We start from the raw sequence: 113,399 nt of genomic DNA, 5'->3' as shown, positions 1-113,399 counted from the left end.
GCTGTAACAGGAGCTCTGCTTCTCTTTGTTGTTTATCACGGTTAGATTATCGAATGTTGTCCCAGGCTCTTTTCCATTCTGTCGTGTAGTTCTTGTCTGTATACGTTCTTCCCACCACGATGGAACGGCTTAACACATTTTGTTTTGGGAGTTGTTAATTAGGATGAGACTCATTTTGGTGCTACAAAGGTCGTCTAGAGAGAGAGAGAGAGAGAGAGAGAGAGAGAGAGAGAGAGCCCTTTGGATATTTTCATATTAAATTAATAATAATTGATTTTTAGAACATAATAATATGTTTAAGAAACAATAACAGCAACAAAACAAACCATTAAATACATCACAGTATATGTCGCACGTAACCAAGAAATTTACCGTATATTGTCGATACGATTTGCAATATTGTATCGTTGATAAAAACTGCTAACAAATCCCAAGGAAAGTGCACACATATCATTACGACGAATCATATTCTTGTAGGTTACTTTGAGTAATTTCTGTTTCATGGCTCCAGTCCAGCCCAAATTCCTTTTCTTTCTCACTCCACATTCCTGCATATTTGTCCATTATGCATGCGAGGGGAGGGGGAACATAAAGCAGAAAGGATTGCAAAGAAGGTGTGTACTATATTAAATTCATTTAGAAAAGGGGGATTAATAATTCTTTTTATCGTTATTTTCATACGTCACTAATGATCAATGTGTGGAAATTCATCATTGATCTAGACTCAACTGCAGAAGGTCGCGAGTTTGTTTATCTATGCATATTATTGCGCCATCTTAGTGTCCATCCATGAAATGTTCCATGGATCATCCGTAATCTTTTATAAATCAAAGTATTCAATTTTGCAGTTTAACGGAATATATTAAATATTTTAAAAAGTGGGATGCCGCAGCGAATTTTGAACCTTTAACCACTTCTTTGTCAGGGTGACACACTAAACGACAAATGCGGATGCTGCTGTATAAGATAATTTTTCAAAAAACGAAATTGTGAATGTAAAAACATCCGTCTAGAAATCAACCGAAACACAATGCCATTTTCACGACAACTTTTACATATTTTCATGTATATTAAAGTGTAGCATAATTAAAGGATTATAGTACTAGACTGTCGTATTCAAAACAGGAAACGAAACAAACGGATGTGCTTAGAGCTGCTACTTGGGTACTCTAGTAGCTTATTGTTTTACCGTATACATCAGTTATTTAAATGCAGTATATTTTGGCTTTGCTTTCTAATTTGAAGACGTATAGCCAATGCAGGCATATATGTCGAATTACTGATATCAGTACCGGTGAAATCACGTACAGATCGCATTGATAACAGAGAAGGAAAAACAATCACATGAACCACTTAGTAAATACTTCGCTTAACGAAATATAACCAACTAGGAAAATGGCAGTCAGATTTTTTATTCTTGCTTATTTCGCGATGTTTTCAGAACTTGGTAAGTACGATCTTAACTTTATAAAAACTGTGTTAGAATATTCCATTGGGATATGTGTTGAAATGCTAATGATTTTGCTACTTCTGTTAATGAAACTAATGATGATGTTGATGACGATGACGATATTTTTGTTGTTATTGATGATGATGATGATGATGATGATGATTATGCAGTTGTCTGCCCTTTTGATTATACCTGACATGTCATTTTTTTATATAGATCAAATCGTTTTTAGTTGCCTGCCTTTAATTCATGCCGTCCTTTTCTTCAAGACCTTTCTTAGTTTGTTTTCAAGGTCAAGTAATTTGCCTATTTTACCTGCGCATACTGTATATAATATCCAATCTAATAAAGAAAGCGGAAAGAACCTACCCGACTGTTTAACAAGCAGAAAAATTCTGTATGTATTTTAAATTTAATTGTTATTAGTTTGACTTGGAGGCAAATATCACGACACTCCCGTGATGATAATAATATTTTATCATCTTTTAGTGAAAGAAATGTATGTATTGTCAGAATAAAAGATTTATTTGTCGTTTGTAAAATTTCTTTTCATTTTATTGATTTTTCCATGCGGTTTCTGCCATCGAAATTGAATACGTCAGATCCTGAAAAATAACAATCACTGACCTTCAAGCTTTCGATATTTTTATAGATTGTACGGAAACAGACGTATTGTCACAAGGAATGAATATAAAAGAAAATTTATTTTCATTTGCGGATTATTAGGAACTTTTTTCAAACGAATCTTCGATATCTTTTGTCAAGACCTTGTGATTGCCCTGTGATGATTCGTGCTATGAATTGGTGTGATGTTTTACACGTCCAGCAAAGGTTCATGGGTGCGATGTTTTACACTTGACAGCTAGGGTTTCTCGATGTGATCTTTTACACTTCCAAGATAAGGTTACTGGATGTGATGTTTTACACTTCCCAGATAAGGATTATGGGTTTGATGTTTTACACTTTCCAACACAGTTTCATAGGTGTGGTGGCCCCGAGTGGCCGAGTGGTCTAAAGCGCTCTCCGTTACGGATCAATGCCATCTCATATCTGTCTGCGCCGGTTCCAGTCTCTGATTCAGCCAATATGGGTATGTGAGAAAGCTTGCCAGTAGCTTCTCGTGGGTCGGTGGTTCTTTCTGGGGTATTCTCGGGTTCTTCCTCCACCATTATTACTGTCCGCCATGTATAGCCTATCGTGTGCTGAAATATGGCGTTAAACCGCACAACAACAACAACAACAACATCATAGGTGTGATGTTTAACACTTCTGAGCTATGCTTCGGCTTCGGGGTGGGATGTTTAAACTTCCCAGCTAGGGTTCTTTGTGTAATGTTTTACACTTCCGATCTAAGGTTCATGGGTGTGATATTTTACACTTCCTACATAAGGTTCATGGGTGTGATGTTTTACACTTCCGACCTAAGGTTAATTGGTGTGATGTTTTACACTTCCCAGATATGGATTCTGGGTGTAATGTTGTACATTTTCCAATACAGTTTCATAGGTGTGATGCTTTATACTTCTGAGCTAAGGCTTCAGGATGTGATGTTTTACACTTCCCAGCTATGGATTCTGGGCGTGATGTTTTACACTTCCGACGTTCATGGGTGTTATGTGTCATAATTTCGACCTAAGGTTCATGGGTATGACGTTTTACACGTCCAAGCTAAGGTTCATAGGTCTGATGTTATACACTTTCCAGCTAAGGTTCATGGGTGTGATGTTTTATATTTCTGAATTAAGGCTTCAGGGTGTGATGTTTAATACTTCCCAGCTAGGAGCTCTGGGTATGATGTTTTACACTTCCCAGCTAAGGGGTCTGGGTATGACATCTAAACTTTCCAACAAAATTTCATAGGTGTGATGTTTTAACACTTTTGCGCTAAGGCTTCGGGTTGTGACGTTTTACGCTTTCCAGCTAAGGTACATGGGTGCGATGCTTGTCACTTCCCAGCTAAAGTTCATGGGTGGGATGTTTTGTACTTTCTAGCTTAGGTTCATGGGTGTGATGTTTTGTACTTTCCAGCTTAGGTTCATGGGTGTGATGTTTTACACTTCCCAGCTAAGGTTCATGGATTTGATGTTTTACACGTCCCATCTATGGGTGTGATGTTTTACACTTCCCAGCTAAGGTTCATTGGTGTGATGTTTTACACTTCGAAGCTAAGGTTCATTGGTGTGATAGTTTACACGTCCCAGCTAAGGTTCATTGGTGTAATGTTTTACATTTCCCAGCTAAGGTTCGATGGTGAGATGTTTTACACTTCCCAGCTGATATTCATGGGTATGATGTTTTACACTTCCCAGCAAAGGTTCATTGGTGTAATGTATTACACGTCCCAGCTAGGGTACATTGGTGTGATGTTTTAACTTCCCAGCTAATGTTCATGGTTGTGATGTTTTACATTTCCCAGCATAGGTTCAATGGTGTAATGTTTTACACTTCCCAGTTAAGGTTCATTGGTGTGATGTTTTACATTTCCCAGCTAAGGTTCATTGGCGTGATGTTTTACACTTCCCAGTTAAGGTTCACTGGTGTGATGTTTTGCACTTCCCAGCTGAGGTTCATGGGTGTGATGTTTTACACTTCCCAGCTAATGTTCATTGGTGTAATGTTTTACACTTTCCAGCTAAGTTTCATTGGTGTGATGTTTTGGACTTCCCAGATAAGTTCATTGGTGTGATGTTCTATACTTCCCAGCTAAGGTTCATGTGTATGATGCTTGACTTTTCCCAGCTAAGGTTCATGGGTATGGTGTTTTACACGTCCCAGCTAAGGTTCATTGGTGTGATGTTTTACACTTCCCAGTTAAGGTTCACTGGTGTGATGTTTTGCACTTCCCAGCTGAGGTTCATGGGTGTGATGTTTTACACTTCCCAGCTAATGTTCATTGGTGTAATGTTTTACACTTTCCAGCTAAGTTTCATTGGTGTGATGTTTTGGACTTCCCAGATAAGTTCATTGGTGTGATGTTCTATACTTCCCAGCTAAGGTTCATGTGTATGATGCTTGACTTTTCCCAGCTAAGGTTCATGGGTATGGTGTTTTACAAGTCCCAGCTAAGGTTCATTGGTGTGATGTTTTACACTTCCCATCTAGGGTTCGTGGATTTGATGTTTTACACGTCCCAATTAAGTTTCATGGGTATGATGTTCTACACGTCCCAGTTTAAGTTCATTGGTGTGATGTTTTACTTTTCCCAGCTATGGTTCATTGGTGTGATGTTTTACACTTCCCAGCTAAGGTTCATTGCTGTGATGTTTTACAATTCCCAGATACGTTCATTGGCGTGATGTTCTACACTTCCTAGCTAAGGTTCATGGGTATGATGTTTGACTTTTCCCAGCTTAGGTTCATGGGTGTTGTGTTTTACTCGTCCCAGCTAAGGTTCACTGGTGTGATGTTTTACACGTCCCAGCTAAGGTTCATTGGTGTGATGTTTTACACTTCCCAGCTAAGGTTCATTCGTGTCATGTTTTACAATTCCCAGCTAAGGTTCATGGGTGTGATGTTTTACACTTTCCAGCTAAGGTTCAGTGGTGTGATGTTTTGCACTTCCCAGCTGAGGTTCATTGGTGTGATGTTTTACACGTCCCAGCTATGTTTCATGGGTATGATGTTCTACACGTCCCAGCTAAAGTTCATTGGTGTCATTTTTTACACTTCCCAGTTACGGTTCATTGGTGTGATGTTTTACACTTCCCATCTATGTTTCATAGATTTGATATTTTACACTTTCCAGCTTAAGTTAATGTGTGTGATGTTTTACACGTGCCAGCTGAGGTTCTTGGGTGTGATGTTTTACACTTCTCAGCTAAGGTTTATTGGTGTGATGTTTAACAGTTCCCAGATAAGTTTATTGGTGTGATGTTCTACACTTCCTAGCTAAGGTTCATGAGTATGATATTTGACTTTTCAGAGCTAAGGTTCATGGGTATTGTGTTTTACACGTCCCAGCTAAGGTTCATTGGTGTGATTTTTTGCACTTCCCAGCTGAGGTTCATATGTTTGATGTTCTACACGTGCCGGCTAAAGTTCATTGGTGTGATGTTTTACACTTCCCAGCTAATGTTCATTGGTGTAATGTTTTACACTTTCCAGCTAAGTTTCATTGGTGTGATGTTTTGGACTTCCCAGATAAGTTCATTGGTGTGATGTTCTATACTTCCCAGCTTAGGTTCATGTGTATGATGCTTGACTTTTCCCAGCTAAGGTTCATGGGTATGGGGTTTTACACGTCCCAGCTAAGGTTCATTGGTGTGATGTTTTACACTTCCCATCTAAGGTTCGTGGATTTGATGTTTTACACGTCCCAGCTAAGTTTCAAGGGTATGATGTTCTACACGTCCCAGTTAAAGTTTATTGGTGTGATGTTTTACTCTTCTCAGCTAAGGTTCATTGCTGTGATGTTTTACACTTCCCAGTTAAGGTTCATTGCTGTAATGTTTTACACTTCCCATCTAAGGTTCATAGATTTGATATTTTACACTTTCCAGCTTAAGTTAATGGGTGTGATATTTTACACGTCCCAGCTAAGGTTCATTGGTGTGATGTTTTACACTTCCCAGCTAAGGTTCATTGATGTGATGTTTTACACTTCCCAGCTAAGTTTCATTGGTGTGATGTCTTACAATTCCCAGATAAGTTCATTGGTGTGATGTTCTACACTTCCTAGCTAAGTTTTATGGGTATGATGTTTGACTTTTCCCAGCTAAGGTTCATGGGTATGATGTTTTACACGTCCCAGCTAAGGTTCATTGGTGTGATGTTTTACACTTCCCAGCTAAGGTTCACTGGTGAGATGTTTTACACTTCCCAGCTAAGGTTCACTGGTGAGATGTTTTACACTTTCCAGCTAAGGTTCATTGGTGTGATGTTTTGCACTTGCCAGCTGAGGTTCTTGGGTGTGATGTTTTACACGTGCCAGCTAAAGTTCATTAGTGTGATGTTTTACACTTCCCAGCTAATGTTCATGGATTTAATGTTCTACACGTCCCAGCTAAAGTTCATTGGTTTGATGTTTTACACGTCCCAGCTAAGGTTCATTTGTGTGATTTTTTACACTTTCCAGTTAAGGTTCATTGGTGTGATGTTTTTCAATTCCCATCTAAGGTTCATGGATTTGATATTTTACACTTTCCAGCTTAAGTTGATGGATGTGATGTTTTACACGTGTCAGCTGAGGTCCTTGTTTGTGATGTTTTACACTTCCCAGTTAAGATTCGTTGGTGTGATGTTTTGCACTTCCCAGTTAAGGTTCATTGTTGTGATGTTTTGCACTTCCCAGCTGAGGTTCATGGGTGTGATGTTTTACACTTCCCAGCTAATGTTCATTGGCATAATGTTTTACACTTTCCAGCTAAGTTTCATTGGTGTGATGTTTTGGACTTCCCAGATAAGTTCATTGGTGTGATGTTCTATACTTCCCAGCTTAGGTTCATGTGTATGATGCTTGACCTTTCCCAGCTAAGGTTCATGGGTATGGTGTTTTACAAGTCCCAGCTAAGGTTCATTGGTGTGATGTTTTACACTTCCCATCTAGGGTTCGTGGATTTGATGTTTTACACGTCCCAATTAAGTTTCATGGGTATGATGTTCTACACGTCCCAGTTTAAGTTCATTGGTGTGATGTTTTACTTTTCCCAGCTATGGTTCATTGGTGTGATGTTTTACACTTCCCAGCTAAGGTTCATTGCTATGATGTTTTACAATTCCCAGATACGTTCATTGGCGTGATGTTCTACACTTCCTAGCTAAGGTTCATGGGTATGATGTTTGACTTTTCCCAGCTTAGGTTCATGGGTGTTGTGTTTTACTCGTCCCAGCTAAGGTTCACTGGTGTGATGTTTTACACGTCCCAGCTAAGGTTCATTGGTGTGATGTTTTACACTTCCCAGCTAAGGTTCATTCGTGTCATGTTTTACAATTCCCAGCTAAGGTTCATGGGTGTGATGTTTTACACTTTCCAGCTAAGGTTCAGTGGTGTGATGTTTTGCACTTCCCAGCTGAGGTTCATTGGTGTGATGTTTTACACGTCCCAGCTATGTTTCATGGGTATGATGTTCTACACGTCCCAGCTAAAGTTCATTGGTGTCATTTTTTACACTTCCCAGTTACGGTTCATTGGTGTGATGTTTTACACTTCCCATCTATGTTTCATAGATTTGATATTTTACACTTTCCAGCTTAAGTTAATGTGTGTGATGTTTTACACGTGCCAGCTGAGGTTCTTGGGTGTGATGTTTTACACTTCTCAGCTAAGGTTTATTGGTGTGATGTTTAACAGTTCCCAGATAAGTTTATTGGTGTGATGTTCTACACTTCCTAGCTAAGGTTCATGGGTATGATATTTGACTTTTCCCAGCTAAGGTTCATGGGTATTGTGTTTTACACGTCCCAGCTAAGGTTCATTGGTGTGATTTTTTGCACTTCCCAGCTGAGGTTCATATGTTTGATGTTCTACACATGCCAGTAAAGTTCATTGGTGTGATGTTTTACACTTCCCAGCTAATGTTCATTGGTGTAATGTTTTACACTTTCCAGCTACGTTTCATTGGTGTGATGTTTTGGACTTCCCAGATAAGTTCATTGGTGTGATGTTCTATACTTCCCGGCTTAGGTTCATGTGTATGATGCTTGACTTTTCCCAGCTAAGGTTCATGGGTATGGGGTTTTACACGTCCCAGCTAAGGTTCATTGGTGTGATGTTTTACACTTCCCATCTAAGGTTCGTGGATTTGATGTTTTACACGTCCCAGCTATGTTTCAAGGGTATGATGTTCTACACGTCCCAGTTAAAGTTTATTGGTGTGATGTTTTACTCTTCTCAGCTAAGGTTCATTGCTGTGATGTTTTACACTTCCCAGTTAAGGCTCATTGCTGTAATGTTTTACACTTCCCATCTAAGGTTCATAGATTTGATATTTTACACTTTCCAGCTTAAGTTAATGGGTGTGATATTTTACACGTCCCAGCTAAGGTTCATTGGTGTGATGTTTTACACTTCCCAGCTAAGGTTCATTGATGTGTTGTTCTACACTTCTCAGCTAAGTTTCATTGGTGTGATGTTTTACAATTCCCAGATAAGTTCATTGGTGTGATGTTCTACACTTCCTAGCTAAGTTTTATGGGTATGATGTTTGACTTTTCCCAGCTAAGATTCATGGGTATGGGGTTTTACACGTCCCAGCTAAGGTTCATTGGTGTGATGTTTTACACTTCCCATCTAAGGTTCGTGGATTTGATGTTTTACACGTCCCAGCTAAGTTTCAAGGGTATGATGTTCTACACGTCCCAGTTAAAGTTTATTGGTGTGATGTTTTACTCTTCTCAGCTAAGGTTCATTGCTGTGATGTTTTACACTTCCCAGTTAAGGTTCATTGGTGTAACGTTTTACACTTCCCATCTAAGGTTCATAGATTTGATATTTTACACTTTCCAGCTTAAGTTAATGGGTGTGATATTTTACACGTCCCAGCTAAGGTTCATTGGTGTGATGTTTTACACTTCCCAGCTAAGGTTCATTGATGTAATGTTTTACACTTCCCAGCTAAGTTTCATTGGTGTGATGTTTTACAATTCCCAGATAAGTTCATTGGTATGATGTTCTACACTTCCTAGCTAAGTTTTATGGGTATGATGTTTGACTTTTCCCATCTAAGGTTCATGGGTATGGTGTTTTACACGTCCCAGCTAAGGTTCATTGGTGTGATGTTTTACACTTCCCAGCTAAGGTTCATTGGTGTGATGTTTTACACTTTCCAGCTAAGGTTGATTGGTGTGATGTTTTGCACTTCCCAGCTGAGGTTCTTGGGTGTGATGTTTTACACGTGCCAGCTAAAGTTCATTAGTGTGATGTTTTACACTTCCCAGCTAATGTTCATGGATTTGATGTTCTACACGTCCCAGCTAAAGTTCATTGGTTTGATGTTTTACACGTCCCAGCTAAGGTTCATTTGTGTGATTTTTTACACTTTCCAGTTAAGGTTCATTGGTGTGATGTTTTACAATTCCCATGTAAGGTTCATGGATTTGATATTTTACACTTTCCAGCTTAAGTTGATGGATGTGATGTTTTACACGTGCCAGCTGAGGTCCTTGGGTGTGATGTTTTACACGTCCCAGCAAAGGTTCTTTGGTGTGATGTTTTACACGCTCAAGCTAAGGTACATATGTATGACGTCTTACACTTTCCAGCTAAGGTTCATATGTGTGATGCTTTACACTTTCCAGCTAAGGTTCATGGGTGTGATGTTGTACACGTCTGAACTAAGGTTCATGAGTGTAACGTTGTACACTTCCCAGCTAAGGATTCGGTGTTTAATATTTTACACCTTCCACGAAATGTTCCTGGCTGTAATGTTTTACACTTTAAGCTGGTTGCAAAGATATGGATTCTAGAATAGAACGTACTAGTTCTTTTTTTAAAAAAATCAAATTGAAACATCCTGAAAAATTAATTTGGAGAGTGAAGACGTACACATGTGCGCTCTTCGTTTTGAATACAGTGCGTGATATCTACATGACTAGGAAGTGGTTATAATGTCATTCAAAGAACTGTTACTGTTAGATCATAATTCTTTTGCTTTACTCAACATTTCTTTGCTGCACATAGTATAGCATGCATAGGCCTTCATCAGGGCATTTTATGAAGTTGTTTCAGTTTATTTACCTTATTCATTGTCCTTTTTCATGTATCGCATTACATAAAGGACCTCAAACCATTGTTTGACACAAATATTCAAGCCGGCTTAGCAGAAGCGTGGCAGTAATTTTCATGCATCAGAATCCCAAACCATTTTGTCTTTTTAGACTCGCATTGAACTTAGCTTACAGTGATATAAGTGTGCAATGTATATCTATTGTGTGTTCGTCCATGATTACAAAGTGTAAAGGTCATTTTGAAAACAACATATTACATAGCTAATTTTAGTCGATGATTATATTTTAATACAAATTATAATTTACCTCAATGAGAATACATTACATTGTATTCAAACACTATCTTATCTCAACGGCGATTGCAATAAATAGTCTTTTGCAATCACTTAAATAATTGTGAAAGTATCAAATCCTCGCCGTGCACACCATTGATTGCTATTTTGTTTTAATACGTATGAAATTAGTTAAAAATAGTAATAATATAGTTGAAGAAATAGAATTGCTTTTGCAAAATTTAATCAGCAAATCAGTTGAAACCATTTCTAGTAAACTTATATCATAACTTGAAAGCTGGTTATCAATCCACCAACAGAAAGTTTTCCATTCGACATAAGTACATACTAGGGTTGCAAAAGATTCCGTGCTACGGTATTTACTGATGCTTTTGTATCTCAGCTATACAGCGAACAATTTCGACTCACTTGCGATGTAATTTTCTGATGATACTTCCCTTGAAATTTATGCTACGCACCCTTCGCAAGAACAAACGATTATAAACAAATGATCTTGAAGTCTTAATGAATGTGGAAATGACATGCTTTCTTACCTGTGTTATGTATATTTAATTTTCATTGTTTGTTGGGATTTTCTAATTCGTTACTTGCTGTGAATAATTTTTTGTACTTGATCTTAACCAAATTGAAGTTCACTGTGTTCCTGGCGACATGTATTTGGAAATCTCTCCCATTATCAATCTCGCAGAAGGGCTTATCACCGTAAATTGATATTGCCAAGGCCACTTTAATGTCCCACATACTCAAAGACACTCATGTAGTCTTATCAAATCAGATCATTACAGAATGAATTTAGGTAACTCTCTCATGTGCTTATGTGACTATGGCAAGGAAGGTGCTGATCACTGTTTATTGTCCTTTATCTAATATACAAGGTTTTTGCACTCTAATTTTTACATAAACAAGGTCAGTAACTCTGGATTCAGCATTGATAGGTTATATGGAAATAATAATAAGAAAAAACAAAACAGATTTTGTCTTACTCGAAAGTGTTCCATTTTCAGGCAGGGAGATGATCAATAAATTATGTAGGCCACCGTGTAAAATTACTATCCAGTGATGACATTGTGTAGTGTCAGTGAAATCCCTGCTTTCAATACATGAATGGCAAAGTTTCCCATGGGCAAAGGAAACTGAGACAAGTAAGCCAGAATACACTTCTTAACTTTATGATAAATATTATATGTTATGTAATGAGCTGTCGACATTGCGGTAATGCGCAATTTACATTTGTAAAATATAAAACATTGGTTGATAGTGCAATGGATATTATATTTTTGATGTATTTTTAATGTTTGATTTGATTTCAGGATTGGCATTAGACATTTTGTTGACAGTGAACCCGACACAAGTGGAAGCAAAGCGTCAGGAGGCTGTTGTGCTGGATTGCCAAGGGAACACAAGAAATGTGTTAGAGTACATCTCAAAGAAGGTCAGCTGGAAGCATGTTGCGAATAATGGAACAATACACAAGATAACCACTGGATTTTACTTGGATGACGGAGCAGATAAAACAAAATACGACATTCAACATGGAATCTCAGAAAATAGTGATACCAATTATTCATTCAAGTTGAAAATTTTCAGTAAGATATATATATATATATATATATATATATATATATATATATATATATATATATATATATATATATATATATATATATATATATATATATTCTCCTAAGTATCCCACATGTATCACAGTATACAAATATAGATAGATGTGGCAGAATAAAGTTGTTGTTATAATGTTCTCTTTGTGAAAAGGGACAAACCAATTCTTTTAATAAGTAGTTTTCTATTTCATGTATGAAATCCACCCAATCACTTTTTGAAAAGAAATTAGATTGTTACTTTCACTGCTTGTTATATTTATACTAATTCAATCACAAACTACTAAAGCAAGAAATCTTTAGAAATCTGAATGTTAATTTCCATGCTTAACTGTTTTATTAATTCACTGAAAAATGCAGCAACTTCAGTCTGATCAAAGGTTAAGATACATACATATATATATATATATATATATATATATATATATATATATATATATATATATATATATATATGCAATAACCTGACAACAAACAGGACATCTTACTAAGAGTCTTTTTCAAAGGCAAATACAAAACATAGACAAGACAAACAAATAAACGAGAAAAACGGTTATGTTTGAGAAACTTTACATGGGTGTTTTTACAGCAATTAAGCATTTTAACTTTATTATGTTGCAACTAGTTTATTTCAGCTTGTTGCTGATACTGGTAAATACTTTTACTGACCCAGAAATCGATGAGCCATCACAACATCTGTTATTTTATGTAAATTTATATTTGGCTATAAACCATTAAAAATGTATATATACTAATGTGCCTTCTTTTCCCAGCCAGCCTTACAAGCTACTGTCAGCTGTTGGCACATTGTTATATTCATAACATATTGTACGGATTTGTTATTACCCACATGCATGGCAATAGATTCAACTTTATTGTGTTTCTTGTCAGACCAGCGGAAACAAGCGTGGTTCTAGTAACGTGACGTACCATATATTAATTACACCAACCCTATAATGTTTCACCATATGCACAAAAGCTAAAAAATAAAATCCGTAACAATCATATCTCTGTTCTTGACTTTAAAACTGGTACCTTGAGATTGGAAACCATGACATGAACTAACATAGCTGGATAACAATGGTAATGTAAACAAAAATTGAGCAACTACCCAGATTTACTTTACTGATCGTAGACAAGAAACGTTTATGGGATGGACTCTTGCCTGATGTTCATATGTCTGTAGGCACATGTTTGTTGTTGTTTGCACTCCTAAATTACTTGCAGGCTTGCGATGAAACGTTATATACACACATTCATCACAAGGTCTAGTTGAAACTGTCCAGACATGCAACATGTCATTGCAGCATTATCTTGAAAACTTTCATATTGCTACTTCTGAATGCATGGTTTTATTTTAAAAAAGCAGCTTTCACTAAGATACGTTTCATGATGTCTAGTTAGACCTAAACATAAATGGTGCTGATCTGATGTCCAATATTGCTGACACGTCAACTTTGTTGTAAAAATGTTCTTATTCCTACTGTAACTGAACATATAGTCATATCAAGATGGGTTTGCATCATACACCTACTTATAATATATTGTTAGTCCTGAATGAAAATGGTGCCTCTCTGACCTCAAATATGGTATATGAATGAACATATTGAAAATCTTGTCACTAGTTCTTTTACAGGGATGACTTATCAACATGGAGTCTTTACCTACCTTCCAGTAGTGTCTAGATTCTCCTAAATGAAAACCGTGCCAATTTTACATCCAATGTCCCTGCCACAGTTGCGAATTTGAAATTTTTTCAAGTTAGAATAAGTAGATGGTTTTAACTCTCTGCAGTGAAAAAAAAACGGTCTTATCTTTAATTCATGGAACTACCTTTCCGACAGTAGATCATCAGTACCCAAGATTGTGGGATTCTTGGTTTTCACATTAGTACTTGAACGTTGCGTATCTTTTATTTTGGGCCTTTACAGCTTTTACCTTCTTTGAGAATATTATAATTTATTCTTCGGGTACAAGTGTGAAAGCATCAAATAAAAGAAACAATATATAATAAAAATATCATTTTAAATATTTAGTCTTGGTACTCCTAATTGTTCAAGCTCGACTCCCATTTTATAAGATGGGATCGCCATCTTCATTAGTTTGAAACACTCGTAAACTTAGTTCGTCCGTTTTTATACCCTATGTGTGCATCTTTATGATCTTGAAACTCAGATCCATCCTTTATTAGTGTAAAGATTATTTTGGATATTGTTCGGTTAATGGACTAATTAAATCGGATGAAATAAAGTGCTACGAAAGGAGTCTGATTGTGTAGTTTTGCTACTGATATCTTATTTTAGTCTTGTTGTTCCTTTCAAGGTGTAGTCGATGATGATGATGGAAAATTCGTTTGTGAAAACGAAGACAGCAACTTCACACTACTCAGTTCTAAAGAAGTTCGATTCATAGTCGTACGTAAGTATTGAGAGACATAGAATAGTATAAACCTAGATGTCAGCTTACCAGGATGAGTTATTGTTAGGCCGATATTTGTGGGAATGAAGACATAACAGTTAATGTTGACGTCTACAGTTTAAGGTTTGCTTACGGTTTTAATTTAACATTTTGCATCGATGTTTGGGGTAAACATTGTATTCGATTATGTTTTCTAAACCCGCGGATTAATTTGTTTCTAAGGATGAATCATAAGGCTAAAGCAATTCATTCTGTTAGATAGTTGTCCACCCCTGTCGCCTTGGGGTCAAAGTCACAGTCATAAAATATGCACATACAGAACTTTGTGGAAACACCGTTATGGTGTACCTGTCGCTGCTATATTATCAGCTTTTCTGCACCAGGTTTGTACAACAGTTTTAAAGGTCAGTGGATAGTTAATCTCACGGAGTCCATTATACGACTTTACGGTAACAGGAAGTTTTAAATAAGTTTTTCTCAGTTAAAATAGCTCGTTATCTTTGGTATCATAAAAATCATCTGCAAACGAGAATAAAATAAATTCCAGTGACTCATCAACCAATATAAACTCAAATGGCCCATCACAACAAAGTACTGAGCCAGCCAGAGATGGGCCACGCTCTTTGCGCTGAAATCCAATAACATCAAATTTCAAAAACACTTGTCAACTTCCTTAATAGTTTCTTCTTCGATGTTTTTACTAACAGTGTCTAAGATTGCTCTCGGTGTTTGCGTTACCGTTCTTCGCATCGTTATAATACTGTTCGTTTATCCATTGAAGATTAGTGTTTTCGGATGTCGTGTCTGTATTAATGGCCCCAAATCATTAGTTTAATTAGTCCGCTTTTAGATATCCTCCTCATCATTGCAGATAGAACAAGTCTCACTAACATCATCAAAACTTTCAATCGCTTCAGACCCAGTGGTCGAGGTATTTCTCTCCTGCATGTGTACTCTTTCATGCACAATAATCTGCAGATATTTTTAAATTTGTTTTTCATAAATCTCCCGAGTCCATTTCCTTCCATTTCTAAGGTCACTTCCGATTTTGTCAATTTACCTGTCTCTGAGGATACACATACTATCTTTTGTGCCTCTTTGATAAATCTGCACGATGCATTCAGTTGATAAAGCGAGCCCAGTTTATCTGTTACACTTTTGACGTTACAGTCATTTCGGAATATAATGCCACCGTTAGAAACTTCCATGAATTCCTTCAAAATAATTTGTGAAACGATCTGCTTTTTGCCATTTGTTATACCATGGTAGTTTCTTTAACATGAAAGGAAACTTGTTTTTTTAAGCTGTGCTTGTCTGAATTGGATCTCTAAATTGTTTGACAAACAACTATTTCTAAGCATGGATTCATGTGAGGATTATGGTCGATTGATATCACGTGGATCAGATTCAAATACAACCGATATTGACCTTACAACCATCAAACAGACTCTCATTTTCACATTTTATCCCAACAATGACTAGGTTGTCTCCCAATTACCAATCCCTGTGTTGACAAGCTGAATGAAACTTCTCCTATTTGGCATTATGAAATTGTCTGGTATAATACGTGATATCCTCTCCCATAACGAGGCCAATATTACAATACACCAATAGACTATTTCCAGCATATTCGCCAAAAGTAATCTTGTATATCCTGCACTTTTGGCAGATTCTGTAATAACCTGAGCAAATTCGGTTTGCGTATCATGATTTCGCTTTGAATTTTTATTGGCAGGCCGAGATAAATATCGCTAAAGTAAATAAAAGACAACTTGTTTCTCACCGAATTTAGGGATGATCTGCTCTGATTTGTGCACTATGTTCTTATGAGCTATGAATATCACTGACGCAACTAACAACAGAAAACTGGTTATCGATCAAAGAGTTGCTGCTACAGTAAATTCAGTCATTGCTTGGGTTTGTAGTGTGTATCGATCGGTACTGTAAGCTAACAATTTGACAATTTAATTGCTAAATATGCATTGTCACATATGGGCTAAAAAGTAATGGGGGTAGAATCTATGGTCTGTGTCAGGGACCCAAAGGGGCTAGAAACGGCAAAAGTCCCACTTTACCACTACTGGAACATCCTGGCGCACAATTTGTCCATAATGGATCACGTGATCCTTAAACAAACGTCACGACACCAATCGGTAGCAGAGTCAACTTTCTAACTGTGGTGAAGATCCTTGGTTAACTGTAAAAATGAACAATAAGCTGTCCTTTTATGTTAGTCTTAAGAAAGTGGTCCACCAATGCAGGATCTCTACTGCTCAGCTCATCTTGGTATCTACCATGTGTCCCCTAAGCATTGTGCAGTAACATATTCAACCTGTTGGTAGATTAGTGTATGAGATTACCACGGAAGAGGAAACTTCTGTTTTAGCACAGAGGATCTCTCTTCCACTACAGCTCGTAGTTACTCTGCCATCACGTATGGCATATCTTCAGCAACGAATCTTTCAAGACCAGATTTCGAACACAACTGCCAACTGCATCATTTAGGCTATGGAGCATTCTACATCCAGGGTCTACAATGCAAAATGTGGAATATTTAGTGATTGATGCAATATCAAACGTGTTGAACCTAGATCCAATCCATTTGTAGTGAATGTAAGGTTATAGAACTTTAATTTTATATCAGACCTGTTGGTTCATCACTCTCACTCCTAACTGGTAAATTCAACAATGCTGTAGAAGCAGGTAATGCATTAGTAGTGACCGTGGTGGTAAGAGATAAATTTAATTTTAATTGTGTAATGCATACCTGTTATGCTTGCAAATATTCTCACCTCACACCTACTTCGTTCTGATATCCTCTCCTTGATGTTTAAGTCAGAAGAGGAGGGCATTCCATATTATGATCATGACTAAGGAGTCAGCATGGGATCACCTTCTTTGCAACTATTGTAGCTGTGGCCTTTTAATGCTAATAGGAAGTGGAAATACTTAGCTTGGACTGGCAACATAGGGTCGCGGAAATGTAAAGGTAATGCAATAGCAACAAGTACGCTTTACATAATCATAATGAGTTTTATCTCTTACCACCACCACCATGATAATGAGTTGATATGAAAATGGTAGACGTTAATAATATTGCATGTGATGCCAGTGATATGATGCCAATTTGGATGAAAATAGTGGCAATTTCTTTTATAGGGAATTTCCATTTAAGTTGGGTTTTTTTTGTGATTTTGACTTCATCCAAATTAATCGAGTGTGTGATGACTGGATATATATTTCTTCTCTTACTCCGATATTGACGATGATAAAGATTCTGATTGTTATCAAGCCAATTGGACGGTTGTGCGTAATTATGCTAGTGAAAAATCTTTGTTTGGACCCTAAGTATCAATAACACAACACATACATGTGCGTGTGTAATATTATGAAACACAGTGCTGTAATATTATGAAACACAGTGCTGGTTGTTTTTACTGTTGAGTTATAGGACGAAGTGCCACTGCAACATTGTATTATTTTATTCGAGCATTATTAGGTTTAAACATCTAAATGTCGTAGATTTGCCAATGCCTTGAATGCCATGTTGGATTACAGTATCGAGAAGATACTGATTGGTTCAAGAAATGGAACTGAGTACTCTTCCTGTGTGAAAGAGAATCTTGAAAGGTTAACATCTGTTGGTTGATCCTGTAATGCATTGAGTTATATGATAATTCCATCCCACCTACCCACCCCGTAACCAATTAACATACCCGTTAATAAAGTTTTACATCTCTGTTACTGTCAAGTAATTGCACACTTGGTTCAAAAGGCCAGTCAAATCTAGATCTATATTGGTCAACAGCTGGCAGATCAAGCTGAGGATAGATATAATACTCACTTCTATGGTGGGTACATAGCCGATTTAAACTATTGCCACACTGATGTAGGAGTTTATAATCTTCACTGAGATCAGACCGGTTTGAGCAGTTGTCAGTACTGTAGAATTTCATGTATACACAAACTTAAATAGTTGAATTTTATGGGTTGACGTCAAAAACATTACATTAATTTCCTAAACATTTTATCCTTGATATGTCCATGAATTTCTTCAGATGTATATAAGGAAATGCAAATAACAAAAAGGGAGACCAAATCCCTTTTTTCAGTAGAGGATTGTTTTATTTACAAACTGTTATAATATAATTAATAATTAAACATATGGAAATAAAATCGTGTCGATCAAATAACACTTAACAATAGTATTTAACAAAGTAGCTTATAGAGAAGGGTCACTTACTGTGCGTCAAAATACACCTTGAAAACCTATGGAAATCTCTGACAATTTGCTGATAATTATTTACAAACAACCTCTCTAGAGATGTACACACCACAGACATAACACAGTATACATTTTAGCAAACTCTGCATTATAGCCTCTCACCTGAATCCCAGAATGCATGTCATTATGTTGATTGCACTGAACTTCGCTAACATAACACCAAAGGTTGTTATTGTTTTGGGTTCAACGCCTTTTACTAGCACATGATAGGCTATACATGGCATCCATTATAATTTGTGGAGAAAGAACTCGGGAAAATCCCGGTAAGAGCCACCGACCCACCGGAAGCTACTCGCAACTTTTCTTACGAAACCAAAGGTCAGAAAGCCTTTGTTTATTTTAACTTCTAACTAACGCTGCACACTCTCAAGCCGGGCTAACAATGTTTGTAGTGATTAGCTTGTATCTGTCTAGATCACTATACAGATTCATGATGCTTACACACTACTGGCAAATGTACAGCATGAATACAGTAATTAAAACCGTTAGTACTTCCTTATCTTTCTAATATAGTGGAAAATGTTTCGCAAGAAAAGCCTTCAATTCACGTAAAAATGCTGTCATATTGTGGTTACGGTTAGCTAGGAGAATTGTCAATTAGCAGTGTTTTCTCACATGGTGGGGTTATCACAGGTTAATATCTTAGTGACTGTCATGTTACAATTTATACAAATGTGTCGAAAGGTCCTTACTATTTGTGTAAACTATTTTTTCTTCCTTAATCTTGCAGATCCTGTAGAAAAAGTAGCCATTCATCTCCTATCTATCACGATGGATCGTAAAATGCACTCTGAAACACAAACCTTACAAAACAGTGAGGTCCATGAAGTAGAGGAAGGAGATTATGAAGTTACCTGCATCGCTGAAGGCAGTAATCCTAACCCAAAAATGACTCTAAAGTTCAATAATGATTCACAACCTGTTGAACCTAACGTGGAGAAATCTTTTGTAGGCAACAGGCCGTCTTTTAAAGGAAGTCTTAAAAAAGTGTTGTCTTTGAGTGCAGATATAGATGATACGCAGACAATCGAGTGTTCGGGAGGAATTCCAAGAAAACAATTCCCTGATAAATATGCAGGGTTTAAACTGAAGGTCTTTGCAGGTATGATGCAAAATGTAATGTGTGTGTGTGTGTGTGCGTGCGTGTGTGTGTGTGATATCTGGATTTTTAACGTAACTTTACAATGTTTCAGTCATATTGCTACAATGCCTGCAATGTGAAAGTTTATAGTGATGTCTAGCACTGAGGCATCATGCCGCAGACATGTAGCAGGAAGTCCCACCCAGTCACATTATCCTGATACCCGGTTGACAAGTCCTAACACTAACCTCTTAATGCTGAGTGCCAAGCGAGGCAGCTGGAATGTAATAGGCAGATTCTAATGCAAAAGAGGCAAAAAGAAATGCCACTTCTTTAATTTTTGGATACAAATGTTTCCCAGGGAAAGCTAACTAAAGAGAAAAGTTCCCCAAATATCATTTAATGTTGTTCAGATTGAGGTCTGTAATGGTACAGACTTTGCAAGGTATTCGTTTACCTGCTAAACGAAAATGAAGTGGAAAAGAATGTAGAATGAATGCAGAGAGAAACAAGAATGAACTCAATGTAATTCGGTAAACACACATACAATTTCACAATTATTGTAGTTGCGGCTATGTTTTGTCTAAAATTCGGTGTTGTCTTTTGCACTTCATGCATTTGATTTTTCATTCAAGCCAACCTTTCTTGAGACACACTATGTCGCTTACAGTTATCACTCTTTTACACTCAGAATTAGCGAAAATGAAATGAATCGAAACAATGGTGAAAAGTGAGATACCTGCAAAATCAGAATGCAGTTCTGAGACCAGTACTGAACAATGAAAGATAGATTCCATGACAGTGTGAATTAAAAGCAGATTTGGTAAACGTGTCTGCTTCAGTGTCTGTAAATGAGCTCTAGGCAAACTGCTTCAGGATTAAAAGATTTTATCTTCATATATACAAATCAATGTTAGCTTGTTTTGCAAAGTTGACATAATAATACCAAATGTTTAAATTGTAGTGGTTACCTCGAAAAGTGCATGAATTCGAAAACACTATTTTTCTTTAAAATGTACGTTCAGTTAGATTCAGATGCATTTCGTTGAAAACTATTATTTGCTGACATAAATACTTCAACTGAAAGTAAAACTTGTGTTTTAAAAGTTCGAATTCCAATTTTCCTAGAACTTGAATTCCATATTCGAGAGCTTGCATACGCAGTATTTCTTGAGCATGATCAGATTGAATTTGGGGCCAGAGGTCAACGTCATCATAAATCCAAATTAGAAAAGGTAATTTTTTCAAAGTCACATACAAAAGATTAAATTTAATGAGACCCACTGGTCAACAATTTCCTGAGTCAACCTTGCCTTCTTGCTGGGACAATAAAGAAGTGTCTACTTGACCTAGTAGATACGTTTGCTCTGTATGCAGCTGATATACATGTCATGTTACCTATATTACTTCATACGCATAGACATGTTAAGTGGATGACTAAAAAAAGTTCAGTATGGGCTGGATTGCAATGCAGTTTTGAACCTGCGACCTCTGGATTCCACATTTGACGATCTAGCAAGGGAACTATCATGCTTCCATGACATGCAATCAAACCTCATGTTTCATTAATCAATCCAAATTATTTTGAAGCTAGGTTCTACGGACAGTCAGCAGTTTTCATATTGTTTAGGGGCATGGTTGTGTCTAAGGAACAGAAAAACTGGAACCAGTCTAATACTATAAACAAATCACGTGCTGTGAGCTACAATGACCTATGTTAGTAGGTATGAATAACACCCGCTAGAACTGTCAGAATTTTACAACATGCCCAAGAGCATGCAGTACCTTGTTTTAAATGGAACAATTGCATTAGAATTGAAAGATTTCCACAACTCTGCACTTAAGACACATTAGTGCATCTGTTAACATAACACAAATTGGTAACGTATATTTTTCGTATAACAATCCCTATTTCATAATCATTTCGCTCCCATGTTCTGTCCATTGGGTACAGTCATAAAATTTGTTGGCAATTCAAATAGAGGTTGAAAACGCTTGATAGAAGATCAAAATATCAAGAAAACGTGGATTGCATTATATCAGGCAGGGAAATGAAATTTTAATAGGGTTGTAAAGGCTAGTGAAATTTCAGTTCATGCTTTACTAACATAATTATCACAGGATTTTCTGATTTCATATTCACCACTGGCCTCTTACGGACCCTGATCTGTTGGCACACAGCGTGTCAACAGAACTGGTTACCATCTTTGCTATAGTCAAAAGTCATTGATCGACCTTTCATTTGCTATTGACTCTTTTCATTTATCCAGTTGAAACTGTTTTGAACAAGTTATCTCTTGTTGGAAGAGTCACTGCTCACAACATGCAAACTCATTCGACCAATTACGGAACCCGCCTTGTAACATGGTAGGTATTCATCATGTTTACATGCCGTCACTTGAGAGAAAACCCTGTCTTAATGGATTAAACTGGAAAACTGTGCACACAACTCCCAGATATCTTCTTTTATAAATTTGGCAAGTAAAGTAATTGGATCCTCGTATAATGTATTTTCATCGATTTGTCAGTGTTGAGCACTGTGTCAGTTGATTTTCTATTAAAAGGATGGATGTGAAATGAAGTCGACATGGCTTGCAAAGATTATCTAGATGCATGCGACCATGATTGTGATGGTTATAAATCAATAAATATTTTGAAATTCCGTTTCTTTATATTGGCAACACTTTATGTTCACTTCATAAGATTAGACTGAAACGTGTTAGCAGCACCCATGTATTTTATATATACTCTTTAAATACATACCTTAAAGACAGAAGTTTAAAACCAGTCTTAGCTGCATGAGGGGTAGAAATCATACGCTACATCGAAATAACGATTTTTCAAGTAGGTGGAAGGTGTTTACTTGTGTTGTAGTAAAACTTCAAGTAAACGAATGATTTTGGTACATTACTTCAGATAGGCGGTTACCTGTTCCCTTTCAGAGTGTAGCTTCAGCCTTTAAACAAAAAACACTCTGTCAGTTCATTTGGAAGAATTACACGAGCCGTCTTTTCCATGACAAATTCAAAAATATTGCATTAGTGTTTGCCATAAATCTTAATCATGTTTGTTGCCTAATATATTCGTTTTTCTTCCTTTATAAGTGGTTCCTGAAATAGAATGTGACAATGTATATGCACCTGTCAATTACCGGAAAATAGAACTGACATGCAGACTCCACAGTATACGTTCCTTGGACTGTAGATACATCAAATGGGTCGATGGCTCTGATACCTTTATCATTTACCCAGGAAACAAAACCCACAATTCCATATATGGTACTCTTATAGCACGTTGTAATGTAAGTATGCACGATTGAGTCTGCCACATTATTCTTTTCCATCTTTCTGTAAGTTGCCTAAAATATCCTGTTTCTAAATAGGACACCCAGACGGGGTCAAAGAGATAAATGATGTTTGACCCTCGTATATGATATCATTTGTTATCATATTGTGTGTTGAACTCTTGTCCATGATTGTAGGTTATATGGGTCATTTAGCAAACAACATATGACATAGCTTACCTCACTACGTGCACGAACAGTCGATCCTACTTTCAGATAATGTAAGCATTTGAACATTGCCTTTCAACTTTTCGCTGTGTTCATTTCTAATTTGAGGCGATAAATTTATTTAAATTATTCATTGGATTTATAATGTGCTTGCTAATTTCTTTTAAATAAAACACAACTTTGGGATTATAACGAATTCATTCAAGAACAGTCTGAGTTACAGCATTGTGATGCATCAAGACTGTTGGAACATTATTACATTCAAGGCTACTAACACATCAACACATTTAATAATGGAATTCATTCAAAACACGTTTATCGGACTTGTGGTGTAAATTTGAGGATAATTTGGGATTTTATTTATAATATTATTTTGGGATTTTTTAAATTTTAAATTTGCATTTTGGTAAATCAATTAATTGTTGGTTTTGGTTTCTTTGTTACTTAGCTTAAGGCCATTGAGTTGTGACATTGTGAAGGAATTCGTGTGTGCAATGATCGGAAAAACGATAAAAATCCACAATTAACCTATAAAAATCCACAGTTAAGTATATATAAAAACCTGGATTTAATTGCAATCTTGTTAAATACAGAGTCAGAATTCACCATCCCAACCATGCCATCCTCAAATAAAACTATGCTATCTAGTTTCAGTGAATATCAATTTCTGAAATCAATAAAACAAACCTACTTGCTGATACAATATGAAAATATTTCAGAAATTGTACAGTAATTATATATATATATATATATATATATATATATATATATATATATATATATATATATATATATATATATATATATGAATTTCAAGGGCATGCTTTTGTTTGGGGGGTAGAAATCATTAAACTTGGAAAACCTTGACCCAACAATAGGCCCACACAGCTTCTTACGTTGGCATTACAACCATTAAACATTGCGTTCCCAATGTTGGCAGTTGAAGGATGGTGTGCCATTGCCCTAAGAGTTTATACCTTATACATATCACGTGGCTATCTGCCAACATTGGCCAGAATAGGTGTGATGTTTGGGTTAAACTTTTCCTGCACTTGCTTGCTGCACATAACGTGCTAACTTTAAATTTTGAATGGTTTGATGAAAAATATTTTGTAGAGGTGAATATCTCAAGACAAGAAAGCATTTGCTGTATATTTTTTCTAAATACCTGTTGCCAATATTGAGCCAATAAGCACATCAAATATTCAACAGAAACAGTGAAGTAATCTCAAAATATTATGTAATAGCTTTGCTGTATACATTTTGGAATGTACAATTTGAATTAAATGCAGTCATCCACAAACGGAATGGGTATATAATCATGCCCTCGAATACAGGTCATCTGCTTCACAGTTTGTATGCATACAGCGGATTAGACAGGCAATCATGCCTTCGAGTACTGGTCATCTGTTTCATTGTGTATACATGTAACGGACTGGACAAGCAATCATGCCCTCAAGTACAGGTCTTCTGATTCATAGTGTGCATATTTCCAAATGGGTGTTAGTAAGTTCTATCTCACAAAACCTTTCGTAGACTTCAATTTACACAATAGTTTGCGAAATGATTCCAACATATTTGCCATATTAGCTCACCTTCCCTTTTTTCGGTTGCAAGTCCGTAAAGTTTTGCTATTTGCAGCTCTTCAAAAACCACTTGGCCATTTTTAACCAAACTTGGCGAATAGCATCCTCCATAAAGAGCTTTCAAATTTTAAGGAACAATGCCGATCAACCAAAAAATTATTCCTAACAATGGAAAATCCTCTTTACAAAATCAATCACTGATCAACGTGATCAGAATGAAAGTATCCTCGAAGAAGGGTTTGAAAGTTTCTACTAGTAATACCGATCTTACATCAATAGTGATTCTGCTAACAAACAATTACCAGAAATCTTTTAAAGTTCTATAAAAAAAATTCACTTAACAGAATGAACAAATCTGATAACTTCCTAGTGTGAATGTCACTTAGATTGAGGCCGATGATACAGATCGCTGTTACGAGAAATTAAAACAGATGTAAACATTTTTATCTGAAAATACCGCTGATCCGAATTTAACAAACATTGGCAGAAATCATCCTGGTATACATTCATTGGACAAATGATGACGTGCCATTAAGTATGGATAACTATGTAATATAATACAGAAATTTTGAAACATTGGTTTCATGTCATAAGCAATATGCAGCGCTATAACTAAAAAACGTTCCCAAAACAAATTGCCCCATGTCGTATTTTCGTCATGACCAACTGATGTACTTCCATTAGAGATTTTAATATGGTAGATGTCAGCCAGATAAGCGTCTTAGGCCAACTTCAGCCTCATATTTTACTGGAAATAATGACTATACTTTTCATCATCATATTCAGAACAGAGTGAAGAATATCGATATGTTAAAATGAAATAGGACAAAAATGTAATAATAATACTTTTTTATTCGAGTAATACTAAATATATTTTTGTTGGATTTTTTTCTTCAAAAAATATCAACTCTAACAAAATCTGTCTTCCATTATATATGGTACGCTGAATATTAATTTTGAAAGAATGTTCAAGCTTCGCTAGCAATACAAGTTCATTTTCTAATCCAATGACCATTCTACCATTGCCAATGAATTGTTTTCTCGTCCAATCATTTTTCACATACCAGCAATAAATCGTTTTCTGTGATTTTGTTTTTAAATTTTATTTGGAACTAAACTTCCAGGTTGGTATATTCTTCATTACAAACGAAAGAAAATGTGTAATAACTTAGTAGGTAATTTTTACAGCCGGTTTAATCTCCTTATCTTCTTTGTTCATGACGTTAGGTTCGTTGCTTTCTGTATTGTAGTATGTTACTCATGAGAATGGAACAGCAACAGTCACGACCACCTTGATCATTGAGTTGGTTCAGGACATCCACTTTCATACAGAGTTTCTTGTGGAATATTTCTCTGGTAACCATAGCTACACGCGTTCTGTGCGGCTCTACAAGAAAGGTTACTATCACTAGTTTAATGACATTTATTATTACCAATAACACTATATATATATATATATATATATATATATATATATATATATATATATATATATATATATATATCCTTTTGGAAAGATGAAATGTTTCTATGATAGCAAAGCGAATTGTTTGAAACTGCAATGTTTGTATTGTTCCTAAATTTAGAATAGCTAAAATCTGCAAATTATATTTGACTCACTTGATATTGTCCTTCCACAAGATTTCAGTAACATTGGTCAAGAATTTCAAGCTAATTTACTCCAAAGAATGTTAAGTTTTTCAATTTCGATAGTTTATTCTTTGATTTTCATAGATGCTAATAGCTGAAAGCAAGCAAATGTAAATATATTGGCAAAACGATCAGACATTTGTCAGTAAAACATAGTTAATATTGATTTCACCTCCGAATAGTCTGTTTACGGTATGGTTTGTTTTCGGTAGCTTTGGTAGTAATTCACCTTTATGACAGTAGCTAGTTGGTATATAAATGCGACAACATGGCTGATCTAGCAGTACCAGACTCTTTATCAGTAATAAGAAGTCTCCGCCTCTTTAGCAGTAACCTGCCTGAATATTTTTGAAGGTCATTTTACGGATTAAGATAGTTTGAGTGAATTCAGTAAGAAATAGAAGAACACAAAATACAGGCTGTGAAGCATGCAAGCAAATTACTGACACGGTAAATGACCTGACATCAGCATGTTGGATACTACACCCTCTGTGCAAATGGCAGCAGTTTTACCATTACAAGAGCCTTAACTTTAAAGAGTATGAATTCTTCTGATCTTATTGAAGCGAACGTGAACAACACACCGTAAATTCATTTTCCAAGCCATTTGGATTATTATATTTTAGATGCAGCTCCATGAAGCATTCATGATGGCATTTGAAGAAATAAATGCAATAGGGGTGAGAACATCAATATTTTGGGAATCTACATTCCACAAGATATCAAAAATCTCAATTTGATAAGAAAAAATTAAAGAAAACGCACAAGGTCTTCTTTGATTTAAAAGATAAATATATACCCTTATTTATCTCCGTTATGTAGTACCTGAACATTAGTAATTTAAACGTGCTATTATGAGCAAGGAAAATAAAAACTTTTCCTTGATCGACCTAGATTATTCAAGTAGAATTTAATTTTAAAAAGATGTTTAAAACTGACCATATTGAAAAGGACGATTTGTATTATGCGTTTATAGACAAATGACCAGACATACCGAACAACACAATTATTGTGTCAACTTCTTCTGATTGTTAATTAGCTCATCTGACCTGTAATACTTTAAATTGTAGCATCAATTATCAAGATAACGTAGTTCTTTTGAAGTCTGATTTTATTCTTAAATTACTTCTGAAATATTTTCATTAAAACATTGATGTCTTCTCATTTTACAGAAGTAAGTACAGCTATTTTAGTGAAGCCACTGGGTGTTCTCTGTACTCTACTTGCTTTATTTGTGAGACGAATCAGCATGGAGGTATAATCCAACAAGGATAGATAGAAAATCTGAACATCCAGCTGTATGGGTAATGTAGAGATGAACACGAAATTTGAATAAGCCCAAAACAGGAATGGATGAAATATGGACAGGATGTTATGGACAGATGTAATTCAAATTGTACTTTCGGCGACAAGATTTCAAATACAATGTCCTGCTTTTACTATCAGAAACTAATTGGATATCTCTTGTATTGATTTTTGATGGCATGTGAAAGCACAGTGCGTACTAAAATTATTAACCTTGCTACCTTGTGAAAGTTTATGTATTCTGAGTCTATTTCAGTGGCATCGTTGTCTTTCTGGCACTTATGGAGTATATAGTTATTGGGGATATGAGGCCAATTTACACTCAGTTTCACAGGCAGAGATCACTAATTGACACTGAATTTAAGAGGCATAGATCATTAATTCAAAATAAACTTCACAGACAGTTATTAAAAACTTCCTTACTAATCTAAGCATTATCTCATTTGTTTTCCTTGATTCCAATACGTCTTCTGCTAGCTGTGTGTCAGCTGGTCTTAAAAAGAGTCAAGCAATTAATAAGCACATGGTAGAACTGAATAGGCACAACTGTGACATCTAAGCCCGTTTGTGGAGATTAATTTATATTCCGTTCTATTCCTAATGGACTTGCAGAAGTTAGCGTCTCGGTCTGTTTTAGCTTAATAAAAATCTGACTTTCAGTAGCACAATGGATGATCAGTCTTGCTACCCCACTAGCATTCCGTATTTGCAATGTAGCCGAGCGGAATCATCAGTAATTACAAAAACAGGAGAGAAAAATTCTTGGTACATTTTGCATACACTTTACCCAATCCCATTTAATTTTGTTTTTACAAACCAACTAGGTGTCATAAGTTGCCATGATAAAGATTTAATCATTTCGACATATTGTCCTGTATTGGTCGATCTCACGAAACATGTCATTGTTTACTTCATACGTATTGATCTGTGAAAAATATCAACTCATTGAAAAAGTTATAGTCTGTATCCAGGGGTTATGATATATAATGTTTGCATGAAGTTCTCAGTAGGGCAACACGATATAGACCTCGATTTATCAGGCCATTGTTCCGTACGTACAGCTCCAAATCTCTGCTGCCCATATATTGATGGGAGCCGTCTATCACTAAGTACCATGTAGACCAGATTGAATCATCCGTTTAGCAACATGCCAGGCTTTATGAGTTGGTAATTACATGTGTCTTTAGTTGTACGAGTTTCTTCCAATTATGGTACAGTCTGATTAACAGAGCACGTTTGTATTTCCAGAGAAAGTATTCACTTGAATTCAATAATTTGAAAAAATAAAATTCAGCCCAACTGGACAAAACATATAATACGTCTTCAAAGTGCTAGATCTCAAAGCACGACTGAAACAAATCTCTCAGTTACAAGATACAAGATTATCAAGTTCTCTACTTGACCTCAGGTCACAATTAGCATTTTTTAAACAAAGGCAATCACCTAATGGAACATACCTTCTATAATGATATTGATGTTTACAACAACAACAAAAACATAACCTGGATTATGTAAAATACACTGAGGAAACTCCAAACCTAAACTTAGAACCAACTAACTACATTTACTTATATTTATAATAATTTTAAACCCATACACACAAAAAATAATTTAGCCATGTTTAGTTGTTTAAGCAGAATACAATAATTAAACAAATAGGGTCAATCAGACATTAACTCAGTTTTGGGAAGGATCAAGTCCAATATATAATGTTACATTACAATAGCATCTGAAGATATAAACAAAATTAAAATAAAATTAACAAATAAACAAAGCAAATTAAAGATGCATAACAATTGCTATAATAATACGGTTTACTGAAAAGGAAATGCAGCTTTTCTTGACAAATGCCAACATGAAAATGATGCACAGTAGTTAACATTTGCATGGGATTCCTCTTCTATTATTGTTTCAAACAAGTAACTGCAGTTAGTAACAAGGAATAGATAAACGCAATCTACAGGAGATTCAAATGAATGTAAACTTCTATTTCACATTCCCTTCTATGAACTGGTATATTGTTTTTATGGTGGATTTTGGCAATAAAAGCTAATGAATTTGTTAAATGCATTGCAGGATTTACTTAGGTGTAATATACTTCATAGATTTAATCAAGAAATATGTGAGAGCTACACTTAATAAGGGAGAATTGTCGGTCGATCTGTCTCTGCCAGAGAGAATAAAACCTGGCCTTTAATTTATATTGTGTATAATCCAGAACAAATATACACACTAGCATTAGTCTCCTTTGATTGAACAGTATTTTGAATTAAATATCTGCAGAAAAACAATTACTGCTTCACTGTATTCCAGAATTTTCTGCAAGTTGGTCAATGCTCCTAATCATTTTTGTCTAACTGATGCTACACTAATGAATGTTTTGCAAGAAGAAGAAAAGAATTTCAGTATGAAAGAATCTTCCAATATTATTATGTACAGTTGTAGAGTGTGGATGCATCTTCTAGGCATTAGTTTGTAGACTATACAAAATTTGAAATGAAATGGAAATATTTCAAGTTCAAATATTTTCAAACGTTGAAAGTTTTCCATTCCCAGCTTGAACGAACAGTGAGGCTGACTCTAGCCATCTTGTCTGTTTGAGTTTGGCATGGTTGCCTTGGAAGATGCTCAAAATATTGATCACTTTGGCATCCATCTGTCTGTCTGTAAATCCGTCTGTCCATATGTCTGTAATACACCTTACATTAAAGTTTCACCATTGCCTTTTATTGGAATACCATTTTACCCCACCCTTATTGGATTTGGTATAAGCTACTTATTATTAAAATCTATCTTAATTCTGGATCAATTTGAAAAAAGTATTTACTCTTTCTCAGATAACATGTTTCTCAGGACACTGATGTGTATTAGGGAGGTGTTGTAACCTTTTATGTTTATTGTTTATCATGCTCGCTCAATCTTCAATTACAAAAGCATTACGTTATAAAAATATTTGAAAGACCTAAATAATAACATTACGATTTCTCTAAGATTTCAAAACTCGGTGTAAAAGTGGAATGTTTCGTAATTGGAAATTTTACAAAATCATGCAAGGCAAAACTTTCCTCCATGTATTGCTATTTTTTAAACTGATTCTTAGACAAAGTGAAGAATTTCTTTAATGACTACACTTATCAACTTGTCCATGATATTTACTTGTATAAAGAATCGTGTAAAATTGTCATTATCATTATTAATGTATCTTTTTTTTTTGGTTTCTTTACGTCTCACGCCTTATCAAATTGTAATCCTTTCCTTGATTTTGATTACTTTTTACCTTTCAGTGTATCTTATGTTTTTGCTTACACATTATAATTTCATAATCTTGCTTTTAGTCACCTGCTTTACCTTTGCAATAAGTCTCCTTTCCTCTTGTTTTATCCAAGTGTATTCAAATAAAAAATACCAAGAAATTATATTTTTTTTCTTTATATACCATTTCCATTTCTATTGTGATTGGAATTGAGACAAAGACTTTAAGGAAACGTTTATCTTGGTAATTATCACACCGATTAAAAACAACTCTTCAGTATCTTTCATTATAATCATAATCCATGTGCAAAGATTTTGTGTTGGATGGCTAATACTACAGTGCAAGATGCCGACCCTGGTGTTTTTGGAGGAGAGCAACGTCTTACTGTATGACCCAGTGTTCTGTGTAGCTTGTTGCAAAGTGTGACCTTTCCGATTTCCTTGTAATGATAGAATATGATGCTGAAATTTCAATTGAATATCAAGCAACTTAACTGAGTTATATAAACAAAGTTTAATTGTTTATTTAGATACCTTCCTGTAGCGTAGAATATGTTGTCACCAAATCCTAATAACGAACAGTCGTAGATGTAAGTTGATTTGGAACTAAAGTATACGGTCTATTCTGAGAACAACAGCTCATATCCAGGAAAATCTATTTGTTTTATTTATCGTTTAGTAAGTAGAAGAAAGCATGAAGATAACTTGTCTCTTTTAATAACCTTTGTCATTATATTTCTCATTCAGTGCCTTACAATGATTGTTTTGTGGCATACAAATTGTATTACCCTTTCTTATGGCTACTCAAGACAACTGATTTATTCATCACGGGAGTTTTGTTTTTCAAACTTAAAGGATAAATCATATTTTATCTTTCATTCGAATTATGCGATAAAATTATGCGATAAAATTATGCGATAAAATTATGCGATAAAATTATGCGATAAAATTATGCGATAAAATTGTTAAATTAATTTTAGCATGTTATAAAAATCGGTATTCAAAATTGAAGACATGTACTTTGTAGTAGACCAGAAGAACGTATGGTATGATATGCTGTCCGTCGTCTGCCTGTCTGTCCATTATCAACAGATTTGTTATCGTTACTCATCCTAAACTAATTTTATCATTGCTTTAAAACTTTACATATACATTCAACACATGGTCTTGTTGGTCCTAAGTGAAAATGGAGCTACTGGAACATACCATATAGTTTTTTCCTCTGGTTGAGTGGTCTAAAGAGGTCGTCTTTAACGAATACTGCCGTCTTATCTCTGTCCGTGTGCACAAATGCAAGTCTTGGGCACAGCCAATGTGGGTAAGTGAGAAAGATGCCAGAGGCTTTTAAAAGGCTTTTCCCCAGGTATTTTACCAGATCTACTGCCCTCCATGTATCAGCAATCTTGCACTGAGAAATGGCGTTAAACCTACAACCAACAATACAATAGCCTCCTCCAGAATAGATAGATCAATGTGGGGTTTTCCCTAAAGGACTTCTAATGAACTCTATTTGGTCCGACATGAAACTGGTGCCGATCTGACGCAACAAATGGCAGCGCACAGTGGCCATTTTGAAAATATCTTGAAAGGATAGCATATCAACAGGGGAATTTAACTAAAAGAAAACCAAATACAAAATGGTGCTGATATGCCGTCCGATATGGCTGCCTCCATGAGCCGTTTTGAAAATCTTGTTTTCGCTTCTCATGGAAGTATTATTGTCTCAAGATGAGGTTTTCACTAAAAGAATTATATTGACGTCTACCGTGTTCTAAATACAAATGGCACAGATCTATCCACTACGGTCACCATGGTAGCCATTTAAAAAATCTTAATATAGCAACTCTACTTGAACATAGTGATAATGACGTGGGGTTTTTAACGGAACAATTATTATCATGTCCAGTTCATCCTGAGTAAAAATGGCGCCAAGGTGGCATCAAATATGTGTTTTACAGCTGCTAAATTTGGCAATCTTGTTATCGATGAAGAATATAAGATGGTTTCTAGACATTTAAAAGGAAGACATGGTCTCTCTTTACTTCCTAAAATTAGTTTTGCCTATCAGAGCGTTAGTTCCTTCGAGGGTCTCTTGTTTGCTCTTTGTTTTAGTAGTATTTTTAACATATTATTGACTATATCATGCCAAGGTAATATGAGCTAATAACCTTTCTGAAGGACAGGCAGAGGCAATTCATCTAGGCTGATCTGAAGGCGTATCACACTTGCGACCCCTGGTTTACAAATCCGACACCCTACCAACGGAGCTACCGAAGCTCCCTTTCCTTTTATGTTTGCTAGCATTTAACTTATGATGTACCCTTGAGTAGTTTATTAAGTGTGGAGCCTATGGATTTATCTCAGGCCCTCCTCTTTACAGAACTTTATGAAATAAGATTACGCTTTTCGGAACATAATTCGATATTTTTGCATTTAGCAAAACCTTATTTTATAAACTGATCATGACAACGAACGTAAATTTTCTAACAATAGTTTTCAATGTTATCGTGGTGGTAGGTTTAAGGCCATTTCTCAGGTTATACACAGTAGGCAGTATTAATGTCGAAGTAACCCTGGAAAATCCCAGGAAGGACCACCGACCCACAGGAAGCTACTGGCATGCTTTCTTATACAGCCACATCGTCGAACCCGGGACTCGAACCTACGCAGACAGAGGTTAGATTACATTGATTGGTAAAGGCGAGCACTTTATCCACTCGGTCACCGTGGTCACTGCAGGACTATGCTAGAAATGCTTCTCTTATGTGGTGTAATAACGGTAAACCTTGTGAGGAGCCTCATGTGCACAAATGCAAATAAATGTGAAAATATAGACCAACGTTATTTCTAGAAGAAATTTAACAAAATATTTCAACTTCCAGCAGGCTGCCAATCTGCATAAATGGGCACCATACAACATGTGGAAAATAATTTTGAATCATTACTTGCTTGTGTTAAAGGCAATTCGAATAAGTATTATACTCATTGACTTTCTTTAACACTACGTTGAAAAATGCGCGTCACTGTGCTAAACTTCACAACAGTATGGTAGATATCAGATGTTGGTATTATAACAGACTGTATCATTTCAGTGATATTCTTTCCAGCCTCGATGAGTAACCTTGTTAAGTCAGCATAGAACAGGATGAGCTGATGACCAGTTTATGGCATCTTGATGTAGGCAGTCTCCTACGAGTGGCTTCATGGATGTTATGACAATTATATTCAAACTGGTACCATAAGGTTGATGGATGTTCAACGATCTTGGAAACCTTATTGACTGGACCAGGATAAGTTCAAGCCATTAATGTCAATTATCTGCATAACAATTTTATCTGCTCACAAAGAAAACACTTTCAGAAACATTCCATTGTAAGACGGCCTATTGTCTACGAAAGATTTGTCCATGATAGTTTCAGATTGTTGCACATTATTATTGAGTCATGTGTGCGTTAACATTACTTTCTTCAGCTGTGCAGGTAACCTCATAATCTCCTTCCTGAAAATACATGGATCACCCTGTACATGTATTTTGTTTCCGGGTACATCTTATGACCCTTCGTGATTGTTCAGAGCTCACGTTATTCTTTTTGTACCGGGTCTGCGAGATTAAGGAAGCAAATACAATATACACAAATTGTGCTGACATTTCAACACATTTATTTAAGTTGAGACATGACTAAGTCACCACTATGTTAACCTCTACTAACCTTATCATGTGAGCAAACACAGCTAATCGACAATCTTGTGCGACATTTCCTGGAAAATTGTACCACTTTATTACAAAAATAAGGAAGTACTAACAGTTTGAATTTCTCCATGTATATGTCTAATCATATTGGCGATCATGTTGGACTCTCAGTGAATCACGATTGTTTATAGTCACATAGTTAGACATAAGCTAGCCCTGACTGAGAGTGTGCAGTGATCAGTAGAATTTCGTTGATAGTTTGATAAAGCTTCCCGGTGTTATGTGGTTCTTCCCGGAAATTTCCAGTTTCTTCATCACCAGATATACTCGCTGCCAATATATAGTCCATCATGAGCTGCAAAATGGTGTTCAATCAACAACAACAACCATCTTTGATGCTAGATTAGTGGACTTAATACAATCAGCATTATCAACACAACAGCATGGACTCGGGCTTTAGGTGTAAGATTATAATCTAGATCAGTGGTTCCAATCCTTCGGGGCGCGAGTCCTTGGGGTTATTACAAATGTGCCTAAAAGTACAACTATTAGCATGCGAGGGTCAGCGAAATTGTTTCTGAGGTTAAGAAGGGGTCCTCATGCTCAAATAGGTCCGAAACCATTGTTCTAGATTTTTCCAAGATTATATTGTATTAAAACTATGGGTGATACACCTCTTGAGTTAAAGATTTAAATAGTGTGTTAAGGTCCAGTTAGTTAATACTTGGTGGCATAAGTAGTCTAAAGGTCCAATTAGGTAACACTTAGAGACTCAAGTAGTGTTAAGGTCCAATTAGGTAACAGTTAGAGACATAAGTAGTGTTAAGGTCCGATTAGGTAACACTTAGAGACTTAAGTAGTGTTAAGGTCCAATGAGGTAACAGTTAGAGACATAAGTAGTGTTAAGGTCCGATTAGGTAACACTTAGAGACTCAAGTAGTGTTAAGGTCCAATTAGGTAACAGAGACATAAGTAGTCTTAAGGTCCGATTAGGTAACACTTAGAGACTTAAGTAGTGTTAAGGTCCAATTAGGTAACAGTTAGAGACATAAGTAGTCTTAAGGTCCAATTAGGTAACACTTAGAGAGTTAAGTAGTGTTAAGGTCCAATTAGGTAACACATACTTAAGTAGTATATTAGAGTCCAAGTGATATTTGAGGATCATTTTATTTATCAATTTTAAGATACTTTACATTATTTTTGCTGAACCTTATTGCAAATTGCTAGTTAACCCTGGCTGGAGTTCACCCAGATTCCAGAGAAGTTATACACTTTAATATTATTTTGCTTGTGAGCTAAATGCATTTAAGCATAGAGTTTGTTTCACTGAAACTGAATACAGAAAATCAAAATTATATATGTATTGAAGTAATATAGTCCGAGTTGCATACTGGAAGATTATACAGGTTATTGAATATTCTCTATTTAAATTGTATTGTATTAAAACACATAATATGAAACACTAGCAATTCTAGGCAATTCACCTTAACCTGCATGATCAAACAGTATATCGTTTTCATCTAAGCATTACTACTGGCAACACTTTGAATGCAATGAACAAGTCTTCTCAAATATTCATATACATGTGATCTGATTCTTCATGTTGGATTTATTTCATTATAATTATAGTGTTGTCTTTACACAATCTGCGTTTCACAGCACATTATTTTCTTGCGTTGATTTATAAAACCAATATATATATTTGCTTCAAAATTTTGTCTCATTGTTACGCCTTTGTGACTCAGAATATGTAACAGAAATTAAGTCAAACCAACAATTTAGGTTATGTCGAACAAACAATGTTTTTCCCTAAACTACAAATTAAAAATTCAAAAGACACTTACAGTACTGTGAATTACATTCCAAATAAGAGAGAATGTCATGTAATGTTTGCTGAATTTAATACTGGAATATATCTAGGCTTGCTTTTTAACGCAATTCATGATCAAAATGTGGTAAAGGAGATTACCTGCATATGGTTTTAATGGAGTTATTGATACGTGGTGTAGAGGCATTTCACATTCGTCGTTTACAAAACTATTGGTCGGATGCCTATATGTCTACTCCACATACGAAAGGTCGAATCAATTACATAAAAATCACTCTTGCATTTCCTGAGTTTTGTTTAAAAATAAACAATGCTTTATGAATAAGTATAATGTGATTATCCCATTAACATTAGTTGGCTGTTTTTTTAATGGTCCAAAGAGAACGTCAGAAAGAAAAGATCAGATTTCATCTGTTAAATATTTAAAAACTCAGTCTTCGAAGTAATCAGTGCAACTAGCCTGTCGTTTGCCCATCCATTGTTTCTGAAAGCTCAGTGTTTCTAATCTTTAAACTTAGAAAGAATCTGTGGACGAAATCCAAGAAAAATATTATCCGTAAATAACTTCTCAAGCGAGTTCAGATTATCTGCAATATGATTAATATAATTACTAAATAGTTAAGGACCTAGCACGGAACCTTGGGGTTCCCTAGTAGTTAGTTAATCTTATTGATACTGAAGTTTGATAGAAAACTATATGGTTGTAGTTTGTTAGGTATCTTTTTAGTCATGATAAATGTTTGCCAGCATTTCCAGACTGCTTCGTTTGCTAATTAACCTCGCTATCTGGACTCTTTCAAAATCTGCAATGCCATCAGGAGAAAAACATATTTTATGATAAATTTCACTTAGTTGACCAATGGTTGAATGACTGGAAAGAAATCCGGATTTATATATCAAGTCGTCTTCGTGCAAAACATTACACAGATGTGCAAACATAATACTTTCAAAAGCATTGAAGCACAACTCAAAAGATACATTAGTATATATGATGCCCTTTGGAATGAGGATATTTTTCAGCTTAAAGCTGTATTTTTATTAACCGTTTCGACGTAAAATATTCTGCATCAACTTCTTCTGAAATATTCATTTAAGAGGATACAAATACACCCTTGTCCTTTCAACCTTTAATCTCTCAGTATCTCTCTTTATCTTTTTTTCCACTCGATAATTATTCAACGCTGGAGGCTAAAAAATGATAATAAGTGTGGCTGATGGTTGTGTCTAAAACTATGTAAGTGGGTGTAATTAAAAGCTAAACATCATTTTTGTTTTGTATTTTGTTTGAAAATCACGTCTTCCTGGATTGCCAATGCTTGTGCTACGTGCAAGATATCGTCAGGTTGAATAGCAAGAAGAAAGCATGTAGATTGTTTCTGTTTTTAACTTTTCCGATGAAATGAGTCTAATCTACTGCATGAATCCGTATGTAAGAAATACATATAATCATAACTACAACGTAAAATGCCTGGAAACATGCCGCATTGCTTGTATCTGCAAAGAAAATGGAAAAATGTGACTGTCTGAACGATATTCGTCTACGGAGAGAGAGAGACACAGAGAGAGAGAGAGAGACAGAGAGACAGAGAGAGAGAGAGAATTCGCGTAGTGTCACACGCTATGTGTTCGATGCATATTTATGTTTCAATAAATGATGATTGCGGAAACAAAGCCTCGGATGCGGGAGGTCGTGGGTTCGATCCCCGGCCGAGTCATACCAAAGACTTATAAAAATGGTACTAACAGCTGCCTCGCTTGGCGCTCAGCATTAAGAGGTTAGTGTTAGTACTGGTCGGCCCGGTGTCAGGATAATGTGACTGGGTGGGACATAATGCCACATGTCTGCGGCATGATGCCCCAGTGCTAGACATCACTTAAAACTGCCACACTGCAGACATCGTAGCGATATGACTGAAAAATTGTTAAAGCTACGTTAAAAATCCAAATCAAACAACATACATACATACATACATACATACATACATAGACAGACAGACAGACAGACAGACATACATACATACATACATACATACATTGATAGATAGTGTGTATGTGTATGTGTGTTTGTGACTATGTGTAAGACCCAACATTAACATATTTGATAATGCACCAACAGTGTTAGAAAGAGCAAACTATCAACATTGATACTTTGAGCCTATGCACGTTTCAAAATTACCTTTTCTCAATAATAACACACTTTGCTGATACATTCTCTTCTCCTTTAAGTATTCGACACAGAAATACTTTTCAAAGTGCACCTCCATCACATCATAGATAATTAATCTTGTCAAAAGTTGAGTTTTATTCAGGGACTGAAAAAGAGAGAAATCCCTCTCAAATATATATTATTTATATCTATATTATGTGTATCATCATTCACTTGTATAATTTCAGAAGGTTATTTAATTAATAACATTTTAAATACTAATAGTGTTTATGAACTAGTTTGTACTATGAGATGAGTCATGTAAATGGTTCGTAGATCCATTCTTAAAGTTCCAAGGTTGAGAGTACTGTAATTAAAGTAAACATAACATGAGTGAATGGGGTCGTGGGTTTTCTAAGTATTCCAAGTTGACCTAATTTATGATTTGTTAGTGCAACTCACGTGACCTTGTTTACCCTTTTAAATATGACTGGAAAGTATATACCCTTTTCATTTGAATTACGGTATAGCTATCTGTACAAGAGAATTATAGCGTGGATTTAGGCATTCCTAGTATTTATTCCAGTCTTGGAAGAGTTCTATCGACAGGATTCGTTCGTTTATTTAATTTAATCTTTCGTTGGAATTACAGTGCTCTGATATTCATTTAAAGAATATTTTGATATACAATAGCAGTCACGGGATTACTGTGAATTAGTTTAAAGACATTTTGGTATTATATAGCGATTCCTCTGTATTGCTGCTACAACAGTACATTACTGACCATCATTCGTAATATGTTTTGAACTCATTCGGATTCCTTAATACTTTTTGACTCGATATAACTATTTACGATTCAAAGATTTCATTCACTATTCTGTAAATTATTTTTACCTTTCCACTTTGTATTTTAGGGAAATAACTTATATTTTTGATCATACAAATTTTAATGGATTTTCTCGTTTTTGTTACTTATTTTAAGAAGATAATGTTGTAACACACCAGAAGCATGCCCTGTCAGAAGAAATAAAGAGCTCAGAAACAAAGATTTAATAAAAAAGCATAATATAAAACTCTTCTTTTGAAGACTTATTCTCTCTGCACGTAAGGATGCTATCCAGTTTTACGTTTCGCGATAAAACTACCTACTTGGGAATTACCCCGTAAGAAGAACTAATTGGAGGTCAAATTACAAGGTTGTGTTGCTTTTACATATCTCCATTCGTGTGTTCTGTAATTCGGATGAAGGTAGGAAATGGGAAAAGCCCAAACTGAAAGGAATATACAAATAAGCAGTATTTCTACACTTTAAATACTTACTACCTACATTGTACTTCCCTGATTGGAAAAAGGAAACAAAGAAAAGGATAGAAAAACAGAAGGATATATCTTTGTAAGCACACAGTCTCATCGAAGAGCAGATAGACAATTAGGCATGAAGACTGAAACATAAACTTAGTACTAACTTGGCATGTTGTAAAAACGATTCCGTACACTCTGTGCTTTAGTCTCATTGAAGAACCAACATATAAATTCTTTAGGTTCTCCTTCCAGTGTACATGCTCGCAATGTACTGTTTCGTTGGTTGTTATTTGACATTCCAGGCTAGTTTCTTTGTATCCAACTAAGGCTGAGACATTCCTACATGATATATGAACCATGGCTGCAAATGACAAAAATTATGATTGGGCCTCTTTCTTTAAAAAGAAATAAAATCGTATGAAGCTTGTGAATGATCTACCTATGTAACAAACTAAATAAATTGACAAATATCACTAAAGGAATGTAGTGAAAAGAAGACTCCTTATTCCTTGTGTTTCCAGTACACCATCAGTCTGAATGTCTTTAATAGTTCCACCATTTTAAATAACGAACATTTCCGCTCAATTTGAAAACTAATTCGATTAGGGGGAGGATTGGGAGTCTAAAGGGTGCAGTTGTAAAGATGCATCATATGATGTGTGGTGGTCCATTAGTTGTTATATATCACCTTGCTTTTGCGGGTATTTTTTATGAATAAGACATGTTTTCCGACGATATGCAGGCATCAACAGTGACATCTAAATTCAATTTATAATGAGCATATAATATTGCAGACTCCTACGCTCGGGCTGTATATACGTGTAGAGACAAGTCAAATTTAACCCAAACACCTAAATACAGACCATAACAGTACAATGTATCATTTTTCACCTTATTCTGTGCACTTTTTGATCTCACAGGGTATTATGTGAATTCCACTAAATCTGCACCTTGACTGCCAACAAATAGCTTCATTTTGAAATTAAATCAGCAACTACAAATTGACAATACTTACGGGGAATGACTTTAATTCTGATGCCCGCCATATGTGATGGAAAGCTCGTCTTAGCCACAACCACTTCACAAATAAGATACTTCGCTGATTCATCCCATTCAAAAAAGATGTGACCATTGGACCTGCCTTGATATGATCTCATTCCGTCCCGGATCACCTTTGTAAAATTTATTCCAACGTCATCCTGTCTTTTTTCTCCAAATGTCAGGGATATAATTGGCTCAGGGTTACTTCCGGACGCTGTGCAAGATACCATATAATCTCCTTCTTCTATTTCCTGTTTGTCAGTTGAAATTTTATTTGATGAAATGTTCACACCATTATCAAGATGAATCGTGAGTTTGACCGATTCAACAGGACCTGTCAGGAAACAGTAAATTCAAACTTTAATGTCTGTCAAACTGATACTAAAGCCACCTCTTTCAAGAAATATCAGTTCTTGGGAACTCAGGTCATAGCTCCATCTTAGAAGCTAAATTAGATCTGCATTATTCGACAGCATGTTTTCTGGTACGAGTTTCCACTATGTATGAACATTTCTACCTACTCATGTGATAAGCATAAAGCTAGTTATATACTGGAAAATGGACAGTTCACTATGGAGTACACTCACTTTATACCCATAAAGTCCAGAAATCGATCATCGTCTGAACCATTTGGACTTTAACTGAAAGATTACTGTAGCGAAGTGCATTAATAATCCTTTTGTATATTCTTATCTTATAATTGTATCCAATTAAATCATCTAGAATGAGGATTTCTGAGTGTTCTAAAAGGTATAGAATTTGATAACAGTAATATAATTATTCAACCATTACATTTCTTTCCGTATTATTATTACTTAGCTCTTACATTGCTCCACAATTTTCCTTAAGAAGGAATGCAAGACAAAAATAAACTTAGGATGAAACGGAATTTACAGATTCAGTTAATAGTGTGTGTGTAATTCTCATTTTAACACAGCTATTACAATTTTTCTGTCCAATCGCTACGATGACTGCAGTGTTGCAATTTATAGTAATGTCTAGCACTGGAGTATCATGCCGCAGACATGTAACATCATGTCACATCCTGTCACATTATCCTGACACCAGGCCGACCAGTCTTAACAATAACCTCTTAATAATGAGCGTCAAGAGAGGCAGCTAATAATACCATTTTTCTAAAACCTCATTGGTAGGACTTGACCGAGGTTCGAACCCGCGATAACCCGCATCCGTCCGAGGCGGACGATGTAACCACTTAGGATACCGGAACGGTCTCTTTGAATAACGAACATCTACCTGGACGCTTGTATCATCAAAAACTATATATATATATATATATATATATATATATATATATATATATATATATATATATATATATATATATATATATATATATATATATATATATATGTAACCAAAGCGAAACTGTGTATAGAAAAATTCATTTTAGCCTTAACTCCACCAGCACAAGTCTCAAAATTAAGTTTAGATTCAAAGCATTTCACTGGTCAGTTTTAATTGTAATCACTCAAAAAGCTTGTTTCTTGAGCAAGGTTTTAAGTTCAGCCTTACATTTAGTTGGTGGATGAAAGTTTAGTTTGACTTAAAATTGTCCAATCGATCCAGTGCTTGTCATCACTATAAAATGTCACACTGTAAACATCTTTGCAATATGACTAAAAAAAATTAAAAGCTTTCGTTATGAATCTAAATCACACACACACACACACACACACACACACACACACACACACACAAGTTGACCAATCAAACTTTCTAAGTCAGTTATGTTGAATCCTGGTCACACTCGGCAGAACAACAACAAAAAACTTCTGTGGAAGTTCATTTGATAACTACATTATTCCAAATTAAAAGCAACTGAACAAGTAATTTTTCCCCAAAAATTATTGTAAATTGAAAAAGGCAAACTTTGTCCCATATGCATTGCACTGACTTATACTGAACTTACGCATTACAGTCACTTGTATACTTTTCATGGCTCCAAGTGATCTGTCTGGATTTGTTTTCTCACAGATATACCAGCCGTCGTCCAAGTATGTCACACCTGAAATAAATTTGGGTTGCAAAACTTGAGAGCGACTTGGATTCAAAATGCACTTTTAAAAACATAATAAAAAGATATCGTCTAATGTATCGCATTTATCCGTTTATACGACTGATACCACTACAATCACTATAGACCCTGCTCTGGCATAGCATAATGCGCCGGCAGATCAGGGACCACTAAATTCGCTTGAAAACATTCTGAGAACGCACATCTTAGACCCTGATCTACTGACACATTAATCATTATTCAACAGCAGATGGGTTCTACACGGATAAAGCCCACGAAACTATGAGTGTTTATGAATCCTTTAGCTAATAGATATTTCTTATTGAAGTATGTAAATAAGAATTGAACATATTAAATAATATTTCATGGGTTGAATCTAGGTGGAGGGATAAATAGAAACAATACGACTCCCATTTTCGAGCTTATTATAGGCCTACTGTATTCGCGCATTTTATACTGACATTTTACATGCTAGATCCGTTTCGTTTTCTTTATTCCGTACTTGACTTAAATTATTTAAAATAAAATTAAATTACTCAATTTATCATAAGAATAGTTCTTCGAAATGGAAGCGTGACTTCAATTCTTTCGGGCTGGTGAATTTGCAATTTATACCCAAATATGTAATGGGATGTTTATAGAGGTCCTTCGAAGTTCTTGCCGAGCATTCGCTAAAAGAAAAAAAAAAGGAAATTATGCAACTTACTTTTTAACGTCAGTCTAAAGGTGTATCGTGTTGTATTGTTATCTAGGTGTCCATGATCGAATAAATACGATGCTTCCATAAGTGCATTGAGGCTGAGGCCAGTAGTAATGTTGATCGTTTTGTTGCTGTGGCTCAAGCGACGCCATGTCACCTTGTGTGTCAGGTAGTATCCGATATCTTTCACGTTTCCATAGCAATCGAGAGTAATATTCCTTGACTCTGGTAGGACAACAAGCTCTTCAGGTGACACACTCAGTTCGAAGTTAGTTGCTGGATAATACGTGTATGAACTAGTTATTGTTTTCCTTTATGCTTTTGACACCAATACAATATTGGCATAATTTAACTGTTATGCGCAATTATTGACTTTTACGTTGCGTTTTCGGCCGTATGACTTAAAATAAGCACATCAGAAAGTGTAATTCTAAATCATAACAGTATATGGATTACACTGTTACAGTCTCAAATCATTGTAAATAGTAGATCAACTGCCACTAAAATAAAAGCAATTTAGCTTTTTTTTCAAAACCCTACATATACAAAGTTCAAGGCACCCAGATTTTGTTTTGAATGAGGGATCGTAGTCAGTAGCGTCCCTTGAATTCGATAGGCGAAGGCCCGGAACAAATCAGTGGAACATTACTTCCGGTTTACTTTTCCTTTACAAACAAGCTCAGATGAGTTTTAAACAAAACAGGGAGCAAAGTTTTATCGGCAAAAGAAGTTAACTGATCGGTAAGCAAATATTAATCATAATTTGTGTCGAAAATTTAAAAATCACACATTCTCATATCTGCATAAAAAATACGCGTTTTTTCACACAACTACCTTTGTGGTTCTTTTCTATACTTTTAACAGACGCATTTCTCTTTAATTATAATACACGTATCATTCGACGATTTGTTGAGAATAATTCGTTAGATATTTAATGGATAGAATAATTTAGTCTTTAAACATGCCATAATTTTAATGAAACTATTCATTTTCAGTTAAATGATTTTTCTCTTTTTTGCACTTTCTGTCTCGCTGATGTATCAAACATTGAAAAGTGAAGACTTGCCATTTGCTAAGTATTCAAATGAAGAAGTCGTGGTTGTTTAAATATACTTTGTGATAAAAGACAGGCATTCACATTTTTTTCTACTAGACCAACTGCAAAACCGCAATGAATGTTTAGTTTCATTGTAAAGATTATATTTTTAATAGTAACAATCTCCAATTGTTCATAAGTATTGTATTACATGGCAGCCCTACTTGCATTACGAAATAAGATTTGAGACTTGCAATAAGAAGTTCTTAACATGTAAGATAATAATGCAATTGCTTTTCGGCGTAGGGTGGTATCAGTGGTATTACGAACAGTTTAGTTAAATTAAAGCAGTTCATGCTTTTAAGAATATCAACCAGTCTGTATTAATTGGGTTGGCCAGATCATATTTTATTATTTGCATCACACCCTACCTTTAGTGAAAATGTCTGGCCAGAAGCAATATCATAGCATCCCAGCGCTCTTGCAACATTACCGAAGTTGACAAACAAATCTTCTTCCATTAAATCAATACTTTTTCACAAATACATATCATCTAATACATGTAATTGTTCGTAAACTCTTTGGAACTGGTTGCCAATGAAATTTGTTACATATGTATTAACATTATTATCGATGTACTTTTTCTTACTGCATTACTCGTGCTAATAGGTGGTCCTAATTTTGTACATATGTTGTACATATCGAGATTTTGTCTCCTATCCTAAAACATTAGTAATATTTATTAGGGTACACATTACATTTAAATTTTATAGCTCATTAGTATTACATATATTTACATTAGTCAGTGTTCCTTACCATTTAACAAATCACATGTGCTAGGGATACCAAGTACAACTTGGGCAAATTTTACCAACACTTGACTTAGCTTCCGTGAGTGTTGTTAATACTATAGCAAAACAGTAAGTCACTTTGGGCCAAGTATTTGAGAGACAAAATCCTAGGTGTGATATAAAATAAATTTCATTTAATATAATATGATACAATGGTATAGGATCCCATACATTCAATTTGGACACAACATCGATACAATAACTTACCAGATGAAAACAAAATACCTCAGCAAGCCGTATTTGGGCTTGAACCGCCTGAATTACAAGCAAGATAAATATGCTTTTAAGAAAAGGCAGATAACACATACCATGAAAGCAAACTAAAACACCATTGCGTTCATCTAAATTTTTTAAAAGCGAGAATGCCTGAAAACGTATAGGTTGATCAGAGAAGTAAATTATAGAATGATATATTTAGAAAAATGGTTGTATGGAAACAATAGTGAACTATATCCAATCTCTAATGAAGGCAAAGTTGGATGTTGAAAGATTTACCAAAAATGATGAGAAACGTCATCTGGAAGTATTTTTTAGAACACAACCAAAATTAATATTTGGATCTTTCACCAGAAACAATAATTAAATGTTATAACACAAAAAACAGGAGAATTAGAATGACTCCTGTAGAGGCTATTTAATAATGAAATTATACATTTCTTTATATCAGTCTATGATGATTCCATTTTTGCAGACGAAATCCCCAATAAGACAATAGGTGATATGGTAAAGAATTTATGAAGATTCGAAACTTGAAAAGGTATAATTCCAATAAGAAGGAATGAACATGAACAGAATTATATAAAGCAAATCAAACTGTGGTTAGAATTGAAAGCATATCAAACGTGATCATAAAACAAAACTAGTTTGTTTTGTTTTTCAGGTTGGAGGGATATGGTTCAAATTTAATTATTGATACCATTTATTGATATGCAAAATATCATTAAATTGAAGTAAATTGACCTGCAGTGATAATCTTTTTTCCTTATTTTGTACCACGGTATTTTTGAACCTATTGCAGTACCTACTACGGTATACCGCGGTATTTCTAAACATAATGCAACAAGTAGGAATGTATTCCGCGGTATTTCTGAACATAACGCGATACGTACTACGGTATACTGCAACTATGTTAGAAGAGACCGATAATCTAGTGTACTGCGGAAGGGGCCTTATACATTTAAAAAAATCGAGTCTGTCAATAGCTCGAATGAATATCACTGGACAACAAATTTTTACAAAAGTCATGTTACTGAAATAAAATTAGTCAATTCTTATCAATTTTTATGTGCTGAACACGAATATGACAGTCAAATTGCAAAATTGGCTCTAGTTTTTTTGTAATCTGCAAGAAATTAATGTTTACATAACGAAATGCATTCCAATAGTAAAAGGTCAACTGTAATAGCCTACCTATAAAAAATCAAGTCATTGACTACATCTTAGATTTCTTCGCCTGTCTCTTGTACAGCTGTTCGGGAGCATCTCTGAGGAGTGTCCAGCAGTAGTCAGCCAGCATTGTAGTGGACCATTTTCCCTGGTATCTTTGTTCCATTGTTGCGATATCTTGATGAAAACGTTCGCCGTGTTCATCACTAACAATACCACAGTTGCTAGGAAAGAAATCCAAATGGGAATGAAGGAAGTGAATCTTTAGAGACATATTGCAGCCAAGTTTCTTATACTTCATCAACATGTCTTCTACCAGTTCCTTATAGTTTTCTGCCCTAACATTTCCGAGGAAGTTTGTAGAAACTAGGCGAAAAGCATTCCATGCTTGTTTCGCGTCACCTTCCAGCAAGTTGTTGAACCGGTCATCTCTGAAAAGCTCTCGAATCTGAGGACCCACAAAAACTCCCTCTTTAATCTTTGCTTCGCTGAGTCGAGGGAATTTTTCATGCAGGTATCGGAATGCTGGCAAAGTCCGGTCAATGGCTTTCACGAAGTTCTTCATCAAACCTAGTTTGATGTGAAGGGGTGGTAGCAAGATTTTCTGAGCCTCAACCAGAGCTGGGTGTTGGATATTCTTCTCTCCAATGGCTACATTCTGCCTGTGAGTCCATTCCTTCCTCATGTAGTGCATTTCCCTTGCTCGGCTATCCCACTCGCATAAGAAACACATGTATTTTGTATATCCTTGCTGCAGTCCCATTAAAAGGGCAACTACCTTCAAATCACCACAGAGGTGCCAGCTGTACTTGTTATACTCAATGGAATTCAGTAGCTGCCTTAAGTTATCGTATGTCTCTTTCATGTGGACAGCATATGCTACTGGAATAGATGGAAGAATGTTTCCATTGTGCAAAAGCACAGCCTTGAGACTCAGTTTCGAAGAGTCCACAAATAGTCTCCATTCTTGTGGGTCATGAGTGATTTTTAAAGCATTCATGAGGCCCTCAATATCGGAACAGAATATCAGATTACTTTCCTTTCTGAAGAAAGGCTCCAATTGCTGGTGGCGCTTTCGATATGCAGTAATTGTGACATCTTCTTCTAGAAGATTCCATTGTTGGAGTCTTGATCCTAGCAATTCTGCCTTGTTCTTTGATAAGTCCAAATCACGAATCAGGTCATTTAGTTCTTCCTGTGTTATTCTGTGTGGGGTTGATGATGCACCACAGTGAAAATCTGGATCACTGCATGCTGATGGACCAGGAGAAGAACAGGTCGACTCACCTTTGTCTTCGTCAGATGAATCAAGAGAATATTCTGCTGGAGGTTCTGGAATAGGAAGTCCCTCACCATGTGGAACTGGTCTCAATGCAGACGGAATGTTTGGGTAGACTATTCTCGACTTCTTTCGCTTCGTTATTCCGCCGGAAAGAGGAGGAACCAAGCAGAAGTAACAGTCATTTAGGTGGTTGCTTGGCTCTCTCCACACCATTGGGACTGCAAACGGCAGTGATGACCTTTTGCAATTCAACCACTGTGAAAGCTGTGTTGTACATGTAGCACAGCATATATGCGGAGCCCAAGGCTTGTCTTGGTCACCAACCTTGCATCCGAAGTAAAGATGATATGCCTTCTTCACTTGAGAATTGATACTTTTCTTCTGGTTGGCAAATGTCACTTCCCCACAAATATAGCAAAAATTGTCCGCGGTATTAACACACTTTCGAGGCATTACTGTTCTTTATTGTACGTAAATGGATAAAATAATAAGTTTTATGTAACAGTAGCTTGAACTGTCTCGCACAACGTCTAAAATATTTTAAATGCTGAACCTATCTGATTGGGCTTTATATAGTACACTGCTTACGTCAGCTTCAGCAGCCGCCTGGCATTAGTATAATAGGCCTACACATGTATAGTACACTGCTGACGTCAACTTACTTCAGCAGCCGCATGGCATTAGTATTGCATTGCATCAGAAAATGATGCAATCAACTGTGGATGATGTGAGCATGATGGTATTATGCAATGTTACATCATTATTCCGGATGTTGCTGCAGTCCTACTGGAGAAATTTACACAGTGAAACATAGAAAATGAGGTATATGAATATCTTCAAAACGAGAGCCAATACAAATTTTTCATGGTTATATTCGTGTTCGGCACACCAAAATACTACAGATTAGGGCCTTTTCAAGTCAGTAATGATTTCACTGTTGACCAGTGTATCTTGTCCTGATTTATAGCGGGATGACACTATATTAAAATCATATATTTAGAAAAAAATAATTCTCTTGGGATGAAAGAAAACAATATACCTCAGCTCAAAAGAAAGCGCAACACCCTCCCCAACCCGGCGACCAATTAATTAATCAGTTGTTTTTTTATAATATATGGATTTTCTATATGTATGTTAATTGTTGTATAAGTTGACATAACAAAAACGTAACTAATAATGGGATTACACTATAAATGAGACCATGTGACGAACATTGTACTGACATTGGAAAGATTGTTGATCGGACCACAAAGTGATTAAATGATCACAAATATACTTATATTTGTAATATTCACCAGTAATTTGTGACAGATAAAAGTGTTTGGTAAAAAGGAATACTAGTTTTTTAATTATTTTGTCATAATAAATATAAAAAAATCTGTTCATATCATTAAATTTTCATAACCAGATTACTTCTGAATTTCCGTACGTTCTTTACTGACGGCAACTACCGAAGTACCGATAAGTGGAAAAGTACCGTGATACGTACCACCGGATAAAAAACAACCGCAGTAAACTGGTTATTCTGATGATACCACGCACCTCGACTATAAATATATATTTTAGTATATCGTTGATTTTAAAAACATATTTAGGAAACATTTAAAGATCATTTAAAAAACCTACTTGAGAATATTATTAAAACCTATTTTAAACACAATAAATATATTTATTTGAGGTTCTTCTTGAAAATCATTTTAAACACTATACCTTACGCATTACTTTAGATCATATTATCAACATTCTCCTTAAACCATTATAAACAAATAATTTTAACGACCTACTAGGCATATTATTAAACCCTTCTGTAAACACTGTAAATAGAACAAGGGCTGGTCTTTTGAAACTCGTTATAAAGATATAACTCTCGTACCCATCAAAGCATATCATACCTGATCCTGGAAAACATTAATAAAATTGATTTTTTTAAACAAATAATAAAAAATGAATTCAATATCACCTTAATATTGCCTTAAGAACCCTATTTGTATATGTTATTTAAGGTCTTAACAACCAGTAGTTTCATTCTATAATCTTAAAAGCATTATAAATATATCATTTTCCGATCACTCGATTTTTGAGTTCAATTCACCTTTGAAGCATATCATTGGAGACCAAAAGCATTATCAAATATCATATGAAAGCCCGTCTAAACATATCATTCCCGATCCTGTGCAAAATAGCCTGAAAACACTATAAAATCTTCTTCTAGAACCCTCTGAAAGCCTCCCAATCCTATCCCTGTATTATAAAATATAGCTATAGAACTGTTTCGAAGTCTATCATTCGCTAGCCTCTAAAACCAGAGTCTCTAAAATACTATAAGATATGTTTCTAGAAACCTGCGTCTGTAAAACAAAGCCTCTAAAATGATATATCGTCTCATTCTAGAACCCTTTGAAGCATGTCATTCCCGAGTCTCTAAACACTGTACGATCTCATTCTAGTGTCATTTTAAAGCATACGATTCCTGCGTCTCTAAACACTGTACAATCTAATTCTAACGTCCTTTTAAAGCATACGATTCCTGCGTCTCTAAACACTGTAGAATCTAAATATAGCGTCCTTTCAAAGCATACGATTCCTGAGTTTCTAAACATTGTACAATCTAATTCTAGCGCCCTTTCAAAGCATATGATTCCTGCGGTTCTATACACTGTACAATCTAATTGTAGCGTCAGTAGTGAAGTGGGGCGATAGGGCGTCAAAGGGAATTAGCATTACAGGACCCCCTGGGCCTGTATAGCGTCTATGTAAATTTAACATGAGAAAAAATCGTGGGCCTGTATAGCGTCAAGGGAATTTAACATGGGAATATATTTTGGGCCTGTATAGCGTCAAGGGAAATTTAAGATGGGAATAAATCGTGGGAACATCATGGAAGAAACAAGAGTCGATGATTCAGCTGTGGTCCACATGTTGCGGGTGCCGAGAATAGGTGAAGGAATGCAGTGAACTGCACTTATTTATAGGGAGAGGAAGGATTGAAACGGATTGAGTTCGTTCACCAATCCAAACACGCGTTACAAAATTCAGTCAGCCCACGTCCAATCCGAAGAGACCAGTCTGTGACGTCACGTAGCCTATATAGATTCGCTAGCGTCTGTGCGCAGTCAATCCATGCGACAGGTTTTCTACATGAAGGAAACTCAGAAAACGATCAGTTGGGGTGTACCAGCCGTTGAGACTACCCAAGGGAACCCGGACTTACTTTCAGAAGAGGTGAATTGGGATTATATGGATTTTCTTACCTCGCAAGAATTTGTTCCAGAACACCTTCGTCACCTTCTCCTTCATTACCACACGTGGAGAATTTTAGACAGAGACATAAAGAAGAATTGGAGAAATTTATACAGCAGCAAAAGGAAGCAGAACAAGCTTTTCTCCTACAGCAGCATCAGCAAGAAGAAGAAGTAAGAAGACGAAGAAGAAGCAGCAAAGAAATAAGAGGGTGAAAGTCAAACCGTCACGGTACTGTTAGACATTTAGTGGAGTTAAGAAGTATGAAACAAATGCATCAGACTTTTTTATCACGACCAAAGAGAATACGACCTTCCCGAGCTAAACACTCCAGCCCTGTGATTAAGCCTACCGTACCACCCTTAGTGATTTCAACAAAATCATCATCATCAGAAGTAGGCCTCGGCCGTGGCAAAGGCTTAAGGCAGTTAAAGTTGATTGCTTAAACTCACCCCTACACCAAAGAAAGGCCCTTTTCAGGGCCACCCACGTCTCTCGAAAAGAGATAGACTTTCAGTTGTCAATAACTCAACAAAAAAAAAACATTTTACCCTTAGTACGTGTCTGTGTATGAGTGCGTGAGTATAGGTTCTTATTTTAAAATCAAAACCCAAAGACACTTACCTTTTTATACCTAATTTATTTTTTTTATAAATATTTACAATCCAATTCACAATTCACAACAAATCACTTTAAAAAGTTCATAAGACTTCTTCTGTCTCTTTGTTTACTGTCTCTGTTTTTTCAATGTTTTCACTATCACAGTCTTTTCCTCTTCTTCCTCTTCACTTTCTTCCCTTCTTCTTTTCTTCTCCTGTATTTTTTTCTTCACCTGTCTACTTTCTTTCTCTTCTTCTTCATCTTCCTCTCCATAATCCCTTTCTTCTTCTTCTGTCTCCTCTTGTTTCTTTTTTGGGCAATCTGGAGACCAATGTCCTTTTTCTTGACAATAATAACAGGTATCTTGACTTTTGTCTCTTTTAACCCCTGTTTTGCTTTTTTGACGGACTGGACAGTCTGAAGACCAATGACCTTTCTTCTGACAGATATAGCAAGTATCTTGACTTTTATCTCGATAGGAAGGAGAGTAGTCCGACGGCTGGTCTGAAGAAAATTTTCTAATGACCCCTCGCAAAGCTCTGATGAAACGTTCGATCTGGGTAGTCTCTTCCATCGTTCTACTCGGTTTGAGAGTGAAATGAATAGTGAATGGACAATACACATACCATTTATATACGCTGGTCTGCCATGACTATAAATTAGTCCATGCTGTTTAAACTTTACTCATTTGACATTTTGCTATCAAGATGAAACGATCCAATTCATATGAGAAGAAAGAAGAAGAAAGTAAGAGGCAGAAACGTGATCTATCGCCTCGTACCAGTGCTGAAGTCTTGGCACAAATTCATGCCAGTGCTTTTGAAGAGGACATGAGTGAACCAGAATCCAAACCCTCTAAACAAGTTCACCAACCTTAATCAACCCTGAAAAGTACTATTCCATTCAAGAGACGGAAAAGCGTCCCTCTAGAAAATTTAGAACCAAGGCTTACAAATACACGGTGAAGTTTAAAGATTTCAAGTCCGAAGTACCGTTAGAGAAAGCAGAAGGGTTCATCACCACATTCAAGCGACAATGTCAACCCAAAAAAGACGATCGCATGAGACTTTAAATACAACACGACGGTTTGAAATCCCCTGTTTGGATCGAGTTTAGCAGCCCTGCAGAATTGACCGCTTCCAAAGCCATGGACAAGATTCAACACGTGCAACAATCCAATGACCAGTTTGACATCACCGATGGAAAAGCCACATGGGACATGACCCACGTTTGACCTCCTCAAGGGACCGGACAACGCAATAAGGTGTTATTGGTGAACGACCTTCGCAGCATTAAGCGTAGCCTCGTCCAAATTCACAACCCTCAAGACCAGATGTATTTAGCCCGTGCCATCGTGGTGGGACGAACCTATGCCAACAAGAACGACACGGCAGAATAGAAAAGAGCCTGGAAAACTATTTAACAATCGGACCGAGCCAAACAACAAAACGAAGCAGAACTCCTGTTGCAACAAGCTGGTCTGTCCACAGATACACCCTGTGGCATTCCTGAGCTGCAAAACTTGCAAGATATCCTAGCTCCACTCTACACCTTGAAAGTGCACCCTCAAGAAGTGCGCGGGCCTCTGTTGTTTCGAGGCCAAGACTTTAAAGATGGAAAATACATTCACCTCTATCATCACGATGAACATTTTTCGATACCATTACCAGTATCACCGCATTCCTGGGATACAGTTATTACTGTGAGAAATGTGACTATGGTTATAACAATCGAGAGCAACACAGACATTGTGGATCGAAATGCTCAGGATGTATGGCCTCTCCACCCTGTCTGAGCGAAGGACAGGAACCAATGCATTGTTCAACTTGTCTGCGCACGTTTGTCAGCCCTGCCTGTTACCAACAAAATTTGAAGACGCAAGGTTCACAGAAGAAATGTGCTTGTCAACTGCTGAGATTGTGGACAAGGCATACTTACCAATAATGCCAAGGCACACGTATGTCGAGGAAAGAAAAAATGTCACATTTGTCACCACATCGTGGACTTGGAACACCAATGCTACGTGCAAAAATACCAAGCCCAACCAGAGACAGAGGACGGTCACAAGAATAAAAAAGGCAATTTCATCTTTTTCGATTTCGAATGCATGCAAGAGACCGGCATTCACATTCCTAATTTCTGCGTGGCTCATCGAGCGTGCGAAAAGTGCATTCATGAACCTATTTTCAGTCATTGTCCTCATTGCAGTAAGATTCCTGGAGGGCGTGAAAAAATCTTTCGAGGACTGAACACGCTAGCCGATTTCGCCCGATGGGTCTTAGACCCCATCGACAAGACGTGGAGCCAAGAGGACATCGAACGTTACGGAGATTGCCATCGTCATGTAACGGTGATGGCTCACAATTTCTCCGGATACGATGGACAGTTTCTTTTCAGGTACTATACGGAACATGGCACCGAATGTCCCAAAGTCACTTTGAACGGAGCGAAAATCATTTTCATGCAAGTGGGACAAGTGCAGTTTAAAGATTCGATGAGTTACTTGGCCTTGCCTTTGAGTCGAATGCCTAAAACGTTTCGAATGACAGAAATTGCTAAAGGGTACTTTCCACACTTTTTCAATACGGAAGCCAATCAACATGCCGTTCTACCCCATTTGCCTGAGGATAAAGACTACAACCCCGACAACATGCGTACCGAACAACGAGAAGCTTTCTACGCTTGGTACCAGGCTCACGCCTCAGACCCTTTTGACCTTCAGGAAGAAATGCTAAAGTATTGTCGTTCCGACGTCGACATTTTACGGCGTTGCTGTGGAAAATTTCGAGAACTGTTCATGGAACACGGAGGGGTCGATCCTTTGAAAGAAGCTTGCACCATTGCCAAAGCGTGTTCCTTAGTCTACCGGCAACGATTCATGCCTGCAAAACACCGTGGCTGTCATCAGTCCTCAAACGAGCAACTATGTCAAACGTCAATACTCGGTCAAAGCTCTACGCTGGTTACATTACTTGTGCGACAAGGAAGACAAATGGATTCACATGCCCACAACGGAGGGGGCGAAAAGACCATCGGAACTCATTCGGTCGATGGCTGAGACTTAGAAAACCCCAAGATCGTGTACGAGTTTAACGGTTGCTTATTTCACGGATGTCCCGTCTGTTACCCTGACCGTGGCACTACAAATCAGTTATTACAACGAACCATGGAAGACTTGTACCAGGACACGTGTCAGCGACGCCTAAAGTTAGAACAGCAAGGATACCAAGTGGTGGAAATGTGGGAATACGAGTACGATCACCGTTTGAAAACCGATCCCGAGTTTAAACGTGGAAAGTTACCAGTTCATGGACCCGCTGAACTCGAGGGATAGTTTGTACGGAGGAAGAACCAATGCCACCTGTTTGCTGTACCAAGCCGACGAAGAGAAAGGAGAAGAAATGAAATACTTGGACGTGTGTTCGCTGTTTGCTGTATCCCTACGTGTGCAAATATTGTCGCTTTCCTGCAGGGCACCCACAATTGTTGACGGAACACATCGACCTGAAAAACATTCGACAATACGAAGGTCTGATCAAGTGTAAAGTTTTGCCTCCCACGGACTTGTACCATCCCGTCTTACCTCACCATTGCCAAGGCAAACTGATGTTTCCTTTGTGCTGTACTTGTGCCGAAACGTGCAACCAAGACCAGACTTGTCAGCACACCCAGGAAGAACGGGCCTTGACGGGAACCTGGGTCAGCGTAGAACTGTTCAAAGCTCTGGACATGGGATACCAAATGTTAGAAGTGTACGAAATTTGTCACTTTCCCAAGACACAAAAATACCACAAGGGTGACCCCACGCAGAATGGCATTTTCGCAGACTACGTGGATGCCTTTTTGAAACTGAAACAAGAAGCCAGCGGCTATCCTTCCTGGTGTCACACTCCCGAAGACCAAAAGACATTCAAAGAGAAATACTGGGCACAAGAAGGCATCACTTTAGATCACATCGAGAAAAACGAAGGAAGGCGATCGTTTGCCAAAGTGATGTTAAATTGCTTGTGAGGCAAAATGGCACAACGACCGTGTTTACCCAAGACGGAATATTTGACAGAACCTTTCCGCTACTTTCAGATGATTCACGACCAAACCAAATTCATGAAACACGTGGACGTCGTTCGCGAGAATGTGATCATGGTCAATTACGAAGAAGATCTGGACTTTGTACAAGACGACCCTTTGGAAATGTCATCATTGCGGCTTACGTGACAGCTCATGCTCGCTTAAAATTGTACGAAGCTTTAGAACTGTTAGGGCAACGTGTCCTGTACTTTGACACGGACAGTTGCATCTACATCGATCACCCGAGTCAACAGCACCCTACCATCGAAGGAGACCGTTTAGGAGCGTGGACAGACGAGCACCCCGACGACAAGATTCTAAGTTTCGCCAGTGGCGGTCCTAAACATTACGGCTACGAATACCGGGACAAAAAAGGAGAAGTACGCACGAAGTGTAAAGTGAAAGGATTGACTCTGAATTATCGTACCAGTCGAGTGGTTAACTTTGGCGTATTGAAAGACGCCTTACACTCTGGAAAAGATGACCACTTTAAAGTGACCACCTATCAACCCAACAAGATTGTACGTTTACCCACTCACCACATCGTCAGTCGACCCTTGGAAAAAGTCTATCAAATCGTGTACCAGAAGCGAGTGAGGCTTCCTAACCACTTTTCTTTGCCGTATGGACACGTTGGTATAAAACATTGGTTGTAAGAGGATAGTCACGCACCAGAAGCATGACTTCGCCACAGTAAGAATCGAGTGAGAAACCCGATGAGAACTCCAAGTTCAAACCCTACCATTTTCCAGTCTTCTTACCTGACTATTGTGATTGTGCCCGTCGATTGAACACGTTTCAGAAATGGCCTACGGATAGGGAAGGATTACATTCTTCGCATGTTTCAGCTAGAACAGGATTTGTCTACTTGGGACCTGAGTCAGGATTGGGATACGAAGTACAGTGTTTCGCTTGCGGACTGAAGTTACGAATGGATCTATGTATCTATAAAGATTCAGCTATTCTGGAACATACTCGATGGTCTCCGCACTGCCCTTACCTTTCTATGGCCTTTCCACCCATTACACCACGGTACAATTATGACGGTACCTTAGAAACGGTACCTTCCAAAACTAGACATAAAAAAGGAACGATGTACAAGCTTGAGACTGCATTGCGACTAGTATAAAAAGGGGCTATGGTCAAGATCGATAGTTCATTGTGACCAACAAGACCAAGCGAACAAGATGAATACTTTCAGAGAAACACACAACAAGTTCAGACAGGCACAATTCAAGTTTGGGGCTTCTGAAGTGGAATGCGATTGTGAGCCTTGCGATGGGAACGAATGCTGTACGTTGTGACCTTAGCGATGCCGTAAAGCATCATGGGAACTTTAGTGTCACTACCCCTATCATGGAAAGTGATGCTGTGCGTGTCGAACCTGAGGGATGCAAAATCGATGTCCCTGGTCATTGTGGACACTTTATTGGGTTTCATGGTCGATGTGGATGTCCACGTTCACATTTACCCCCCTACGGATGTCATCCAGCCCTGAGCAAACTTCTGTCCATGTCACCCTTCCCTCATCGAAACGAATCTGTGAAAGACGAATATTCGTTCCCTGTGCGTTTGTCTGAATACTGCGACTTTGAAAATCGTCTTTAATCGTTCAAAGGAAAATGGCCTAAGTATCTGGGAGGACCAACCCCCGAAGAATTAGCCAGAGCCGGATTTTTCTACTTGGGCGAAGGGGATAAAGTCAAGTGCTTTAGTTGCGGTGTGTCACTTCACCACTGGGAACCACAAGATTCGGCCTACCTAAAACATGCTCGTTGGTCACCGAATTGTCATTACTTACCCTTAGTGGGACCGAGACATTGAAGTAACTTACCATGCCGTTGAAGAAGAAACCAGACTTGTTAGGAATCAAATGTTGGACATCACCGAGGCCAGTATTTAAACTTCATTTCAAAAACGATATTGAATCATTACCTAAAGAACTGCAAGAGAAGATTTACAAGGAAGTTTGGCAGGGACTTTCCAGAGTGAAATCTCAATGGATAACTGTAGAACTTTTGTGCCGAGAAATTCACAAGAGGAAAGTGAAAAAAGTCAATCAGTGTGTTAGATATCTCTGGGTCAAGTGTGCATTCGTCCTATTATATCACTCTAGACCGTTTACATCAAAAGAGTTCAGTGAGATTCTTGGACGTTACCCTGAATGGCAGTGGTCAGAAATTACTCACTATGTGGATTACTTTTGCTCTAGGAGAAGATTGTGAATTGAACTGATTGACCTATTCATGGATAGTTTACAAGAGAACATTCGTGCTTTGCCTGTGGAGTTGAGAGAACGCATTTACCGAGAGCTGGTCAAAATACAAGTCAAACATAAAGAACAATTGCATCCGTTACTTCACCAGATGTTTAACCACTGGTACCTGAATGGTATAAGAGAACTGATTCGTCAGAAATTGTTTCAGTGGTCAGACCTTGTTCAATACTTCCAGGCCCACGATGATCCACGTGTTCATAATTTTGGTTACTTCTAGATTCACCTAGTGCAACGCATTGAGGAAGACAAGTTAAAGGATTACCAACATATTTTACGTGGAATCTTTTTAGAGGAAGAGTGAACTTCTAAGCGAACTCTGAAGTTTAGGTTACAGTATGCAAGATTTAGATTCCCAACTGAAGAACGAAGATCTCTGGGTAGAAAGTACGTGTATTGTTTCCGAAACAAAGAGAGTATAAAAACAGGCTGCCATGCCACAACTTTTATCACATGTAATTGAACAGATTCCGTGGCAGGAACTCAATGACCATATTCAAACCGTGGATCATTACCATCACTTATTACAAGAACTGTATCCAATCAATTTGGGTTGACAAGTGGTGTGTGTCTTAGTGACTTGTTTTCTGGGATTTCGTTTACCAGCCGATTCCTTGTGGACTCTGTACGATCAGTACTTACCACCCAAATGGCCTTAAATGGTCACGAAAGACTCATTTTGCTCAAAGCCTTGCGTTTTCATCTGGATACTTCTCGACCTCTACGGGAAAAAAAGATTCGTCAACGTTTAGCTACCGAAGACGTGTTTGACGATGTGTGTGTAGCTTGTGACTTACACCCCCACTGGACAGATGTCCGTGCCTGGAAAGAATGGGATTTTGAGGTTTGGACCCAAGAAGTGGCCCAGTATGCACGAGAGTTGTTCAAGGAAAAAAGTTACTTTTCAACCTGTATTAGTGACGGTGCCAGAAGAAGAAGAACCCTTCATCCAGGATAGGACTGTCGTGGACATGCCTGAAAGACCCTTTCGGGAGAACACTTGTGTGACCTTACCCCCTATAGAACTGGTCAGAACATTACCCAAAACATGTTGTACAGACACTTGTTTCTATTCCACGTTGATGGTTTTCATGTGCCTTTTATCGTTGTACTTAAGCCTTTGGCTTTTATGTATTTTTGTCTTTCGTGGTCATGTTTAAAACATTCAATAAACATGTCCTGAAAAAGTATATAAACTCTTGTCTTGTCTGTTTTTCGTGTCACAAGTGACATTCCTAACACTATGGCCACCTCTGCTGTCTCTGCTCCCTCTTCCTCCACTGTCAAAGTCATCGACGAACACTTTGTATCTTCGTCATCCCTTTAACATGCTCATTGCTGGACCTAGCGGTTCAGGCAAAACCGAATTCGTCAAACGTTTGATCGAACGTAAACATCATTTGATCGATCGATAACCTCAACGCATCGTATGGTGTTACAAAGAGTGGCAATCGGCGTACAGCCTCTTGCGAGAAAGTCAAGGCGATTCCATCGTGTTTGTGGAAGTCATTCCTAAAGAAGACGACGGAATCGTCTCTGACTCCCGTCAAACCCATTTGGTCATTTTCGACGACATGTTAGGAGAAAACGAAGAAGAAATTAAACTGTGGTTCACGCGCAAAGGACATCATCGTAATGACAGTGTCGTTTACATCACTCAAAATTTGTTTCAACAAAGTAAAGCTCATCGCACCATCAGTCTCAATGCGCATTACGTGGTCTTGTTTAAAAGCCCTCGAGATAAATCGCAAGTGCAAGTCTTAGCCAAACAGTTAGGGACGCCTTGGCTGACTCAGGCGTACGACGATGCCACTCAAACTCCACACGCTTATTTACTCGTCAATTTGAAACCTACGACCCCGATGATTTGCGATTTCTTCCCCAATTGTTTCACCACTGGGGCCATGACGGAGGGCCTGTCCTGTACACGTCTCCGTCCTCGACTTAACCGCACCAAAAAAATCTATAAAAACCTCAAACACTTTTCGTCTGTCTCACACAGCGTCAACATAACGTCCCTTCAGTCACATCTCCCCGTCAAATTGATTCGTGCCTTGTATGGCATCAGTCGAAAAAAAACCACAAATACGAGCTCATGTCTTAGAAGCTAGTCTCAAAGAAGTCTTACGATGGTTCACGGTGACAGCACGTCAATTACTACAAGGAATCATTCAGATTCCTCATCAAACCAAACGCTTTTTTGATCGAAACAAAGTCGCTTTGACCCAACTGGCAGATCCCCGCATAGACACTCAAACCAAAAAGCAAATCATTTTGAAACCTGGAGGGAGCGGTACTCTAGGAGGGGTCATCATTCGCTCTCTCTTAAGATGGAATCCAAGTGCCCCCAAAGTTCTCCCCAAGAAAAAAGTCAAACGAAGCTCAAAGAAGAAGAAAAAGAGCCACGGTGTCAAGACCAGGTCCCCAAGGAGACCTGTGTCTCCAAGAACTTCTCCAGTGGCGGGACCCTCCTCTTACCAGACACCACCCCGGAAAAAGAAAAGAAGCCCCCAGAAAAAGAAGCAGAGAAAAAGTCTCCAGAAAAAGAAGAGTCCACAAAAAGCTAGTCGCAAGAGAGGCACTTCGGCCAGGACGCAACCTTACACTCGCAAACCACGACCTGCAACGTCGGTGACGCGTCTCCGGTAGCCTCAGGTTCATTCACGTCTCCGTTGATGACACCAAGAACTGAAAAGTACTTGGAGACGTTAATCACACCAAGAACTTCTCCAGTGGCAGGACCCTCCAATTTAGTGGCAGTGGCTGCTGCTCACAACGTACCTTCTCCCAAAATCAAAGTTCAAGAAAGATCGGGCATGTTACAAAGTTTACTGGATTTGTCCAAGCAAGAACTGGCTCGATTTAGTCCCTTGCGTACCCCTGCACGACGTGTCATGCCTGTCCTGAAGTTAATACAACGTAAAGACAATCAGTGGCGACGCGTTCCAGTATAAAAAAGGCGTGTGACAGAGTAGGGGTATCAGTGTTTTTGGTGCTGAAGACTCAAAGATGTCACCCTCCAGAAAACATCCCTCTTCTAAACAACCCCAAGGAAAGAAAAGGAAAGGGCTGCCTCCACGTTTAGTCAAACATGGGGACATGTTATCTGTCCTGTCCAAAGCTTCTCCACCTCTACGAAAAAAACTCATTCAATCAGCCTCCAAAGAGGTCATCGATACCGTGTGCGAATGTTGTTTGAACGTCTTGAAACGCACGATCCCTTTGTCCAAACACCAGAAACAATGCTTAGGCAAACATCGTCACGTTCTTCGCCAAATGGTTCAAAAGAAAATTCCCATCTGACAAAAAAAGAAGATGTAGGTCCAACGTGGACGAATTTTACCCCTCTTGTTAAGCCTGAAAGGAGTCTTGGGAACCATGTTGGGAGGACTGATGGGAGCAAGATAAAAAGACCCTCTGAAGTCCCAAGATCTCATAATTGACCCCTGACATCCCATGGAAGGACGAAAACTAGCTTTAGTACCTTACAAACGATGGATGGAATACCATCGTTGGCAAGAACAACGCACCCCGCATTTACCTCCCAATCCCCATTTGAGTGAGATGTCCCAGTTACAACAGGATTGCAAACCTTGATGGATCGACAAGATTTGTCCAAAACAGAAAAATCGCAAAAGTACGGTCAACTCTTGCAACGACTGCAACTCTTTCACCAGAAAGCCTCAGACGAAACAGCTCTTCCCACTCTGAAAGATTTTAAGACCTTGATGAAAAGTCCAGTACCATCACTACTACCAGTGACCAAGACAGAAAAAGGAGAAGAAGAAGGGTTTCAAACTCCACCAGAAAAAGTACGCAAGTAAACAACACCACCTACCTCCAGAATTGGATGGATTAAAAAGATGATGACCACCCCTTCTTCATCAGAAGAGAAAAAGAAAGTGAAGACAGTGAAGACAGAAGTGAAACAAGAACCGATATCCCCCGTTCAGACATCCTCCACCTCGACACCTATTGCTGGTCGCACACGCAAAGCATTGGAATCCAAGAAAATACCCCAAGAGAAAAAGAGTAGCATCCTCCAGGAGTGGGTGCCTTATTAACACACAAACAAAAAATGGAAAAAGTGTTAGCCAGCATTTACTATCATCCCTCGTATCCTGCAGGTTACGCAGGAGTTCAAAAATTGTATTGTGCTGCCAAAACTAGACTGAAAAGTCTCCGTTTACCTCAAGTGCAACGATGGTTACAAGAACAAGCTTTTACACTTTACACAAACCCATTCGACGCAAGTTTTCCAGAAGTCGCACCCGAGTGGAAGGCATCGATCATCAATGGCAAGCCGATTTAGCCGATGTCATTTGGCCAGCTACAATCGCGGCTACAAATATTTGACTTCCAATTCGATCAGCGAGTTAGTGCGAACCCTGCAACGACTGTTGAAACAAAGCGGTCGTCACCCTCTTCGATGGCAAACGGACAAAAGTACCGAATTTCTGAACCAAGCTTTCCAAAAAGAATTAAAGAAACGCGACATTCATTTTTTACCACCGAGAATCCTGAAACCAAAGCCAGCATCGTGGATCGTTTTCAACGCACTTTGAAAGAACGCATGTGGAAATATTTTACGCATCACCACACTCTGAGGTACATCGACATCTTACCGCACCTGGTACAAGCGTACAACCAATCTTACCATTGAAGCATCGGACGTGCCCCGCAAGAAGTGACTCCCGACAACGAAATGCTGATGTTTGAACGTCTGTTTGGTACGTCCCCGACGAGAGCTGTCCCCAAGAAAAGTGGAGTGTTGACCGTAGGAGACTGGGTGCGCATTGGCAAATCCAAACGCACTTTCGACAAAGGTTACTTACCTAACTGGACCAAAAAAGAAGACGACGTGTACGACATCGAAAGCATTCTCGAACGCAGAACCCGTAAAGTGGGTAAACGACGTGTCAAAGAAGTTAAAGTACGTTGGAAAGGATATCCACCCAGTTTTGATTCTTGGATCGACGCTTCGCAAGTCATCGACTATGAAAAGAAGTGACCATCATGCCCTTTCACACAGACGCAGCTACGTCGACCACTCCTTCACCCAGTTCTTCTCTGCAAGATTTACAGAAACAACCCTTGTGGGTGTGGTGTGGAGAACGTGTGCCTAAAAGGCAAATCGTCTTTTTCTGCCAAATCTTCGTGGTGCATTGTGTCATCGGGGGAGCCATTGCCAATTTGAGTTTGCAACAAGGAGACAAACAATTGTGGACTATTTTATTGAGCAGTTTTAACGGTTACCTGCTTCCCATTCCCTCCCTGAAATTCTCCTCGAACGTGAACAACGGGAACCTTGTGTCCAGTGCCAGTGCCAGTCACCACTCCAACAACAACAACAACCCTATTTTGGGCGGAGACACTCCTCTGACTTCCAGTAACCCCTCGGACAGCCACAGAACTTTGGAATTATGAGTCCCACTAACCAATTTTACTTAACCTTACCCAGTGACAGTTCCATGGAGGTGTTTCCCAATAACACGTTGTGCTGTTACACGGCCAAATTACCTCAGGCTATGCAATTAGATCACGAAGCCCATTGGGAAGTGGCTTTGGTAGAAATCATTCACCCGACTCAAGTCCTCAATGTCCTTCCCAATCAAATTTTTTTTTCAGTGGAAGTTCATGACGAGCAAATGCAACAGTACTTGAACACCCATGTCAAATATGATAACAAAATATATAACTCAGAAACTCAAAAGACGACCTATCGCTTGATCATTCCCCCAGGCCATTATTTTAGTGTTCAACATTTGGTCAGCATCATGAGCTCCAGGTTTAATGTCGTGTTTCTGAAAGCTTTGGAGAGTGTCAGAAAAAGTGTCACCCTGGAGTACCACAAAGTAGCTCGTCGCTTCCTGATGAAATTTCCTGAGGGGCACAAAATGTTGTCTTTCTTATTTTGTCCTGAATTGTTTGACATGTTGGGCGGGGACATGGACATGAGGATTGCCATGATGAAGAAAAACGAATTGCCAGTCATTTCCGAGAACGATTCTTTTAGCAAGTTATTTCGTGCCCCAGTAGAAATGAACCAAGGACTGAATTTGATCTTTGTGTACTCCGATGTGGTGGAGTATAACGTGGTGGGACACACCTCCCTACCGTTACTGCGTGTCATTCCTTTCAAAGTAGATTCTGCCACCCTCGCTGACGAGGAAGGTGGAAACACCTATCACGTCCACCGCGAATTTGTACATCCTCATTATTTGCCCGTGAGCAAATCTTATTTGGACACGGTCAACATTGCTATAAAAGGAGATCTGGGACAAAATATTCCATTCACCAAAGGGAAAGTCACAGTGAAACTCCATTTTCGAAAACGGTTCTCTAACGACTCGTAAGTCATGTATCCAGTGTACCGAGGCGTTGTTCGAAAGCGAGGACACGGTTTAGGAGATATGTTAAAATCAGCCTTTCGTTCGGTGGCCCCCGTGTTGAAACCGATGGTGACACGCGGATTGCACGCCTTGAAAGATGCGGCATTGACACACGGCAAAGAATTTCTCCAAAATGTCATCATCGACAAACAAAACCTAAAAGAAGCCTTCTTGAGGGCAAGCAAAATGTCTTGCTGCATACGGGTAAAAACTTTTTAGGCCGACGAGAAACGCCTATAAATGCCCTACACGCTCCCGAGTCAGGCATTCCACAGCAAGGACAAGGCAGAAAGAGACGACGAAGAAAACACCCTTTCACCAGACTTCACACGTCTAAAGCTAGAAAGACAAAGAAAAGAAGAACCGTTCGAGACTTAGACGTTTTCGATTATTAAAGTATTGAGAAACAGAAAAAATGATGCACCGAGAGTCTTGCGCCTATTCCAAGTCGGAACTGGATCTGTTTGCCATGCCACCCACTATGATGACCATGCAAGAATCCCAATGGGTGGAATTTCACCCTGTCTCCTCTTTGACGGATTCCGCTCCCATCGAGTTTGAAATCAAAGGACAGCCCGAAGATTACATCGATTTGAACAGCAGTTACTTGTACCTGAAAGTCAAAGTTCTTGATAAAACAGGAGGTGCTATAGATGACGAGCAAGTAGCTCCCGTCAACAATTTCATGCATTCCTTGTTTAGCGGAGTGGACTTGTACTTGAATAACAAACTAGTCAGTAGCAGCATAGATACTTACCCTTATCGAGCGTACCTGGAAAATCTCTTGACGTACGGAATAGACGCCAAGAACACTCATCTCAATGCTTGTGTGCTATGGGAAGCTGACGATGCAGGCGAGTTTGACAAATTGGAAATTGATACAAAATAAAGACTACAATGAGGGATTTGTAGAACGAAGAAACAAAATCAAAAATGGCCAGAGTTTAGAACTGATGGATCGTTTGCATTTGGACATGTGGTTGCAAGAAAAGTATTTGCTGAACGGGGTGAATGTTCGCCTGAGACTGAATCGTAGCAGCGCCACTTTCCATTTAGTGGTTGATAGTGACAATTACAAAACCATCATCCAAGAAGCCAGACTCTACATACGACGTGTGGAAGTGTTACCTAAAGTGGGAAACGACATTAGTCAGACGTTGAGTAGAACGACCGCCAAGTATCCCATACGACGCGTGGAAGTGAAAACCTTCACCATTCCTGCTGGACAGCGATCCATGATCGAAGATCATCTATTCCAACGGCAGCTACCCAAACGTTTAATCCTTGGTATGGCCGAGAATAGAGCCTTCAACGGAGTCCACGATCAAAATCCTTTTGAATTTAAACATTACAAAGTGCCCAAGATTGAAGTCAGTCGCTATAGCAAGACCTTGTGTACCCGACCTTTCGAACCTGACTTTGAGAAGAAGAATTACTTGAGGTCGTACTTGTCCCTGTACGAAGCCACGGGACAGTTAGGAACCAACACCACTCACGGCATTACATACGACGATTATGCAGGAGGTTATGCTTTGTGGGCGTTTGATTTCACTCCAGACCAAGGTAGCAACGAGGGACATTTCCACCCTACAAAATCCGGCCAGATTCGTGTGGAACTTTAGTTTGCAGATGCTCTAACTGAGACGGTGAACGTCATCCTGTATGCAGAATTTGACAATACGATATAAATCAACAGTTTGAGAGAAGTCATTCTAGATTATTAGAAGCCATGGAAGACTGTTATCCCTCTTTACCTACTGAAGAAACTTTGGACATGGAATGTGAGGAAACTGTGGAAGAAGAAGAAGAAGAATCCCAAGACAAAGACGAAGAAGTGATCATGATGAAGTCAAGATGGTCAGAACAAGAAGCCCATTTAGTCTCCTGTTTTGCTACATTCCTGACAGATATAATGAAAGAATTCATCAAGGAAGAGTGTTATGGATGTCACAACGATCATCCCAGTCAAATTCAACACGACAAATGTCTGATGTTGAGTCAAGAAGAAAAATTGGACGAATATCTGGACAAAGCTTGGGGTCTCATCGAGATAGAATTCGTGTTGAACGAGTGGTATAAAGGCTTAGATAAACAATCTTTTCCTCCATTAACGTCTCTGGAGTGCCGTCGCATCGAATCTCTCTTTGACCAGAATAAGAAGCTCGAGCTAAACGCCTTTTACTTGTCAGACATTTTCAAGCAAAAAGTCAGGATCGAATTAATCACTTATCATTACCTGTGAAGAAGAAGAAAAACACGCAAATGGATACCTGGGAACTTTATTATCTTTTGAACCACAGTTCGTACACTGCTTCTTGGAATCCTGTCGTCTGTGCTAAAGATGAACTGCCTCATCGCACACCTCAAAATCATCAAGTTTATGTGATCAACACGGACGACAGTCATCTCCCAGGAACCCAATGGGTAGCCGTCTACTTTCCTCAAGAAGGATGTGTGGAATATTTCGATTCCTGTGGATTGCCTCCTTTGAAAGACGATATCATTGACTTTATGAGAAGAAATGCTCAAACTACCCGATTCAATAATGTGAAATTACAAGGCACAGATTCCTTGGTGTGTGGACAATATTGTGTGTATTTTCTGCATCATCGCAGCCTGGGCTATTCTTTAGAACATTTAGTGACTCATTTTGATCCTCGTTCTTCTTCTAGAAACGATGTGAAAGTAGATCAATGGTTTTGTGACCATTATGCTGGTCTTTTATCTCAAGCTAGGAAACGTAGTGTCCATCAATGGACTAATGACTTCCTACAGTGGAAATCACAATTTCATTCACATAGTTGCCAACCCTGTCCAAAATAATGTGTTACTTGAAAAAATGTTTGGTATTTGAAGAAAAAAATGTTTGACGTTATATTGTTTGATTATTGTTAAAAATGTTATAGTTGTTTGTTAGTGTTAAGTGATTTTGAATAAAAAATGTTGTGTTTTGAAGAATAAAATGCCTTTTTCTTTTGTTTGGCTATAGGAATCTTGATTCATGTTCTTTGACTTCTTACTATCCCTCTCATGACACTCATTGAACGTTCCGGCTCGAGAACCGTATAGGGATGTTTTCCTTCACGTCCGCGCTTTGACTTTAAAAAACGGGGTAGTTTCCAGTCTAACCATCCATTGTCGATTCATCCTCCTACGAAGATGTGCTCCAAACTAGCTAAGCTAAATGAAGCCTACGTGAATTTGCATAGGGTCAGACACAGTCTGATATTGAAGCCTGAAGAGATAGAGAATGTGAGAATGTTAAAAGTCACTGAAAACCTGATAGAAGAGCTCTTCAGAGAAGAAATTAACAGGGAGAAAGAAGAATGGACAGAAAAGTACAGACTTCAGAAACAGCAGAGAGAGCAGCAACAACAACAACAACAACAGCAGCAGCAACCTGAACCTGACAGCGGCTTTGTCGACTGTCGTATTGATACCAAAGAGTTCTTCTTCTCTTTCCGAAGAAGCAGACCTATCGTCAGAAGGCCAATCGTCAGAGGACGTCGCATTCTTAGAATATAAAAGATCGCGATAGCTTCAACTTCGCGCAAGCAAAAAAAAAACAACCCTTTTCAGGGCTACCCAAATCTCTAGAAAAGAAATAACAATCGATTTGCCGATGTATGTGTATGTAGAGTAGTGTGAATATAAACACTCACTCTTTTCTGGTGTGATTGTATATGTTTATGTGTGTGGGTGATTGTAAGCGCTCAAGTACGTTTGTGTGGATAGTAGATTATGATAATGTTGGGTTTTTTTTTTTTTTTTTGCTGCTTGACGTGCGTGGATAGTAGATTTGGGGTTTGAAGAGGAAGAAGAAGAAAGGATTATTAGGAAAGATAAGGGGATGGATGAAGAAGTGGAAGAAATAGAAGAAGAGGAAAACCAAAGGCCCTTTTCAGGGCCACTCCAATATCTCGAAAATACCTTGACTTTCAATTGCTTACCCCATTTTTTATTTTATTTGTGTGTGTGTGTGTGTGTGTGTGTGGGTGGGTGGGTGGGTGGGTGTGTGTGGGTGTGTGTTCTATCCCTCTCCCCTGTTCCATTTCCATAGACCCATCAGGTCGGGACCCTATTTTAATAGGGTCCCGACGCTGTTCCATTTCCCCTTGACGCTATACAGGCCCACGATTTATTCCCATGTTAAATTTCCCTTGACGCTATACAGGCCCAAAATATATTCCCATGTTAAATTCCCTTGACGCTATACAGGCCCACGATTTTTTCCCATGTCAAATTTACAAAGACGCTATACAGGCCCAGGGGGTCCTGTAATGCTAATTCCCCTTGATGCCCTATCGCCCCACTTCACTACTAGCGTCCTTTCAAAGCATACGATTCCTGTGTATCTAAACACTGTATAATCTAATTATAGCGTCCTTTCAAAGCATACGATTCCTGCGTCTCTAAATACAGTACAATCTAATTCTAGCGTCCTTTTAAAGCACACGATTCCTGCGTCTCTAAACACTGTACAATCTAAATATAGCGTCCTTTCAAAGTACACGATTCCTGTGTATCTAAACACTGTATAATCTAATTATAGCGTCCTTTCAAAGCATACGATTCCTGCGTCTCTAAATACAGTACAATCTAATTATAGCGTCCTTTTAAAGCACACGATTCCTGCGTCTCTAAACACTGTACAATCTAAATATAGCGTCCTTTCAAAGCATACGATTCCTGAGTCTCTAAACATTGTACAATCTAATTCTAGCGCCCTTTCAAAGCATACGATTCCTGTGTATCTAAACACTGTATAATCTAATTCTAGCGTCCTTTCAAAGCATACGATTCCTGCCTCTCTAAATACAGTACAATCTAATTCTAGCGTCCTTTTAAAGGACACGATTCCTGCGTCTCTAAACACTGTACAATCTAATTCTAGCGCCCTTTCAAAGCATACGATTCCTGCGGCTCTAAACACTGTACAATCTAATTCTAGCGTCCTTTCAAAGCATACGATTCCTTTGTATCTAAACACTGTATAATCTAATTATAGCGTCCTTTCAAAGCATGCGATTCCTGCGTCTCTAAACACAGTACAATCTAATTCTAGCGTCCTTTTAAAGCATACGATTCCTGCGGCTCTTAAACAAGAGTCTCCAAATTACCCTAAAATCTCATTCTAGACGCTGCGTCTCTAATACCAGAGTCTTCGCAACACTATATAATATCATTGTAAAGCCCTTTCAAGCATTACATTCATGGGCCTCAAAAACCAAATTATGTTAACACTATGCAATCTTATTATAGAACCATTTCAAGCGAATCATTTGTGTACTTGTATAACACTATAGATCTCATTGTAAAGCCATTTCAAGCGTAACATTCCTTGGTCATTAAACCAAAGTCTCTAAACACTATAAAACACAATTACAGAATCCTTTGATGGAATTCTACAATACCATAAAATCTTACTATAGATTCATTTCAGACGTATCATTGCCGGGCCTTTAAAACCAAAACCTCTATAACACTATAAAATACAATTTTAGAACCTGTTGAAGCAAACCATTACTGGACCTATACAACACCGTAAAACCTCACTCTATCACACTTTCAAGCGAATTAATTATTGGCATGTAAACGCTAGAAACATATTCTTGACATAAACCGTCAGCATTCATCGAGACCATCAAGAACTCTATAAACATATCGTTCTATATATTTTAAACACTATAAACTTTAAAAGTAAAAAACAACAAAACAAAAACTCCGCACTGAAAAACGGCCCATACACACACACACACACATATCATACCTGACCGTACTAAGTACTATTTAATCTCATTATATACCATCATAAATGCATGTATTCTTCTGTTATATTATTGACATCATTATTGGGGTTTAAGAAGAAATTACTTATACAAACTGCAAAATCTAGTCTCCCACCCACTCCAACAAAACAAACTCCTTTTTTTCAATATTCTTTTAAAAAAATCGCTTTTATTTAATTACCGGACGCCTAGAATTACTTTCTATAACTTTATTTCCTTTGTAGAAGAGTACATAAGTATGGTGCACATTTCATTGCTGACCTACATAACTGATATAATCTATACATAAATCTTTATAAGAATAGGAACGGTTTACAAACTCAAAGGGGATAAATCTCACCAGGTCCTGTTTGGCATTTTCGTACAAGTCTTAATTATTATACGATTCCATAAAATATATATTTAATTTGTATGTTCAATAGTTTTCTTTATCTAAAAGTTCATTTACATACAATTAATTTAGAGCAAAATATTTAAACACGATGCAATATATTTTATTTTCAGCCACTTTCTCATAATGATTCATAAGTCTTCTTAAAAACAAAGTACATGTATAAGTTTATTAACAAATAAATGTTAATGAAACTTTCGATGATTCTTATTAAATCAATCCCTTTTTGTCTGGATTAATTTCGTGAGAAAAAAAATTATTTGCAATTTTCACCATCGTTTGAAGCGTAAATGAGTACTGCGAGGATTATCCTTTGTACCAAAAACCCAATATACATTATATTCACTTTGACACTATATATCGGATTTGATATCCCTTCGTTTCCAATTGACATGTTTTGATATCCATTGGTTTCCCTTTGACACAATGCATCATATTAGATAATCCCTGTATTCCATTGGGCAATATGTATCAACTTTGATATCCCTTGGATTTCATTTGATAATATTTCATTTAAAACTATACTTCACTCAGGTAGTGGCTGTACAATTCAATGAGAATACATTAAAGGCAATTTCACGCCATAAGTTATTTATTTAGCCGAGTTGAATATCGGGTTCGACTGACGCATAGGTAAGGTAATGACATTACCTATGGGCCAGTCGAGCCTTACGATAATTATTACAAAACATTGAATTCGTTTCTCTATCGCTTAGCATACTTCTACAGCTCGTTAAATGACAAATATTTGGCAGATAGGTGATTATACTGTTAATATAAATAAAACCATGAAACCATAAAGAAAAAAAAACTGCTAGCTAATTATCAACGTTGTACAAAACTTTCTTCTTGTGTGTATTTCAGTTTAAACACGAACTGTAAGTCCAGGTAGTTCGAAAAAAAATATAGTACAGCGTAAGGACATAATATACGTATCCCACATAAACTGGTTGAGTGAATTGTGTTGTATACATGTACATGTGAGTACGAACTGTTTTTATTGAATGTAAATTCAACTAAACCAATCCCTTTCTTGCTCTTTGTAAAATGTATAATGCAGTTCATACAAATATCTACTACAGGGAGACAGGGATGCAATTTGCCGCCATATTGGTTTTTGCTCAAATACATATCTGCCCACTTCAGACGGTCGTTAGAAAACAGCAGGCGCCACTGATGTCTCAGAAGCTTAACGGAATAAAAATGCAAAGGTACATCTTTTGGTTGGAAACTTCATTTAAGATCAGTTTTGTTAGAGAAGTAGGTTTCTGGACTTAATAGCCCAATAAACAGTTTTCCGCCTTCAACAATCAAGCTAGACCTAGTTGAGTTTTGCACATCCCGATTTACTCTAAAGGTATTGTGATGTATAACATCATTATGAGTCCTGGTTTTAAATATACATCTAGCTAATATTTACTTATGAGGGTACTACGTAGGTGACTGATTTACGTGCATATTGAATCATTATAAGCAGTTCGTACTTACATCTTCGGTCACTTAGTACAACCTAACACAAAAAAATAAATTAAAAAATCAGTAAATACTGTACTGTTGCATAACAATAATGTAAAAAGAAAAAAAAGAATAAGAGGACATTGTAATGTACGTGACCAAAAAAATATTGAATTTTAGATATCTTTGAAATAATTAGAAAATCAGTATGAAACGGATTATCATGAAAATTGTTTGGGTAATCTGGAGTAAGGACCATCAAGACTACAATGCTAATCTGGAGTAAGGACAATCAAGACTCCAATGATAATCTGGAGTACGGACAAACAAGGCTCTAATGATAAGATGGAGTACGGACAAACAAGGTAGTCATGATAATCCTGAGTACGGACATGAAGGCTTTAACGATAATCCGGAGTACGTACAATCAAGGGTCTAATGATAATCAGGATTGCGGACATGAAGGCCCTAATAATAATCCGGACTACGTACAATCAAGGCTCTAACAATAATCCGGAGTATGTACAATACGTTGTACGGACAAACAAGGCTCTTATGGTAATCGCGTTGTACGAACAAACAAGGCTATAATGGTAATCGCGTTGTACGGACAATCACGGCTCTATTGGTAATCTGAAGTACGGATAATCAAGGCTCTATTGGTAATCCGGGGTGCGGATAATCAAGGCTTTGATGTATTTGAAGTACACTTATTTTTAAACAAATATCATTCTACGCAAGTTTTGGTCTCCCATTCCTATGAACATAGGATCTTCTAAGCAATCGCCACTTGAAGTCTCCATTGAACTTTAACGAATAATTAGGCTTAGTTTCAAGACTTAATCATTAATGTTTTATCTGGTCCAATATGTACTAAATTAGTCTTTGCTTGACACATAAACTAGATGTGTGGTCAAAAGGAATATAATTACAGGAATGTTTTCATCTACAAATGCATGTACAATACCTTCCATTAACTTTGTTTCTTGCTTTAGTCTTACCGTACTATCTAAATACTTTTTTTGCATGTCTTTCAGGTTCAACATTTGTGACGGATTAATAAGAGGATATACGAAGTCAAAATCGTATCCTGGAATGGAAGAAAATAACTGAGTATAGAAGAGCTGAACATATACACACACAAACGTGTGTGTTTGATAATGACGCTCTATATTGCAGTCCCCTCTACAAAAATTATTAATAACAAAATAAAGAAGTAAAATAACATTTGCTACACATGCAGACTTCTGTATACAAAACCTTAAAGGTGTTCACTTCCATCTTAGAAACTCACCGTCTGAACAAACTATTCCTTGAAATAAAATTGATAAAGCACATATATGTATCACGACCATCCTCGACAAAACTACCCCTGCAAGTCGCGACAAATAAACTTTAAAAATAAATATATTCACAAAAGTGTTAGGGGGGCAATTATGTAATTATGTGTAGTTTGTTATGGTGCTTTACGGTACAATAAGTCAGTTTTGTACAGAGGCAATTAAAATAAAGCTTTGAAAAATATAGATTCTAATGATAAGGAAAGCAAGGTCTTTGTCATTAGCCTAACAAACGTCATATTACAGTAATTTAAAAAATTGCTTTAATTTTCTTTCCGCCCTCTGAGTTTCTTTAGACACGCGATAAAAGACGGGATAGAAAATGGTGTTGTATACGGTAGACATCAATTATAAATGAACTAAAAACCAAAAATGTGAATATATCGTCCTTACTCCTTTACAGAGTTCATCAAACATTGAACAGCTAATACGCTAATAATCATTTGGTGTTGCAAATAGTGACTATCAGGAGAGGAGTTGGGACGTACCACTCAATTTGAGAACACGTTTAATCACAGCGGTACAACAATAAGTATGTTTTCAATAAATTCAGGTACTCGCCATTTTCTCGTACTGATAATACATCAATACGGGTCCACATAACGAATCGTGTATTAAATGTCTGAACTTCGCTCGGGTATTTCCTAAAAATCGTTACTTTCTCGACGTAACAGAAAAGGCCAAGAATGCTCCGATTTTAATAGTTAGGTGTCTTGTTTTCTAACCAGAAAACGAATAGATATGAAAATAAACATTTACTGCGAGACACTATTGGGTACCTTTTGGGGACTCTGGACTGCATTGATGGGTGAATTTTGCATTCTCTGCTAAAGTACTCATACGAAAATAGTCAACTCTGATTTTTTTCTAAATTAAATTGTATTTGTTTTCCAGCTTGCCAACTATGTAAAAGGTACGTGTTACCACAAAACTCATTAAAGAAGCCTTAGGGGCCATATGAGCAACTGCTTCGCAATCTCGAGGCTTGACTACAAGAACTCGGTACAGCCAATCTAACAATGCTTTTTAATGACATAATATAAATTATGGGGCCAATCCAGCTTTCCGTTATATGCAGTGGAATTCTCCATTACGTGCAATCAAAACTTTCATTTGGTATAATCAACTGTCTGGCAAGACATCAGGTTCATACCGTTAAAACATTTCGCGTTTTTAAAAGTTTGAACGTGTGTATTCAAAGCTCTAATACGCAATCTTGAGAGAACCAGCTGGAAACGTCACTTGAATTGCACGATTACGTATTCGCGATCATAAATAAATACTGAATCAATACTACATATCAAGAGAATCAATAAAAAAAAAATCTTGGGTGCGTAATAAACTTATTGTTACACGCACACTGGTATTTACTTGACCGAGCGGTTGTCAAACCCTGGCACGATTCTCGCTAGAAGTCATAAGTTTACCCCGACTTTCCAAAGACTTCCATACAACCTCAGTTGTAAATCAGAAAGCCCGACGTGTCCATTCTATACCTACATTTGCCTCTAATCAATACAAGACCACAGATAAACCAAACTGCCAACTATCTATCAACCGTACATCTGCGTGTTTTGGCTTCATTATGTTTCCGTACCACCAACCGTTCACGCCTTAGAACATATATGAGTACTCCCTAATAATGGGAACTATTTTAACTCCGCCACCTTAGGCCAGTCAATGTATGCTTTCCAGGCACATTTCGCCGATATAACTGCACCATATTCGCCACATGGCGACATAAACGGTGTCTGTCAAGTCCCTTTTTATTTATTTCCTTGTGTAATTTACCGGTTTAATACCGTACTGTCCTTGCAGTCACGCTACCAATGTATACCACTAGATTTTAATATGTACTATTTTACGACAAGGACATTCATTCGGTTTTGGTAGGAATTCACTACTAGTGAACCAGGACATCATGGAAACACACTAACACTTCACTCCGTGACGTTTGCTCCTATTAATTAGCTCATTAGTTCGGGCCAGGAATATTTCCATGGCGCCGAATTCCAATAATCAAACAAGTAATCACACAAATCTAAGAATTGCTTAAAACGGGGCACTACAACCAAGTGCACATACTCTAAATTTACTACATTATGAAGGCCCGATTTTGCTGTCTTGAGATAACATATTCTGCTTTCGAAAACACGCATTCTTGTTGTCTCGAAGACATGTTTGTAAATATGTTGAGTAATATGAGCAATCTATTTTTATAAATGAAAAATCCATAAACCAGTACTAACTCAGCTTGAAAAGTATAGTTTCTAATATGCAGTAATATTTTGAAGAGTCAAACAATATTAGTACGATGTGGGCTGAACCTGGATAAAGGTATGTCGCCAATGGACAGGCACACAATGTACATACAAATATTTTCCAATATCAGTAAATAGTTTAATAATATTTTAAAGTACAGACATTTATTGTCCATTGCTGTGTCATAAATTAGTGAGTACAATTCTGGTAGTATTTGTCCACAGTGCTAATCTTTTACTGAATGTATAATACTGGGAAAAACAATGTTTTGTGTACAGACAAAGATAAAGATTCTCATTCTAAACTGTTAAAACATATCTATTTCTCGACAATGACATGAATGTATAGGCAGCCTCAGTGACATTTCTTAGACATCATTTGTGGATAATGGCTGAAGAAATGTCAAGTATTTTAACTTTTTGAGAAAAAGATGCGGATATTTTTGTATAATCAACAGTTGAAGAATTAAGCTGACACTAAATATAATAAGATGATTGTTGCCCTAAACTTAGTTAAAATTCTGTCATAAGTAACAACTAGTTCATAAGGCCAAGCATTTCTTGTCTGATGACCATCAGTCGTCCACTGTCAACACTTATGTAGTAATTTGTGTTTACATACGTTTTTCTCAGACACAGTTACCTGTAGAGTCATGTAACTTTGCGTGAATTGTGTCATGAAAAGTACAACCCGTCAGGCAAAAACTAGGTTACTTCGATATATATTTCATGCTGAAGTGATTAGGTATAAGCTATCTGTTCAGCTCTGGTTCTCAACCACTGTTGCTTCTAGAGTCAAGTAATGTAAGATAAAGATGGTTCATGACCAATATTATAAACCTCAGTCAAAATTAGGTCACCTTGACATATACTGCACGATCCAGTGACCTGCATTAGCCTTTGTGTATAATGCTGAGTCCTGTACGCTACTGTGTGCACGATAGAGTAGCTTAAAATGTGGATTCATCATGTGGATTCATCATGTGGATCAGTGTATTATTTATAAAGACTATACAGACTATAACTTTGCAGTAGAGTCATACCGCCATTCGTGATTTTCGTATCTTATTCATTTCTTAAAAAGGACAAAAATGACAATTGCAATACTTACCCAAAGTTGGCCAATCATATTTTTTTCAGAAATGACCGCATAACGATAACATAATAATATAATGATAGAGTAACATTGAGTTATATAGTAACCTTGTATTCATTTGCAGCAAACATCTCTAAATTTCACATCCTTGTATACCAGAATTAGACTAAAATGCGTTCCCAAAATGGTTAATCCCACCTAAGTGGGGCACGTGTTATTTGGAGTGGGACTGTGCAAAAATACAATGCGCAGTCAAAACTATATGACACTGTCATTTTGGAAATATTTTATTTGGTACATACAAAAACAAAATTGAAAAAGGATGAGCTTCATTACAAATAATATTTTTCGCACCTGAGTCTGTCAATATATATATATATGGTATCTGCATCAATGTTTAGATCATATATCAACATTAACTATTTTGTTTCTTGCATGTAACTCACAAATTCTCAATAATAGTGAGAAGAAAAAAAACAATATTTATTCATGCATCCTTGCTTAAGGTCATGTTACATAACACATTTTATAATTCACTTTGAATGACCAAGACTGTTTTTCATAGTTGGGTTATAGTTCAAACGTCGTTCAAGTATTGAAAAAATTTATTTTGAATGGTGCGTTTTGTACCTACCACTACCAAGATCCAATCTGCACATTTAAGGTAACGGAACTCTCAGGGTGACTTTCTTGTGATGTCTTGACTGCATCTTAAAGCCATTGAGAGTAGTATTATCCAAGACATCATTATAAAATGTCACCCTGAAGACATCGTAGCGATATGACTGACCTTTTTTTTATAAAGCTACGTTAAAAATCCAAATCACAAACATACACACACAGGTAACCAATGTGTGTATCTCGGTCCCCATGACAACTATATTAGAAACATAATTTTCACATAACTCCCTTCTAATGGACCAATCGGGTTCTTCCTCCACCAGTTATAATGGCCGCCATGTATAGCCCCTCAAGTGATCAAGTGCCGAAAAATAGCGTTAAACCCACAACAGCAAGAACAATAACAATATATCAACTGCACTGAAGAGGTCTGCAATATGATTAAAATGCGGCATGTCGGTTTAACTCTTGTTGCATATGGTCCTGATTAATTTAAATGTAGCCCTATGTCCTTGCCAGGTAAAATTTAATAAAAGGAACTACTCCTAAAATTTCAACAGCATATTTACGAACCATATATTATGCATTACGATGGTCGACGCAATTTATATAAAAAGTGTATTTTGGAATTTCTTTTTCTTCTTCAGATTCCGTAGAAATTATAAAGCTGTCCCGTTCTTGTACAATCTGTATCAAAGTTCACGCAGGAAGCCGTAACTGTTTATTTTAGGGAAGGACGTTATAATGTTTTTTGTATAGCTGAAGGCGGTAATCCAGAGCCATACATGGTTTTATCGTTCAATAATATTTCGACATACGTCATGGCTACCACAGAAAAATCTCGTATACTAATTCTACTATATCAGGATGTATATCTCACACTTATTCTAATTCTAGTATATCAAGATACAAATGTCGCACATATAATAATGCTATCTGAAAATTTCACTTGAATACAAATATTGACGTATAAGATATATGATTTTCAAAACCATTAATACAGGAAATTAACATAAATGAGGGGCCCCGAGTGGCCGAGTGGTCTAAAGCGCTCTCCGTTACGGATCACTGCCATCTCACCTCTGTCTGCGTTGGTTCGAGTCTTGGATTCAGCCAGTGTGGGTATGTGAGAAAGCTTGCCAGTAGCTTCTCGTGGGTCGGTGGTTCTTTCCGGGGTTTTCCTGGTTCTTCCTCCACCATTAATACTGGCCGCCATGTATAGCCTATCGTGTGCTGAAAAAATGGCGTTAAAACCCACAACAACAACAACAACAACAAAATACATGTCATTGTTGACGAAACAGCTGCCACCACGAGAAAAAAAAGAGATATTTGTACCTCCCCATCGACTGGCGGTGCAAAACTATTTAGACGACTATTACCTGGTTGAAGTTAATAATCTAAATCAGTCTGATACATATTTCACTTTGGCAGCACGCTGTATCGTTTTAAGCCATATATAAATTAAAAAGGACATCGATCAGAGAATGGCAACTCCAACATCACTTTTCAAGGTCAGCATACGCTCGGTTTTGCTACCATATCTTATTCAGTTATTACTTCACTGACTGGGGTATTACAAAATTTAGAACCCTTTTTAGACGGTCGTGTAAACGATATACAGGTTGAACAAATTTTGCTGTTGTAATTTTGTGATCTTAGTTTGAAATGCTTCATATAATACATAATGAATTCTTTAATTATTGCAGGGCGCAATAGAGCTGTTTTAATGAAGCCCGCCGGTGTTTTAGTCTGTATTGTACTTGCCCTGCTTGTTGGAACATTCAACAGAGGACAATAGATTTGAGTTAACTTCTGTCACGTTTATCTTCCTTAAAATGTGATATCCGTCATCCTTTAATCAACCTGACTTACCATTTTCAATTAAGTTAAACAATAACTTGTTACTTATTGTAAACTTTTAGGTTATTGCAATGCTTTTGTTGGCATGCACCTGAGACTCAAAATATTATTATGGCTTGGTTGTACAAGGACGATTTAAGTTTAGCTCCGTCCCAAAGGTAATTCAGAACTCGAAGATCAGCATATAAACACAACTCAGTATTTGTTTATTGTATTTTATAATTCCTTTTCAGCTAAACAAATTTTCCCCACACTAGGCAGTTTACTGTAAAGTTTGAAATGATATTTTAAACAAATATTTGAGAACTTAAAGACAATAGGCAAACCTAAGTAGCTGTTTATCGTAATTAGTATCAACTATAAAGGAACAAAGACTTCATTCGTTTTTACTATGTAGTGTTTAGCAAAATGTACTATTCAGATAATTGATTGATAGAAAGGGAAGCAACTTATATGTTTTAATTCCGTGTATCCTGGATATAACATTGATTATTATTTATCAATATTCAGGAAAATCAAAACTGTTAGTATTTGAGAGCAGATTAGGAAGTAAGAGTTCTCCTTCATTTGGGATTTTAAAACGAAAAAAAGTCGGGCTTTGGATACTCAAACCAGGTGTTGTCTATGCGTCTCTGGCGTGTACCAATAACTCCATAATAAATTTGGTATTTTTCCAAGACATTTAAACTTCTTGATGCAATTCTTTGATGGAATCCGTTAGATATGCCATTCCTACATGACCAAACAAGATGGCGGATGGAATTTCTTTGCGGTAACTATGACAGTTTAGGAAGCTTTATGAAATCCATGTTTCGTCTACAAGGATCAAAATATCTTCATCGGTTTTGAATGTAGAAATGGAACCAAGTGAAATTATGTATTTTTCTGGTATGTGATGCATTTATAATTAAATTTAATTTGAAATATGAATGTTAAACATATCCATCATACGTCATTATAAAGCTAATGTGCATCAAAATCAACAAAAATGACAAAATCAGAAAGTATTATATTAAATGCATATGGTATGTATGATTTCACGGTCTCAGCTTTTAATTATAAATTGTGCTCATTCTGTTTTAGAAACTTGTATGCACAATTAAATCAACTAAATATTTGTTGTTGTTGTTGTTGTTATGGGGTTTAACGCCATTTTCTGTTACAAGATGGGCTATAATGGTGGCCAGTATAACCAGTCGAAGAACCCGGGAAAACCCGGGGAAGATCCCACCGACCCAAGGAAAGCTACTTGGCAAGCTTTCTCACATACACACACTGACCGAATAAATGTTTCTCACATCATCGTCATGGATATATGCATTCTTATTACCTTGTATGTAAGTATGCGGTTTATCTGTACATAGACTGCTCGGGATGATGCACAGTCATAAACAACTCCGTTGAAAAGCAGTTGTTTCACATCTCTTACACATAAATCAAACATTGATATGAAACATTGATATTTAGCATAGCGGTACGATTCATATATTTGTATTGTAAACTCATTTCTGAATAGAACCTTGGTTATTCTCAGCGCCCCTACCTTACCCCATAACAAGCATTATTCAGCATTAGCGCCACCCTCGCAAATCCCACTGACCACAAGGGGGTGGTGACGCACCCTTTGTAAACCACTGACTCCGACTGTCTAGGATACTTTTAAACATGGTTCCTCTTTGATTTAGGTATCTCGTGACCCTTGTTTAGCTCAGTGACATCAGTTGGAATATATGTGAAAATCTCAAATTAGTATTTTATAGTATTCTCTCTCTCTCTCTCTCTCTCGTGGCCTAGTGGTTAGAGCATCCGTCTCGGATGCGGGAGGTCGAGGGTTCGATCCCCGGCAGAGTCATACCAATGACTTATAAAAATGGCACTAATTGCTGCCTCGCTTGGCGCTCAGCATTAAGAGGTTAGTGTTAGGACTGGTCGGCATGGTGTCAGGATAATGTAACTGGGTGGGACATCATACTACATTTCTGCGACATGATGCTCCAGTGCAAAGCATCACTATAAACTGCCACACTGCAGACATCGTATCGATATGACTGAAATTTATTTAAAGCTACGTTAAAAATCCAAATCTCTCTCATTCTTTCTCTTTCCCTCTCTCTCTCTCTCTCTCTCTCTCTCTCTCTCTCTCTCTGTGGAATATACACGAAGCCCACAAAGTTACATCGACAGTATTGTCATGTTTTTCGTGTTAGTTTGTATTGATAGAAAATCCTTATATAAAGATACATCCACGATGAAAGAATTTTAGACTTCAGTCTTGACCAAAGCTGACTTTGTCAAGATTCCGATTGATCTGAAAAATGCAATAACGTAGAACTCAAAAGAAAGAAATCATAGCTAAAATAGGCTTCGTTTTTTATTTTGCTTCGTTTGAAGAATTAAATCTTTTTACACTTATGTAAAAAAATACTTCTTTCTTTCTTTTCTTAGCTTCATAATTTCATAATCTTCACATGATTGTTCTTTCAGGAAAATCGATCGGCTTAAGATTGTGGAATTTCGTGGATGCTATTAATATCTGATTCAAACAAGGGAGACAATGTTTAAGCCACGTGGTTTTAAAGACTGGATATAAACCGTAACTTGCCGAGAGTATATAATACACTTCGGGCGTTAGTGTGTCCTGTGTGATCCGCCAATCGACACTCTATACCAAGATAAACATGTTAAAGCTTTAGACCAATCAGTAACCATAATTCATAACAGGAAGAAGTCGTTCTTGACTTTAGTAGCACTCACTTATTAAGGGTTTGTAAGTGGTTTCAAGTTGTGGTTTTGACGTCAACAATATTTATTTATAAAACTGTTAAAATTTCTTTTCTGTCCACTACTTAGGGGTACAAAGTGTTACCACTGACTACTGGTTGGTATAAATCAGGTGCATAGATACAACAGGGTAGATGAAATAAACAATCTGATTGAAATGCGATCTCCACAGTCCTATGTGGATATCTAATGGACATCAGTAAGGTGTAATGTTCTCTTGACTTTCTAGTTCCCCTATCATAACACAACTTTCAAAGTTTTGAAAGTGACACACGTCATTCGGAACATATCGTTACTAACGATAACTTTGAATGGGGATGGTGCATGTGCATGCGAGCGTACCCCCAGGATCCTACATTAAATGTCTGTGTACATGTTTATATGAAAGAAATTTATAATAGAATGATACCAATATAACCAAACAGGATGTATAGTCTTAATTTATTCCAAGCTGGAACCTGTGTGTAATTATATTTTCATGTATATACCTTACATTTCTAAACAGAAAATTACACGGGTTTTGTACGTTAAGCTAGGTTGTAAATTTCGCTTCTTTCATCACAATGTGTGTACAGAATTGTCGGACGAGTTGTATCAAAGTGACAATTTCCGATTTCATGCGCAACAGATGCCTCTGGTGTGTTGTTGTACTTATCATTTTTCCGGTTCCTATCAAAAACAAAATTACTAATCGTGCGTGTATTGACTGAAAATATGCAATCCAAGTAGTGAATGGGGATACCGTGGGGCATATGAGAACGTAAAAAGAAAAACGGGGGTGTACTTTGTGGCAGATTATGTTAATTTAACATGGGGGTATTATTTGGGGCACTAGATAGGAATTGAACAGGGATGGGGCTGTGTAGGGACAAAGGGAATGGAACAGGGGTGACGTCACGGTACAGGACACTGGGGAAACCATGGCAAAAATATTGTAAGTGGCTGACCTCAATCGCTCAGAACAGTGTGACAAGGGGCCGACCTGAATACGCTCTAGGACAAATTGAGACATAGACATATAGACGTGGTTAGAGACAATGTTAGAGACAGAGACATAGACATACATAGATTTCTGAACATAAATCTATCACACAAAAAATCGACTAAAACAAATTTTAGGCAAGAGAGAATAGGTATCTTTTGAGAGGCCCTGAAAAGAGTCTTTGGATTTCTCCTTCTTCTAATTTCTGTCTTGTCTTTTTCTTTGCCACCAGTATCTTATCTTCTCAATACATTCTTCTTCTTCGTTTTCTTCTCATCCTTTACATCCATTTCTTCCTTCTTTACCTCTATCTCCTCTTTTTGTTCTCTTTTCATTTTCTTTCTCTTTTTCAATCTTTTCATTCCATCTTCTTATCTGCTCTATTTCCTCCATGTATTCCTTTTCTTCTTTTTCCTGTTTGATCAGTGCTTTTAGTCTGTCTTTGGCTTTTCTTAAATAGTTGATTTCCATCTTGACACGATGGGGGCTATAATACCCAACTCTCACCACTATTCCCAAACCGTCTAAGACTTCCTGCAACTGATTCAGTTTCTCCACTATATTGCTGGCCCTTTTTGTTTATTCAAACAATGGTTGAATTAAAGTTGCGTTCGCTCGCAAGAGCCTGTGCGACTGGTCGACTGGTTAATGCCTGCACAGCAGGCTGTTTAAATATTCGTGGTGGAATTCATCCCCCACTCGTTTATGCACACAATGTGTGATGTTTAATTTGTCCGTTTCCGGAGCATTATATGCGATCCATGGGACCAATGAAGGGCGGGAATAGAAACAATCATTTAATTCAGTCCGCATCAGCTGATTTATAATTAATTGCACCTGGGAAGCGGGATTGAAACCACACTCTCCACGTTTAATTTCTTTGACGAGAGCATAATTGGAGCCACACTCTCCCCACATTTATGTGTGCATTGCACGATGATTAATTGTGTCCGTCCGAGGCAAGGGAGGAGGGTGGGTGGGTTGGCGCCGGTCCACAACAAGGCGCCCAGAAACTCCAGCTTCATGGTCTAAAGTGTTTCGTCTTGCACAATGTGTGGCTGGCTCTGATGGTCCGGGCTTCAGACCACCTTATATGTTATGAAATTTGGGGTCTTATATGTATCTTAGAGCTCGATTTAAAGTTGCTGCTTTGTGCTGCTGGACCTGATGGTCTTGGGTGTTATGACCACCTTATAAAGGAATAATGTTGGGTCTTATTTGCTAATATTATCTATTTAGTGTGTCACCTTGTGCGGCGGGTCCTAATGGTCTGGGACGTTAAGACCACCTCATACATTGTTAAGTTTGTATCCTATTTTGTTCGTATAATAAGTTTATTTTGTCACTTTGTGCGACAAGGACGGGTGTCTTCGGTATTTTGAACACCTTATATCGTTAATTTTTTTTGGGTCCTACTTATGCTAGTGTTTTCATTCTTGTCTAATGGTGTTATATAGCTGTCATCTCGGGTCATCGGAGGTAATTAGTTTGTTAAATTTTTCTATAGGTTAGATTGGGAAATGGTTGGGGAAGAGATGAGATTGGTATGTGGTCCTATTTGCAGCATGTGCTGAGTACTGAGTTTGATATACATTATTCTTGATTGACATTGGGGAGCAGTTGTCGCAATCACGAGGAAGATGGGGTCCGCCTTATGACAGACATTATCGTTCCGACTTGGACGACATCCAACTTTTCCCGTAACCATCGAAACGTCTTCCCCAACCCTTTTGAAAGATCATTCCAGGTTTTACCGTGGAGCCTGGTTCTGGTTTTCTATAATGTGAGGGGGTTTTCTCAGGAGAGGGGGTGGAGTTGGTAGTGGTAATCATTATGATGTGGTACTATTTCCAATTAGGGGACTAGAGGACGCGATCTGTCCCCCCCCCCCCCGGTGGTGGGTCTCAGAACGCGCACAGGCGAAACCATATGAATGTTTTCGCCCCCTACCGATTGGGGTACCACACCGCGCCCTCCTACAAGTCCTTCCTCGGTTATGTCTGTCCCTAATTTTTAATATTGTTTTCCCAGAGAACGTAGTTCCTACTTTAGTTGTTTTGAGTGTTCGGTCATTCATATTTATCAAGCAGATGCTGGATAACCTAGTTTGTTCTACTGCTAGTTTTCGGTTATTTGTTTTTATGGTTAATTTTCTATTCATATGTTAGCTACTCTTGATTAGCTATTTCTAGTAGTTAGTTTGATATACATAATCCTTGGCTGACATGGGGGTGTGTGGCAGTTGTCGCTATCACGAGGGAGATGGGGTCCGCCGTGTGAAAGTATTGTCATCCCGATCTGGACGACATCCAGCTTTTCCCAATACCCTCAATACTTCTTCCCTTGCCCCGTTGAAAGGTCTTTCAGGGTTATAGCATGGGGCCTGGTTCTGGGTTTTGATAAGTTGGGTTCTTTTTATTGTTTCCTTAAGTTTTGTTGGTGAGTCTTGTTTCATTAATATAGTTTATGATATTCTGATATGTTGTGTTAATATTAGAATTTTTGTTTCCTAGGAATTGGGGTATGACATGGGGATCCAATTTTGTTTTGTTCACTTTGGAATTTTATTCTTTCTTTCAGATATTTAGATGTGATACAGGTCTTCTGGAATTTGACAGTGGAAACAGTTGATGGTGGATGGTTTGGGCCCTATGTGATGCCCAAAACTGCTAGCTAGTTTGATTTTTCCAGTGATGATTCTGATAATTTTTTGTGTAGAGTTATTTACTTTAGGTGGTCTAAAGGTTCTGTCCATTTCACTTTGGACGGTAAAGAATTTCCGTCCTTTGATACGTTGATTCCAGTGTGCCTGCCATTTGTTATTGATATATGTTCTAATTATAATGTGTATTTCATTTGCACTGTACGTTTGGGGTGCAGAATTTTGGTCTTTTAGTTTGTGTTGATCAGTTTTACCCTTGGTATTTGGTATCTGGAGCAAATATTTAATACGTGTTGCAGATCCTCAGTATTGGGGCAATAGGGGCAATTGGTTCCTCTTTCTTTAGTAAGTTGAATGTATTTCCCCCATACTGCCAGCGAGTGAAGTTTTGCCAGTTTTTATCCTATTTATAACTCGTTGATCGTGTTTACTGATTGCCACTGTGGCTTTAGTTTTGCGACTTACTATTTTTTGTATCGAGCCCAGCGTACTACCATTGGGGCATGAATCCCACTCAGTCTGCCATTTTGATGTGATTGTTTTGGATATCATCATGTATATCTCTGGGATGCTGTATTCACTATGGATGGAAGGAGGCTTAGGTCATCATTGCATTTGCGTACTAGTTCGGAAATTGATGTTTCCATGTGAGATGTTGATCGAAATAAATACCCAAGAATTCAGCTATTTTCACAAATATAATGGGTTCACCTTGTATGTACAGCGTGAATGGTTCTATCATGTATCTGGCATTAGAGAAAAATCAGATTCCAGTTGTTTTCCCTTTTGATAGTTTGAACCTTCATTTGGGGATTGCCCGCTTTCCATATACCACTGTCGTCAGCAAATTACGATAAGTCGATTTTTCGAAGGTCGACAGCATGTTCTAGGTCATTGATCATAATGTTAAAAAGGATTGGACTTAACACATTTTCTTGAGGGTTACCGTTCTCTAATTGAATAATTGAATACTTTCTGAATACTGGTCCCCTATTCTGGCTCTAATGTGTCTTCCTTTTAGGAAGTTTTGTGCATGTGACTATTAATTCCATAATGGTTCAGCTTAGCGATAAGACCATCGGTCCAAACAAGACCAAAAACTTTCTCAAGGTCTAGAAGAATCGTTATGAGATGTCGATCGCATTTTCGTTTAGCGTTAAATGCTAGTTTAATGCGAGACTCAGGCCTTTGCTAGTTTTTCCGAGGTGGATCTTTTGTTACGAAAGCCACCTTGGTTCCATGAGATAAGGTTATTATTTTCAAGGTGGTGTTTAAGTCTGTTGTTAATCATTGTTAAACCTTACATATGGTGTCAGTGAGTGAGATCGGTCGGTAGAATGCTAATTCGGTTGGGTTTTTACCGGCTTTTCAAATTGGATGACTATAGCTTGCTTCCATGTTTTCGGTATTTGTCCTGTTTTCCAAGATGCGTTTATCATGTCTAGCAGGATTTCTTAGATATTGGATGGGATATTTTTTATAAATTTCATATCCTGAAATATCTTGTCCTGGTGAGGTGGATTTTTTGTTTCTGATAGCTATTTTCCATTCTTCAGTGGAAAAATCAGCATTAAGAGGGGATTTTTTGGGATCCAAGTCAATGAGAATACTTACGCTCTACTATTGTGCTGAATAATTGTAATTGCTACTCATTCCGGCAAAATGTTTTACCAGTTGTCATTATCTTTGTTAGTTGTCCTACCTTTGTTATTGGGTATGCTGTTACTATTTTTGCCTCTCATGGCTTTTATTTGTCTCCAAACCTGTTTGGAAATTGCATTGCTTAATCTCAAGGGTGGAGCAATATGTTTGCCATGATGTTTCCATTGCTCTTCGGATAACAAGTTTTACTTTTCCTTGGTTTTATATTCCATGTAATCTGTTGATTGACCTGTGTGTCATAATTTGTTAAGGGCTTTCTTCTGCTCTTTGATTATAGTTTTACAATCATCGTTCCTCTGGATGGATGATTTTGCAATTGAATAGTTCCCTTTTCCTGTTTGGGGATGCCTTTTATTGCAGCCGCATTTATAGTTTCAAGGAAGTTATTGTATTGGTATCTTCGTCTTCCAAATTTGCCTTAGTTATTCCGGAAAGTGAGGGTATTTTGAAGGAGGTGGCGATTGGTTTGGTTAGATTGATGGTAATGTGCATTGGAAAATGATTGCTACCTAATGTGGTTTCTCTGTCAACTTCCCAATTCGTCATGGTTGCTAATTTGGGGGTGCAAATCGTTAGGTCCAGTGCTGATAGAGAACCGTCCTCTGGGCTAATCCTAGCTTTTATCCCGTCATTTAGTATAACTACGTTATTATTACAGACCCAACTGATCATTGATCCTCTCTAATATATGTGATTTCCTCCCCATCGTTACATATGTGCATTGAAATCGCCACAGATTATATACTCATTTCCAGAGCTGATTGTTTGAGTACAGTTTAGAAGGGAAAGAGTATATGATTTTCTAGGGTCATAAATATTCAAAAAAATGTATTGTTGTTGTTGTTGTTGTTGTATGGTTTAACGCCATTTTTCAGCACATGATAGGCTATATATGGCGGACAGTATTAATGATGGAGGAAGAACCCGGGTAAACCTCAGAAAGAACCACCGACCCACGAGAAGCTACTGGTGGGATTGCAGTGATCCGTAACGGACAGCGCTTTGGACCACTCGGCCACTCGTGGCCCCAATTTTCGATTGTAAGTTGGCCAGTGTGGATGAGTATCGAATGATACTCAAGGGTTATAGGGTGATCTGGATCAGTCTGAGAATGTTAATGTTGTCCAAAGGATGTATTTGGGAGTGAGTCGCTGACAAAGATAGCCAGATATCCGTCCCCTTTTGTTTTCGTTATCTCTCATAACGAATTTACTGGGTGAACAACCAGTGATTTTGGTAGGAATTAAGAGTTTTGATGTAGTAAAGTCTCTTAATACAAATGATATCAGGTTGTGGTTGGTATTGTTATGTTTGATCAGTAGTTCAGGTTTGTTTTCATTAAGTCCCCAGCTATTCCATTGCCAAATTGTGTGTGTATATATATATATATATATATATATATATATATATATATATATATATATATATATATATATATATATGTGTGTGTGTGTGTGTGTGTCTCTCTCTCTCTCTCTCTATATATATATACACACACACACACACACACACACATATATATATATATATATATATATATATATATATATATATATATATATATATATATATATATATATATATATATATATATATATATATATATATATATATATATATATATATATATTGATTTTATTCATTGATATTTAGTGAATGGAAACAATGTGTTTCTCCATCAAGTCTTGTAGCAGTTTGAAAAAAGGGATGCATGGTATGTGATTATTTTGGATGAGGGTTGTGATACCTGCCAATAAGTCGTTTAGGTAAATAATAATGGTGGCACATGAGAAGACCTCTAGGGTTGGTATCATTGTGTTACTTGTATTGCTTATGCCTTCTTTACAAGCATTGCTTATTATTTTGTTATTCTTTTTGTGTGCGGATTCAATCTTAGATTGAGTGCACACATCTTGATGGGTGATCTGTAAGTCTGAGTTTGGTATTATGTGACCATTTGCATTGCCTTTTTGTGGAAGGGTGCTCCACCTGTTTACAGATCCCCTTTGAAGGCGGTGGATAGGGCCCCTTATCAGCTGATTTGGTGTAGGAGAATTGTGAATAGGGTTATTTGGATGATGTGGTACTGTTTCCCTTTCCTGTTGAGTATTTTGTAGGCGGGTTTGCGCTTTAGCTTTTGGATATGTTAGGTTCTGTTCCGTCATAATTCGAATAATCTTTTTTCCTTATATGTATATGGGCAATCTTCCTAGATGGGGTGGTGGCGTCTATTGCAATTTACACATGTTTCACCCAGATTTTTTTTACTATGGATACCACCACAAGTTTCGGATCTTTTCCTGAATTTGTATTTGTTGTCGTAGTGTCCACATGATTGGCAATTACTGCAAAAGCGAGGCTTATTGATGTACTGCTGAAGGGGGTATGAGTAGCCATCAAAGAAGGCCAGTAATGGGGGGGGGACAGAGTTGAACTCCAGTAAAAAAGCTGAGGACACAAGACCACTGTTAATCCGTAGTCTATATGCACTGGAGATATCGGCTCCTTGAGTTATCAACTCTCGGGTGATCTCACCGTTGCTTAAAGAGTTGTGCTTTACATTGAGCTTTATGACCTTTTTGAAGGCTAATTTATATTTGCTTAGTTTTGTTTTGTTTGTAATAGTCCTTGTTTCCTAATCCGTATTTTTGATAGCTTCTTGTTGGTGCTTGTTCGGGGAACTTGGTTTTAGTGCGCTATGCCTTGTTACTTATATTCTGATTGGACCGATGTATTTGATACCCATATATTTTCCCACCTGTTTGAGCGTTCTACATCTCATTATAAAGTAGTTGGTGTTTGGCCTGATGATTTGAAAGGCAGCTGAGTGGATATTCATCAGGGCCAATGCAATGCTTCTTGTGCTGAGATTGATGGATCTGGAGTTACCACAGGTGATGAAGAGTGTATGTTCTTTGATGTGGTGTGTTCTCTTGTTCTGAGATTTTTCTCGAGTAGCGTTGTTGTTCGTTCCAACACTTTATATACTTCAAGCACGGACATGAAGGAAAGCATCGCCTCTTACCAACTACCCATACCACCTACCAAACAATCAACAGAGATAGTAGTGCTAATCAAATATAATATTTTACAGTCCAACATAATAATACCAAACGTACGCGCACACATACACACACAAAAAAACACACACATGCACACACAAACGTACGCGCGCACACATACACAGCCACACACAAACACTATCTTTTGTATTTAGTGACAACTTTTTTGTTAATGAAAAACAAACACACATACAACGTACGCGCGCGCACATACACACACAAAAACAAACATGCACACTTAAACACTATCCGAGCTCAGCTGAACGGAGCAAGAGCTATCGTAGTTGATTAGATTTAATCCGCATAGCTATAGCTCACCAAATTATATATCCCTAAATACACAAATATTCTAAAGTGTTACGTGTTTAGGCTCGAATAAACAGTAACACAAGAAAGAGTGAAAACAACAAGCTTTGAAAAATATAATAAATACTTTATTTCCCTGGAAAAATACTACTAAATGGAAAGAAAAAAGGAACTTACGGTTTCCAGAATCAAATCCAAAAATAATACAAGAATAATCCAAGAATAAAATTTTCAAGTCCTAATATTGAAATTTTCTAATGATTCCCAGTTCGAGTCACGACGAAAAATCCAAGATGGAAGGCGATGACGTATGATGTAGCCTGTACTATGTTGACGTCTACAGTTCCTTGTACAAACACAATAATTTATCCTCCGGTCTTGGAAATCCAAACAGAATTTTCAATAAAAATTCTTGTTCAAAATTTCTGTATGAATACAATAATATTTCCAGAGAAACTAATTAATTAACTAATAATTCAAAACTCAAAAGTTCAGTTCTGGTCACAACAGAATAAAACAACTTGACATTAAGTGTTTAAAACCCCATGACTCTAAGATCTCTCTCTCTCTCTCTCTCAACATCATTATTAATACTAAGTATTTCGCAATTTCGGAAATGCCTAATTGTGAAATATATTGCGAAATAGATGATAACGTGATCATGTTTACAGTTAAAAGTCGCAAAGCTGATGAAAGAGAGAGAATCTGATTGTATAAGCATTCCATTCTCCTAAGATATATGTATATGATATACAAGCATTTTTTTTCTACAATATAATTCATTTTGCCTAAGTAATCAACAAATTCTATCGTATTTTCAACTAAATCACAAAGCAAATAGGCATTTACAAAACCCAAAGAGGAATTGCCTGTTTTAATAGTCATACTTATCAAACTGAGATCATCAACGTGGTGTACTTCTGTTGTTTTTGCAGTACGTCTACAGTACAATACACCGTCATCCCAGGAAGGACTACCTATGCGAATGTCTCTAGCAGAATGAATCGGTGATGTACCTGATTAATAAACATTCGCATGCAAGTCAGTCTAACTCACTGTCCAGTAACCAAAACTCTTATAGAAATCAAATGTCAGATTCATGGCATAACTTTCTCACATTCTTTACATTTCTACTTGCAGAACGGCAGGTATTGAAATAAATTTGCAAAGTAGCCAGTATGAATAGTTGAGTCCTATAAAGTAGCCATTATGCATAGATGAGTCCTATAGAGTATCCATCATGCATAACTGAGTCCTATAAGGTAACCATCATGCATAGTTGAGTCATGTAAAGTAGCCATCATGCATAGTTGAGTCATATAAAGTAGCCATCATGCATAGTTGAGTCATATAAAGTAGCCATCATACATAGTTGAGTCCTATAAAGGAGCCATTATGCATAGACGAGTCCTATAAAGTAGCCAGCATGCATAGTTGAGTCCTATGAAGTAGCCATTCTTCTATAGTTGAGTCCTATAAAGCAGCAATATGCATAATTGAGTCCTCTAATGTAGCCGTTGTGCATAGTTAAGTCCTATAAAGTAGCCATTATGCATAGCTGAGTCCTATAAAGTAGCCATTATGCATAGCTGAGTCCTATAAAGTAGCCAGAATGCATAGTTCAGTCCTCTAATGTAGCCGTTGTGCATAGTTGAGTCATATAATGTAGCCATTATGTATAGATGAGTAGTTGTTATGCATAGTTGAGTCATATAAAGTAACCAGTATGCATAGTTGAGTCATATAAAGTAACCGTTATGCATGTTGAGTCCCTTAAGGTATCCGTTATGCATGGTTGAGTCCCATAAAGTAAACTTCGGAATAACATAATTTAATATTGACTCTGGCGGTTGTATGTAACCAAAGTAGACACGCGTCAGCATCCGCTTTCATTATTTAATTGTGAGATGGGCATAAGAATCAAAATTCGTTCGTAACGTTTCCACCGACTCAACTCCAGATTACTGCTTGTTATGATAGTATTTGTTAGATTGTAGAGTTTAATGTGCAAGTCTTGCTATCGCATTGGACTCACTTCGCGTAAGTGAGAGGACGCCGCTTTTCATATGGTAATACTACCACGCCTTTGAAAACTATCGCGTGAATGGTACATTAGCAAATGTGTTATCCCGTCATCAATGTAGATTGATATACTATGGTTTGAATACAAATCCAGGCCGATTGAAGCCGTTGTTCTGCATAAAACTGATCACCTTGGCAAAGGTTTTATCATTTTCCAAGATGCAATCAATTTTAATGGAGTTGACTGTGATTCAATTCACCATCATCTTAAATATAAAAGAAAATGTTATCCTGGATTTATGATCTTAAATCGCAAGCAAAGAAGAGTTCAGTGTTTACACAACTCAGAATTCAATGTCGCACTGAACTGTGTTCGATGTGGCAATGCACTTGTGACTAAGGAAGATGACCGAATGTGTCCAAAAGAGTTGTATTGTACTAAGAGCACCAGAATGAGTCCACTTTAGAATATCGATTTAATGTTTTACAATTTCCAGGTCCTTTAAAAAGACTAACAAAACCTGACATGACCACAACTATGGTCGATCTAAGGTATTAATGCATCATATATAATTTTAGACTGTGGACAGAAACAGCTTCAGTATAATACTATGTATTTCACATTATTTGCAGATTTATCAGTATTGTATTTTATTTAAAATCATGGTTAATTTTATTACATGGTATTTTTTCTAAATAATTATCAGTTTCATTCCTGCTATATTTTGCGATTCATAGAGTGTGGCATAATAGTTTTTAATATGTTTCATAATTTCCTCTTTTTCTGTTATTGTTGTTGTTGTTGTTGTTGTCGTGTTGATTTTGATTTTGTCCATAGTTTTATCTCCCCCCAATCTTTTCTCCTCCCTTTTATACAACCCCTCTGCTTTTTTGTATATCCCCGTATATTTCCCTGCCCTGATTTCTCTACCCCTGCTTTCTATTTTATTTATTTCTTCCAATCTGTTTTTTAAATTGGTCTCTCAAACATTAGTGTTTAATTTTTGCAGTTGGTATCTAATCGCTTCTCTTTCCATTTTTAGTTTCTTACTTTTTAAGTTACAGTGTTCTATCGCTAATTTTTTAAATTTGACTTTTAATTTTTCCCATTCTAATATTATATCTATATTTTCCCTACTTTTAAGTTTATCTATCTCTTTTTTGGTATTTTGTATAAAATATGTGTCTTTTAGAATTGAGTTATTTATCATCCATCTTCCTTTCCCCCATTTAATTCTAGTTTTAATTGTTACAGTCATATTTATAAGTTTGTGAACTGATATTTTAAAATCAGTAATATTAGTTTCTTTGTGTATATTTTTATCATAATTATTGCAGTCAAATTTATCTAAGCGACTTCCTTTATCAGTTTTATATTCGTAAGTAAACTGTTTTCTTAATAAATTTTGTACTCTATATACATCTATTAGTTTGTACTTTTTAATAAAATATTCCATTTCTGGTTTGATCCTAATGTCATTTGGTGCCAGATTTCCCTCCCAGTCTATATTATCTCCCACCCAATTAAAATCACCCCCTATGATTAGATTCCCTGTAGCATATTTTTCTATATATTTATTTAAATGTTCTAAAAATTATTTCTTATGTTCCCTGTTAGCTGGCATATATATATATATATATATATATATATATATATATATATATATATATATATATATATATATATATATATATATATATATTAATTATGTTTATTTCTTCAATTATAACATGCATCATTCTACCTTTAAAAAACCTTTCTACTTCTATTCTATCCCATGATAAACCCTTTTTATTTTTAATTAAAATTGCCACCCCCCACCCCTTTAATGTCCGTACTTTCATAATCACTAGTTAATAAGATTTCGTCCAGGTGACTTTCAAATGCTAATTTAATGTTGTCTTTAAAACCATTGTGTGTTTCTTATATACACAGTACATCATAATTTAAGTCTTTTTGAAATTTAAACACTTTTTCTTTATTTATACCATTTACATTAATAGACAGGAGCTGTAAGTTTTTTCCCTCCATTCCTGTCTCTTACCAGGGTGTTGCTTTTTGATTTTATTAACAACTTGTTATAGAAATTTATTTTATATACTTAGTTGTGAATTTAGTTGTGAATTTTCGGTCGGGGGGTTGGGGCACTGGTTTCCCCACGCCCCTGTGTTGAATCTATAGTGCTTTCACTTTCGGCTGCACTGGTCATTGTGTGTTGTATTGTACTTTCTGTTTTGGTGAGCTTCACGCTATTTTGCAGCACATGATAGGCTGTACATGGTGACTAGTACAGGTGGAAGAGAAACCCGGGAAGAACCACCTACAAGCGGGAAATTACCGGTAAGCTTTCCCACTTAACCAGGTTGGTCGAGGCGACACTCGAACACACGGAGAGAGAGGTGACATGTTAGTGATTTGTAAAAGTGCCTTAGATCACTCGACCACCTGGAAACCCAGTTTGTACGTAGGGTTTCATCGACTACTTCAGGGTCTACCGTATGGTTGAATGGAATCAAACACCAAAGTCAAGGGAGCCGCAGTAACTCAGTCGGTAGAGTGTCGGACTTGTAGTCCAAGGGTCTCGAGTTTAATACCCATTCAGATCAGACTAAGTCAGCTGCCTTTCCCTGTCCTTGGGAAATGTCATTAGCTTCCATTTCTTTGACATATATATCCAATAATATGTTAATTTGTAGTGTCTCCAGCTTTTTGCATGATGATATGTAATGTGTATTTATTTTGTGACTGACATTGGTCAGTAATTGAGTTTGGGGCCTATCTGACAAAATTATTGTTATGTTATAAATAAGATATCACATTGCTAATATTTCTCTGTCGTTATCTATTAAATTTTCAGATAATTAGTACGAGATATAAACAAGTTTAATTGAATTTGAATTTAAGACATTGCATTGGAGTACCCAATGGGAATTCCTGGTGCACCTGTTGTTTTACATTTTCTTACATAATATTAGCAAGAGACCTAACCATGTTTACAACTTAGAATATTCTGGGAATGAATTTGATCGGAAAATGACGCTCATCCTGGTTCTATTATTGAGTGTACGTTTTTATATCAGGGAGAAATAAACAAAACTACTTCATTCCATATATATTGTCACTCTTAGATTAATTAATTTAAGTTGTGTTTCAGTTAATATTTGAGATGATTTATTTATTTAACGTGTTTATTGGAATTGCGAGGTACTCAACACTTTTCGGACTAGATAACTATTTTGGGAGTATTGTGAACCCTCTCAAGGACATCTTGGATTATATTAATGCATTACATCAGGACTGTTCATACTCTGCCATATTTCACGCTATTGACACATCAGCACGTTCAAAATTGTAATTCATTCGCATTACCACTAGAATTCATTTGGAACTCTATACTTTTGGATTTGTGATAGAACTTTTAGGACTATTTGGGATTTAGTTCCCAATACTGTATGTTCTTTTTCAATTTTCGCTTTGTATTCTAGGAAAATAAATTATTTGTTAAAATTTACAAAATTGGTTTTCTTTCTTTTCTGTTAGTTTGTTTAAGACCATAGAGTCATAACAAAACAAAGCAAACAAGAGTCCCTCGACGGGGTTGAAGCTCTACTGGGTGAAAAGCGTTTCCAGGAATATAATACAAGACCATTTCTTCATCTTAACTGTCGAATGTTGAAATCATCCCTGATGTTCTTCGGCGATAACAAGATATTCAAATTAATAGCTTTAGTGAGCATATTTGACGTCACTTTGGCACCATTTTTTAAAAGGATTATCTGCATAAATTCAGAACCCCACGTCAGCATGATTCTGCTCAAGTAGTTTTTATACCAAAATTTTAAGATGGCTGCCATAGTGCCGTATTGGAGGTTAGATCAGCACCATTTTAATTTATCATCAGCTTTTCGTTAGTATGTATTTTAGTCTAAACCCCATGTTGAAAGAACCACCCATATAGGACTAGCTGTAAAAACAAAATCAAAACTGGATTCCGTGTCGGGCATATTTGACAACAGATCAGCACCATTTTAATGTAGAACCATCTAGACATCATAAGAAGTATCTTATTGAATACGAGGTACAAATAGGTGTAAACTGATATATGGAAAAATTTCAACGATTTATGAAATGATCAACTTTGGAGTGGGGTGGGTGGGATGTAAAATCTTAGAGAATACGTAAATATATTGATAATATAGATCGTGGAATGGAAAACAGAACCGGTCATTTGTTATAGTTTGATCCACGTCAAGTTGCAAATTTTCAATGAATTTGGAAAATTAAGCAATTCATTTTTTAGACAATTAATTATTGAGAAAAGGTAACAAACACCTGTACTGTTAAGTCTAATTAATTATTAAAATTCAAAGTGATATACAAAACATATTGGGTAAAAATACACACTGAAGAATGAGCACACAAGTAGCTTTCGTGTACACTGGATTAATATCTCTCTCACTCTCGCTGTCACTCTGTGTCTGTCTGTCTGTCTGTCTGTCTCTCTCTCTCTATTTGTAAAAAACTAAGTTCTTGGCAATATAGTATCATTTTACATTGCCTTAAGTCATTTACAAATTTAAAATACAGAAACAATGGAGTACTTACGCAGCAGAGGAGGTTAAAAGACCTTTTGCTGAAACGTAACTTTGAAAACTAAAGCCCATACGAAAAATAAGGTCACTGTCGCTAAACCAAAGTCTATAACTTACTGAGAGTTTCTCTAACTGGGTTACTTTGTTTTTGTCAAAAAAAATTATTTATTTATTTATTTATTTTGTTTACCCGCCTAACGTCATATTGAGGTCGCGCCTACTCTGCTGCTATAATTAGATCATTATTTATATCAATAATTGCGCCTGGTGCTGAATCCCACACGGCAAAATTAGCCAGAGAAAGATTAGAAGCAATCAAAAAGTTTTTACCTATTTGTGATTCTCTTAGACAAAAACATCAAGAACGCCAGGAAGCACAAGTAGAATTTATAGAGGGTACAGAAAAATTATTCAAACTTATTTCAAAAGTTACTGAATAAGCCGTAGAAGCAACTGAAGGTCTCGTCCAACGTTAGAACAGACTGCTGCAGATACTAGAAAAATATCAAAAACAGCTAAAGAAACGAAAGAGATTTTGAAAAACTTCTAACTGGCATAGCTGCTGCTCAGCCACACTCCGTAGATGAAGAAATACTTGAAACTATTAGTGAAATAAAAAAGAATTCTCACACCAAAGCCAAAACTAAGAGAGGGGGAGGGGTTGAATCGGAAGAACAGATTAAGTTACTTGAAAAATTTAATGATACGACTATTAAAGCAATAGAAGATAAAAAAATGGATTTATCTAAACTTGCTGCGTTTGCGGCTTCAAGTTATAATTTTAGAGATATTTAAAACCTGAGCATGATAAACCTGTAACTAAAGAAACCTGGTACAAATGGATAAATCGCATAAAAAAATTTAAAAAATCAAATCTCAGGTGATGATATTATATTTAGATGAAATATATAAATATATTTCAGTTACTCGACTTAGACAACAACCTCCTCAAATTCCTCAGCAAGAACCTTCCTTTGGACTTCCTCCACCGCCGCAAAAAATAAAACGACGAGAACAGCAACCACAATCTCCTGGGTCACTAGTTCCTCGGCCACAAACAAAACAACAAAAACAACTTCCTCAACCTCCATTATCTCCTCCAGTTACTTCACAAAAAAGAAAGTATCATCTGAACCTGAATCTCAGTCTTCCCAGCAGGAACCTCCATCGAAGCATATAGCACATTTATAACCAGAACTTTTTGAAAGGGAGGAGGAGGAAGATCCAAAATTAACTAAAATTCAAGATAAATTTACTCATGTAGGTATTAGAAGACTCCGTAGATTAAGCCCGCAGCAATTATTAAATTTAGCATCAGATCCTTCGGAATCAATGAGATATGTACTCAGTACTGATACTGTTAAAAGGTATAGTGAAGGGAAAGAAGATTGGGTTAGGATATTTATTCTAAACGTATAGGCATTGCTTCACCTATTGATAGTAGCATATAATAAAATAAAACTAGAGGAGGATAGGGCGAGAAGAGAAAAAAGAGCTGAAAATCAGCAAAACAAGCAAGTTTTATTCTCCAGGAAAATGGAAAAAAAAGATTTTGTGATGATGTGCCTCCGTCTTCTACAGGGAGTGGTTTTTCTACTCAAGGAATCTGTCCTGACAGTGTTCTTTCTGACGTAGATAGATTAGAAGTTCTGATTGGAGGAAAACGTGCAGGAAATAGTTCCCCAGAAATAATTAATGAAATATATGATATTTGTCGAAGATTATTTACTGGCGGCATTATGGATCGCAACATTTATCGTTCTCTCATAGATGAAATTGCTGATGATTATCACAGCGACTAAACAACTAATTGATCAGTATATAATTAGAAAACAATGATTGTACACACTATTCAACATGGACCTATAATGGTCAGGGTAGCAAATTCACGACTGCCAACTCACAAAGCGATTTACGGAGATGGACTCGGTGATACTGTTATAGGTTTATTCAAAAGGATGGCTCCAAAAACAATACCCTTTGCAAAACAATTAGGGATGAAGGCGATTCAGGTTATTCGTGATAAAGGCATCGGCGCTGTTGGTAATCTTGCTGGTAAAGCGTTCTCGACAGTCAAGGATAGACTAGCTCGATTAGTACGAAGAAGACCACAGCAGGTAAAATTACCTAGCACTGAAGTCATGCTAGCAAATGTCAGTAAAATAATAAATCAAGCCGCAAATAAAAAAAACTATCAGAATTGTCTGCTAATGAAGTTGTTCCTACAAAGTTAACTAATGAAATTATACCGACAAATACGAGTTTTATTTGAGGATGTGGCCTTCGTGTCAGACGATAACAATTATAATAATATATTTAAACGTGTATCCGATCCAGCGTTCGATATAGACTCACCAGTTCTCAAATATTAATCGATACGTAATTATCAATTTTATTTTTATGACGCACGACAACCAAATCAGCGTGGAAGAATCGAATTACAAGTTCACGATACAGGCAGATATTTCTTACGCGCTGAAGCATTTATTGAAGTAGAAGGTGAAATTATAAAAACAGATGATACTGAATATGCGGATGGTTTAAGAATCAGTTTTGTTAATAATGGTACTATGACGTTGTTTAACAGTGCTACATACATGATTGATGGAAAAAGGATTGAAACGGTTCAAAAAGACGTTGATGTTGCCACAGCGATATTAGGTCTAGCAAGATATTCAGATGAGTATACAAGATCAACTGGTCCATCGATGATGTTTTCAAAAGATAACGCTGACCATCCTGACCATAGACCTTATCTTTTGGTACACGTAAAACAAAATGCTGCGTATAATCCGCAGCCACCAGCGGCGATAGCCCGACCCGCTGCAGCATTTATGATGTTACAGTCTGCCAATCCAAATCATAATTTAGGATTTGCAACGCGTTCATTAGTATTAATTGGTAATCGTAGAAGATTTTCATGTGCAATTCCTTTATCCCATATCTTTGGATCCTGTAGGAATGTTAGAAAAGTACTCTTTGGAGCTGTTCATACAGTTGTGCTTGTAAGAGAGGCTACTGACGATGATGCACTCTGGCGCGCTGGTGGTGATGTTGGTAAACTAATACTGACAAAACTCGTTGTGGATGCCGGTAATGACTCCAACAATTACTGATGAACAACAATTAATTTATTTTATGGACCAAGGCGGTAAATAGTTGTTGTCATGGTTGACAATGACCACAGATAGTGTTCAGAGTGCCGTTAACGGTTTATTTACATGGCATATAGCATCACAGCAGGATGTTTCTGCACCACGACATATATTTATTGCTTTACAATATATTGCACGACTAAACTCACAAGAACGAAATCCAATGGTATATGACCAACTTGGAGTTAGTGAATTTTCTTTACGGATAAACTGACATCAAGAACCAGCTGAGGATATATTGTTAAATTATGCCACATTTCATCTAGCGCGGCAATATCAACGTTTATTGACATTTATGGGACGTGATCAAAATATATATACTGGTTTACAAATATCACAGATAGATTTTAGAAATCTGTATCCAATCTATTATTTTTCGCTGGAGCATCTTGATTTATCCAGACAATCTGTTGTTGATATTCACTTCCCAGCTCGCGTAAATAGAGGAGCTGTTCCAGAGTATAGAGCAATTGCAGTGGGGAGAAATAGTTAAAGACACCGGAACGACAATCAAATAGGTCCCTGAGCTAGGAAAAAAACAAAAATCCCAATAACATTAAAAATGATAACCGAATAGGTTTTGTACGAATCGAAATATAAATCAAAAGGAACTTAGATCGAAAGTATTGATCACAATGCGCATGCGTTGACTAATACAGTAACAATATTTCCACAAATTCGAACTGTTAAATTTTATCATGGAGATGTATTTGATTGTATTAACGAAGTATGCAAAATCATCCTTCATCTGTATGATTATCTGAGAGTTTTGAAAACGACAATGAATTGATTAGACCACATGAAAATATCTGTATTGAAGAATAAAGTAAATTTGATCAGTTTGTAAGGCCTAATGGCGTTATTTATCGAACAGATTCTCTTCACACAAAAATGAAAAATCTTGCATTAAAATATACCGATGATAATGAACAATTACTCAGTAATTGTTTTACTGTTCCGTCAGTTGCGGCTCATTTTGCTAGAGAGAACAATTCGTGGAAACCAACTCGGTTTGATTTTCTTAGTGATATAATATCGAGTTGTGTCGAATAAGGACACGGTGGATTGTGGAATACTAAATACGATCACGGTGATGTTATCTCAGTTGATATGGTTGCATGTTATCCAGGAAGTTTTCTTGGTATGGGAGAGTGCTCTGTATATTTTTAAAAATGCGGTCATCAGATACACGAAATGACCAGAGTATTGATAAATGGACCATTACCATATCTTGACTTGACTGGATTCGCTTGTATCGAGTCATTCGAGTTTGCTAAAGGGCTTCATCCTATTTGTTATGTCTGGTTTGGCAAACATTTTTCAGAAAAAAATGTGGGTACCAACAGTATTATTACGGTATATGCTCGATGGAAAAATACTGATATTTTTGACAGTAAGTGAAGTAATTATATCATATCGTCCACATAAAGAAGTTTGGTTACCGCAACAAAAAAATATCCTGATGCTGAAAATCCTAATACATCCGATTATGAAAATAAAATTGCAAAAGATCTCGGCAGAAAAATAATTGGTAAATTCACACAAGGAGGATCATATGATCATAAACGACATTGTACAAGACTGATTATAGATGATGCCGAGTTAGATTTTATAATCGCTGATACATCGAAGAAAAATACGTTTATAAGTCGAGAAATAGCTTTCTTGCCAAATGGAACTAAATTAGGTACAATTGTGAGCTATATGGACGGCGAGTCACCACAATTTACTCATTTCAGATCTGCAATGCTCGCGTATGTTTCGATAAATATATTATTGATGATAAACAAAGTTTCTAAGTTTGCTGTCAGAGTCGCTACAGATTCGTTTTATATCAATAAAAATATTCAGGATTGCTGAAAATATTAAATATCGACACTAATGCAACATGGGGCTAATGGAGAATAAAACAGGAGAATATACTTGATTATACTGAATCAGCCGATGTTGAAATCAGATATATTTATTGCAGAAAATATCAGACATTAAAACTATCATCTGCACCGTCAATGTATGATCCCGAGGCTAGACATAAAATAGTTTATCTTAATGGACCATGGTGGTCTGGTAAAACAACTCGCGTGATTGAACTATTTCGGAATTTTGATATGATCGTTTTAACCCCTACACACAGACTTGCAAGAGAAATGAGAGGAAGAAATATTAGATCATGCACCTATCACGGTTTTTTTTCGATGGAAAGGAGAAGCATGGACTCCTGGTCGAATGGGAGAGAAATAGATTCCAAAGATTATCGTTTGGGATGAAATATGTACAGTGTCGTTAGAAACGTTAAAAATATTTCTTGACTGGTTATTAACAAAACATAATGCTGTAATAATGTGCGGCGATCATGGTCAACCACCGCCTTTTGTTGGATTGTCTCCACACGAATGGCTGAGCAATTTTATAGGCTATTATGAAGAAATAACTGATGATCATAGATCACTTGATTCAGAATTAAGAGAGTTTATAAACTTAATCAGACTACAACCGAATAAAGGTCAGTGTTAAATAATGCGTAATATAATTTTAGAAACTCTCATGAGCAAATTTTGGAATTTATGCAGACCAGATGATTTGATAGTTGTAAGTAGAAAGATAGTTCGTGATACACTTCAACAACAAATTATTTATGTTACATAAAGAAAAGTTTTCAAATCTACCCGTACCATTATGTTATCGACCGCTTGATACGCGACGACAGAGTATCGACGTTGATATACCAGGATCGTCAGAGAAACAAAATCTTGTACTAAATTATATTATTTTAGTTGATGTCAATGTTGTTGAGAACGCGTTATCTACAGACAAATCTCCCTGGATACGCAATGACGATTCATTCATCTCAGGGGTTAACTATTTCTGATACGCGAGTTTGGATCGTCGATGATCGTATCGAATGGTCAAATTTAGTTTATCTCGCAGTATCTCGAGTCAGAAAAATGTCTCAGTTGCAAAGGGTTATTTTAGACGTTACAGAAACCACTGGCGATGTTACTGACAATGATATAATAAGAAATAAATTAATTAGTTATAAACAGTGTGGCAAAAAATAAACGCGAATTTGATCTTGATGCTGAATTTATAATGACGCTGAAACAACTGCAAACTAATCATTGTGCGAGCTGTAATACAGTAATGTTGTGGCGATACTCGAGTAATGATCCAAGACAATTTACCGTAGACAGAATTAATAATAAGCTTGGTCATACATGCGAGAATGTAATGCTGATATGTCTTGAGTGTAATCGACGTCGAGGTGAGCAGCAGAGAGGGCGAACAGGCTCTAATTGGTCCACTCTCCGTTTCGCAAAATAAGCCTTCCTGGAAATCGCAAAAGAAAATCGCGATTATCTCAGCACCCGGTATGAAACAACCTTGTCAACGAATTGACTTACCCGGCCTATCGCTGATAAGTTTTTCTAATCGCGAAAAATCGCAGCGATCGCGTCGGTGTCAGGTTGGATGCAGCGCCCTCTCTGCTACAATAAATTAAATCATTATTATATCAATAATGGCAAACATCGGAGAACCATATTCCGCAAAACTGGCACAAGAGCGACTAGAAGCAATAAAAAAAATATCTTCCCGTGCGAGATTCTGTCAGACAAAAACTTCAAGAACGTCAAGAAGCACAAGTTGAATTTGTAGAGGGTACAGAACAGTTATTTAAACCGATTAGAGCGGTTACTGAAAAAGCTATATGGGGAGATATTAAGGATGAGGAGGAGAGGAAGAAGGGTATTCTTCCAGTATTAAAACAAACCGCTTAGCAGACTGAAAAAATAGCAAAAGGAACTGAAAAAATAGCAACGAGAACTAGAAAAACAAAAAAGATTTTACGAGAACTTCCAACTGATATAGCTGCAGCTCATCCTCCACTCGTTGGCGTAGAAATACTTGAAGGTATTGGAAAAATTCGTACTGAAGTTGCTGACGTGAAAAAAGAACTTTCATCTAAACCAATAAGAGAAAATATTGAACTGATTGCAAAATTTAGGGAAGGTTTTGTCGAAGATATTATGAATACTAAAAGAGAAAAATTACCTGAAAAAATATTAATTAGTATATTTAATAAATCTAGTATTTTAAACCCCGGTTCTGAAAAAGTAAATGATGATAATCTAATTAAATGGATATATCGCATATATAAAACAAAAAACAAGCCAGAGATGATGATTTAGAATACAGAAGTCTTTTTGAGGAAGTACAGGGACTTTATAAAGAGACACTGAAACAGATAGAACAACAACAATCTTCTCCACTGCAGCAAAGGTTGATTTCGGAACTTAAAAGGTCTGAGGAGCCACTTAAAAAAGCAAAAGAAGTAAGATCACCCTTAAGAATATTTAAGAAAAGCACGGAAACAACATAAGAGGGAGCAACCGGGAGTGGTTTGGGAAGTGGTCTTGTTTGTTCTAACAATATCCTCGATGACGTGCAACGGTTAGATGTTCTCATAGGAGGAAAAGGAGCTGGAACTAACTCACCAAAAATAATTAATGAAGCAGCTGATATCTGTCGACGATTATTTCAAGGCGGTATCATGGATACTGATATTTACCTAAAGCTTATTGATGAGCTCGTTGATGATTATCATAGCGACTAATTGTCACACTGATTAGATAAATAAATAATTAAATAAAAATGATCGTACACAATTCTCATCGTAGACCAGTTATGGTCAGGATGGTAAATTCACGATTAACAGTATATAGGATGACTTACGGAAATGGATTTGGTGATGTTATTCGGGGTTTATTCACGAGGATAGCCCCCAAAGCAATGCCAATTGCAAAACAATTATCGATGAAAGCCATGGACATTATTCGTGATAAAGCTCCTGGTGCTATTGGTAACAGTAAAGCGTTCTTGGCAATCAAGGACAGACTAGCACGATTAATACGCAGACCAAAAGTGGTCCAACCACCACCAGTAAAATTACCCAGTACTGAAGTTATTCCCGCAAATGTCAGTAAAATAATAAATCAAGCCGCAAATCAAAATCTAGCAAACTTGATGAATCAAGGGACTGAACAAATAAATACAAGTCTGATATCAGGAAGTGGTCTTCGTTTTGGACAAATTATAATAAAATGTTTAAACGTGAATCCGACACAGCGTTTGACATAGACGAACCGGTTCTTACAAATGAATCAGTGAGTGATTTTCAGTATTATTCTTATGACGCACGAAATCTAGAACAACGTGGACGAATTGAATTACAAGTTCAGGATACAAGGAAAGTATGTCTTACCCGCTGAAGCATTTATTGAAGTAGAAGGTGAAAATGTAAGAATGATACAGTATACGGAGATGATGTTAGAGTCACTTTTGTTAATAATGGAATTATGGCCTTGTTTGAAAGTGCTACATATATAATTGACGGAACAAAAAATTGAATCAATTGAAAATAATGTTGATGTAGCTACAACAATAATAGGGTTGGCAAAAATTGTGATGATTATACAAGGTCAGGTGGTCCATCAATGATGTTTGCTAAAGACACCTCTGATTTTCCTAACAATAATCACTACAATATAGGACGACCAAGAAACAATGCCAACAACGCTGACGCTGATGTACAGTCGATGGTTCTTGGTGCTAATTCAGAATTTAATTTAGGATTTACAACGCGTAAATTAATGTTGAGTGGTAATCGTATAAGATTTTCATGTGCAAGTCCACTCTCGCATATACTTGGATTTTGTAGAGATGTTAGAAAATTAATTTTTGGAGCAACACACACTATTGTGCTTTTTAGAAAAGCTGATGACAATGATGCTTTATGGCGACCTCTGGGTGATGCACGAGTAAATCATCGTTTCACAAAATATCTAGGACTTGATTTATATATAAATACTGGCTTCAAAATATCACAATTAGATTTTACAACATATTATCCAATTTATTACTTTTCATTGGAACATCTTAATTTAGTTAGACAATCTGTCGTTGATATACACTTTCGAGCTAATGTAAACACAGGTGGTGGTGTTAATTACAGAGCAATCACAGTTATCCTCAGCGATAAAGCAATGTTACTTGAACGTGTTGGTGAGCGAATGAGAGTTATTGATGCACCAGTGGAAAAAATGTAATGTTTTCAAAAACATGTAGACAATTAGACCAACCAAGTTATTATCAAAATGTCATATAGTCACGCTAATGTCATTCTGACTCCTGGTCAGTTGCAAAGATTACAATCAAAAAACGCGAGCGTATGCGGGACGAAAATAACATTAAAGCGATATCAAATTGCTAATAGTGGTCCAAACAGGTTATCATTGACTAAAACTCAACTAAAACATTTCAATAAAGCGCAAAAAGCAAAAACAGGAGTTCAACTTGATTTCGCTCCAAGTGCCATCTAAGACATTATCAAAACCAGCGGTATATTTCCACTTCTCGCAGCAATACCAGCATTAATTGCTGCTGCTGCCCCAGCTGTTGCAAAAGCAGCAGCGTTGGGTGCTGTTGGAACCGCTGCTGGAATGGCATTAAAGAAAGCAACAGGAAAGGGATATAAAAAAGGAGCGGGTCTAAGACTTCAAGGAACTCCGCCCTCATGGTATCCAAAACGTTTTTAACGAAAACACAGTGTTTCATCGATGTCAAATTTTGATTTACTAGATGCTGCTAAGCAACTTAAAATGAAAAATTTCAGAGGTGTTTTTATGCGAGATCAGTTACCGAGCCAACCAAATACCAGCGAAACTGGAATTATTATTCTTGATAACAGTGATGGTCCAGGAACTCACTGGGTTGCTTACGCGACTGATCCACGTGGAATTGTTTATTTCGATTCGTAAGGGTTAGCACCTCCAGTTGAATTTCTAAAATACGCACAAAGTACTCCATTTCAAATTCCAGTCTGGTATTCAACGCTACCAACACAAACATTAACCGATTCACCACTTTGTGGCCGTGAAGTAATTAATGTACTTGACGCGTTATCAAAATCAACCAAACCACCTCACAAAGTCGTGCACGAGTATACCGCGGATGAATTTAACATTTTAAACAAGCCCCTGGATGATAATGGTTGATATTTGCGGAAGATCTCTCAGCACAAGTAAAAGTAAAAAACGCGATGATATTGATTTATCAAAATATGCGACCAAAGATGAAATCGATAATCTTTTAACGTTGTCCGGATAGACCCAGCTGAGATTGTTATTTTTCAGGACCAATATGGCAAGCTAAAAACCAGCAATATCAATGAAATGACATAGTTCGACGAGTACTCGGTGCGGTAACGGATAACATCCCTGTGTTTACTGACAGCGAAAAAATCAGAGACTCAAGTATATCGTTTACAACCATTAGAGATGAAATTGCAAGAAGTGTTGCTAATCGCTTAAAAAATACCAGTGACACAATGACAGGTAAACTCAACATCAACGGAAATAAAATAGTAGCCGTAACGGATCCAACATCCGACGAAGATGTCGCAACAAAAAAATATGTTGACGTTAACTACAGCACCGTTGATGGTAAATTATCCACGTTGCGGGCCGAGTATAATGTTCACGTAAGCATGTTTACAAATCTCCGTAGAAACTTTAGGAAAATTATTGAAACCGCAGAGGAATTCTTTGGTACTCCGCTCACCGTTCACGCAAAACTCTCTGATATCAAAATAACATTGGATACGATTAAGAAAACACAAGAAGATGTCGTAAGTGGAATTCCTGTGATTGTTAACAAAATTAGTCTGATTAAAATTCCACCCGTAGTACCTCCAGGGCATATTACACGGTATCATCTGGATTCGCAACATGGTCAAAACAAAATAATAATATCAAACATACCGCAACATTTACTGGTGTGTTCAGGCTGCCTGTGTTCAGTGCTGCAAAATTTGAGATATTTACAACATATCCATGGCGTCATTCAAACGACAAGTTTTCCGGGGTTGTGTCTATCATATTAAATAGCGGAACCGAAGAAACATTTATACTGGAAGCAGCTGATAAGAAATTAACAGCAACATCTTACTGGTGGTATCTGGAATTTGTAGCTGAAACACCTCAACTGGTTACTGCTTAAAATAATAATGGCACTGACAGCGTCAACGAATGCACAACAATATAGATACTATCAAGTGCGCGAATGGCAGTCAGAGTTAAAAACCATCATTGACCAGTATACGTTGCAAGTGAAAAAAAAATACAAGCGGTATCCGCGGTAGTTGCGTCCACCGGGGTAGTATTATCAGCGCTGACCCCAGTAACAACTGCAGTAGCAGTAACAATATGCGTTTCATCACTGGCTGCCATTTCTGGTGGTTTTAATATTATCGCGAAAAAGATATCAACGTGCATGAGCACAAAATTGCACGATTATGTTACACGATTAAACACAGCCATAGCAGCATATTCTAAATTATCGTCGCTGTTATCATCAAGCCTCAACGACGATAAAATATCAGATTCCGAATTCGCGATAATGGTTAAGACGTACAATGAAGTCTTCCATTTGAAAAGAAAAATATAAATAATGACAGAACTACTTCAGCAGATAGCCGCAAATACAAACCCCGCGAAAACCACGATGATAACAGTAAGCTCAACCAAGCCTGAATTCAGTATTAATTTTCAAACTGCGATTCCGGTAAGCAAGATCGCGCTAGCACAGTTGCGAGTATACCACAGTCTGCCTAATATCAGATCAAAATCATTTGGTGGATTACCAGCCAATAATTCGTTTGTGTTTGCAAATAAAAATAAACAAGATGGTACACCCGACTGGAACGTTGTTGGAATACCAACCGGATGCTATCAAATCGAAGAAATCAATGAGGAATTAGCGCGTAGAATAAAAAATATCACCGGGAAGGAATCGAAAATAGCAATAACATCTCACGAACCAACACTATATTCTGTAATCGAGATAAACTCTCCCGATTATGCCGTGGATATATATCAGAGTTCGATTAGAACAGTGTTAGGATGGCCTGAAATTCCTTCACCTGAGAAACCGATACCACCTGAACTCAAAAAGTCTGATTATACCACGAACAAACAATCATACCACGATGTAACGCCATCGTACAAACAACATTTAATTAACATAAAAACTTCACCGTTGGGTAGTGATTTTATATTCGACCATATGACGTGGTATTCTGATTATGAACTACCCGCCGCTAAACGTTTTTCTAATTTTATTCGCCTAGATCAAATTAATAACTATTTTGAAATCATTAATCAAGAACATAAAACACAACTAGAGCGACTACAGCAACACCTCCAAGAATATCTTTTTGATATAACAAGTTCAAGCAGCGAAATCATTAAACAAGTAGAAATATTAAATCAACTTGTAATTCAGGCAACAATTAATCCTAAACGGATCTACCACAAACAACAATTTCTTAACAAATACTCGATAACAGAAACTCATCTATCAAATTTTAAATTTCCCGGGTATAATGCAGATGAATTAAAAACATCCACCGCCAAAATCATTGATGAGTTCTTTCCTGATATACTTACAAGGTACAAAGTAACACGACCGGTACCAACCATTCTCAGACACAACAATAATCCACAAGGGCAAGGACGACATATATCCCCGGAAATCGTAAATATAACCCAGGTGGTCGTGGTCGATCTTGTGTGTGATGTAATTGAGGGAAGTTAATGCACGGACACAACAATATCAAATCAAACGCAGCAAGGATTTATTCTTTATTCGTTCACACCGAAAGAACCACTCGGATATTTGATTGTACAACAACCGATCAATCCGGTCTATCTACGATGTGATAATCGTCTGTTATCAAGAACAAATTTCAGACTAACTGCTCAGGCCGGCCACTTGCTGGATTTAAGAAATGCGACTGCAAATATAAATGTATATGTGAAATCGTAGGGATATTCAGTCGCAAAGATTTTCAATCTTCAAATCTACGATTTTCAAAAACAACATCACAAAAAACATAATTCTTCATTCCCCCTTGATAAAATTAAAGGTAAAATCAAGGATAAAGTCAACGAGGCAGATTGACAAATACTCTTTAGATTTCACAAGAATTTTTTTTCAGACTGTTTTGTTAATTCTGAAGGGGTAATATACAGTCAAAATCGTGCAAATCGACTGATTTGTTAATTCGGAAAGTAATAAGGTAGTCAAAGTCATGTAAATCGACTGTTTTGTTAATTCTGAAGGGTTAATATGTAGTCAAAATCATACAAATCGTCGAATTTCACAAAAATATTTTATTTTTTTACTGATAATTGCACCCAAAAAAAAATAATTATCAGTCCTTGTCCTTGTATCAACGAGGTGGACTGACATACTACTTTCACTTTTATTTCCATGAACGCATCTATCATTTTCAGTACTTTGCCGCATATTCACGAGATAATTCTGATCCAAACTTTTGGATTGCACGAGATGACAAACAATTCTTTTACCCGCGTTTCTCCTATTGTAGCTAGTGAATGACCTATTGCTGTCTGAATCTTCTTTACGAATCGATATTCAGACGGCAGAGTATATGCTCCATATTCTTTTTTTTCTTCTTGCAATGTCTCAAAATCAGAAAATAAAATTTCAGGATTTAGTTTATCAGATATATTTATGCCGTCGCGTTCTAATTTTTTAATAGCAGAAATAACATCATTGATATTATCGTAATTCATTATATTATATATACCGACTATTATATATTTAAAAAAAATATTTTAGACCAAAAATAAACATGGGTCCCTTCACTGCACTGGCCTGTGTATCATTCATAGGATCCTTTTTTCTTGAGACTTTTGTCTTTTTTGAGACTTTTGTGATTGTAATGCTTTTTATTATTCCCAACAGCGAACGCTAGATAACCATGATTGTTAACTACACCAACTGGTTTCTTCAGCCGACAATGTCTAATTGTACCATCACGAGATGCTTCATAATTCTTAATGATAGGATGTGGGACAAATTCTTTTTACTCCATTTATATGTAATACTTTGTCTAAATTATAACTTATCTTCAAATCTTGCTATATAGTCTTCAGGAGTTTTTATAACCTTATTGATGACCCTGACAGGGTCAAGGGTGTTATTTTTTTGTCATAATAACGCTTCACTTCTGTATATCGTTTACCACCATAACGCGCGCACAGCCGTGTTTTACTCCTAACTCCGACACCACATCTTAAACACATTTGTGGACCAATACTGCCTTTCCTCACACTAGGCGAATGTTGTCCGCAGAATTCATTTACACATGATTCGTTACAAGGAGTTGAAGATCCTACCATAAACCATTTGCACTGATTCATTATATATAATATTTTTTATTTAAATACTTGTCTTCATTATAACATGGATCAGTTTGAGAGATTGTCCATGATCCAGCCTTGGAAAGCTTCAAGATTTTATCTTGATAGATTAATCCCTGACTCGCGGAGGCGAGCTCTGACTGATCTGATTAATATTACCAGGGATGCCAAGAAAGAATTTCGTGAGGATGGTGCATCTCACACATGGTCTACATTTAAAATTGTACGCAACACCAAAGGTGTCAACGATGTTATTGATGCTACAATGAATTATACACGGGCGAAAACGATTATCGATTACCTTAATAATCAGAAATATTTTTTTCCGAATAAAGTTTATTGTGCTAGCAGAAGATTCCGATACGTGGATTATCCGTGACAAAGTGACCCTGTCCTTACCAATGGAAAAACTGTTGTGTTAAGTAAAAATTCCAAGCTAAGAACACTGTCTGGTACTGACAGTCCATATTACTCGCGAGCGTATCCTGTGACCGCGGTTGTTTATGGAAGTTATCAGCTAAATGATAAATTCAACATTGACAATCTTGCACCAATGAGTTTTTCCAGGTTGAATTGTGTAGCCGAAAGAGTAATGGAATATTATACAAATGCGAAACGTGGAAATGGTCTGACTGATCAGCGACGTGAAAAAAATAGCGAAGTGGGCTGAATCGGTCAAAGATACGGGGGCGTCAATAAATGATGTTGCCGAATTATCAGGTAAATTAAAATTTCCAATGATAGTAAAAACGTTAACCGGAGAGATTTTGTATGAATAAATCGAGAGGAGCTCCTATTGAAATTATTGATGATAATGCGCACGCGTGGACTAGCACAGTAACAATATTTCCACGAGATCGAACTGTAAGATTTCACCTGTCGGAAAATGTGTTTGATTTTATTCACGCATTAAGTAAAAACGATCCTGTGTCAGTGTGGTTATTTTCAAGTTCTGATGAAGGATATGATCAATTTGTACGACCTAACGGCGATTTATATCGTCGAGAACACTGGTCAACAGTGAAATCATTACTGACTTGAAAAGGCCCTAATCTGTAGTATTTTGGTGTGCCGAACACGAATATA

General features: G+C 37.1%; 2 protein-coding genes across 2 annotated transcripts; one reads left to right on the top strand and one right to left on the bottom strand.

The window, feature by feature from the left end:
- The first annotated feature begins 1,225 nt into the window (after positions 1 to 1,225).
- On the top strand, positions 1,226 to 28,285 carry LOC149776507 (uncharacterized). The gene is made up of 7 exons (XM_089940947.1): positions 1,226 to 1,447; positions 11,718 to 11,993; positions 14,346 to 14,441; positions 19,457 to 19,828; positions 22,912 to 23,108; positions 26,155 to 26,302; positions 27,727 to 28,285. The coding sequence occupies exons 1-7, from the start codon at positions 1,396 to 1,398 to the stop codon at positions 27,813 to 27,815; spliced, it is 1,230 nt and encodes a 409-aa protein (XP_089797073.1). The 5' UTR covers positions 1,226 to 1,395; the 3' UTR covers positions 27,816 to 28,285.
- A 6,455-nt stretch (positions 28,286 to 34,740) lies between these two features.
- Positions 34,741 to 73,999, bottom strand: LOC149776506 (uncharacterized). Its single transcript, XM_089940948.1, has 7 exons — positions 73,917 to 73,999; positions 43,864 to 44,133; positions 43,053 to 43,148; positions 41,094 to 41,453; positions 40,243 to 40,439; positions 38,807 to 38,942; positions 34,741 to 38,124 (listed from the first exon to the last, which is right to left on the bottom strand). Exons 1-7 carry the CDS (start codon positions 73,975 to 73,977, stop codon positions 38,036 to 38,038), a joined length of 1,209 nt encoding a protein of 402 aa, XP_089797074.1. The 5' UTR covers positions 73,978 to 73,999; the 3' UTR covers positions 34,741 to 38,035.
- Between the last annotated feature and the right edge of the window lie 39,400 nt (positions 74,000 to 113,399).

This window comes from Sinohyriopsis cumingii, chromosome 18 (genome assembly GCF_028554795.1).
Source record: "Sinohyriopsis cumingii isolate HCF-2022 chromosome 18, ASM2855479v2, whole genome shotgun sequence".
NCBI lineage: Eukaryota > Metazoa > Mollusca > Bivalvia > Unionida > Unionidae > Sinohyriopsis > Sinohyriopsis cumingii.
The sequence above is the reverse complement of the archived record's forward strand: the minus strand, read 5'-3'. Positions and strand labels throughout refer to the sequence as shown.

Coding starts and splice junctions, on each gene's coding strand:
- LOC149776506 (XM_089940948.1), bottom strand. CDS start 73,977: ATGGTCGTGATACATATATGTGCTTTATCAATTTTATTTCAAGGAATA. Junction 43,149..43,863: donor CTTTAGACTGACGTTAAAAA/GTAAGTTGCATA, acceptor AATTTATTTCAG/GTGTGACATACTTGGACGAC. Junction 38,125..38,806: donor TGTGTTATTATTGAGAAAAG/GTAATTTTGAAA, acceptor TTTTCTTTGCAG/ATACAAGCAATGCGGCATGT.
- LOC149776507 (XM_089940947.1), top strand. CDS start 1,396: ATGGCAGTCAGATTTTTTATTCTTGCTTATTTCGCGATGTTTTCAGAA. Junction 11,994..14,345: donor ATTCAAGTTGAAAATTTTCA/GTAAGATATATA, acceptor GTTCCTTTCAAG/GTGTAGTCGATGATGATGAT. Junction 14,442..19,456: donor AGTTCGATTCATAGTCGTAC/GTAAGTATTGAG, acceptor TTAATCTTGCAG/ATCCTGTAGAAAAAGTAGCC.